A 144,179-nucleotide genomic window follows, 5' to 3' on the forward strand; every position below is an offset into this window, starting at 1 on the left:
AATAAAAACAATAAGAACAAATTAGTGCACTGTTCATTTTAGGTTGACAAAGGTGCTAGCTCAAGCTAATGCATTTGGGTGGGGGAGTGATTGTTACTACATTGTACAATAGGTTTATATCAAAATCACAATTATTTATCAGCAGATAATTTACTCAGCATTCAGAACTTCAGAGAATTTTATGTTAAGTGATCAAACAGCATTTTTGGAAAACATTAAGATAGATCGTTTAATATTTAGTATATTACTTTTCATCAATTGATTGCCTATGTAATGATATGCAAACGAGTTTAGTAAGGTAACATATGATAATTATTCAGATCACTTGACATGCTTCAAAACTCATGACGCAATAAGAAAAAGTGTTGACCTCTTAATTGTCGCCCTGATAAAAACACAATGGTAACAAAAAGTGATGAAAGTCAACGTTCGATTTGGATGGAAAGCATAACACAATGAACTCTATATTGTTGTCCACACAATGTAAACACCATTGCATTGCTTTGTTTACGAGATTGATTGGGTCAGACCTCTCAATAAATGTCGGACGTTTATCCTTAACCAAACAAATCACACGACGTCTTCTACAACAGTTTTTGTTTTACAACAATTTATAACCACAAAAATGTAGACGACGTCAGTGTGAATCATTGAGGCTCTTAATTGGCATTAATCAACAGACACACTTTTTTCGCAGGAAGTACTATTGCCTTGTGATGAACTTTTAGTCCACGAGGTTTACCGCAACTTGAGAGTCACGTATACTTATGTACGTAACGTTCTTTTAAAAGTATCAGAACCATGAAAATTATGAGTTACTGAGAATTGAGACTAATACATCTCCTTGTCTACATTTTGACAAATCTTACAGATCACTAAGATTTTTTCAGACGCAACCTTAGCTTAAAGATATTAAGGCACTTATCATCAGTGATGAGACATGGAAGGTCGAAGCTGTATGATGCAGCTTTATTTATTGTTAGGTTCTACTGTATTTCATTCTGCATTTATGTTAAAAGGTGATAATTACTTGTTTGTGTAAAAAGGCAATTCCGCTAGCTTATTATACAATTTACTTTTTGCGTTCTCTTTGTGGGTGAATTATGGATGAGATGGCTCGGAGATAAGTATTCCTACACGTTTTTGTTAAGTCTGCCAAATCTATTCATGTTCGTGTCTCAGAGGATATTTTGACATGTAACAGGAAATTATGATGACTAATTAGGATAAAGCTATAATACTGTTCAAAGTCTCTTTACCGTTACATTATCTTATCATTCTAGCTCTTTGATATACTTTATAATAAAAGTCACAAAAAACAGGTAAAGGTATCAACACACGCTAAACATGTGACATGAAAACAGTTGTGTAGTAGCATTCGTAATATGCGTTACATGAAGGTATACTAAACGACATATGTATCGACATGTTTCATATATCCACGTGTTAGTTATTGACATTTGTTGAATAAGAGTGACGTGACGTATAACACAAGATATGTTGTTCTAAGATAAAAACACATGTTGCATGACCATTTTCTTCAGATATATGAGTCAATAGTTGTATCCCATCTCGCATGTTGATTTCAATTGAAGACTTCTCTTAACACAGCAACACGTGTCACTCAGTATGCATAGACTAAAAAATGGCCAAGTTTTAATTCAAATATCCCATGGCAAAATTAGAAATCATTATTGAAAATTTCAGGGGTTTTCATTTGTTGAAATTGACAGCGTGTCGACATAAACCGATACATCCGTCAATCAAAATATGGTCTTCACCATATCATTGTCAATGTTTGATATCCAGATGTAAAGATGTATGTCACTATTCAGTAATTAGACATGTTGAATAGGAAACCTACATAATAGACAATTGAGTAAGTAACAAACTTGATAATTGGACTAGAATACCAAGCTGAGGACACAGAGGACGTCGTGCGTGATTACATATCGATTACACATTAACCACTAGGACAACATCGGGACTAATTAATGACACTAAGACAAAATGTTGACTAATTATACACACTGAGACAACATGTTGACTGACAATACACATTAGGACAACATGTTGACTAATTAAAGACATTAGGACATTATGTTCACTAATTAAACACATTATGACAACATGTTGACTAATTAAACACATTAGGACAACATGTTGACTAATTAAACACATCATTAGAACAACATGTTGACTAATTAAAGACATTAGGACATTATGTTCATTAATTAAACACATTATGACAGCATGTTGACTAATTAAAGACGTTAGGACATTATGTTGACTAATTAAACACATTATGACAACATGTTGACTAATTAAACACATTAGGACAACATGTTGACTAATTAAACACATTAGGTCAGCATGTTGACTAATTAAACACATTAGGACAACATGTTGACTAATTAAACACATTAGGTCAGCATGTTGACTAATTAAACACATTAGGTCAGCATGTTGACTAATTAAACACATTAGGTCAGCATGTTGACTAATTAAACACATTAGGTCAGCATGTTGACTAATTAAACACATTAGGTCAGCATGTTGACTAATTAAACACATTAGGTCAGCATGTTGACTAATTAAACACATTAGGTCAGCATGTTGACTAATTAAACACATTAGGACAACATGTTGACTAATTAAACACATTAGGTCAGCATGTTGACTAATTAAACACATTAGGTCAGCATGTTGACTAATTAAACACATTAGGTCAGCATGTTGACTAATTAAACACATTAGGACAACATGTTGACTAATTAAAGACGTTATGACAACATGTTGACTAATGAAACACATTAGGTCAGCATGTTGACTAATTAAACACATTAGGTCAGCGTGTTGACTAATTAAACACATTAGGTCAGCATGTTGACTAATTAAACACATTATGACAACATGTTGATTAATGAACTTAAGGTCATATATTGAGTACGTTCAAAACATAAAATATTGTCATGAATTTAGGTAGTGTTTGATCGTTTAGTCTAAAATCATGCATCTAAAACCATCGGAAATATTATTTGCGAGAATCATAGGTCCTTTTATTTCTACAGCGCGAAATTTGAATTCAAAATTTTATTTTCTCGATTTCAACGAAAATCAAGAATGTTTTCTCCCGCGAAAATAAACGGCTATACGGCAGTATTAAGAAAAAATCTTAATGTAAACTGATAATAGTTCGCAAAACATATCATACTGTTATTTCAAACTGTTGCAAATCGCCGAATGTATAAGCGTCTCCCCGCACACTTTCTGATGAATTATTCATATGGAGCAAACTTAGCATCAATGTCTGTTAAGCTACGGAGTAAAGGGAAAGATATTTGATTGTCAATATATCCCTTTTTAATGCTCCTGTTGACTTGAATATGGTTTCATAACCGTGTGACCATCTGTTCCTCAATTTGCATGAGAGCTAATTGTTTTAACAATATTGACATACGCTGTTATTGTCATCTGTGTAGCTTGGAAACAGATTCTGTTTGGAAATATATCGCGGTTTTACAGAAGAGTTCGGTGAAATTAACCACATTTTTATATCAAAATAAATATTTTATAACCTACATGTTCGATTTTGTGATTGGTTCAATACTTGTGCTAGATGAAGTGTCATTGCTACAAAACGACGTCTGCTTCAATGTAGTAGCGCTTAAACCGATTAAGTTGGGATTTTCATGTCAACCATGAGTGTTCAGTTTTATTAAAAGGCCTGAGTTTATCCCACTTAGTATGTCTTTTGATTAAATCAAGCAATTTTAAACCCAAATATCACAACCAGCTTTTGTTACCCGGTAAATGATTTTTCAATATTTACCAGTGAAAATACCAAAAAATCTGGCTTTATCATTTTTTGAAATGTTGTCCTCATATATTTTTGTTTGTTTTTTCACAAAGCCAGAAAAAGACAATTTTAATTAATTACAATATCTCAGTAAATATAAGAGTGTTGACCAAACAAAAGTAAGTCCTACATAATATTAAATTTTCAGCTGATTTTATTAGGAAACCTATTTACAAAACAATTTACCAGAAATGTAGATCGACATCAGCCATCTTTCATGATTAGCGATGACGTAACAGACTGAAAAGTAATATTCGTGTGTGTTCGCATGTGGCTGTCGCCAGCAGACAGTCGCGAAGCTTCCATTACACGAATAGAAGTGCATGGAATTGCATGTATCAATAGAGAAACAAGCGAACATCTATTGTTGTCTCTTTGCCATTGGTATTTGATTACTTTTTTACAGAGCCATTGCGCCGGATCTGTGGAAACAAGGTTTGTAGAAATCGCTCATAAAAGAATTTTGATGGAACTTTCAAAGATTAATGCTTTTAAGCACACGATGATTTTTCAAATGATATAAAAGACTTGTTATCAGTAGGCTTGTCAGTAAATGTATTTGATTTTTTAAAATAGTTATCGAAAATACTTCAAATTCAATTAATCCGTGACACTGTCATTTTTTAAAATATCGTTTCGTTTCAACGTTAAACTTTGAAGGTTTTCTTTATTACTAAATGTATAGGTAAAAATTCCATAGCTTCAAATGTAGCTTACTAATGATCTGCCAGCGTGTATTTATGATGATACATAGCCCCGCAGCTCACTCATTCTTATCACGATTGAAGTTTACTAGTACCCTAGTTTTCTCGATTCTCTCAGTTGGGTGATAGTAATAGCTCGGGAGCTTATTGATTCTCATTCAGGTGAATATGTTTATTACCAAACTAGTTGTTTACCTCGCGTCCTACGAATATAATACTTTCAAAATTTTGTTGCAGAATAAGAAAGTATAGTTTATAGAAAAGTAAGTATCTAAAAAGGTGCATGGAATTCAATTTTATGTTTTTATTGATAAAATCTTCGGTGTTGACCTTGGAAATATCAGAATTCACATTTCGCATAAGAAAAGACACTATACTTTTCCAGAAATTTGTTTTTGAACAGAAATATTTCAAGATCGATTTCCATAATGATTTTTTTAACATATTCTTCATTTTGCAATTGTTGCAGTTCAAAATCAGAATATTGAGCTTCTACGATTACGTAATGGATATGTTGGAAAGAGTATAATTATGGAAATCCTTTGTATAATTATACAAATATTTGTAACAATAGAATATAAAATCGTCAGCGGATAAATGAAACAACCTTGCCGTCATGAATTTACTAATATATTGTGACTATTATGTTTACAGTTTATGTCATAGGAAGCCTATGTAAGGTACTTCTGTGATATCGTGCTATATCTAGTAACATTTTATCTGATCCAGCAAAAGATAAATCAACTGTGTTTATGAATGATATTATGATAATTAATACAAAAGTTTAATCCAGTTACAGCTTAAGATCAGGTTTTAATGAGCATGCATCATTATCAACACGCTGTTGACATTTTCAAACTTAAATGAAAGAAACGATGTCGCAAGGAATTGTTATCTATGGTTTTACATACACACAAGTTAAATAAAAAGACACTTAATGTCAGGCACCTGTCTTCACATTACTGAGCCTGTTCATCACAGTGGGTTAATTTAATTAGAATAAATATGAATAGATTAGATTGGAACAAAAGGCGCTTTTTCTGTCAGACAATACGATGCAGTTTGATCAAAATTTGTATACGTAAACTTTGCACCATCAATTTGTTTGTTTCGTACTTCGTTTCCGTATTGTTAACATTAATATGCTTTCCAGTCGGTCGTGACAGAATATATATATATGGGAAGTGATACATAAAATATCGTTGTTGTAAGTCACAGGAACATACATGTGAAAAGTGATATCGTGCTGTGGCCAGGCGTCCGCGTATGTGGTTTGTATATCAGTATTAGTTTTCCCTTTCGCTAATAATTGTTATTTTATGGGAACATATACTTAAATCTAAAAGATGTTTGAATAGTAAGAGAATATATGTGTAAGATTATAACATTTAAAGAGTTTTGATGTCAAGTACTGATTTTTGTATATCAAAGCGACTGTTTTAGGTCAAAATTTTGAAGTATATATTTCATCTGGAAAACACTCTAAAGTTTTGTTTATGAAATGTTATCAAACAGAATATCATAAATACATTGACAAAATTACACAATAGTACAGGTCTCCAGATTGTGCTATGCATGGACAAAGAACTTTTGCAACTATTGTAGATGAAAAATGACTATAAATTAAGCTTAATGCAACACTGAAATGCATCATCAACACAAGAAAATGAAGCATGTAAGAAAGACACACAAATGAATAGAACCATTTAATACAAATTTGGATAAGTTACTGTAGAGCGTATTTGTCTCCTCTTTCTAAGACTCACCAGTGTTGCAATGGGACTGTATGTTAACTCTAGGAGGCGACTGAGGAAAATCCAAAGTAATTCAAAGAAAAGTAAAAATCTATATAGCCTCACCATACAAACACACATGATTCATACCAGTAATGTAAAACCTACATGTCAATGGTGGAATGGATGATGATCACTTTATAGCTCTCCGTGTGTCCATTAGACCATAGTCATACCTGTCCACATACCGTTTTACAGGTGTGATGTATGGCCTGACCAGTCACAGGTTACCGTCCCACGTGCTATATTGACATCGCTTATTCATTAATGACCCACAAATAAATAAGATGGGAACACTTTCGTATATAATTAACATCAACAATTTAGTAGTACACGTAAAAGAAGAAAATGAAATCTTTTCTCATCCCTGACTTACATAAAATGATGTTTGATGTCATTGGAGAAATTTAATTGCATTCATATATATATGAATCAACATTTACGATCAATATCCCATTTACAATGGTTACAAAATGTTAGAACTTAAAATGCAACTTTACAGTGAAACGTTATTGGTTTCCTAGGTGCTGTTCACAGTTGCAAAGACTTCTAAGTATTATTATAAGTCATGTGACATGTCCTTTCGGACTAGCAATAAAGAAGTGTTACATTTATAAGTTAACCTGTTCAAGTATGTACATTTTCATACAAAAAATACTTTTAAGAATTTCAGAAAAAAAGTTGCAGAAGAAAACTATATATATGGTCTATTTTGTCAGTACCTGAACTACAGTGTAAATATATTTTTATATCTTGAAAGCTTAGCTCTACATGCCGTTGCTTTATATAAACTAGCACACCTTCTTGTTTTAAAAAAGTGGTGCTACATTTTGGGGAATGATGTTTAAGAGAAAATTTCGTGTAGGAATAAGATAACATGCCCCCTTAAGTTCATTTGTTCGATATTGAAACAGCTGATGTAGTGAAAACTAAACTCGGGCGAAAAAGCTAGGAAAACTAGATTAAATATTTTTATTTGTCCAAAGGGATCTAACTGAAGTCTTGAGAGTGTATCAATGATGTGCTAAATTCATTTCACTTCTTATCTAATCGCCCCTACCTATTATATGCAGGCCCGTATCCAATTTCCTGTGTTACAAACATCGAAATCAATATGGTATTATGAAATAGATTGTCAATAACTCCTTGTTGCGACAAAGTTCTCTTATTTCCAATATAACCTACAGATGAATGGGATGTCTGTGGATGTCATACAATAGAACTATTTACAAATGGTTATCTTGCCCTCGGTGTTGAGGATCCGCTAACGACCTATCACGACATTTGATGCAAACAATGCCTTTATGTCACCTGTTGTAAAAGAAATATACAAATTTATATTTAACAGTAAAAACAAAAGAAATAGATTTAAAAGAACCATCTTACTTACCTCCAGTGACCATTCTTGTGTTCTGTCCGCTCTCATTTTGACCACTGACAGCACATATGGATAAAACTGCAACCACGAAATGCAACGTCCAGAGTCCCATTGTGGAATCAAGAGATGCTCTCTATTTGAATTTTCCAATATCAAAAAGTGCGACCGACAACACTGAAGTCTTTACCAGAATGTTCAGTTAATATGTATATATTAGACTAGTTTCTCATTGCAGACATATCCTTGTCGCTGTCGATGATAAAGTGCCGCTTTGGTGTGTATTTCGAGACTTTTGTCCCATTTATATCAGCATTCACGTTTATTAATGAGGTCATATGTAAAAGCAGGATACATGACGGAGGAACAGCGTATGACTGTCCGCAAATCTTTCGCCCACTTCTATGATTGGCTGACAACGCCTCTATAATACTGTGTAGTTTCCAAACAGCTAAGCTTAACAATAGCAAACTGGCTACTGCTTACAATGTTCACCATCCGTCGACTTACTTGTAGTTCATGTCAATCATTTTCAAATCATATGCAACAAAATGTTTAACGTTTTAAGTCGTAAATTAATAATTCATTAAAACTGTATCATATTATTTCACCATATCACATTAGATTAACGCAGCAAAATTGTTCATTACAGAACCAACTAATGTGTTTAACTCGACTAAAAGCAACCAATACCAAAAGAAGTATTTTTTTTCCAATTCTCATTTCATGTTTTCAAATAACCAAACATTTTCACGTAATCATGTAAATGTTGTTAGTGATAACCGAAACGTTGGTATGATAATTATTAGACTAAACTGTTATAAAACCTAAATGAGCCAATTAGAATAAAGCTGACCATACTTTGTAAGACTCTGATAGTAGGGACGTCCTCTTTCCCGTAATCAACATTGTCATACTAGAACCGGTAAACTGGTGTGTATTGATTCGCCGACCTGTGCGTAAACAAAAATATATATAGATGACTCTAGCGATATCCTTTACAAACAATAATACAAAAAACTGTTTTGATATTTGTTTTTAAAGGTTTGATTTGTTTACCAATTTTGAAGGTTAAATACGCTGTTTAAAATAAATGTGAAGGTTACAATGTTTTTCGATATTTGTTTTATTAAACAATATTATTTGTTCAATATTAAAATTGTTTTGTATTGACATTTGTCAAAATGTTATTTCATTTATTCATTTGATGATAAGGGCAAGGAAAAGTACATTCTCATTCTGACATTGCGTTTCAAAAAGACAAACTAACCTGCCTACAAAACGAAGCGGAAATATATATATAAAGTAAACTGCTGTAATAAGTTGAAAGCAGTCGAGATTTTTTCTGTTATTGTTAGTTTCTGATATCAATCTTGCTATAATGATTATTTTAATGTGAAATATGTACATAAGAGATGCGCACTTGGCCATGCTACACATTCACAGATGATTGATTTAGTATGAAGATGTTTATTGACCATTGATTTTTAATATATGAACAATTCAAAGAATCGGATATACAAAACAACAATAAACCACCAATCTGAACGCAGACATAAATCTATGAATTCACATGTTAACTCATATTACACTGTCTACAAGCATTGAAATTTCGTTTAGTCTTAACCCAGTGATAAAACCTTAACATTTAGTGTTTGTTATTTCGTTCCTGAGTGTTGATGGTATTTTAGTATACTTTAGCGGTCAAAATTTGCGCTGTTGTTAAGTTTGCTCTTGTGTTGATATTGTTGGTGAATAATTATAACATACCATAAAATCTTGGAAATTTAGCAGTAGCTTTTATTCTATTTTAATGAGGAACTGTATGTGTTGAAGTGGAGAGTGGCTCAAAAGTCGTCCTTTTTTCAAGAGGTTTATATCTGTAGACGAGGCGAATTTTCGAAAATTTTAGAACCAGTTATAACTACATAAGTTATAACATGGGTTCTACATCAAACAATTAGAAAACGAGAAATAACTTTAAAAACGTTTTGAACTTTTCTACAAATATGACATGAATGCGTATCTTACTTGTGAGATCTGATCATTTTCGAACCTGTCTTACTTTCAAGATATTTTCCCTGGGGATACATATTGTTTATTTTGAGATTGGGTTATTTATTCAAACTTCTTGTCTTAGATTAGACATGTAACATAACTTTTGGTATGGAATTTGGTTAATTTGTTATCAAAGCATTAATCCAAGTAAAAAAAAAGAAAACACACCTAATTTTCTATTCTTTTTCATGAAGGTATGCAAAACGGTTTAACATGACGTATTTCGCTGAACAATTATTTGTTTATTCATATTTACCATTTTTGTCTTGAACTTAAAACCTTCTAAAAAATGTAATAGGACACGAATTTCACACTACACAAACTCTTGTTAAAGGCTTGATCAGGCTAGTGATTATTATCACGAATTTGGATTCATCAGGTTTTTCAAATTTAGAATTGGTTTTGCTTCAATAAAATTGAGGAAACATGCTTTATTTGAATAATCAAATGAAATCATTTTATTTTGATAAGATTAAACAAAAGTTTTATTCAAAATCTATTAAGACGAATTAAACTACATCTTATCGCTTATAGAATACAGAAAAAAAATATAATGACCGCAATGATATATACAAAATACGCAGAATTTTTTTTTTCAATCGTTGCTTTTTTCTTTGTTTTATTGGTTTATAATTCAATTTCCATTATCTTTTGTTTTTTTTTAACACTACATGAAGATGTCACGTGATATATTGGAATGTTTGTATATCAATGTGTATATTTGTGTGTGTTTAATCAAATACACCCCCAGCCTTTAATTTATCGTTTAGTGCCTCCTTTGAAATGTCATCATAAATCGCGCTTCTGTCAATGAAGCGGGTTAATTGACGCTAATAGCTCTAAAGAGGCGTAAGTCCGGGGTTATCTGGACGAAAATCTGGCACCTGGTTGTAGCTAGTAAAGGCCCCAAGATCGTTGGACAGGACATAGTCCAGTTCCGCTCATTGTCTGGTTTTTAAGGAGCATTAAAATAGCCATTGCTTTGGTAGAAAAAAGTCCGTGGAATTTTGGAGCCAATACTAGGTACGTCGTTTTTTTAGATCGATATTCAAATGAAATAAAACTTTATTTCGTTCGAAGTGGTCTTGTCTTTAGATCTATGGCGTTAAAAGTTGGCGTGACATCAATAAATCCACTACAAACTATTTTTACCCCCACCTTTAGTCTCCCCTACTACTCAACTACCCCCACCTCAGACTACTTCTACCCCCTAATCATCACATGGAAATTATCTGGAGATTGCATTCTGGCCCCAGCTGCTAAAAACTTGTTTCATGTTAACCCGTGAATAGCGAAAATATTAAAATATGAATTATACGAAATAGGGAAGATTGTGTCATCATTTCATGGTTGTAAATTGGTGGTTATTGGTGTAATTGATGTTTTTTCCGAAAGGTCTGGTATTTTTACAATATCAACTATTTTAATTTACAGTAAGCAGTTGCTAACTCTAACCAGGCTTTGAGCAACTGCGGCCTGGTCATTGATTGTAGAACGACCTGTTGCCAGGTTTGAGTGGCTGTTAATAGCATTTCTGATTTGATTTGATTTTATAGACGTTAGAGAGACAAGTCATATTTCAAAATGTAATTATTTTAAGAATTTTTTTTGCAAATCCTTTCTAATTTACATTTATCAATGTGTATTGAACAGAAAATGGCATACAAAAGGGTGAATTAGATTTGGCGATAATTTCAGGGAATTTGTTGTGATTCATTTGTGTTTAAAAGGCGGACATAAGTTTAAAACGTATGATTATAACATATGAAGATAGCATGAAATGAAATTGTAAACATATTTAATAGTGCTAATGATTTCAGATCTTTTAAGTCGTCTTTAACAGTACATCGTCTCGTTTTATGTCCTCTTCGTCGAGATTAACAATTACTTCAATTGCTAATTATTGCAGAGCAATGATTTACAATTTTAAAATGTTATGTAATAAAACAATATCTTATACATCCTGACCTTATGCTAAACGACAGAGGACCTAAGTGTTTCCGCATCGTATGATAAACTTGGCGCAACGCATCTTAACAAAGTAGAGGATTATACAAAAGAGTGAAAAACACCTTCCTATACAAATTTAGAGCTTTATACTGTACAGCCAAACAACTGATTTAACTGCAGCTCGTCATTGACGCTAAGGGCTTAAATTTTGAAGCTTAATGAGGGGACAAAGAAAATACAATATAGTTGAAAGAAAAAACTTAATCTAGAAAGGGAGGTATACTAACTCCATTGTTAAGTACGTTTTGAATTTTTATCTGATAGTTTTAGAAGATCGTCAAGTACAATTATCCGAATGATGTTAAATGTGACAGATAAAATTATATCACAATGTTTCTGATGTTTGTATGTAATATGTAATATAAGTAATATGTATAAGTAATTCGTTAAAATTTCATCATTAAAGCCTCTAAAACTAATTAGTGTCGTTTGACTTGCTTAAATCGTATTTAAATTTAATGTTTGTGTTGTCATCAAAAATGCTTCATGCGAATCTTTGTCACACCTAGGTCCGGGTCCTGTCCAGCCATTAAGCTCCCATCATACAACATACAAATAGGATATCATTATCACGTGAACATGACTCAGATGTGAAGCGCTTTATCAGGATAACGAAGCAAAAAAAATATTTAAGGTGAAAAAGTGTTGATTTTCATTTTGTTTACTATAAAATCATTCATTTTGGTGGGGTTTGTATTTTCGTTGATTTTGTGGTTATTCTTTATCCACGAATTTTTATATCCACGAAAAGATATACGTATTGAAATTGGTATTGAGTTTAGTACTAGTAGACTTCGTTACTAAGACCAATCAAATAAATCTATTAACAGCAAACTGCACATTTTTGAAAAATAACGATACTTGAGTCACGGAAATAAATTCTGTTATAGTTAATTGTTCAATCATACACTAACATACAAGTAATATTGTTGAAGTTTATCTCGCAATATTTCAGATTTCAGAGAAAAGGATATTCATAGATATCATATACTTCGTAGGATGGACTTTCGTGTAAAATTGAAGGTCTTAGCCTCAACAAAGAACTTCACAGCCTCAGCGTACCATAAGAGAGAAAGTTAACGGAGTCATAGTTCAAAGACAATTTCGATAAAACTGTGGCAATATAAGAGAAAAAAAAGAATATACAAACGTGACAAAAGAAATACTTATACGAAACTCGCGAAAAAGTACAAGGAGAATGAGGCAAGGTTTCCGAAAGGATAAGCTTCACCAACGGCATCCACGATGTTAATATTGGTCAACCTAGGAAAACAGTTGGTATTGAAAAAAATGAGAACAGGATTAATAACAACGAACCACCAGGTACACGAGCATCAAACACGTCCAACGTCCCACAAAGAAATACAATATTCCTGAATGAGACCATTATGACAACCATGATTTTTCCCATAATCTTCATGAACCTTCATCTTTCGAAACCCTATATTGTGGGTTTGTCTGTAAGTTGCTGAAAATCATGACCATGGGATAAAGATCTAGAATATCGAATCAACCGCCACATGAATACACCATAGGTTGGTGAAGTAGGAATGTCGACATCCATAAATGATAAAGTAGAGCCAAATAACCCAATTAACAATATCACATATCTGATTTTCTATTCCACTTCATAATTTTTCAGCTTTACGGTACCTAATTCTAAATTGTACTCAGAGAAACAATTAATGTGTGTATTTCATACAATATTTGAGGACTTGTCAATGATGTTAAGTATTAGCTATTAAAACTAGCAGGCGACTTGGCAAAACCAATTTGACAGTAAAAATGTCATCATATAGATGATGTGTATAGATGCACTAACGCTGAAATGCAACACATTTCATAATTTTCATTGTTGGATTACTTAAAAAGACCTAATGATAAATGTGTTTATTCTGGTGATAGTTTCGTACATTTTGGATACTGTATGATCATTATTTTCGCGGGTGTTTTTATTTTCGATGATCTCATGGGTACTCACAATCAACGAATTCATATATCCTTGAACTGTTTAAATAAGGAAAAGTAGATTTATCAAGCAACATTTACCTACGAAATCCCATTTTTTTTCTTTGTATTTCCGCGAAATTTGAGCTCCACGAATATATATGTGTATATGCAGTAACCATAGGCTTATCAGACAATGTAAAATAATTCAGAAAAAAATCCATAAATTGTTGATGGTCAGTCCGATGTTTAGGTGTTTTTGAATATAAATAAATAAATTGGGACTTCCCCTCTTAATCTCTCCTATGACGGTACTTGCTAATCGTTTAGACTGTAATTTATTGTGATTTCTGTATCCGATTATAAAAATAATACAATAAATGAGATAATTCATGAATATGATGCATAAAAAACGGATCGCTTACTAAGTAGACAAAATACCTGAGAATAAAGTTCCTAGTTTCTGCGAAAGTATGTTTTCCTGGGGAACTATGTGTGTATTAATCACGCCACTCCTCTATCTTCACAATTAAATACATGATTCTAACACACTCCAAAGATTAATTTGGAAGCTACATAACGGACCTGAGTAGTGGGTTTGGGTAATTAACATCCACTTATTTACTCATCAGTTTAGACATTTTTCAGCAGCTTACTCAGAACTCATCACAATGTTATGTTAATCAAGGACATTGTGTATAAATATATATAGTTATATGTATGACATATATCACGTTAAGATCCTATTTTACGAATTAACTACCGGAACCTGCCCAAGAATTCCCGTGGGGGCGGTGAAATACTGATTTTAGAGTGAAATATTTCCTGGAACTTCGAGACAAATAAGGATTTTGAGGGATGTATTTAAATTCCGGATATCAAAGTAACCTGAAATTGTTATGTGAAATCATATTACATTTAAAAATGATTCTCGTTAACTGTTTACTATATTAGGTGTTACTGATGAAGGCGAGTTGATGTGACTAAAGATGTGTTTCTCTGTAATTAGGTGTATATATCTCATGTTAAATGCCATAAGCACGTAGCTTACAAACTGATGACGCATCATATTTGTTTCGTATTTTTCCACGTTCATTTTGTTATATAATCATTAAAATTCAACCTTGACATAATAAGTTTATTTATAAGAGGTTGTACAAAAGAAACAAATGTGAAGAGCACTTTTACATAACTTACAAGAGAATAAAGCAATGAATTATACAGTTGTTTACTCCTTCTAAGTCTCGTCAGTAATGCTAAGGGCCTAAATTTAACATACACGACAATGTAATATATGATACATGACACAAAATATACGTGTTACGTATTACAATTCAGTTTACAGTGTCATCATACAGGAACAATCAAGCATACATCACACGAATATTCCCTACTGGATTGCCTAGCAGATACAAGTGTAGGACAGAAAGAAACAAATTCTTCTTATGTTTTCATCCTTTCATATAAGCAATATATAGTCAATTATTTGACATTGACCTGTGTATTGATTCCAGATAATTTCTGAACAAATACATGATATGATGTCAATACAATCTGACCTACTCTTGAGCTATTTCTTCCACATGCAGTGGCCAAAGAAGAATTCCCAAGTTGCCCTATCGCATTTACCTGACACGGCCCACACAACATCAAATGTATATAAGTTCTTACAGCAGTATAAAAATTTTAAAAGTTTAATAGTACTGTAATGCAGAAAGTTTTGGGAATGAATGTTAACAACGCAGAAATATATGTATACATTTTTGTTTATTTTAATTTCTTATTATGTTACATTTTGACACATCAATCAACTATTGAGTCCGTGTCCATGACATGTGTCACGCAAAACTAATGATAGGTGTGTACCATTATTTTTCGTTAAGTATGAATGAATGTAAGAACAAACTTAGTATGTTTTAGTTTACCTGCACTTCACATTTTCCGGAAATTTTCAGATATACGAGATCACTTTTGACTTTCCTGCGGTCGTCTTAGCATTACGTCAAGACCTAGAAAGGACGAAACATCTGTATTTACAATTTAATTAACTGTTTGACTCTATGGTATTAATTTGTATTAAAAGGCGCTATTCGCTTGTGTGTCTTTTGTATGTACAATCTTCAGGCTGGACTCAATTTCTATGGTAAATTTGACCCGGGTTACGTTTTCTATAGGGTCATATTTCCATGTTACACCGATGCTTTTCTATAATCAATACATGAAGTTTCTACAGACATAAATCAAGCAGATAACTGAAATGCATTCACTGCCGATCAAAACACGAATTCATCATGCAAATGATCGAATGATTTGAAAACCCATTAAAGAAAAACAGAAACTTCCACTCTGGCAATCCTTTTTTGGAAAAAAAGTGATATGGCCAGGCTAGCACATTCTGCTCAGTTCTATTTTGTCTGGTGTATTCTTCAACGGAAAATCAGTTGAAGATATTCTGTTTTAATTGAAACGCGGATTATGTTAGCTAAGATTCACATGTATATCGTAAGCCTTTTCCCAACCAGTCGATATTACTGATGTCAATGGCATTTACCATTGTTTGACTGTGATAAATTTTGCCAGTTACCAAAGAGCACTGGCTTTGTATATGGTATTTTTTTTCAAATTAATCCAATTTCTGGCGAATCAAGATACATGTATTAATATAATGAATATGACAATTAAACCCTGGCTTTTGATCATATAAAAGAGACCCACGTTAATATCACCTTTCAACACAAATACAGTAAAGCTAAATGACACTAATGGTGATGTGGCTCCATTTTTCAAACCTACGTTTCGACTGAGAAAAAGCAATATTAACCGAAAGAAATCTACTTAGATGCAACAACCCAAAAACTTTCATAGAATTTAAATATGGTTTCAAATAATATCAAGTACATATATTCTGAAACGTGCCGTTATTCGAATGTATCTTGCAGACACACAAATGGATAACACCTTTTAATACAAAATTAGTATAAATATGAATAGTTCAATTCTTACTTCAAACAATTATTAATGGACATATCAATACATATATGACAAAGAGAATGGGCATCAGGTAAAGCCTATCTAAATTCTCTCCAACACACAACACTCCCACACATAACATCAAAGTGATATGAAAAATACATTAACATACAATAAATTCACCAGATCATAATGATAATAATTCAATACAACACAAGGGGAGTAACTTCTATCTACCTTAATTTTATTTTGTTTAATTTTAATATTTGCACTAAAGAATTTATTTTGTGACAATTTCTTTGATTATAAATGGTTACCAAAAATGACAACGAAATATCAACATATCAACAAAATTGTACTTCAAAATCAAGAAACATGAAAACAGAGCAAAACTTGAAAAAAATAAAAACAAAGCATTTACACGGAGATTCATAAACAAATGCGAGAAAAAAAAGGAACAATAGGTACGGAAACGTAAGCTTTATTCTGTTTCAACGACAATGTCCGGTCAAGCTAGGTCAATACAAGTAAACAATGGTAAATTGGACCAGAATCCATATCAATGTAAAAGCAAATGGGTATACCAATAGTAGAATGTCAAAGACGCTTACGTAGAAAATTGCTGATTGTACACATTTGTTGACACCATTCCGAAAACGGTAGAGAGACTGATTAATATGTATCATGTAAACACAGGGTGGACGAGGACAAAACAATAAAATTGAAAAAATGTGTGTTCTAATATGATGCATTGTCAAGGGCATAATGGACAACAAGATCGGTGTTGAAAGAAACGTGAAAAATAAAGGAATGACTGTTACAGGACGTGCATGGTAATCTGGTGAGGAGGAGGAGGAGGGGAGGAGGAGGTATGAGAAGGAGGAGGAGATCAGTTGTTATTGTCTTCTAATAGAATAATTAATACATGAACTGATACAACAAGTTGCAAATGCTCTGTAAGAATGGAATTGCTGTTAACAATACCTTCATGATAAAAGTAAAACGTATGTTCACCCAATGTTGCTGTATAGAATTATTCCAGTATAAGAACAGAAATATTATTTCGGGTTATGGTAAGCATAACCAGTTTGGGAAGATCAACTCTAAGTACGCTCATCTAAATTGAACAAACAAGGCAGAAAAGTAGTTGTAACGTTGGCTACCAACCAGGTTTACGGGCAAATTTCCAGTCCACGGTCCACGTATATATATATATGTGTGTGTTAATGACACAGATATGGACCGTGAGTTGGGAATTCGTGTCAAGTCACTCTGCAACAAGGTCTTGACGGACAAAATAAATTCCATTATGTCCTTTTCCACCCAGAACTACAAAGTTGGGCTAGGCAAACGATAATTATATCATACTGCTAAGACGGTTAATGTATATGTTACGTATCCGTTATTAGTGTTACAAAACTAGCATCTTAATTGGTGTTTATCCGAAACAATCAAATCATATTCCTAGATAACATGTATACATACCTTAGGTCTCGTGATGAATGAATGCAAAGTGTCATTCCATACACAAAATAGGTAATTACTACTTATATCTTTTAATCATTAGATGTGTAGACTGTATGGTAGCTAATTGTCGTAGACAAAATACAATGACCACGAGTATTCCAATACCAAAGAATAGAAGTACAAATAATGTAGATAGATTTTTCATGAAATTAAACATACACAAGTTTCATGTTTTCATTTTTAAAAAATACATTAACAGCATTAAGAAAATGACCCGAAACAATTTTATAATACATTAAAATGTTGAAACAAACGAAAGTGAAATAAAAGAGACAAAAGGAAAAAACACAATAAAAAAATATTTAAAAAAAAAACACACACACAAAACAAGAACCCAAAAATACAAAGATTTCAAAAAAATCTGAAATCAAATTCAAACAAGGTGATGCACACGTATGTCTTCATTTTAACAAGTACACACTTTTCCAGCCTTTGAGAAAAATCATATTGTGCGCTGGAATGTATGTTCTAATGTATAGCTAGGACTTGTCATTCGTGCAGGCATACTATCAGATAAGTTGATCCCTATTCGGTTCTTCTTGGTCAAAAGTAAAGAAAGTGAGACATGATCACAAGGACGGTTTCGATGACCTACCGATTACCTACTCCAGTAATACATCAGAGAGATTTCTACGTAATATGAAAACAATTCTGCATCACAAGTTTGATATGTTCCATAAAGCCTCCAATCTCGTTTTGCATTGTCTGTTTTTATAAGAGATCAAATATCGATACAATATAACACTCTAACGTTAATAGAATTCATCATTACCATGTTAAAGATATTAACTCAATATCAAACATTTTTCAATATACCAGAAAATGCCACTACACCGCCATTATACCGCCGGCTTTGTCACCAATTTGCTTTTGACGTTAGATATTGACATTTGCACTAGAACTAGGTCAATTGGTGCAGTGCGGATCACGCGAGTAAAATCATGAGACAAGTTCTTTGCTGACCCCATTTCAGAAGTTGACCCCCAGAAAACGTACGTAATGTTTAAATTATCCGCATTGTTTTCCATGTTACTTAGATAAAGCAATGTGCTGTTTTTCCAATTAGAATAGACTTAGGATAGAAATGGAAAACTGATGTTCAGATTCAAAGTGACATGGTCTTTATTGGCTCTGAAAGCAGGAAAAATTGCAAAACATTTTTTATGTCATACTGGCAGTAAAAGCGGATTAAGTTGAAAAAATATATTTACGACAGTATAAACGTAGTCAGGACACGCCAATACAAATATCCCAGACAATAGGACTGTATGATGTCTAGTTTGACTTTTTTTTTCTTCTTGCGGAGTGAAAAGTTGACATGTCATGGACAAATATTGTTAATTCATTACACGATTTCGAATTAAATATTTTCTCAGCAAAGCATAATATTACAGAGATCAAATACCCCCCCTGACGATGAAGCAAAGGCAACTTCCTTTCAGATAAAACAATAAAAAAGAAAATATTTCACCAGAATCCATATTCAAATTTGATAAAACTATAGCAAAATATGAAAGAAAGAGAGATTCACATTTACTCTTGAAAAAATTTATAAGGAGAGTAAGACCATGTGTTTCGAAAGAGAAAGCGTCTTCCGCTTCATCACGGACACCAATATATCCAGGCTGCATTACGGTACCCATATAAATGCATTGTGACTGTTGAGGAACGACAACTGCGGTAGAGACTGCATGGACACCCGCCATGTACATTTGTAAATCTTGGTCAATACAACAAAGTATGTTACGTTCCAAAAGAGAACATGGTAAACAATGAGATCATTATGATGACAATCTTTATAAGTTTGCATCTCTCGAAACCCGAAACGCTACCATGAATGCAGCATCAATGGTGCATGGTATATCTACGCGTTTGTTGTGTTCAATGTTTGTGAATTTTCCTTATTATGATCTGTTGGAGGGTCTGCATCAGAGACTGAATCCACCTCTGTTGTAACACACCAGTATATAACTGTTCCAAATTCAGGGATTTTTCTTGTTCTGAAGTTCCAGTATCAATCTCAGTAGGGACATCAAAACAGGGATCTCCAACAGGAATTGGAACTGACTTGACTGTTTTTTGTAAGAAAGAATTGGTTGGGTGAGGAGTTCGCACATATGCCAATTTAAGACGGTCAACATGCACTGGTTTTGTCAAGATTTTCCCCGAGGTATTCTCACTAAGTACTTGATGAACAATATAAGGTCCAGCAGCCATGGGTAGTAGTTCGTGGCCTTGTTTTTATGTACACAATAATTACCAGCTGTAAGATTTAATAGACGACTGTCGCGATTGACACGATTGCTTTCGCGAATTTTGTACTTGATCCAACATTTCTGTCCGTAAGGTAAACAAGCGCTTAGCATATTGCTGAACATAGGATAACCAAACGCTTAGCATAATGCTGAACATTAGATAAACAAGCACTTAGCATATTGCTGAACATAGATAACCAAGCGCTTAGCATATTGCTGAACATAAGATACCCAAGCACTTAGCAAATTGCTGAACATAAGATACCCAAGCGCTTAGCATATTGCTGAACATAAGATACCCAAGCGCTTAGCATATTGTTGAACATAAAATAACTAAGCGCTTAGCATATTGCTGAACATTAGATAACCAAATGCTTAACATATTGCTGAACATAAGATAAACAAACGCTTAGCATATTGCTGAACATAAGATAACCAGGCGCTAAGCATATTGTTGAACATAAAATAACTAAGCGCTTAGCATATTGCTGAACATTAGATAATAAGATAACCAAATGCTTAACATATTGCTGAACATTAGATAACCAAGCGCTTAGCATATTGCTGAACATAAGATACCCAAGCGCTCAGCATATTGCTGAACATGAGATACCCAAGCGCTTAGCATATTGCTGAACATAAATAACCAGGCGCTTAGCATATTGCTGAACCTAAGATAAACAAGCGTTTAGCATATTGCTGAACATTAGATAACCAAACGCTTAGCATATTGTTGAACATAAGATACCCAAGCGCTCAGCATATTGCTGAACATGAGATACCCAAGCGCTTAGCATATTGCTGAACATAAATAATCAGGCGCTTAGCATATTGCTGAACATAAAATAACCAAATGCTTAGCATATTGCTGAACCTAAGATAAACAAGCGTTTAGCATATTGCTGAACATTAGATAACCAAACGCTTAGCATATTGCTGAACATAAGATACCCAAGCGCTCAGCATATTGCTGAACATGAGATACCCAAACGCTTAGCATATTGCTGAACATAAGATAATCAAGCGCTTAGCATATTGCTGAACATGCATGCGGCTATCTGTAGGTAATCCTTTGAATCTGTATCCGCAATATTTCCCAGTATTGCTGGCCATACATCAGTTTAAAAGGTGAATATCCTGTTCTATTGTTAACAAAAGTATTCATGGCGTAAACAACAACAGGTAAAATACCCACGCTCTTCTCTGACTAATGCATGGCGTCATCCGCTCAGCAAGTTGCGGTGAAGACGTTCACATGATTCTCAGCAATGATGGACAAAAGTGGGTGTGAATTGCTGAGACACATACAGTAGACGACAAACTTCGCTGTACACTTACACATTAACTCAGTGCCTTGATCGCTGATGAGGGAATCACAAACACCAAATTGAGTAAACATTTCATATAAGCATTGTGTCAAAGTTAGTACATCCTTGTTCAAAATTGGCAATACAAACAAGTACCGAGTGAATAGGTCAATAGCGATAAATAGTTAGGAGTGGCCCTTTGATGAAGTTGGTAGCAGTCCATACAACTCAATCTGCCATACTTGTGAAGGCGTTTTGAAAGCCGTGATTGGGGCTCTGGTTGGCATCTTGGCCACTTTCCTTGTTTGACAATAACGGCATGAACGAACAAAGTCACTAACAATGCTAGCCATCTTCAGGAAATAATTGCTCGTCCTTGAGTATGCCGATTCCCACCATGACAGGCCATTAAGAAACATGAAAAAGATTTAGTTATGTAAATATCATCGCTTAAGCTGTTAGTGATCCAAGACTTTTGAGCGCTTTGATTTTGCAATCCTAGAAAAAAAACAACTTGTTGATGATAATGAAATCTGAAGATTGTAGTAAAATTCTTGTCCATTTCTGTGATGTGGGTAAAACAGAACGATAAGACTAATTCTTTGTACTTTTCGTTAACTTAGAGCTACAACATCTTTGTTGTGAGAGATGAGTTTCGCTGAAAACTTCAATTCGGTGTATAGTATTAGTCTGGAAGTCTGGCTTAGAAGACTCTGATGTAAAAGCATCAATATCATCAGTCAAAACTTCCACATCTGGTTCATCAACATTGGGTAACAATTTGTCTTATAATTGATGAGTAGAGTCTTGTGTAGATTCTGTCTGATTGTGCAGAAATGGTGGTAAGTCAATGGTGATAGTAGGACGAATAGATGCCTCAGAAAATCGCACAGGTGACAAGTTATCAACGTCATATAAAACACATGAACCTTCAGTAAACAACACGTCTTTGTCATCCTCATTAGGAGGAACACTTGTTTGCACATTAAGGGTTAAACCTATCTAGCATGTTCATGGGAGACAACTGGGGCATCAATCCCATCATTGCTGGTCTGCGTGAATGATTCGTTCGACAAATTAATATCAGCAGTCATATCAACACTAGAATTGTCTGCCGAAAGTTCAACAGCACACTGATCCTTGCCCTTTACAGAATCAACATCTGCATTACTTGATAGCCCGTTGTAAATGAGACTGACGAGTTCATTTTGAATACTACTTAACAAGTGCAATTGTCGAGTAAACAGCATTCACGCATTCAACTGCATAGATATTATTTTAAAGATAAAAAGAAAATAAGTTTTATTTTACCTCTACATCTGATATTGGATACAGTCATGAAATAAAGAAAAAGATATTATTACCCCCTCCTACCTCCGTTTTCTTGCTTTTCGCCTTTCAAGATTTGATGACGTCACAAATATTTTGACGTCATTATTTAATTAATGTTAATCAGTTGAGCGAGCCTATTTCTCCACATGAGGAGAAATATTACGTGGAGAACCTCTTACATTCTAAGTTAGGACCAGTCAACACAACGTCTTTGTTAAAGTTCAAAACTGGATATTTTCCATATGGCCTTATCCTTGGGCACTGTAACCGAGTTACTTGTAGGATTCAACAGTTGTATAAGAACCGTACTTTCTGTTTACATTGACAACAGACTTTGCCATAAGTAAACTAGATTTTGTTAGAGATGTATTACCCTGACAAACACCCCCGAACACCATACAAAATGTTTGATACTAGCCCATAATCTACGTTCACTGTTTGGTGAGATCACAAATCTTTTGGAACACACTCTGTCAGATTTCCCACAAGTATATGTAATTTCTAAAATCTAGTAATCTAGTAAAATAAAGTAATGTTGTGGGATGAGAGCTTTCCTGAGTGACAACAACATCAATACTATGTTTCCATGGCAACGTTAGCTTTACCAGCAACATGGATTTAGTCCTCTCGTCACTAATCCTGGACTTACAATGAGCAGGAATGGAATCAAACAAATTTGACATAACATTTACCTCACTATCCAATTACTAGAGCAACAACATCTAAATCGCCGAAATTACAGGCATATACAGAAAATTTAGTGTTAATGCATACTCTAGCTTTGTTGTGTTTACAGACTCAACATCTTTGTTGGAGTCAGAATCCGTACCTAGTATGGCGGTGGCGATGGCGGCATCGGATACGGTATTGGTGGTGGGCCCATACATAATCAATAAATGTAAATATCAATGACAGCATAATAAATGTGAATACTCTTTTCTTTTTCTTTTTAGAGACAGAAATGTTCGGTCTACCGTGAATACTGACTTTTTTCCACTCCGATTGCCATAAAGAAGGTCTTGAGAAAGAAAAATATTCATTCACCTATTTATTTATTTGTTATGTAGCCTATTCAATATCACACAAGTACCTTGCTCATGAGGAATATATATGTATATGCGTAGGCAGTCGCCTCTTATGTAACTTGCTTTTCATATCATGTGCTACATTTCAAGTTCCGGTTGAGAGGCCCAGCTGTTTCCGGTTAGACAACGTGGGATTTTTAATAGCTTCGCGAAGATGGACAAATTACAGGATGGCTGGTTCAGTGAGATGAGCGAACTATGGCCGGGCCAGGCGATGTCACTTCAAGTAGAGGAGGTCCTTTTTCACGAGAAATCAAAATATCAAGATGTTTTAGTATTTAAAAGGTAGATCGAGACTGGCTGGCTGGTCATGAGGTTTACTGTTATCTATGTCATCCACCGTCCACGTGTAATATTGTTTTCGTTTAAAGTCCGTATTCATTTTTTATTTCTGAACAGTTTCTGTAAATTATCGATTTAACTCTTTATCTATCCAGCACCAATATTAGTAGGACACAAACTGACGAATTTGCCATTGAAATATAGCCCTTCGATTGCGAGGATGCACTGAAACTTCAACATGTATTCTCATTACATAAGTTAAAAATCTATGAACTGTACATTGGTGAACAGATAAATCCTAGATTGTACCTTTTGGCCTACCATCGTCAGATGATTTATAATATACATGTCTAAGTTAGTTTATTCTGAGTATGTTGTTTTGTGTGGCTTTTTAAAAAAAAAACCGATGTGATGAAAGGTAGTGTTGGATTTATAGAGCATCCTTCTGCATTCAAATATTTTACTATCTAGGTCATGAGATTACCATAACATGTTTCAACAAATGTATTTATTAGCAGGTTTGGCCAACCTGTTACAACAATCTAAATCATCCAGGTACATAGTAAATTCTGTCAGTTGTCCACATGATTCAGCTTTGAAAAATGTCTGACTTGAAATATGTTGTGGTCTGAAACTGATATCTTCAAAGCCAAAAGGCATCACTTATTACCGTTATATATTATGGACAAAATGGAACTTGGTATCAAATAGTGTGTGGAAATTGAAACACACCAAGAAAAAAATATGACAGTGAAAAACTTATATATATATGACATATATATATATATATATAATTTTAAATGAGTTTTCATTTCAAATGAGATTTTTCTCAAATAGGTCTTGAAAGTGTTTATCTTTGCCAGCCTTCATGGCTATAGATTAAAACTTTATGACAAGTTACATTAAATTTTCATATTCAATGAAAACTCATTTTAGATCATTTTCATCATATAAGTAATAATAATTACATTTTGACAGGGTTTAAAGTCAATATGAATGAGAAAATAAATAGGAGTCATCACTGTCCATTTTCTGATTTCGCAATCAATTTCTAACAGAGTGAGGTCAATATTTATTTCACTGCCTCCTCCAGGATTCGAACTGGGAACCTCTGGCTTTCATGTCTGACATTCAAACAAATCAAGCTAAAGAAAATTCTCTATAGCTGAGCAGTATATTGCAGCTAGTATTTTACCAGGGTAACCTATAGATATGCAATAAATAGCATTAAATGACAAGAAGTGTTTATACTTGTTCCATATGAATCATTTTTTTCTATTTCAGCAAAACATATGGAAATGTTCTTGTCCTAGACGGAGTTATACAATGCACAGAAAGAGATGAATTTTCATATCAAGAGATGCTGGCTCATCTACCTCTAAACTCTCATGCTAACCCAAGGAAGGTGAGTCAATTCTAAATGATCTACACCAAATATCTTGCTCTATCTCTAGGAAACTTAAGGAAAGTGAAAGGATTTTCTTTCAGCCGATTACAGTAAAACATAGTCTAACTTTAAGGTCTGAATCTTGTTTTTCTTTCAGTTTTCTATTTACACTGTGCCACTGCAGTCTGCGTAAATCTCTATAAAGAAATAACACAAAACCAATACATCAAAGTACATCTCTCTCTTACCATAACCTTAGTGACCTGACCATCCCCTTCTCTTCAACATTAGAATATTTACAATGTTAAAATAATTACAGTAGTTCTAGCACAGGTGTTAACCTATCAACATGGTGAGTCCTAGAAGGATGAAACAGCTGTATGATATCATTGTTTGGCTCTACTCTATCTAATTCTTAATTTGTATTTAATAGTGTTATTCACTTGTATGTCTTTCGTACAATCTTCCAGATTGCAGTTGGTAGAAACTGTTGGTGTACTTTATGTCCCTGAGGCTTGGAGTAACCTGCATGTCACATTTTGATTAATTGAATTATAGGACAAGTGCCCTGCCCCATCTAGGTTTTGATTTTTCTTTTGATTACTTTGAATGTTCCTCAGTTGCCTCCTTGGCTTCAAAATTTAGGCCCATAACTGATGAGGTTTAGAAGGACAAACCAGCTGTATGATGCAGTTTAGATCATTGTTTGGCTCTACCATATCTTATGTTGTTACTGCTGGTTTAAAAGTGTTCAACATTTCTATTATTAACTCCAGGTGCTAATCATTGGTGGAGGAGATGGTGGAGTATTACGGGAGGTGGTGAAACACCCAGAGGTTGTATCCGTCGAGATGTGTGAAATTGATGAGGTAAGCTACTTATACAGGTAAGTCACATGTACTTTTAAAGGGAAATTAAATTTTCAGCTCTCAAAATTACTCAGAAATTAATCAGAAATTGCTTTCATTCTGTGAACTTTGTGTTAAATTTCTCTGGTTAGATACAGTTGATTCTGTCTATTTCAATTGTAATTTTTAAAAATTCATACAGTAATGGAATTTGCATATAACTTGATTCCAAAATTCATTTCTCTATTATGTAACATGTAAATTAGCATAAGCGGATACAACACTTGTCTGTTTTGACCTTGAACCTATTTGTTGTGTAAATCATTGTACATAATACTTGTGTTCTCAGTTTTGTGTCATGCGACATTATCTTACATACAACCATTTAAAGATGATTGAGCCAAATATATTATTATTTCCAGAAAGTTATAGATGTTTCCAAAAAGTTTTTACCAAAGATGGCTTGTGGGTTCGAAAGTCCAAAGTTGAAACTTCATATAGGTGATGGTTTTGAGTATATGAAGAAGCACCAGGGCGAGTTTGATGTGATCATCACAGATTCATCTGACCCTATAGGTACAGTTGTCTTCTTATTTTTTTTTTTTTTTTACAGCAAATGCTTTCTTAACAAAGATATAAAACATTACAATGTCCTCAAAACACCTATCATTCATACTGTCATTCCTTTCATTGTCAAATAACCTTACATTCATGAACTTACACCTCTATATGTCATAAATTCATCCTGAACTTCATTCATATCAGGTAAATTACAAGCATTTCATTGACAATGACATCTTAATTTCACCATTTACGACTGTAACATTTCCATGTTGTCTTTACCAACCTGCATCTTTTGATGCAGTGTTTGTTAATCTGTCAGCTGTCACATAAGAAAATGTCAGCAGATACAATATCTATCTACATACCAGTATTACAGGGAGGGTGGAGGCAGGGCAACCTAATTTTTGTCCCCAAATTAAAAAGTAAAAAAAGATCAGTACACATTTTTTTTAGTTTGCTCTTATTCTTATTTAACCGACTATAATAACTACAAAAGCTCAGTCGATGGAATGTTAGTATCTATGTAACATTAGATGAAAATCCAAGGTGCCTGATCAAATGTCCCTAGCTGTTGTGATAAGTGTTTCTCAGTTAAGAAACCGATTAGTCTGTGGTGACTTGGTTGTATCCTTGGACAAGATGCTTTACTGTAAATATTTTGGATGGTATGAGACAGCCTTCCAAATATTTTACAGTGAGGTTGCCTTCAGCTACAACAAGGAGGCCCTGTCTCAAAATGAAACTGGCTGTTCACAGGGTGGTAAACCCAGAAAAAAAAAGCATGAAATTTTTTAATGCATTTTAAAAAGAGATTTGAAGCAAAATATTAGTTTCTGAATATACATTTGTTCTTCCATTTTGGTATAATATTGTTAATTGTGGAATCATGTGATGGTTCATTTGTATTTTACTGTTTTTGTTTTGTTTTCCTTTTTTGTCATTCCAAGAAAAATATACATTTACAATAGCAGAACAATGATTCGGAACAGAGTTGTCTGGATTACTGTTTTTTCGCCTGTAGTGTCAATAAACTTTTTCATTGAATGCTTAATGAAATTTTTTCCACTTGTAGTTTTGTCAAATACAGTGCATGATTAAAATACAAAAATGCACATTTTTTATTCAACAAAATTATTTTATCAGCATGATTGTTTTGTAGGTCCAGCCTCTAGTTTATTTGAAAAGTCATATTATGAACTGATGAAAAAAGCATTAAAACCAAACGGAATTCTTTGCTGTCAAGGTAAGTCCAAAACACTAGGAACTGATCATATGATCTCATAAATATTTAAGGATAAAATGAATACTACCAATTTGAGTTTTCTTTAGTCCCCTCATGGGTTTCTACAGTATGGCTTTGTAGCATCATAGACAAGTCCTAGAAGGGTGAAACAGCTATATCATACATCTCACACATAGCATTGTGTCTGTGTACATCACACACATAGCATTGTGTCAGTGTACATCTCACACATAGCATTGTGTCTGTGTACATCACACACATACAATTGTGTCATTGTACATCACACACACATAGCATTGTGTCTGTGTACATCACACACATACATTTGTGTCTGTGTACATCACACACATATAGCATTGTGTCCATGTACATCACACCCATACAATTGTGTCAGTGTACATCACACACACATAGCATTGTGTCTGTGTACATCACACCCATACATTTGTGTCTGTGTACATCACACACATAGCATTGTGTCTGTGTACATCACACACATACAATTGTGTCAGTGTACATCACACACACATAGCATTGTGTCTGTGTATATCAAACCTGTAGGATTGTGTTTTTGTTTATCACAAGTATAGAATTATGTCTGAGTACATCAGACACATACATATGTAAGACTTTAATTTTTAGTGTCTGGATTATCATGTGTATGTACTTTTCTTGTCTTATCTAGGAGAATGCCTATGGTTACATCTAGACCTCATCAAGTCCATGCAGGACTTCTGTCGTAGTCTGTACCCGGTGGTGGACTACGCCTACACAACCATCCCTACTTATCCTAGTGGTCAGATTGGCTTCATTCTCTGTAGTCTTAACCCAGTAAGTATTTCTAAGGTTACCTGGAGTACACAAGCTTGTACCTGATTCAGATGATTTCTGAGGATTATTATCCGTGTGATTGTTAAAATCTGCCTTGAACTTCTTCCACAAAACTTAACACCACTCCAAATAAGAAAATAGGTATAAAATTTTGGAATGTAATAGTTAAGAATTTAAGTTTTAAAACTTAGAACTTGAAAGTAAGAATATTTGATTGTTGGAATTTCATTGTGAGTAAAGACAATTAGTCAATACTGCTAAATCTTGGCCATAATTTCCCAATACTGTACCTACATCTAAGTGTTGTTCTGATTTTACTCTGTAATGCTTTCTCTTTCATACAATATTTAAGATTATCCCCAAAACATCTTCAGATTATCACAATAGATGTTTTCTTCATCTGATGAAGCAATATAGTAGATACATTTATCCACTGAAACAACAAATTTGGTGATAATGCAGGCAGTGCAGGCATTTAGTTTTCATTGTACTAGTAAGTGATAAGCGAAAATTTTCAACTCTGATTTAAACAGCATATGAATTATCTTTTATCGTTTCATAGCTCTTAATTTATTGAGACAGGTTTAATGTATTTTGAATTTTTTTTTATTTTGCATTGAAACTTTTTTCAATTGGCAACAATCAAAATTTTTCACTACTACTGGTTAACTCAAACTAACCATGAAACTGGGGCCTGATCATATCCCTTCAAAATCAAGGTTGACTGTGCGTTTTGAAGGGTCATTGAAGGAACATCATTTTGACAATATTAGATTCAAAAATTGATTTTGAAAATCTGAAATACTAATCAAAATTTGTAAAATATCAGATTATTGTAGTTTTTATTACAATTTAACCAGGTCAGTATATGTCCAATATCCAGTGGACCCAACTTTGATAGAGCTGACGTGATGGCACTATACTTCCACATTGAATATAGAGATAAGACTTCAACATTTATGTTTTCTTTTATTTTGCTTTTTAAAGGATACAGCATTTTCTGAACCACTGAGAAAATTTTCAGAAGAAGAACAAATACGCCTGAAGTTCAGATATTACAATGCTGAAGTACACAGAGGAGCATTTACGTTGCCTGAATTTGCTCGCAAGGTAAGACTAAGATTTAATCTAATTTAACCATAGCTTTGTGAAATAGGTACATCATGCATATAACTTATAGTAGATTTTCTGCTAAATAAGCCCAGAAACAATTTTACTGTGGAGAGGAAACAGAACTATTCTGGACTAATCAAATTTTGTCATCTTGAGTACCAAAAATAAGTTGCTGTGACCTATATCTTGGTGTCATTTACTGAAAAAATGCTTTTGGCACATCTTAGATATCACATTTAGAATTTTCAAATTTTGAATGCCAGTTCATATGTAGATGTAAAGTTTACCCAAATACTTAACTCTGACCTCATTTTGATTGGAGATATTTGTTTTCAATATATATTTCTAATCACAAGGTTACAGTTACTGAATTTGTGATGCAGGTACATTTTAGTGTTTTAGATTAGTTCTGAAGAAAACAAATGATTCACTTTGACCTATATTTTTGACCTATTAGGACATTTACTGGAAAAATTGGTGGTTTGTTCAAATTGTATCAAATATATGTACTCCCTAATTTGGATTCCAAAATTTAAGTATGTTATATTATTTCTGATCAAAAATGGTTCACTCGTGACCTATATTTAAACCCATTAGGATATTCACTGGAAAAATTGGTGGTATGTGCTAATTGTGTTAAGTATATTTTAACTTTCATCTGGATTCCAAATTTTAAAATTACACAACTCATAAGATGTTGGAATTGGTTTTAGGAATAAGTAAAGTAAAATTTTGTGACAGTGAAAAAAAAAACAAAAATTTCATCCTACCAACATTATGATACCTTGATATCAACCTTTTGTAACAGTATACGTTCATATATTTGGTTATTACTGAGATACCTATACAGTTTGATAAGTAGAAAAATAGTTACATGTTGGGGACTAGGGATTGTCTTGTAAATACTTTTCTCATTATATAATCATTGACCTGCTTTCATAGTTGAGAAACAAATTGAATTGATTTGTGAAATCATTTTTAATTGACAGGTATTACGAAATTGATGTTAAGTAGGTGAGAGAATATCTGACAACTCCATAAAGCTGGATTAGGCTGGATCGGGACTGACCACTTCCTTACAGCTGACCTCTTGTGAGAATGCACCAAGATGTTGGATGCATTTGGGATCAACTTCGAAATGACATGTTTATAAAATTCTGTCGGATATCCGAAACATGACATTAACGGCTGGGACAAGAAGCTTTAATAGCAAATATCAGTCATTTTCATTATTGCAATATGGCTGATAGTTAGCTGTCTCAATTTTACTTGGAATTTCGGCAGGAATTATTTGATCGCATTCCATCCATAATCAGCTCTTATTCCCATTTATTCTTTCAGGGATGATGTAGCATTATAAGGTGAAGTTGAGATCTAATTCCTCTTTATGTAATAGGAGTAATAACCCTTTGTTCTTAATAACCCTTTGTCCTTTTTTCATACAAGTCTTTAACATGAATTAAAAACGACTGTCAATTTCTAGAAGTACCAGTGTTTAAATTCTGCACTATATATGTAACTCTAGTAAAAATCTAGCCGCATTATTCTTTTCAGCTAGAGGAAGGAGACATGATGAGTAATGTCCCATAACCATCACTTCAACCCCTGGAAACTCAGAGAACGAGTTATTTATAGAGGTGGAGTATTTAAACCTTGTAATATACTGGCTGCACAGTATCACATGGCTATAGGGATTACCTCTTCAGTTCAAGACTATTTGTGTCTCAGCTAAAAAAAATCAAAGGATTTCAATGTGGCAAATATTCCCAGGTGATATATCTTTCCAATTCGTCCCCACAAAGGATTAAATCATCACCAAGATTTCCTCTAACATCACAGTGCACATAATATAATCTTTGATCAATATTATCCACAATATTTCATTTTCAAAAACCGGATCATATCTATGGGTTATGTAGCTTTACTTTTCTATGGATGCAGTCAATGTGTTTTTCTACGCAGATTTATGATAATTTCATTTTTTTTGCAATATTATTTACATAGAATTCAAACATTCTCTCTGTCTCAAAAAGAATCTGGAAATAGTCAAACTTGTGTTCTCTTTACTTGAAGTTAGAAATACCAGATTTTGTAAAACTTTGTGATGCACTTGTATCTTCATTGTGGTAATGATTTTTTTTAACTTTCAAAAGTAGGTCACAGTCAAGGTGACATGGTCAAAACGTTTAGTACCACCAGAAAGGTCTTGTAACAAAGAACACACTTGCCAATTGTGAAGCTATTCCTCTTTATGATGCAATAGTTATGGCCAGTGTTAAATTTCAAATGTAGTTCAAAGGTCATGGTCAAGGTCACATATTCACATGGTCACATGATACTACTGGAAATGACTTGTCACTTTCACATTAGGTCAAAGATCACAATCAAGGTCACATGGTCGAAATATTTGGTACCATCAGAAAGGCCTTGTCACAAGGAACAAACCTCATTCTGTGTAATTGTTATGGGCGAGGTTCAAGTTGACAAAGGACAAACAGACAGCAGAAAAACTTATTAATCTGAAATAGTGAGACAAGTGTGTACTAGGTGTCCTTTTAAATCCAGATCGCAAAATTTCTTAATTTGTTGAAACATAATTTGATCATTTTAAAAGCAAATAGCGAAAATTTCCATCAAAGAAAATAACCAGCTATATGGTGTTAACAGGTTTTAGAGCAACAATTTCTCTCTTGGATATTGGTGAGATGGTGCACTAATTTAAATATACTTACAGATCTCTGAAGGTTCTGTGATGGCCAAGTTTAAATCTAAACTTTTTCACTTCTGTGTAACTAGTAGATCTATTATAATCAGAGCAGATATATTGGTGTGAAGTCCAATTGTTCGCATAGAACATTGATTTCTTAGATATAATTTCGTTGGGTAGTTTCTAATCACTAGATATCAGTGTATAGACAATATCATTGCATGTTTAGAATAGGATTCTTATCCATAGATTAAATCAATCAAATGTATGTAAGTAAGGGTTAGATTTGTGATTGACAAGTTCAGATGATGAAATGATAATGTAAAAAATAAAATCAAATGATATACATGTACACGTTTTTGTCATACTCCAGTGTAAGCAAATATTTTTCATGTCATTATATTACTAGTCACAATGATCACAATGGGAAATATGGAAGGATATACAGAGCAAGTCTATGATATGCTGCAAACAACATCGGTAATTACATCAGTGAGTGCAGTAGTTACATCAGTAACTGCAGTAATTACATAAGTGTATGCAGTAATTACATCAGTGAGTTCAGTAATTACATCAGTGACTGCACCACAAAAATAGAGGACATGATATGGATGGTTGGAAGCTGAGTCCTTCCGAGGACACATGGTGGCCATTTCTATAGACACACAGTAAATGTGAGGGTCACTTAACATGTCGATCACTTCTACGGATACACAGTAAACTTGTTGGTCGCTTCTCAGCACAGACAGTAAACATGTTGGTCGCTTTTCCGGACAGACGGTAAACATGTTGGTCGCTTTTTGGACACACAGTAAACATGTTGGTCACTTTTCTGGACAGACAGTAAACATGTTGGTCACTTCCCAGAACACATGGTGGCCATTTCTATAGACACACAGTAAACATGTTGGTCGCTTCTCAGCACAGACAGTAAACATGTTGGTCGCTTTTCCGGACAAACAGTAAACATGTTGGTCGCTTTCTGGATACACAGTAAACATGTTGGTCACTTTTCCGGACAGACAGTAAACATGTTGGTCGCTTTCTGAACACACAGTAAACATGTTGGTCACTTTTCAGGACATGGTGAATGCATTTGTCGATTTTCAGGAAAGACCGAATAGATGTTGGTCACTTCTCAGGACACACAGTAAATATGTACGGTTCTTCTAAGGGTAGGATTTAAACAAGTTTTGAGTGGAATCTCCTCGTAGCAGTAGTTACCTCACTGAACAACATATGAGAGGCCTGTTGCATGTTATCCAAAGTTTCTTGCCCAAAGACGCAACCATGATAGCACAGACCAGTCCGTTTCTCAGCTACCTGAGAAACAGAAACTGCCACAATAGGGAGTATTGAACCAAACATGTTGGATCTTTACCCAAGTTTACACAACACTCCAACTTACTTATTAAGTGTCCATGAATTTATTGATGAAAAAATTAATAAATACTGATTTATAGCAGATAAAATAAACACATATAAACATACACTTTCTCAAAAAAATTTAATTTCAACAATGAATTTCAACATGTATATGAATATCACTAAAATTGTTGAGAAAATGCACTTTATACTTCATTTGCATGGTCATGTCAATTAGAATCCATTTCATTACACTTGATCTCATTCCAAATCAAAGTTGACATAAACAAAATTCTGTGACACTTTCAGATACAAGGTACTTGGATGACACCAGCTGACATCTCAACATGAAAATGTCCAACCAAATTTTCCAAGCATGATTGATAACCCCTGACCCACATCATGACAACCATTAACATTAATTGTACAGAAATTATTTTAACTTCACATGTTTCACTTTCCAGCTGATTTAGAATTAGGTTTGAATTTCTTGAACTGTCCAGGTTTAAATTTCTTTTTGTTGGACTTTTTGCCTAACCATTTATTTTTGGATTTGCCTTTCTGATTTATTTTTGTTTCCTCCTCCTCCTCATCATCATCATCACTGTCCTTGTTGGAAGAGTTTTTCACATTTTCACTTTGTTTTTTAGCCTTCTTTGGGCTATTATTATCCATGACCTTTGAACTTTCATCTTCTGCTTCAGCATCAGTTGCAGTGCCACCTAAAATGACAATAGAGATACTTTAAAACTCTGTCTCACCTTCTGCTGTAAATCATTACTGATGGTCTAATTGCATTAATAGTAACAAACGTATCATTGAAACTGATGAATGCTCCCCAAAAACTCTATCTCACCTTCTGCTGTAAATCATTACTGATGGTCTAATTGCATTAATAGTAACAAACGTATCATTGAAACTGATGAATGCTCCCCAAAAACTCTATCTCACCTTCTGCTGTAAATCATTACTGATGGTCTAATTGCATTAATAGTAACAAACGTATCAGTGAAACTGATGAATGCTCCCCAAAAACTCTATCTCACTTTCTGCTGTAAATCATTACTGATGGTCTAATTGCATTAATAGTAACAAACGTATCAGTGAAACTGATGAATGCTCCCCAAAAACTCTTATCTCACTTTCTGCTGTAAATCATTACTGATGGTCTAATTGCATTAATAGTAAAACTGATGAATGCTCCCCAAAAACAACTTAATTGGACACAAAATTTCAACAAAGAGCAAAACATCTCTAATTAAAGACTTTCAGGTACTAAGTTTGGTTCAACTTATTTCTTCTTCCTCTTAGTATGACCAACGTATACAGCAAGTGTCATTATCTTAGTTTACATCAAAGCAGAGTTATGCTACGGACATAAAGTTTTAACAAAGTTTCATTATCTTAGCTTGAATACAAGCAAAGTTATGCTTGTGACACAATGGTTTAACAAAGGGCAATAAATCTAATTAAGGGATCACATGCCCTGAATTTGGCACAAGACACATTGTATTAGTATGAACAATGTATATACCAACTTCCATGGTCCTTGCTTAATTGATGGGAAAGTTATGCTCTGGACACAAATGTATAGATGGATGGGAAAAGTGGCAACTCAATGTTCCCAAAAAAAAACTTTTTAGCAAGTGTAAAATAAATCATCTGAGTTCAGAGTAATTTCAAAACTGAATTTCAATTCATGCATGGATTCAAAACAACTATTCCAGGAAATAAACAGAAGTAGTGTTAAATCTTATTTAATTTTGATAATTCTCCAAAATCTCAATTCTAAACATTTACATTGTCAGAAAGCAACTGTAGTTGTTGTTCACATTAAAACTGCAAATGACATATATTTCATCACATATTATTTACACAGTAATAATAATTTGTGAGGGATGGCCTTGAGAAATATGAAAAATGTAGATATATAACTGATAACACATATAAAGTATGGAATGAAAAGCCTAGGTATTCAGACAAAAAGACAGAAGATCCATCCACCAGGGTAATTGTTGCCAAAAAACAATCAAATAAATATTGGCTTAATCATCTACCTTACCTGTATCAGAAATTATTGGCTAAATCATCAATCTTATCCCTTCCCAGAATTACTGGCTAAATCAATGAACTTACCTGTACCAGGAATTTTATTTGAAAATTTCTTGAATTTTGCCACAAAAAATCCATCCATGTTGTGTGTATGTGGGTAGAATCTTCTCGTAAGTTTCATATGGGGATGGAATCTGTTTTGCTGGAAACTGCCAACAGAAGCATATGTTATAAAACAGAACACATATCACAAGCAAGTGTAGGGGGACACCTAAACCTTACAATGGTACATTACTAAACCTCTAACTAGACTCATACAATGGTACAGTACTATAACAGGTATAGTTGTGTAATGGGAGTCAGTCTATAATTTGTGAAGTGTTGTACAATGTTTGTAACACAGCTGACAGAGTATTGTGCTTCTTCAGCTCAGTTGTGGATTATTGAACCAGAGAACCAGGGTTTCTTCAATGTGGTACTGCTCAGGGTTTTTTGTCTGATCTTTCACAGTAATATTTTTTCCATTACCAGGTGTATATATATAAATTATTTTTCATATGAGATAATATGAAACATGTCTTAAAAGTTTTTATTTTACATCATTCACCAAGAAACAAAAAAAATCTTCGAGACAAGTTACCAAAAAATTTCACATGAAATGAAAACAAATATATTCTTTATTGCCCAACCCAAGAAAAAGGTACATACGGACAGGTTTTAAAGTCGAATGTGGACGACAAAATCAAACATAAGCGACAATTTTTCCGCGACATTTCAATTGAAGACGTAGCATTATTGTCCATATCATGACGTCACATTGACTTCTGACTGGCACAACCAATGAAAAATTCTCTGGGTGTATTTCACTACTATGACATATGCAAAAATATAACATAGGCAAATTCAGTGGATATCAGTCTGATTATACAGTAAGTATTGATGTATTTGACGCAGGTATTAAGTTCTGAGATTTCTATATACACTATGCTTTGAGAATATATCATTGATTGCTGAAGTAATGATAAGTGTGGATCAGAAAGAACATACTTTACAAATCCTTCCCTGCCAAAGTCAAGGCCTGTTGGAACTAGCTTCACATTCCTTTTCTTCAATGCGTAGTCAATCACTGCCTCGTTCTCTTCTGTCTGTAAACAAATCAATAGTTAGTCCTCTTAGATGTATTAGATGGACTTCAGATCATTGTGAAACTGTGATGAAATCAGTTTAGGATCAAAGATATTACAATTTATTACTCTGACAACATGTCTTCATCACATCTCAAACATATCATTCAAAATTTAGCCAATATCTCCTCCATGGTAAGTTGCTGGATGCTTTCAGGAGTAAAACTAAAGCCAGGACCAAGGCCTACCTTCTCTGCGCATGTAATGCAATCTCTACAAAATCGTAGGAATAATGTGCTTGTAAGTACATGAACGTGCAGTTGAAAATAAAGTTGTATGGAAAAAACTTATTCTACAACTGAAATTATAAAATCAAAATGTTTTCAATGCTTCAAATTCCAATTAGTATAATTGAACAATTTCTATAAATAGAAAAGGTGACTTTAACCTTGAAAAATTTATAAATTTATAAATCCACTTCAGGTATTTTCAATTATTAAATGAGAAAAGTTCACCTAATAGTGCCAATACATCAGTATAGGCAGGACAAATATTCAACACTACTAGAATAGGTCTTGCATTAAAATAGTTGTGACATAAATGGCAAATTACATATCACTCATAAATACATGTGTGATGGAGTTGTATGTACACATCAATTAACAAACAGATAGATGGACAGCTAATTGAAGGAATTTCACCTTTACATTTACAAAGGGTAATAACAAAACATGAGAGTCTTTTCTGTTCTACTTGACCTACCAGTACAGAACATGTTGAGTAGACTATATATCCTCCAGTTTTTGAGTTGGCATCACAGCAGTCAATGGCAGACAATAATAGCTCCTTCTGTAGATGTGCACAACGAAGGATATCCTTCTCATCCTGGGGTCAAAATAAACCATAGATAAGGACAAGATTTTAACTGATGCAGGAAGACATACAGGTATTACTTCAGTGTTTCTTTACACATTATACATTCAATTGACATTAATCATCTCTCTTGGAAGCAGTGTTATTTTAATTAGAGGCATTTTGTACAACATGCACATTTTTCAGCTCAGGAAAGAAAGTGATCACAGCCTTCTATACAATTTTACATTAAGTAAAGAGATTAAGAATCATCATCATCTTAATGATAAAATAATGCAAGATTTTACTAAAACAAAGTGAGCAGAGATTCTCATTTATATTAACCCCACTGCTGTGTTATTTTCTATATTCTTAACTCCTTTTTGGCCAAATTCATTGAGGGTTTAAGAAGTATCTTGTACACAAGTGTTTTTATTTCAAAAGTGGTAAAGGTTGACCTTTGACCTTTAACATTGACCATCACAATTTAATCAGGTGTAGAACTTGTTAGTTTGATGCTATGGTGTGAACACGAGCTTCCTGGCACATGCAGCAAAGGTAAATGAGGCATCTAGTACAAAAGCTTTTTTCAAAAGTGGCTAAGAGTGACCTTTGACCTTGAATGCTGACCAAAATCTAATCAGATCCAGGGTAAGTAAGATATAGTAAGTACAAGTTTTGTAAGGATGCACCCTTAAAATGTCAAATGGAATGTTAATGTAATTTTCTACACTGTGTTGTTAGAAGGTGTATATTTTTAATTGACTATGAAATCAGAAACACAACATGCATGCCATGAATTATATACTACCAGTAATTTAAGTTTACACAAATCAGAGCTTTGTAAAAAGTAATTATTACAAAGCTTGTTTCACAATTGTTGTGAACATTACCTTGTTCATTTTAACTGCTACGTCCTTGGAAATGACCCCTGTTCCACTACACGGTGCATCCAACAGAACTCTGTCAAATCCTTTCATTATCTACAACAGAACAACACAAAACCCTTAGTTCTTAGAGACAAGACAGACATGTATGTGCTCAATTTTATGTGCTTTGTGAACTATAAAATCATACATCCTTGTGAGGATCAATTTTCTTGGTTTTTTGAAGCAATTGTTTTTCCTGGACATGTGTATTAGTGTATATATAAGGCTCAATGGATTAAGAGTACATATACCATGAAAACAAAGAAAAGAAAACCACGAAAAAACAAGGATATTGTCATCAAGATCAACTTTGTTGGGCGGGGCATAACAATTCTTTCTGAAGTTATCATCTGGAAACCAAAATTTGATGAAATATATTTATTTTAGCGACAGTGACCTTCGTAGCTTATGTTTTTACCCCAAACTCAATCCCACTCTGTATTACCTTATATGGTAACATGATATGAAGTTTCAACCTAACAAAATCACTGGTACAAGTCATCATCTACCTAATCATGACCACACCAGGTAAATACCTGGTACACAGGTGACTTCTCCACAAGTCAACTTTGCTTTCATGTATCGCTGTTGCATCGAGGTCATACCAACTGACATAAATTGAGGCCCCAACTCTGTATATCATGTAAGCTATTGGTATACAGAGCACAGAATGGAATCACATGGAATGCACTGTAGACATGCATATGTATATTTTCAAAAGAAGAACAGTGTTTCACTTCACATTTTGGCCGATCCTTAGTTTTCTGTCTATCTAGTTTCAAAGACTTCATCATGGTTTTGCATGATACTCACATAGATATTTTGTATAAATATATACAGTAATTATCTTGTTTATCATTTTTGTTCATAAATAAAACATCAACAATGATGGCAGCCTCACAGAATCTTTAAATTTCCCATGGAAAAAACTTTGAAAATCCTTTTGGTACGTAACGTGCACATCCCAAACTTTGGACATTTATTTTCTCAAAGAAAAACTGTGCAGGTTACATGGGATTTTACAGTATCTAAGGCTACAAAATACATCAAAGAAAATTGTTACCATTACCATAACTGCCATATGGATTATCACTACTATTTACATGCTATGATTCAGAACCTACCTTTGGGAACACACGTCCATCATGGTGACACACAATGGTGTTTGTGATGCCCATTCTATGGATATTGCCTACAATGGCCTTTGCTCGGTCTGCATTAGCATCATTGGCAAATATTGTTCCCGTATTTTTCATCAAGGCAGCTGTACAGAAATTTAAAACAATTTTATAATGAAAAAATTTGAAAATCTAATCTAAAAGTAAAATCTACAGAGACTGTGGAATGTTTAATACAACCTGTATATAAAATAGATCTTTTTAGATAGTTTTTAACAGCTATGGTACTATGATAGTCTAAGGAGAAGCCTGACTGCACAGTTTGTGATTTATATAAAGAAGTGTGAAAACTGTTCTGTGAATATTTTATACATCCATACTTCTGAAGTCACAATTTATACTAAAGACACACAATAATACAATATACATGTACAGGCAAAGTCAAAAATTGTTTTGTTTTCTTCAGTGAAGAAATAAACATTTTCTAAATAGACATGAATGTTTGTGAACAAATATGTTCAATAAGGAAAAGTCAACAGACAATATGAGATACCTGTTGAATTACCCGTTTCCTTTAAGTATCATTTTTCTTAATCCCTTTTTTTCTGGTTTTCACCTAGCCCAGTAATTTAGGATTCAATATTAATCACACAATACTGATATATTTACCAATGTAGGTAGTCTTTCCACCTGGGGCAGAGGCCATGTCCAGTATTCTCTCACTTTCCTGGGGGGCAAGTGCCATGACAGGCAGGAAACTGGATCCACCCTGAAGGATGTAATGTCCAGCCAGGTACTCCGGGGTTGCTCCTAAATATGGCAGACCATACAGTGGTATTATAACTTATAAATAGGCTTCCTTATTCACATTTCAGAGTACATCATGTTGGATCCATTTGACACAAGGAGAGGAATGTAAGGAAAATGGATTAATATGTGTAGCAATGACAAAATAAAACTCCTGCTCATATCTTTTACTGTTCCATCTTTATTGGACTGTTGTTAAGAGTTTTAACCAAAAATTTAATCTTGATTGGAAGGAAATTTTGAGAAGAGAATAGAAACAGGTCAATGTTTTAAAGCTATTAAAAACTATAATTGTAAGTATGATTAAATCTCTCACAACAGGAAGATTTTTTGAACTTGCAATTTTTCACAAAATATTCTTTGACACATATTTTTGCATCAGCATAATTTACCATGTAACTCTGAAAAGATAATGACAATATCTGTGAAAATTTAGATACTTGCGTATTGTCAAGTAGTAAAATCTGAATCTGTACGACATGATGTCCTGAACCAATGCCAACTCTGAGTGGAAAGGTTTACATACCAGATTGATCATGTACATTTTGATATTATCACACTGAACACCAAACAATTTTACTGAATATCTTACCTAGGGGTACCTGTGCATCAAACACAATCAAACCAACCTTGGACCATTTACCAATGGGATCAAGGTTGACTCCCCGGTTGATCAGAGCCTGCAATTCAATAAAAGTAAGTACGTCAAAAAAGAAATACCGAGAAAGGATTTCACTTGTACAGTACAATACAACAAACCTATCAAATATTTCTTTATTCTAGAGTATTCCCATGAGTTTTTAGTTACTTTTTTTGGGCGTTTATCTCATTACTACAGCTATGGTCATACAAAAACAGTGTTCATGGATGTTGGGGCTAATAAATGATGCTATCGTAGTGCCATCACACTGAAATATCATAACCTGTACTACATAGTATGACATTCTAACCAGTCACATAATACAAAAGAGTGGGCTAATCATTAGGTAAACATCCCACTTGGTTTAGTTTATTGTTGTTTTATGTCCAATGAACAGCCAGGATCATTTAAGGATGTGCCAGGTTTGGTTGGTAGGGTAAAGACTGAATTCCAGGAGAAAAAACATTGACCTGCAGCCGGTACCTAGCAACTGCCCCATATAGGCCTCGAACCTGTTACCCAGATGAGGCAAATCTCATAGTCTTCCTCATTTAGGCAGAGACTCAACACCATGGCCAAAAGTTAGGTAGTGTCATGACAGACATTATAGTAAGACAAAAATGACAAAAAATTCCTATTTGTTTACCTCTTACAATCATGAATTGGGGTCAGCAATTAACTACAGGGAACTTTCCGTCAAAGAAACAATTTATTAGAATAATGCATTAAACATGTATCAATAAAAATGAGTATTTTCCTACATCTTTGGAATCATTTATGCAGTATGAGATTTTTCATCATCACAATCATCATCACCTGTGCAAGATCTCGCCTGCGAGTCTTTAGTGTGTTAGTTCTGATTGTCACTGGCCTTGGTACTTCATTTGCCTCCAAAAATTCCTGAACCTGAAATATGAATTTGAAAAAAAAAACATAAAAAAGACATGTATATATGTGTTCTTATTGGTCAAGCTATTTGAAAAGTTAAATTATATTTTTTAAAAGGTCGTTTTACAGGTTTAATGTTGACTGTACTTAATATCACAATGTTATGATATAGAACACTCAGTAAATATTTCATTTATTTTCGAAAAGTAAAACCCAAGAAAAATATTAGTCTCCCTTCAATATTGAACAACCAACAAGAGAAAATCACATTTTAATACAACTTTAGCATCTGAAAAAGTAGTGCCAGATAATGATTTGAATTACATCATACAGCCGTTTCCTTCTTTTAGGACTTGTCAGAGATATTAACAGCTAAAACTTTTTAAACATAGAGCATGACTGAGGAAAATCTTAAATCTATATCGGAGGTGCACTAGCCCCATATTTCAATAATTTTCATACCTGATTAATCAGAAGAATGTTAAGTATATATTCTGAACCATGCCTCTATTTGATTGAATTTGATGATGTTATGCAGGTTACAGAGAACCGATAGGTATGGGACCAACGTGTCTGTCCAGTAGGACAATATGGTGTTTAATGCCATTGAGAAAAGAGATTGATGTAAAATAATCCTGGTGCCTGACTTTGTGTTACATACCTCTAGAGGGAACAAAGTCATAATCTTTTCCATGAGATATTCATTATAGCTGTAGTAAGTACAGAAATCCGACCTCAGCTGTCGCACATATTCCTGGCGAGACCTGCAATTATTGTATGGTTACCTGGTAATTACATACCTGTTCATGTATAGGAAACAATCACCTTGACACAATTATTTTCATACTTTTCATTAAATGTAGGTCATACATATTTTTATCGAAATGTAAAAATAGTATGTTAAGATAATTGGTTATTCCAAAGACAATTTTTATTTCCCTACCTGCCAGGCTCACGGCGATCTTTGAAGTCTGCCAGGACATGCATCACTTCCTTGATCCTTTGCTGTACCATAGCAATATCTGGTGCTTGAGAAGGTAAACTGAGGTCAAGGTCAACATATATAGCATCGTCGTATATCACCAATATATTTCTCTCCATAGCTGTATTTATTTTCTTTAATACTTTGCAATCAGACCCCTTGAGAACATAGAATCATCTATTTTCACAAATGAAAAAAAAAAGGAAAGAAAAAAAGAAAAAAAAAAACACAACACATTCCCAATTTGGTAATTCAGATGTAGGATTCTACAAAATCTAAACTAACTCTTTCATTCCATATCTACTGGTTTCTTACTGTAAAAATGCTTAATGATAGAATTAGGTTTCTACACCCAAGCACTCAAATTTGTGAATGTTATGTGTACATGAATACATCCAACAAAGCGTGTGTTTTCTCTGCCACCCAAAACATTCTGCCAGTAACACTTAGCTCTGATACCACACTGTTTTTCCGAAGTTTGATGACTAAAATAGGTTTCACTCATGAAGAAATTCTAAGTTGAAAACCTGAAGACCTTAACTTTTATTGATATCACAGTAATGAAAGTTCCAGTGTATGAACTTCAAATCAGATTTCAAAACCACTTTCTTCTTATCAAAGGATATCTTCCTTTTCCACCTCCTGACCACTAGGCAATGTGTATTTCTCCATGTCTGTGATGTTTGTCTGCAGTTCTGCTTCAGCAAGTTCTCTGAAAACAACAAAAACGTGTATAAACAGAGTAACTGTATTTTATCTAACTACACAATTTGTTGAAGATAAGTTGCAAACTGAGATGGAAATATTTGTATAATTTGTATTTTTGGTTAAACGTTAAGAAAACCTGTTGAAGTGACATGGATGTTCTAAATCCTGTTTTATAGTAATGACAGAACATTCCTACTGTATAGTGTGTAACATTCCTGGGGAATTTAATTTTGCTGGATTCATGCAAATTACCCATTGAACATTTCTACAGTGAATAAAAATCTCCAAAACTATTTGTTGGGTCTGTATTTATGAACACCAGTTTATAGATATGCATGAAATTTAATATCAGTGAATTAGCCCAAACCAGAACAAAATGGAATATAAGCTCCACAAAAATAAACAATTATACGGTATTCTACATAATGTTTTTACCACCTAAATCAGTCTAATGTGATACAGTTTGTGAAGTTTGAATGAGACTCCTTCAGTGATGTTAAAAATATAGACAATTAGACAAGGTGCTAGTTGACCTATGACCTCAGACTCCGGTGATGCAAAAGTAACAAATCATACAGTACAAAATAAATTTCATGCATATGGAATCAGTTTTTTAAATCACTCTGTGTCAGTAACAATGAAAATACAAACCACAAGACAAATGTTTAGCTCATTGATCTCAAACAGTCACTTTGACCTCAATGCTTGACACACTTTCTAGGAGTAGTATATATGATGTTAATTCTTGTTCCCACATCTTCAAGACCTAAATCATTATTTAGCCACCAAAAAAATATAAATTTGCCAAATAATACTTTTGGCAATGGAATGTAAACATTAAAAATATTATAGGGACAGCTATTACTATTATTATTACAACCTTAACGGCTTGTCAAAAGGTCATTAGGACCATCAATCGTTAAAACAGTGATGACTACATAGATAATGAGGAATCCAATTTTACAGTAACAGATAATCTATCTGCCTGTGTCTATACCACTTCCATATAATTAACTCTAACACACATGTTTATATACCAAAGAGACCAGGTGCCTTACTTGTTTTTCTCTCTCTTCTTTTCAAGTTTTTTGGCTTTCTTTTCTACAGGTAACAGCTGAAAATATATACAATATCACAGTACAATAACAAAGTCCATGAAAGGTTTAAGTTAATAAATGGGTCATTTGTTATTATTGGTATCAACATACTGATTTCTAATTTGGGTTGTGGGCAATTATTTCTTAAAGACTGGGATGTAAAATACAAAACACTGACATGTCAACAGGATTATAATTCAACCTCAAATTTGATTTAACTATGGCAAAATATGGACAAAAGAAATATTACCCCATCAATAATTGTATTCAAACCACATCTTAATTCCACAAGGTACACAAACACATTTAACAATGTAGTATATCTATACAGAGTGAAATAAGTCACTTACATCTTCATCCCCACTTTCCTCGCTGTCATCTTCACTCTCGTCATCATCATCATCATCATCTGATAATCCCAAATCATCATAGTCATCTCCTGCCACGCCATCGCTTTCCTCATCTTCATCATCATCATCTTCTGACTGCAAAACAGAGAAAATTTTAATAACCAACTAAAACAAGATATTCTACTGTAAGATATTTTTCAAACTCGGTATTGGAGACAGGTTATCAGAGATCAGAAAAGGAAATTAACATTGTACCAGAAATTTTTAACCTTAATTACCAACATCCTGCTGCTCATCACACATAAGTTGACACTTCTTTTTAACACTATCACCTATATACATGTATTATCAAATTATACACATGACAATTAAAAACTAGAACTGTGAGCCAATGACTGGCTTATACACCCCTACCCCCTTCTCCATACCCCTGTAATTTGCAAAATATCTTAACTTTATAATACTGACATTGTAATTTGAATAGATTTATAAATCTATAATAAATTATGTATGCATATGTAAACTCCAACTTGTTAAACTCTTCAAAAGACATGAGAAAGGAAAACCTGTTTAAATTGGTCAGTTACCATGATACAGTTGCTATGGCAAGCAAATGTTTTTTGGGGAAAAAATTTGCATGCACTACCCTACATGGTCACTATCATCACTATATGTAATTTCATTGAAACTGACCCACTAGTTTGGTGGAGTTGTCCTCACAAAACACTGAAAAATCTTATTTATAATGACCCATTACTGAGGCAACAACACATTTTTTGTTTAAAAAGGGATGCATGTATATTTACACATTGTGCCTAACATTGTGTCATAAAAATGAAACTATTACATTAGATTAGGAGAACTTGTTCAGACAAAATTTTCAAACAAAATCTTATTTACATTGACTAGTTTCCTTGGCAACCAATATTTTGCTGGGAAAAAAAAGGTTGCATGCACATCTACACATGGTCCCCAACATTCCTGTGTAGTTTCACTGAAATTGATGCAGTAGTTTAGGAGGAGCTGTTTGGAAAAATTGTTTATGGACATACAGAAAGACAGAAAAGTTGATTCCAGTAAATCTCCTCAAATTTATTGTACAGGGTTCTCACACCCCATTTTGGGACTGGGACCCCGAGGCAATTAGAATTGGGAAAAATAATGGTGTTTTCCTTAGAATTGGGAAAACTTCGGGTCTAAATTGGGAAAAAAGATACTATTTTGCATTGGGAATTGGCCCCAAATCTGGCAGATCAAGAGCCCTGTTGTAGGAGGGTATAATAAGGCAACTTTATACAGTATTTAGAAGTTCACTGAGCATTTGTTTATTAAAATCAGTATACCTCATCTGAATCCATTAACTTTTGTTTAGTTGATGGTTTTAACCAGGCTTTATTATCATCCGAGTACCCCTTGACAGGCTTCATCTCCTCCTCAGCACTATCGTCTGCAAAATTAACATGCAAATTATGTAATTCAATCCTGTTTGAAACAAGCATCTTAGTAATTTTTATTTTTATGACCCAATAACATAATAAAATGATATTGTGTGTTACATTGCTTTGAATGGCTGATGAGGTGAGCAATATTTTTTTTCAAGGAAAGCCTTGGTTAAGCAAAATCTAAAACCTGATGTTAAAGTTTATTAATATCATCCTGTGGAGCCATAAAATAAGGAGTATTGGTTATTGTATTTCAGATAGCTTAATAAATAACAACTGAAACAGTCACTATTCTTTAAATTTGGGGTTACACCTCAAATATTCTGAACAGTTACACTTATGCTGATCTCTATCATATATACTTTCACTGTTCCAAACTTTTCAAAGAGACGGATGCATTGCACTTGTGCTTCAGTGTTTACTTTGCTCAGGTGATGTTTTCCAATGAGACATAGCAAAAACATATTTTTAAAAATACTTCCATATTATTTTAATTATTCTCAAACTAAATTCTTTTTGCATGTTTGCTTACCTTCATCATCCTCATCATCATCTACCTCATCATCGTCACTTTCTTCTTCACTTTCACTTTCTTCCATTTTCCTTTTCTTGTTAACAACAGGAGCCCTTGCAAACTTTCCAGGCTTCTCATTCTCTTTTTTGTTTCTTTGTTGTAATTTTTCCTCTTTTTTCTTTTTCTTTGTTTCTATTTTCTCCTGTTGTTTCTGTAATCTTTTCTTTGCTCTGTAAATGATTCAAATTACACTAAAATTTCACACATGTATCAATTTCAGTTTCACATTTCATGATAAAAGAAACTTTCAATTACACATTCAGCTTATTGATTTTGTTCTTGTGAGATATTTTGTATTTCTAGATCAAAACATTCTTTTTTTACATTATCTGTCGGTGAAAACAATGGAGACTATATGATTATTTGTACTTAGCTGATGGTATGTGTATCTGGTCATAGCTAAATTCTAGAAAATCAATGGTCATTTGACATGAAAAAAATCACATCATTATTGTCAAATTGTAACTAAACTATTAAAATTTGCAAGATCTGTCTGTGGGTGCATATAGAAAAAATGTAAGTTTCCCAAAAAGTGATGCTTTGCAAGATGCTGCCGTAGGAAGAAGTGGCACACAGGATGAATTTAAATGCTTTTGAATGTTTATGACAAAAGTTACATACCGTTGTTTCTGCCTGCTTGACAACTTCTTTTCAGAATCATCTGAAAACAAAAAAATTAACAATACATTTAATATGTATCCACAATATATTGTTTTTTGCCACAGTTGTAATTAACAACACCAAGAATAATATAAAATGGGAGGGGGTTAAGACCAACACATATGTCATACTCTGCTACACATACTGAGCATCAAACTAGTCACTTAGTAAGCCAAGTTCGAATCCTTGCAGATCTAGAGGTATTGAAATAAATAATGATAAATATAGTTGCATATATCACTGACGTTAATATTTTGAGGTGAATAAAGATATCACAACTACAACGATGATCTACTTATCACTTAAGTCAAGAAAACATAGCATATTGCCAGATTTGTTGATAGATTAATTATATATATAAATGGAATACTTTTTTTCAAACATCTTGTAACAGAATCTTTGAACAGTTCATATTTTATAAATATATATTCACAGGTTATGTGCAGATATACAATAACCATATGGACAAAGTCATTGTTTTTAATGCTTGACGTAAAATTAAGTTCTTGTATTATGTCTCATCAAGTCTCTTTCGTCAATTCATGTGTTTTCTATACGTGTACTGAATATCTGAATGTTGGTGAGATTTTCAGCTTACCAGCATCTGCATTTTTTAAAGCGCCTGGAAGCTGAGGTGGTTTCTGCTTTTTTGTCTTTCGTCCAGGCCCTGATTTAACCACATTTGTCAGGTCCCTTTTTCTCCCCATCGCTAATTATGCCAACGGTGTCCAGAAATATATCTCAAATATTCACACTTTCAACACGTGTTTAGCAAAACAGCTACCGTAAATTAGTCAACTTCCGGTTTTATGTCGTAAAATGTTGGACCAACAAATGCCACACTATTTTACTATATTATACAGTAACTTGTGATGCTCATCTGTCCGCCAAATGTAAAAGTTGTCTCGTATTATCGATTCGGAGATTGAATTACGATTTTGTTAAAATATGTTATTTTTATCATTTTTTTTTGTGGGTGGGGGGGGGGGGGTATCTTATCTCATTTTTTTTCTTTCATCTCATTTTCATTTGAACGTAAATCTAGACTTAAAATAAGTCCGTGGATTTTAGGTGACGAATCATAGGCAGAATGAATGATTGACACTTTAGATAGCAGCAGACTGAATTACAGTTCACAGATCGAGGGACTCTGGTGCACGGCCATATAAAACGATAAGGTCGTAATTAGTAAAAGTTACATGCTACGCCCCGAATCAAATTTTGAACACGTTAGGTTATTATGAGATTACAAGTGAGTAATTTCTTGGAAAAGTTCATTTTTACAACATAAAGAGTTATTTATCAGTCATTCGCCATCAATATTCTTTTGTTTGCATCAAATCACTTTCTTAGAGAGCAGTTTGGTAATTCGACGGAGGAACCATGCAGTATTCCTTCAGAATTCTTAAAACCACATATGGATTCTGCACTACCATTTTGTTTTAATTAACCATTTGTTGTGATATCCTGACACCAATATTTAGAGGTGTGACCCAACCTATGTAATTTTCCAAAAGTTTTCACTGTAAAATACATTACTGCACTTGGTAGAGACCTTTATAAACACAAGCATGTTTTATCTAAATTTTAGAAATGTGGAGTATCTATCATACACAGTTACATAAAAAGAAATATTTGACATGTTTCTAAGGCGAATAGCTCTGAAAGGTGGTGATTACTAAAAGATAGGTTTAAGAAAACGGCACAACATAGATTACATCATAGATTACAGTCAGATTAGCGAAGTAATTTTAGCGTGAAAACCTTATGTGACTTAGAGAAGTTGGATCAAAGCTAAATCAACATCTTTCGCTTCCAATGTCCCTTAAAAATATTAGATTTCCAAAACTTTGCTTTTCATAACTGTCTCGTCTATCCTAAATCCATAGTATAAGAGCTGAAGGCCAGCTTCACATTGGTGGGTTACAACACAGACCAATTAGAATCAAACTATGTCAACATCTGGTCGGAAAAGGGCTGTGTAAAAGTTGTTTTATTTGTGCGCAATCGCGTTGCAAATGAAATGCAATGAAATAATCTTATCGTTTCCGAAGGGAGGCGACCATGTTAAGATCGACCCCTGGGTCCATTTAGGATGTTTTTCCGGTATTTGCTCATAGAGCGCAACCGTTTAAAGTTAAAGCGCTATATCTCTTTACAAATTGCGCTTATATTTTTATTGCGGTGCCGTGACAGTTCACAATATCGTAATCCGAGAATGAGCTGGGATTTTGGAAAAAAGGAGGGGCCATGTTTTCCATCGCCGACTCAAATAAAAAAAGGCTCCCTAAATAATGAGAAAAGGGAGGAGGGATGGGGCCCTCCTTGACGGATCCCGGCGCCGGTGCTGGTATTAGATATTGGCCATCAAAATCATCCGGTTTTGTAACTTGTGTATTTTTAATGACCGTGGACCTCGGATTTGTTAACCGGCACATAAACTTGAATTCTGCTGATATTTCGTTTAAATAACGTCAGTCATGAGTGCTAAAACAAAAATCAATGTTTAAAAAATAATATCCTGGCCTCGAGTGCCTGTGATGTCGGAATCAGAATCCGAAAAGGCAGACATAATGGGGAGGCGGTTCGGTCCGTTTTCATTTTCAGTTTTCGTTATGAAATTTTACACCCATGCAAATGATATATGATATTAATAATATCTAGAGCACGAATGGTCTGAATTCGAATCATGGTGTGATCGTTACATTTTTACTTTCCTCTTACGATGCAATTGAACATTTCTTTTTTGTGGTTACTCATGTTATGAGACAGATCACAGAGACGTCTTAAACAGTGGGTCCAACAAAGGTATGCATCGTATTTGGTGCATGCAAACGTGACGTGGGATGCCCGCTGCGTCGGGGTATAAGTGGTGAAGGAACATCCCAATTCACAAGTTGTTCAGATTGCTTGTCTATGACAATATTCCGTTCCGGATTTAGAATTTTTGATGCTCCAAAATATGTCACAGACATATAACGATATTACTCGTATTTTTAATTATTAAAAAATTGCATTTTTCACGAAAAACTGCACCTAAAATGATGTATTATTCTGTACAGCATTTTAGTCGGTATTACAAACAAAGCATCATACACAAACACATATGGTATTAATGAGTCACTATATATTTGAATTAAATATAGTTTATTGTAAATTATTTACAAAAGGATCGGGCACAAATTATTTCAACTTATAGTTGCCCTTTCCTCAAGTCAGTATATATCACTTCTCGCTCATGGTATTTCCGTGTAAATTCTTGTACGTCTGTTTTGTTTTAGTGTACATCAAATTGGTATGCAAAGTCAAGTGTGAGACCAAGATTGGCATGCGCTGCTTGATGTCAACGAATTCTTTTTGTGTTTCTGTGATATTTATGCGAGATTCAAAGGTCCGCCATGATAGATACACAACATACCAATGGAACCCTAGAATCCCAACATGACAAACAGAACAGAAACTAAGAAATGACATGATATTTTTACAAAACTATATGCAATTTTATCTGGAACCAGATATATGGGATCAACTATGTGATATCATTACCGTGCTGATTATACATGCCCATTAGGCCTTACTAGAATAGAAACAGACACACATTATACGGAACTAAGAGTGACAACCGGCGATTGTAAAAACAAAACGAATCTCAGGCTGGTTACTGAGTTTTGGAAACTCCATATTAGATAAACCATGTATCGTATTTGTCAAGGTGTAATTGGGGTGGAGAAAAAAACTGGAAATCGTTGTTATTTTAAACAAAATGTTTATAAAGCTATGAATGAAAGTATGCTTGTTAATCTGTCTCGCTTAGGGTTCTGTGCTGGCGGTACATGTGTCGTAAACACTAACGATATATTTCAGTATTTCCATTTCTTAATGTTCGAATTTAAGGAAGAAAATACCCTTACACACTGACATTCGCCTGCTTGTTAACGGCAGTAAAACAATTTTTCATTTATCTGACTTTTTATGCTACGAGACAGAATGGTGGCAATAACGTCGGTATATTATATACCACAAATCACTCGCAGTCATGAATGTCGTTGGCAAAGCTTTTATGGTATTTTTTAAAAATAAGTAAAATCTCTTCTGTGCAACAACTAGTTTAATTTCTTTCCGTGCTCAACAGCATGTAGGGTTAGAATACTGGAATTACACACACACACATATATATATAACATTAAACATGTATTTCATTTGTGCAAGATGATGCAGAACATCGCCACCACACTTCAAAAACCATATCTATGTTACAGCCCACTATTTCAAAACATTAAGACGCCATCTACAGATCATCTACATTTATATATATATCGACCACCTGATAACTGTAAATATATACAGTAGAAACAAAATATAAAAATCCGGCCTGCTAAAACACCAGACAAAAATGTTCTTTGATAAAGTGTTTACACTAAAGGCAGAAATGATACTGATTTACTATCTTTAACCCATTTCTCAGATCGATGAAAATAAAAGTTAGTATAAAATTATGAGTTCATTTCACATATATCTAAACAACAAGAACAAGAGATACATGTAGTTATTCAGATATCAAACAACAACAACTAATATTCTCATGTATTTTGTAATAACTCTTTCTATTAGCCGCAGCATGAATTAGATACAAAATAAAATTACGAAGGTTATGTGGTGTTTTTTTCAGAAAAGAGCACTGATAGAATTCGGTTTGATTATTTTGAATACAGATGAACGACGGTAAAAGCATGGTTAGAGGATAAAATAGATGTAGTAACTGTACTTAGAAATAATGGAAATCCTATATTTAGCTGCGGACACGCCTATTTCTATGTTAATGAGTGGGCACTGGGTGAACTCCTAGTAGCATTACATCTCGTTTCTGGTATACAAATCCACCAGGATTCGAACCCCGATAGCATATGATTACTGAGGAAACACTGTCATGCAATAACAAATAGAATACACTTTACACTGTAAAAAATGTAAATATATGTAATTGAAATTATATTGAAACCAGATGAATACAAGGACGGGTTTTCTGTAATATTTGCAAACAGTCAATAATTAAGCTGACCAATGGGTAAAATGAGTATCTGAGAGTGTGTCCATTTCATTAGTGATCTGACTTGGCACTCATATCCGCAACTTGGTTGCGGAAAAAATAGCGGATGATAGATAGCAAGAACTATCGTACATAGATATGTGAATAGAAGGTTACATAGAGATATCGCTGTATGTTAATGATATATACAATACGATTTCAATTTGTATACCTTTCCCGGGACAAAAAGATATATCTAATTTAACGGACACTTTCTATAGATAGATATTAGTCTGGGCGTTATATTACTATAATATGTAAAATGATTCAGCAGAATTCACTTTTGCAAAAATTCATGAATTTCGATAAAAATCTCTTTTATGTCTCTGAACCAATCTCCTTATTTATCTTATTTGTCTGTAAGTACAAATAGACTACGTATCAATTAATTAATTGATGCTATAAAGATAACGGGCACTTGTTGTCTTCAAAACCTGCGCATGCGACGACTGAAGCAGAGGCATAAGGAATTCACAGTATCTATTAAGATGATATTAATGAAAAGTTAATTTTAATCACGTGATAACTTTTAAGCCAAAAAATGGAAATTATGGGATATATCACCAATCAGTGACGTCACACTGCGCATGATCAACCCGGGCTCCAAATCGCTCGAGCGACGCAGGGGCAAGGGATAGGGCGGCTAACCCATGTGTACCCCGATGCTTGATATTGTACAAATAGAGAATAAGTAAGGGCAGAACTAGCTCTTTTTGTCCCCAGGGAGTTATTTGGATCATCACTGACATCGACTATCATGGCTTCAGCGGCCAAAAATGACGAAAACGATGAAAGTATGGATGTCGGAGAGGAGACCGGCGAAGGTATCACTTTGTTTAATTTCCTAATTAGGTTGATGGGAGCTTTCGATTTCTTCATAGTTTGACAGTTGAATCATACACGATTTCAACATCTTGCACAAATTAGTGTTAATTGAACTTCTTATTACCGATAAATCTTCACTACTTGTCGACACAACATTGTTTGTATCGCATACAGGGGATGTTTTCAAACCACGAGTCGAGCGGAATTCCCTTTGCCTACGTCTTTGTTCATTTGCATACAGGATACGAAAACCCTGTGTATTTACGTTTTAGAGGGGTTTTCCCGTTCATAATACCGTTTTTGAAGTCAGGTTTTCTTTGTATTGCAACAATATGTAATATAGAAAAGATTCTGCTTGATTTTTTTCATTTTTGTTCGATCAAATTTCACATCAAAATCGATGAGATAAATATCGGGATAAATATCATACCGTCTACAGGCGGTCTGCGCATGCCCGGAAAACAAGAGCTCGAATACTTATCAGCTGATGCAGTTTCAGTTCTGTCGTGAGACAAGTGTAACAGTCAAGATTTATCATTAAAATGTGTTTTTCACCTAACACTGAGTGTTACATGTTTAACGCATGTCACTGATATTTTGTGATGTGAATATTTTTTAGCGATAAACAAACGATTGTTTTTTTTAAACAGCAAGTTCTAATGTACCTGGACAAAGTTTATTCAATGTGCTTTGTCATATTTGATTTATACCACAGAAGTGCAATGAATGATATCTAACTGTTTAGACTTTTTATTATAAAATTTGTTATGTATGTCTCATATTTAATTTGTTTCAAATTTAATATTATGATGGCTGTTGGAGTTGCACACACTGTCCGCTGCGTTCATTTATTTCTTTAAAAGGAAAGGTGAGATTGAAAAAAACTGTCTCAAGGAAAAGGTTCTTGCCAATTTGAATTGTATCATTTATAGAAAATCAAGACAAGCAAACCACCAATGATAGTTGTGTTATCTTTCAGACCTATAGATCATTGATGGTTATTTTTCCTTATTTTTCAGTATCTTAACTGAAAAGAATTGGATCTAGAATCTCTACAATATTACACATTGATTTTTTTTGTAACTGCGCAATTCATCAGTTATATCGAGGATTAGGAAACAGAGTCTGTCAACGTAGGAAAATTGTTTTTGATGATTGAATTGTTCATGCAGACATAATTTGCTTATCTGCCTTGAATTTGAAGTGTGAGCAACCCCAGCACATGTGAGACATCAATAGACAATGCTGTTATCAATTTACAGTAATTTTGATAAAAAATGTACATGAGAGCTGCACATTTTTCTGCAGATGAGCGGTATTCAACTCCGCAAAATGCATCTCCATCACCATATTCCCCACCTGAACAGGAGGGGGCAGAGTCTAGGTTGGGTACGCCCTGTAAGTAACGCCTCAATGTGGTATCATAGGAATAAGTGCCTCTGTCATGATGCATGCTGCATTGTATTACTTCACCTTGGTTTATGGCCATTTTAATATAGTTTGATGCTATATATATATATGTTGTTACTTTCAAGTACATGTTGAAAATAACACAGATGTATTATTCTTATTTTGTTGATTTTTATTTTTTTTCATATGTATTTTTTCCCCCAAAGTACTGACATCCTTGTAGAAATATTTATTTAAAATAGAAGCTACCGCCTATACAAATTCATCACAAATTACAAAAACTTTTAACAATATGTAGATGTTTTTTTTTCACTCTAAAACTAAAAATAAATTATGAGGAAAAAGAACTTGTTAAATAGATGTTAATAGTATGATGTGGGATTATTTACAATATTTTTTGGTGACCCATGCCAGTCCTTAGGTTTAATATAGTATACCATGGAGTCACTTAGCCCAAGTTGTAGGTTATCATGGGAAGGGAACGTAACATGTCTTTTGCTTGTCTAATTATGACTTAATGATGTAAAACTAAAAAAGCAGATAATTGAAATATTTTTATTAATTCAGGGATTTATCTTCATTTTGAAATGTCATGCCAATCCCATTTTCTACAAAAAAGAAACAGCATGTTTAATTTCCTAAATTAAATGTGACTGTTTATAAAAATATGTGTCATTTGTACCAGGACTGTTATATGGATCAGTCACTGTTTATTAAAGACACAAAACACTTTATGAGGTACTTTGAAGCTTTTGTAAATATTTTCGTTTGAAATGTCATGAATTTGGCGAAATATGTATGAGCAGCTTATTTTACATACATTAATCACCTGATTGATGACCAAGTAGTTATTTCACAAGTCATTTCAAAATGCTGAAATTAATGCAATTAATATATTTAAGGCTTAAATCAACTCAGCATGGTATTAAAATGAATGGCACATTCCTGCTAGCTGTTCACCTCGACTTGCAAACAAGCCTTTTTCTCAGCAGTGTCACCTGGTATATGTCTGTTCTTATTAAATTTTCAATTTAACTAAATGGTGAAGGGTCGTGTATTATAAAGTCGGTGCATGTGGGAGTGAAGTGCAAAGCCAATCAAACTGGTTCAAATGAATGACCTTGATCCACTTTCCAGTTCACATGGTTCATATAAGTTAGTACAAGTTTGTATCTTTATACTGCTTTCAAAAAATGAGAAAAGGGTATTTGGTTTAGTTATAATGATTAGAGTACAAAATGGAAGCCCTATTATTTTCCCTCCAATTATCCCACTTTCAAGAGGTTATGGAGGTCAGATGTCTGAATATTGTTAAATATAACTCTCTCGGAGTAACTAAGATGTCAAGGGTCATAATATGCATGTACACTACCAATCAATAGACAATGTAATAACAACAAGCATCTGTGGTTTGGCGAGTGGTCACATTATGTAGCTTTTAAAGTTTCCATTGTTTGAAGTCCCTTCTTAAGGGATGGCTCTTTTTTTATAGTACAGTCTCTAACTGTCCATCCTTCCACTTCCTTGTGTGGGCTCTCTATCTTTTACACTACCTGTCAGTAGAACTTATTTAGAGTATGGATTCACCTCAGTGAGACAGTGTGTCATGTATCACAAGCAGGGAAGAAGGTCACTCTGACCTACATTTTGAACTTTGACCTATATCAAAGTAAAAGTAATTTCCTAAGGACACTACTGGTCACTGGAACTTCATACTTGGGATATGGTGCTGACCTTGGTGAGGCAGTGTGTCATGTATTAGTAGGACACTCAGACCTTCATCTTGACCTTTGACCTACATTTAAGAAAATAGTTTGTCTGATCTTGGTCTCCTGAACTATAAGTTTATGGAACTTCATACTTTAGGGATGTCATCACCTTGGTGAGGTAGCCTGTTAGGGGCTATAAGTTGATAAATTATGTTACCACATAATCTGGTGTGAGGAGAATTTTGGATCACAATGTATCACCTAGACCAACATTTAAGGTCCTTTATACTTGTAGAGTGTAGCAATCATAAATAAAACAACAAAATAAATCTCAGACTAAAATGATCAGACTTGTGATGAAATCAAATAGCAATCCATGATATACATATTTAAATTGTTGAAAGGAAACAGAGTTTTACCTGTTTTTGATTTCAAAGAAGACGCAACAGAACTGGCCCTTGTAGTGATTGTGTCATTTATACATCCTTTGTCAATAGACAACAAAGCTTTATTTGTTAGGTAGAAATGATATTCTGTCTATATTGTGTGCTCATGATGTACATTATGAATTATTTTGCTATTAGACTTTGCCATTAAAGCTTTTTTCCTTTATTTTGTAGAGTCAATTACCTTTGAAGTATCTGATATGTTTCTTAAGCCTTATATATGTTTTATAATTAGTTCATATCACTTTTGATGTTCAACCAGTGGAAATTATTCCTGTGAAAAAATATCTATTAAAATCATTTATCTTATCAATTAATCTACAGATTTCTGTGAGGAATTACAATTTCAATATGTACTTGAACACTCAATTGAAATTGTTCATGTTGAATTTCGTTTGAATTCTCATCTTAAAAATGTTATCAAACAAACAAAACGTCCTGTTTTTATTTTGTATCTATGTATTAAAGCTGGTGATATTTACACCATGTAGCTTGCCAAGCTGTGCTTTGAGTTTCAGTTGTAGATCAAAATTTATTTTTTATTTTTCCTGTAGCCAGCTTTTAGTATGCATGTTGTGTTATATTATTTCCTTTTTTTTTGACCACCACACATATATTTGATAATTTATTCAAAGCAGTTGGTTGTTTTTGCATGAAACTGGTTTAGTCCAACAGAACCTTTTATGATCATATGCATATATATGATATTTTGATATAAATTTTGCTGACATTTTATCTTTGATAGGTCAGTTTAGATAAATATTTATGTACTGAAGTACATATAATATACAAGTTTGTATAAGATTGACAAATTTTATTTGATGTCAGAAAATGAAGGTGAAAACCTTGCCTACACCATTGTAGCGCTGAAGTATACACATGTTTTTTTAAATGTTTTGGTGCAAAAACACATGTAACTTTACATGATCTCATTGTTCTACACAATGTAGTGTATTGATTTGCGTCAGGATTTGGTAATGAATGAATAGGAAGAAAAAGGGTTCTTAAGCTCTAGTTTCACTACATAATCAGTGTACACTTTTAGTCTGTACGGTAGGAGTTTGAAATGTATGTCTAAGATTTAAGATCATGATAAATATTTTTAACTACAGGGTGACGTAACCTTGAGTATGCATTACAGTTAGAATCTTATAACCTGACAAATGCTTCTGGGCTTCAAGTCCAAAAAATCAATAATTCCACATTCTGTAAAAACTGCAGGAACATACAGCAGACAGAAAGAGGCCAAGTCTGCAACTGTAAATTGTAGATCTGGGGACCAGGCATAAAAGTGTGTCACACTGGATCAATACTGGGTCTGTCCCAGCTTCAGGCAGCTGCCAGTCTCGTAAATCTGCAGCAATTGTACATGTATGTCCCTCATACTATTGTACTGTGGCTTAGCTTACAGAAACACACAGTTATACATTGTAATTTTTGCATGTCTACAATGATGTGAATATAAAAGAAGTTTGTTGTAATTTTTTTTTGTTTATTTATTTGCCTGGGTTTATCACTCTGTGAAAAGCCAGGGTCATGCGGAGGTAGGGGTTCTGCTTGGAGTAGCCATTGGCTACCTCACTGAACAACATATGGGAGGCCCTTTCCATTCTGTGTGTTAGAAATGTAAATAGAATCCCATTGAAGTACTTTTTTTCTTATCTATTGTGGTATATATTCCCATCACTTTTATCAGATCTATCGTGATGGCTTTGATTTATTTACATTGATAATGACAACATCAAAAACTAAAGAACTTTTTTTTTCTGTTATTTGATAGTAAAGGGATAGTTTTATTTTTTTTTTTTAAATCATGCCTTACTAATTCAACCTTAGAGTATTTTTGATAATATTTTCTATATCATACTAAATATATGTTTGATATCACACGTCACCAGTTTTGAATAAATTCTTAACCCTGAAATATTTCTTTAAATTCCTCATGTAGCCATTGATTGTGTAGAAATATTTAAGATGTTGACTTGTTTTTTAGGCTTTGATTTGTTCCTATATTATATGCTCCTTTGTATTTATGTGACCTGAACAGATGATGACTTGCCCGACAGTCCTGTACCAGAAAAAAAGAGTAAAAAAAGACGATCTAAAGATCCTGCAGAAAAGAAACAAAAGCGCAAGAAGAAGAAAAAGAAATATGACGATGATGATGAGGTAGGTTCTGTCTATTTTATTTACTATACTGAATAAGTTCAAAAGAAATTAGATTTATGAATACATGTATGATAATGGGTTATTGATCCTTACATTCACAAGTTCTAAACTGGATCCCAAATTATACTTTGATAATGAAATACATATACAAAAACATAATCATGCACTTATCCTCTCTACAATTTTCTAACACAAAGTGTAATATTGTAAAATATTAATTGCACATTTGTTTTGATGCTTGAGGTAATTTTTTCAGTTTACAATTTACATTTACAGATAACATATGATTTCTAATCTAACGTTATACTACCTTCTACCTTTGACCTTGTACTACCATTGACCTTATACTACCTTCTAACTTTGACCTTATACTACCTTCTATCTTTGACCTTTTACTACCTCTGCCTTTGACTTTATACTACCTTCTACCATTGACCCTGCACTACCTTCTACCTTTCACCTTATACTACCTTCTACCTTTGACCTTATACTACCTTCTATCTTTGACCTTTTACTACCTCTGCCTTTGACTTTATACTACCTTCTACCATTGACCCTGCACTACCTTCTACCTTTCACCTTATACTACCTTCTACCTTTGACCTTATACTATCTTTTACCTTTCACCTTATACTACCTTCTACCTTTGACCTTATAGTACCTTTGATTCAATGATTAACATTGGCTTTCCAGATGGGCTTTGATGATGATGCTAGTGAAGACTACATATCACCACCCAAGAAACAGAAGAAGCCAAAGGCAGTACCTTCATCTACACCAAAGGTGAGATCTCGTGTCTGTTTACATCTGATACCAGATAGCATGTTTCTTAATGGAGGGGTAATCAGGAGCCAATATGGGTCTGTATGTGCATGAGCCATAGTTGTCATCAGTTCCAATGTTTTTGACAAAGATAAACCAAAGCTGACTTCCTGTTTGGACACAAAATAATGTCTAATTAACAGTCTTCACTAGTGACTAGTAAGTTTCTCCATTGAATAATATTCCCAGCAAACCCCTGGTGCTTTTCTTTGATTTTGTCCAGCAGAAGTGATTAAAGTTGCTAGAACTTGCTTCTTGATTTTGGTGATAATGAATTAATATTGGCCATCTTTTTTTATCTTTAGGAAAAGAAGACTCCATCAGACATAATTGCAGATGATCTTGGCATCAACAATATTGACATTGAATATGACGATGACGATTTCACTACCTTGAATAATTACAAACTGTTCAAGCAACATGTTCAGCCCCTTATACAGAAGGCAAACCCAAAAGTGCCCATGGCAAAAATGGTGACACTGATTGGTGCCAAATGGAGGGAGTTTGCTCAGCTTGTAGCAGCTCGCAACAAAACACGGGATTCAACAGGGAGTACAACTCCAAAGGAAAAAGTAGTAGAACCTGTAAAGGAAAAAGAGGAAAGAGAAGAATCAGATAGAGAGGACAATGCAGATGATTCTCTGAAGGACAATGGTAAATTTTTATCAAAGAAATGTGAAATTCATTCTTAGATTACCTGAATGTTAATGCAATCTAGGACCTTCCCTAAAATGATGTAGAGCTTTCTTACACTTCTTTTCAATGGGACCTTTTTGTCTCATTTGGGAAGTAATTTTAAAAGAAATTGGCAGCAGGAAATTGAAATTAAATATGAAATGCTTTTCATTGAAAATATGGCAAAACAAAACAAAAAACAAAAATAATTCATATGAAAGTTATTTCTCATGTTATATACTGATGATTTTACTTTTTGTTGCCTTTGTGTAGTTCATGTTTGATATGTGTTCGTAAAGGTGATGAGGATACCGAACCTCAAGATGAGGCTCCAGTAGAGGAAAAGCGGAAAAAGAAAACAAAATCAAAGAAAACGGTGGCTCCCCTCAAGATAAAAATCAATAAAAAGAAGAAGAAAGTGAAGAAGAATGCCTCGGTTAGTTCATTTTATAGGTTTTATGGAGCCATTTGGAGATTTATGTTTTTATTGACATTTTGAAATCATATCAAGGAATTTTGAAAGGCCTTTTTCACAAGTCTGAGTGATTAAAGATATTATAGCCTCATAAAACTGGCGTTAAATCCAAAAGGTGATTTTGCTTTATATGAAATTATTTCAGTTTGATTTCCTGTAAAACAATAAAGAATTGAATTTACTTCTTGAGTCCATAGTGATATTTCTGGAAATGTACAGGTATACATGTATGCTTAAAAGTACACATCCCTTTAATTACAGGATGATGATGCAGCCTTCAACACAAGTGACGAGGAATTTGAGCGCCAGTTGGAAGAGGCGTCCATGTTACAGGAAGCTGCCAAAGAGGCAGAGCCAGCATCAAGACGTAAAACCAAGACCAAGAAGGGGCGTGGCAGGGGTGGAAAGAAGAAGACCAAAACTACAAATAAATTCCCCAATGATCCAGATGCGGAAGGCTATGAGGTTTGTGATGTTAGTTGCCTATTATCACTATCTTTTATTTACTTTTTATCTTGATTGTTTATAATTCTTTGTAAAAAATTCCTCATTTATCCCCTTCAATATTTGGTTGTTATATATCTAACTGGCTGTACACATCAATCAATTTGTCAACAGATAAATATTGTATTGTGTTAAATAGTACATTGTTTGGTCATTGACTGTTTCATATTTTTGAGGAGCTAAATTTTTGTGTTTTGTCAAAAGATTGCTGTAATAAGTACATTTAACCAAAAATCATCAAAAAATTACTTGCTCTTCTCTTAACAAATTATGAACATGTGAATTCCAGGATTAAGAGTGACAATAAAATCAAGATAAGTTAATCCCTCAGAAAAAAGTCTATAATTGCCCTTTGAATGAATTAACATTTTTGATATTAAAAGTTCTAACATCAAATCTCTTAGTGTCTGATACTAAACATTTTTATTTTCTAAGACGGACCATCAAGATTACTGTGAGGTGTGCCAGCAGGGAGGGGAGATAATCCTATGTGACACCTGTCCTCGTGCCTACCATCTTGTCTGTCTAGATCCTGAACTAGAGGAAGCACCAGAAGGGAAATGGAGCTGCCCTCACTGTGTAAGTGTTCCACAATAGTTTTCTCTTATTTTCTTCAAAACATAATCTAATTGAAATATATTAATTGTGAGTTTTGCCGATATTCAGGAAAACTGAAAAGTCTTTCTAGTTCTATTTCTGAACTTTGTCAGATATCGGTGGAAAAGCTTGAAAATTGATATTTCTTTCAGGAGGGTGAAGGTATTAAAGAGCAGGAGGAGGACGAACACATGGAATTCTGTCGTGTGTGTAAGGATGGAGGAGAGCTTCTCTGCTGTGACCAATGTCCATCTGCATATCACATGCACTGTGTAAACCCACAGGTTAAGGACATCCCTGATGGTGACTGGCTGTGTCCTAGATGTTCTGTGAGTCTCCTTCAAACTTAACGAAATTAAACAAGGAGTAAAGATACCGTAATTTTTTTGGTTAAAATCATAAAAGTATAATTACTGATTTTGCAAATTGTAACATTACATCATGAGAATTGAAGAGAAAAGGAGAACCGAAAGTTGAAACAATACAGATTTTGTGACGATGGGTTCGGATGGCCGTTAGGGATCCTTTTGTTGAACATTTTGTTGGTATCTTTTTTCAGGCTGAACCATTGGCAGGACATGTGGAGAAGATATTGACCTGGCGCTGGACTGAACCACCAGAGCAGGAAGACAAATTAGATGAGCTTGACCACACTCATGCTCACCCTCCCTCTAAAAAGGTACCCATGTATTGGCTGTATGGTTTAAGATTATCATGACCATCAGTAACATGTTGATGTAAACAAAATTTCTTTACACTTTGCTGAATTTGAAATAACATATTTGATATATCTTATCAAACTTCTTTAAAAGTTATAAGAAATAGAGGCACTTAAAATTAATATGAAACATATGGACCACAGAATTTAGATGTAATGATTATTGTATATTGTAACTGTTTCTCCTTTTACAACAGGCGAATATTAAGCCAACTCGGGAATTCTTTGTCAAGTTCCGCAATTTGAGTTACTGGCATTGTGATTGGATCAGTGAGTTACGGGTAAGTTTATTATGTCGCCCTTTTGTCCTCTAGATTGCATTGACCTTGTTTCCTAACTTGTTGTGCTGCTTTTGTTTGGAGATTATACACTTTCAAATTAATGATGAATAGGTATGGTATTATTGTTATTTACTCTTTTGAAATTTTATGGAAATTTAATACAAGGGTAAATGCTGTTCTTCCTCATTTACTGATGAAAGAAAAAAAATCATATTTAAGCAATTAGATTATCACAACTTTCAAGTAAGATGATGCAAAGGAAACCATCACAACTTGTGGAAAAATTTTAGAGAGAGACAAAATATTTGGGGTATGTTTTTTTTGTGTGTATGTGTGTGTGGTGGAGGGGGGCAGGTTGATGTGATGATTAATAAATGATTTGGTCCCCCTTTTAGGTTGATGTATATCATCCTGCCATGTATCGTCATTACATTCGTAAAAATGACATGGATGAGCCCCCACCGCTGGAAGATGGCAGTAGCTATGGTATGAAGGACTATCACAAAATCAAAGGAAAGAGAGGTCAAGACAGGGATGCAGACGATGGTGAAAATCTCGAGGAGCGCTTCTACAAATATGGTGTCCGCCCAGAATGGCTAGAGGTCCACAGAATCATTAACCACAAGTTAGTAATATCTGAAAACTGTCAGACCTGTCTTTAAAGGACAGCAATAGGACTGTGCATAACTGTCCTTTGTAGAGAGGCATTCTTCATTTAGAGGATGGATATTTCATGTAATAAATTTCGCCAAATTCTTGAAAAAACATGTAAAAATACTAAAATTTCATCGGAGTCACCACATTTTCATGAAACCTATCTAATAATTTAGATTAAGCAATATACTCATGATGATGTTGCACAGAAATTATCTGTTTATCATGCTTTACTGGTCTCTGTGTAGCTGCTGAGAAATATCTTATGTTGCCACGCACCTATAGCATTACATAGGGTGCTTATACTGAACTACTATTTACCACAGAAAGAGATATTGGTAAAGGGGAGATAACTTGTACAAATTTTTCAAAGGATGGTTTCTGCTGGGCTTACTTCAGACAGTAAAACCATGTCTGCTGTCTAGATTAAAACGGTGTCTGCTTTTATAAGGAGTATTATATAGGAGATACATTTGAAGGACCTCAAATTTATGCTGTAAGAAGTTGTCCATTATAAAAAGGTACCCACTCAGGTAGCTTTTACTGTAACACCGAGGGAATTTTCATTTTAAGAATTAAAAATCTTGTCATTAAGTGAAAGTGAAACCTGTATTGTCAAATTCTTTTCACATATGTTATAGTAAAAATATCAATGATGCAAGAAAACACTTAGAAATATATATGTTGTACTGTGTTGTGAATCTAGGACATCAAAGGACACTACATGGTATCTAGTGAAGTGGTGTGATCTGCCATATGACCAAGCCACCTGGGAAGGTGAGGACAGTGGTGTTGCAAACCTCCGTAAATACATTGACGACTACGAGGTTCTCAGGTATGTATATATATATAAATATTTTTTACTTGTACCTCAATACCTAAATTGTGAAATTAGGGATGTACACGAATCCGTATGATTCTATATCTGCTCATCTTCCTGTAATAGACACTCAAAATGTTTGTAAATCATTAAAAATGAAATACTGAGCTTGGTCAGCCTTAACGGCTATTGTAAACTTCTGCTTTGGCTTCAAGTTAACTGCGAAAGTCCATTTTCAAAAAGATTTGAAAGTACATCTATCTGTCCTTCAGCCTGAATTCTATCTATGTTGTCCATGAATGCATAATGAGTCAGTGCCTTCATTTTGTAATGGCCAATTGATTTCTAAGCAATAACTGCACTATTGGATTGGATTTCAAGAGATTTTGATTACAGGTGAATCTTATCATTTTTTAGCCAAACTGATTAAAAGCTGCATATATAAATCAATGAATTTGCTTATTTTGTGTAGAGCTATGATGTTTGGAAATGGAGACAAGAAAGGCCCAGGAAAGAAGAAGAAGAAGAAAGACAAAGAAATTGACATATCAGACAAACAGCCCCCTAGCTTCCCAACTACAGATGTAAGTACATTAAAGATTTAAGATCTGCCAATACCACTAGATGTACAGATTTATTTACAACTTTTCAGCAGTGTTCAAATCAGGACTATTCCAGTAAAAAATAATTACTTTACCCAAGGACTCTAAATGAATGTCTTTCATCCATGGTTTAGATTCCTTCCTATTAATTCTGTTACGCAGATTTTCAATTAAAGCCTACATGTGGTACCCTTAAACAAAACTTGGGAGTCCATTAGTGAGAGAGATGTTTTACTGGAATAGTCTTGTGGAGGGATTCCTGTATTACACATCTTATCATGTGAAAAAAATCAGAGTTGCATCAGGATAATTTCACAAATTTTGTTTGTTCATGGAAATGCATTAAAAGAGATTCTAAGGAAATAGGAACAATCTGAAAAAATCCACTGGATTGGACAATCAATAAATCGCATGGCGTTGTCATCCAGGGCTCTCACACCCTATTTTGGGACTGGGGCCCGGGGCCCTTAGAATTGGGAAAAATGATGGTGTTTTCCTTGGAATTGGGGAAAACTTGGGGTCTAAATTGGGAAAAAAGATATTATTTTGCATTGGGAATGGGGCCGAATATCGGCCCCAAATCAGGCAGATCAAGAGCCCTGACATCTATCTATCTAAACGTACAATTATTAAAAATAATTTTCGTTTTTGTTTACAGTTAAGGAAGAAGCTTGACAGAGATCCTCCGTACATCTTTTCAACAGGTGGAGCACTCCATCCCTACCAGTTGGAGGGCCTCAACTGGTTACGGTACTCCTGGGTGAATGGAACCGATACTATTCTTGCAGATGAAATGGGACTTGGAAAGACAATCCAGACAATTGCTTTTCTCTATTCCCTTTACAAGGAGGTATGTCACAAAAAAGAAGTAAAAATCAGACATGTGATGCAAAAAAAATATGTAAAATCCTAATCATTATCAAGGCCTTCTTTTCAAGTAAATGTAATGGAAAATGTGAAATTTGCATGCATGTCTTCAAATGTATGATTAGCTCTTTAGTAATCTGATGGCTAATAGAGTAGGAATATAAATGTTTATGTAATCTGTTGAATTTCCTTTAACCCATTTGTCATTCCAACATACAATTGCCCTGTAAATTGCAGGCAAGTTGTGAAGTCAAATTACATTTTTGAAGAAACCGAATTTCTCTGTGATTTTAAGTTAATGTTTCAGAATCTCCTTAGAATTTTAAGGTGTTTAATCTTTCAATGATGCTGTTTTGATGCACTGCCAGTTAATATTGGCATGATATTAGTTTCTGCAGAGCTTGGTCATTATTGTATTTTGTAAATTATCTGGCAAACTTGTTTAGAAAATGTTCCTGTTGTTCTTATACACCATCTTATTTTTCACAGGGACATTCAAAAGGGCCGTTCCTCGTGAGTGCCCCACTTTCCACCATCATCAACTGGGAACGTGAGTTTGAATTCTGGGCTCCAGACCTTTACGTAGTTACGTATGTGGGAGATAAGGACTGTCGAGCAGTCATCAGGTACATATCTTATAAATACCACACTGTGATGGAATCTAAGAAGCAGCCTGAACTAGGGTATATGAAGAAAATAATGTTTAAACATGTTTTATCCATGCCAGAAACATGTGGACATATAATCCCCGTTTGCATGAATTGACCATGAAGTTTTGTTTGTATTCATTGTCAGATCTTTAGATATGAATTAGCTTGCTAGCATGAATTCTGCAACCAATGTCAAAATTATTATTGCTGCTTAAATGAAAGTAACATTGCCAGTTAGCATTAGTAGTCATTTTTTTTTTAAAAAAAATTGGCGGTAACTTCACATTGAAGTGTCTGGTTATACCATGTTTAACAATTTTGTCTGATCCTACAATTTTCGCTCATTATTTTTCAGAGAGCACGAGTTTTCTTTTGAAGAAGGAGCCATTCGAGGGGGAGCAAAGGCATGTAAAATGAGGCAAGATGTACCAGTCAAATTCCATGTTTTACTGACGTCGTACGAATTAGTCAGTATCGACAATGCAACACTGGGTTCAGTAGACTGGGCAGTACTGGTCGTGGATGAAGCTCACAGACTTAAGAATAACCAGTCTAAGGTAAAAATGGGGATGTTACAAAAAAATTTCCCTGCCATTTTATGGGGGAGAGTTTGGTGGTATAGAAGTATATGTTTATACTGTTACTTATATCCATCTGTACTATTGCAACTCTTTGCTTTGTGTTGCATTTTTTTAAGAACAATTGTCGTATCTTGAAATGTTGTTAACAGTCTTCTAGACATTCTTAGGTAATCATCTGCTTTCAATTTTCACAAATGAACAACACGGTCATAAATGCCTTGCTTTCGAAGATAATTTAATATTTCAAAGACTTTGATTTTGTAAATTATTTGGCCTGTTTACATAAATTTGAGAAAACTTAAAAAAAGGGTAGCCTCAGTAAAGATTCCTTTTATTAAAATATAACTGAAGTAAGTAAATATTAATCCTTGCACCCTTTTGATTTCTGCAGTTTTTCCGTGTGCTGAGTAACTATAAAATAGCCTACAAGCTGCTGTTGACTGGGACACCTCTCCAGAATAACCTAGAGGAACTCTTCCATTTGTTGAACTTCCTCAGTTCAGAAAATTTCAAGTGAGTTTATCATTTTATACTTTAAGGATAAGGGAAATGGGTTGACTATTCTTACCTGTTACAGTTTGTATTTCTTAAGAAGCTAAGAAACGGACTGGTCTCTGTTGTCCATGGGTAAGGTATTTAACTCTAATTGCTCTGAACGGACCTTCAGTATTTCATCAGATTTTAGTTGATGATGCAATTTTTGCATCAACTTTAAGGGAACGCATTCAGATTCAGAGTTTAAGTTGTGTTGATTCATTAAATGTTATACAAGAAAGTAAAGAAAGATCTGTCAGAGCACCTGTTAACAAGCCATTTTGATTTACAGTCAGCTACAGAGTTTCCTTGACGAGTTTGCCGATATTGCCAAAGAGGAGCAAGTCAAACGTCTCCACGACATGCTTGGACCACATTTGCTGCGACGACTGAAAGCTGATGTCCTGAAGGGCATGCCTACCAAGAGCGAGTTCATCGTCAGAGTTGAGCTTAGCCCTATGCAAAAGTAAATACTGCAATTTTTAATGTCTTTTCCTCTGTGAATAAGAAAGGATAGATTAATATATTTTCATTGGGCTTAAATTTCTGATTTTACAAAAAATGCATTTACATTGGCATTTGATATTTAAGATAGTTTTTAAAAAAATCCTCACCAGTACTAATTCATGTAAATTTTTATCTGAAGATCATTTCGTGGAAATGTACATTGAGGATTAAAAAAGTATTCAGGAATTAGATGAATATAAGACTCCCATGAAAAATTCAAATTTTACTGTTCCAAAACAAGATACGGAACCAAGTGGTAAAATGGCTAAAAAGGATGTTGATATTTTAAAGTATTGGTAGTAATAAGTATTGACTTCACTCATGTTCATTGACAGTAAGTTTCCATTTCAAAACCATACAGAAAGTCATTACAGTCTGGTAAATGTTACTTAAATTTACACCCAGGTCTTGAGTAGACACAAAATTGTTCTTGTGTGATCCTCCACTTGTCCAGGACAACAACTAGGTCAAAATTTGAACGTGAAAAATTCCTTTATTTTGCTGGTAATTCTCAATGTCACATCTTAATATCTTCACATTGTTGTCCAACTTCCTATTGAGCACAAATTTTCTAAGGTTATCAGAATACTTCAGATTCCAAATACAGTATGGATTCATGTCAGTAGCTTGAGGAATACAGGGTAATTGAGAAAATCAACTTTGGTGATGGACTGTCAGTTAGCGAACAGCCATGAACATCCAGTGTTTATGAATGATATATATATTTTGAAAATGAAGGGAGGGGATAAAAATGAGTTTGAAAAAACCACGATATTTAAGGAATGTTGGTTTGAGGAATTAGTTAAATACCAAGTAATATATAAAGACACATTTGAGACCAAGTGATCAATCAGTGAGACAAATAAGGGATTTTGATTGATGTGCTTTTCAGGTGAGTAATTTTTACCGCATATATGCTACAACTGATTTAAAATTAGTCAATGTTATTTATCTGCTTGTTTTTACAGGAAATATTATAAGTACATTTTAACAAGAAATTTTGACGCTCTGAACTTGAGAGGTGGAAGCCAGGTGTCCTTGCTGAACATCATGATGGATCTAAAGAAATGCTGTAATCATCCCTACTTGTTTCCTACAGCGGCTAATGTAAGTCAACACAGCAGAGGCCTCAATCTTATAATGCCTCTTAGGGAGGCTGTACTGTAGGATTTGATTTAATCTGATAATTTTGCTATTAAATGGAAGTGCCAAAAAAACCCAAACTGACCAAGTTAGAAATATACTGCTTTACATTTGCATTTCATTTTTTGAATGCTGAAAGTATTTCCATGATGTACATTTTCAGTGTAACAAATTCAATAAACTGACAGATATACATTAGCTGTCAGCTAACACTGTTTTATATATATCGGACTAGATGTGTACACTCCAGTGAGGTATTGCTCTGTTTTCCTTTTTGTCATTAATCTACTGTATCCTTGTGTTATAGGAAGCGCCAAAAGTAGCTAACGGGATGTTTGAAGGAAATGCTCTGATTAAAGCATGCGGGAAGTTGGATCTGCTTTCAAAGATGTTGAAAAATTTGCATAAAAATGGACACAGAGTTTTAATATTCTCCCAGGTATGAAAATGGTTTCCAGTATTTCTTTTGATATTCATTTTTAAAGCTTATAAAATATCTGTCAAAATTTCATCTGTTTTATGGAATCTTGAGTTGGAAAAATATTAAATTTGAAACAAAATAACAAGTCTTGTGCATGAGAAATCTCTGATATGAGAAATGTCATTGTAGATACAGGGATGATAATGTAGAGGAATTTTCTGTTTACAGATGACCAAGATGTTAGATATTCTAGAAGACTTCCTTGAAAATGAAGGCTACAAGTATGAGAGGATAGATGGTGGCATCACAGGAGCTATGCGTCAGGATGCTATTGATAGATTTAATGGTAAGAAAGAAAGGCTTAAATAACTTTGTTATATTGATAGAATTAATGGTAAAAAAAAGGCTTAAATAACTTGGTTATATTGATAGAATTAATGGTAAAAATATGGCTTATATAACTTGGTTATATTGATAGATTTAATGGTAAAAAAAGGCTTAAATAACTTGATTAGAGTGGTCCAGCCGTTCAAAGCTGGATTTAATTGCATTACAGAAAATCATTTCAACTAAGACAGTGAAGAATTTGTTTATTTTATTTCAGAAGATATTTCTGGAGGAAACAGATTTCATACTCCAAAAATGTGTTTAATTGATTCATATTTTCAAATGTATTGATATAGTGTGAACAATATGGAGAAAAAATGATAAAAATAATAATGTTGATTGTATGTGTTCACAGCGCCAAATGCTCCTCAGTTTTGTTTCCTGTTGTCCACCCGTGCTGGTGGTCTTGGCATTAATTTGGCAACAGCTGATACTGTCATTATATATGATTCCGACTGGAACCCTCACAATGATATTCAGGTAAAATTTGACTCCAGAAGAAAGTGACAAATCATTTTTAATAATTTTCTTGAATTGTTTTAAATTTGTTAAATTGTTCAAATATTTGTGCTAAAATGGTAACATGTCATGTTTGTACAATGGTGATAATGTAACTGTGGCAAATACATATAAAGATTAACAGATAAAAATAGAAAAAAATTGCCCTATACCAGGAATAAATTTCTGCTCTGACTTTTCCACATTCAATAACATTATACAGAAGACTCCAGTTAACAGAGAAATTCATCCTTAGGGGATATGAAAGGCAAATGAGTTGACTATCACAAACATTTTCTGGTATACAACTTCTATATTGGAAATGTTCATTCTTCAGTTCTGTTGAAATATATGTATCAGAGGTGTTCTGTTGACAATGAAAAATTGAAATATCATATTGCAGGCGTTCAGTCGTGCTCACAGGATTGGCCAGGCCAACCGTGTGTTGATCTACCGCTTTGTGACGAGAGGTTCAGTGGAGGAGAGAATCACACAGGTAGCAAAGAAGAAGATGATGTTAACTCACTTGGTGGTACGACCTGGACTTGGCAATAAGGGTGGTGCCATGTCACGTCAGGAAATGGACGACATCCTCAAGTTTGGCACAGAGAAGTTGTTTAAAGACGATGATGATGGTAAGATAGAATATGACGTTATTGCATAAAGATTGAGTAGTGTTATAGATATCTAATTTTGTGTAAAAAAAAACCTCAATATTTTCTTTAAAAACTAATTACAATATGTGTATTCATTTGTGAATATGTATTTCAAGATGAAAGATAAATTTGATGATATTGTTTGTGTTGAATTAAAAACAATATGGATATTAATTTGTAAATGTGTATTTTAAAACAAAAATTTAGTGTGATAATTCTGTCATGGTTCCTGTTCAGTATGGTTGGTAGGGGTTTTAATTGTATTCATGGTAAAAAAAGATCCCTACCAAAGATTTTTACAAAGAATCAAAATCTTGAAAAAATAATTCCTGTTTCGGTAACGATGTAGAAACATGTGCAAAAGTTTGACTACTTTTGAACTTCACAACTCAGGATATTACAAAATATAAGGCCTGCAAAATTGACCGATTTACAATTTGATGTAGGCTTTGAGGAAAAAGGAAGAAAATAAAACGGAAAAGGAAAAAAATAGTGGTCACTTTCCAGTATGAGCTTCAGATGGTTCTGGATGTGAAATGACCATTTCCTTAATGTTTTCTTACTTTAATACAGTGATCACCTGTTACAATTGCTTAAATTACAAGTAGTTTATGGTCCATTTTGAAAGATTAGGTTATATATTTCTTCATCTTTGATTTCAATATCAAAGAGGATCTCCGAAGAATAATGAATGTGATTTCATGTTACAGGTAAATCCGAGGAGGAACAGAGAATTGTATATGATGACGCTGCTATAGAACAGCTGCTGGACCGAACCCAGGAGGGCCAAGAGGAAAAGGCTATGGCCATGAACGAATACCTCAGTTCTTTCAAAGTTGCTACCTACTCCATGAAAGAAGGAGAGGAGGTCTGTATCACAGCTATATACATGATAATATCTTGTATGGTTGATATATGGGTATACAGTCAAATCTGTCTATACAGGTCATTGAAGGAAACTGAGAATGTGCCTTAATACATAGGCGACCTTTATATATAGGTTTACTTACTTTGAATTATATTACATAGGGAACCAGAAAAGCAGTCCTTATAGTCCTTATAATTTTGTATGAAGATGGCCTTTAAGACATATGACTTTAATGTGGAATTTTAGGTAAAACGTTGAAACTCAGGGCTTAAACAAGTTATCTGCTATTGGTCCAATATTATGAATCATGAATGAGATTTTAGAGAGCCAATGTACTCAATTTTGGGGTGGGCTTATTAAAGGACATGTTTGTAATTCTACTTAATGGCAACAGATAGGGATGGGTGTTTAACCAGGCATGGACCGATTTCTGGATATTTAACTTATATTTATAGCTCTTTAAGGTAAATAAATAAGTATTCTTGTACAAACAGGAGGATGAGCCGGAGACAGAGGTTCTGAAACAAGAGGCAGAACATGCTGACCCTGCTTACTGGGAAAAATTACTTCGTCACCACTATGAACAGCAGCAGGAGGATCTGGCACGAACTCTTGGCAAGGGGAAACGTGTACGCAAACAGGTCAACTATAACGATGCCATGACGGGTCAAGACGATGCCTGGAAAGACAATTTGTCTGACTTTGATTCTGACTTCAGCGGACCAGGTGGTGGTGAGAATGAGGATGAAGATGATGACGATTTCGAAGACAAAGAAAGTGGTGAGTCTAGATTCAGTGATAGATTCTGGTCTCAATTTTTTTCTTTGAAAATTTGGGATTTGAAGTATGAATCAAAATGATATAAGGAAAATAATTAAGTGTACAAAATACTGTTGGTCAATCAATATTTATTGTTCATTTGTGAGAATGTGTTACTGAGAATCAGGACGGACAGGAGATTAAATAGTTTAGTCACAAGGAAACACTCATACCTCCTTTTTGTTTTGTCAGCATCCAAGAGTCGCAGAAGAGAGAGGAATGACAGAGATCGCCCATTACCACCATTGTTAGCCAGGGTTAATGGTCAAATTGAGGTAAGTGTTATTAAAACTGGGTGTAGTTTGTATACAGATTATTGGAGTTTTTAAGGCTTTGGATTCTCTAAAAGTATAGTCAAATGTCAGAATTTTTTCAGGTTTCTGTACATGTACAGTGATTTCTGGACATATTGATTTATGTCAATAAAGTTGTTAATTGTTGTAGATGAGCAAAGTGTTTGGTTTTTGGTGGTCACATTTTCTTTTTTAAATATTGGATAGGCATTTAATAAAGTGTTGAGCTATTAGGGGTTGATTTGTCCTTACAAATATGCTGTAGGTACATTTCCAGTATGAAAATGCACAGACAAGCACTTATGTTTGAATTATTTGATTGATTTTAGTCTTTGATCGAAGTAAAATAGTTCAAAAGATTGGTTTTAAAATTTACAAATAAATATGAAAAGCTACTATTAAAATGATACTTAGAACTAGAGGACAGAAAACTTTGTCTACAAAAGTAGTAATATGGTAGGTAATGACTATTGTCATTCACCTCTGATTGTGGACAAAGATAAAAGCAGCACAGTATTTAGGAGGATCTGTCACAAGTTTGACTGTTCCTCAAAGGCACTGTGACACAGATTTTAATGGTATCTCGGTCTCGACCAGCCCAATGAACTATTTCCCCAAAACTGCAACTTTTGACTGATAAAGAATGAAACAAATTTTTAGTATTGGTCACCTTCTAACAACAATGTTGAAGTCAAAGCAGTAAAAAATATCAGGAAAGATGAAACTCTCAACTTTCAGCATTTTTGTTGATAGAAATGGTGTTCATTTTGCCACCGCCTTAAGGGTTTTATTGTGTTTGAATTTGTGTATCGGTATTTTGGAATACTGAATTGTACATGTATGGACATGGTGAGTCATACCAGGAAAAAACTTCACATCAATACAGTATTTACCAATACTTAATGTTCCAGGTGCTGGGATTCAACGCCAGACAAAGGAAGGCGTTCTTGAATGCCGTGATGAGATATGGCATGCCACCACAGGATGCCTTCAATTCACAGTGGTATGTAATACAGTTACTCTCTTTGGCCTTAATACTGCTACAAAACAAAAGTTTGATAACCATGTAAAATATATTCTGATATAGAATTTATATCTCTCATTTATACAAACATTAGAATGACTTAATATATTTTTGCTGGATAATGTTTGGGTTGTTAAAACAAATGTATGTAAGTTATTAAATTTTTAATCAAATGTTTTGTCTCTGATTCAAATGAAAGAAGGATGCAGTGTATTTTATAAACTTGCCATAGTATTGACTATTAAAAAAGGGGAGAGGCAAATTACCAGATCTTAGTGGAGTTGAATTTAGATGCAACGCTGTCACAAACATAGGTAAAATGGTTTTACCCAATGGCAAATGTCGGGAACTCTTTATGTGGCTAGGTATTTTGAAATAAATTTACAGATGTATATCTGAATTTGTACTATCAGGTTGGTGAGAGATCTAAGGAACAAGTCAGAGAAGGTGTTTAAGGCGTACGTCTCGCTGTTCATGCGCCATCTGTGCGAACCAGGAGCAGATAATGCAGAGACATTTGCAGATGGTGTTCCACGGGAGGGGTTGTCACGCCAACATGTTCTGACTCGTATTGGTATCATGTCTCTTGTGAGAAAGAAGGTAGGATTTTTGGTTTATATATTAAATATGCATTTTTTGTTTCCTTTTGAAAATATCAGTGAAGTATAGGTGAGAATATCTACAAAAACAGACAAAATATTTTGTGGAATACACTGTCTTTTTGTTATACTCTGATAAATCTCTTTAACAAAGGTCCTCAGCACTTAGTAATAATTCTTATTCTTTTCTATCTGAAATGTTTGACTTGTAAATGACGACAATTCTGAAGAATTATAGAAAATTGATGAAATAATTATCATAAGGTCCATTTTTAACATATAATGTAGGGCTTACTTGAGGGCATTTTGATTGGCTTATTTAAGGGCGTTTTGGGGCCGATAATGGACTCCATTCCCAGTTGAAATAATTCCATATTTAAGCCAAATTCCCCAGGTTTGCAATTTACTTCCTAAACTTTCCTTCCCAATTCACCAATATTCTTGTAATGCATTTGTGTAGCTGTTAACCCAATGAAAAGGTAGTAGAATTTTTTTGTATTGCATGACTATTGTTACATCAAATCTCATTGGAGATACATTAACCAGAGATATTTACCATTGAAACCTATATATGCTGACATACATACAGTTCTGCATCATATGCTGTCTATTTTAGGTACAAGAGTTTGAGCAAATCAATGGACTTCACAGTATGCCATACCTTAAGGCCACAGACGCACTAGAAAAAGTGAAGGCTGTTGAAAATGTTGAGAAGGTGAAGGATGAAAAACCGCCGGCTGTTGATACGGAAGAAAAAGTAAAGACAGAGGAGGAGAAGGCATCATCACCAGCTCAAGGGACCAAGGAAAAGGAGGAAACTAAAACAGATGTGAAAAGTGAAGATGCTGGAAGTACCAAGAAAGAGTCGGCAGAGAAGGAAGAGAGTGAGGGAGAAAAGAAAGAAGATGAAAAGGAGGAGGGAGCAGTAAATAAGGAGGAGCAGAGGAAAGAAGAGGATGAAAAAGAGGTTTGGAATCTTTTTTGTTTTCATCACCTTTATTGTTATGTATCATAATGAGACCAAGAAAAATACTAGAATAGATAAAGTCAGTCAAAAATTAGAATGTAATGGGATTGAACGGCATTGTTATTGCATTTACTGTGGTATGAATGCGTTGGGATACATGAAAATCAAAAAATAAATAATGATGTCTTTTGATAAGTTGTGATTATGAGTTAAGGCTACATATATCACCGAGAAATCCATGTACATATGTTCATCAGAATCTTTCTGTTAAACAGAAGTAAATAAAGGATGACAGATAACAGCATATTAAATTATGATAAAAGTTGACAGGAAAAAACATATCAGTAACAAATTTGTAGTGAAGAAAGAGTTTAAATAGCATTTATAATTCCTTGTATAACTGATTTACAGAAGGATGAGTCTGAAGGAAAGAAAGAGGAAGGATCAGCTGATAACGCCAAACAAGAAGCAGCAGAGGAAAAGAAAGAAGAAGCTATGGAGACGGATGAAAAAGATGTGAAGAAAGAAAAAGAAGAAGCAATGGACACAGATGAAAAGAAAGACGAGGAGAAAAAGGTGGAAGAGGAAGAAAAGACTGATGAGAAGAAAAGTGAAGAAGACAAAAATGAGAAGAAAGATGGTAGGCAATTATTTCACAGTCATGATTATAAAAATCAATTCATTTAAGGCTGAAATATGTTTTAACTTTTTTCACCCTGAAATTTTTGTAATTGTATGAGATAAGTTGTTTATGAAGACATCAGTTGTTGCAAGGTTGAAATTTTTATTGTATGAATAATACATTAAGCATAAAAGATTTATTCACTGAAGACAGATTTCAATTTCAGTTCAGGGCATTAGCAGGATATTAGAAAAATTGTTATGTAAATGTCGGAAGTTTGAAAAATTGACATCTGGTTTTTTTCTTACATATTTTTATTACCTGTTAGAAAACTTCAAAAAATTATAGACTTGACAAAATAGACATGGTAAAAAGGAGGAAAAATCTTTCTTGTAACCATTGTTGTTATGTAGAAATTATATGATTAAAGTGTGATGAAAAAAGAAGCAAGCTGAAAGAATGTTGTTAGAAAAATCGCCATATTCTGTTAAAGATGACTATGAAACAGATTGTAATTATCATCTGTACAAAAGCATCATGAAATATTGAAAATTTTGTTGTATTTAGGACTTCACTCTGAATTGTTGCAGTGAATAAGTATGATGATATTATGGTTGCTGAAGGCCTGACAAATAATGACTGATATTTTGAAAAATGTGTTTAAATTCTGTCATTCCTTATAGAATCCTCAGAGGCAAAAACATCAGAAGTCAAGGACGAAGCAAAGGATGGAGAGGTCAAGAAAGAGGATGAAGTGAAGAAAGAAGATGTGAAACCAGTAAAGAAAGAAGGTCTGTATACAATTGTGTAAAGTTGGTAATATGCCATTTTTATCTGGTAATAAGTCAGTTTCTGGTAATAAATCAGTGCCAGGTAATAAGCCTGTCTGGTCCTAAGCACATAACTGGTAATTAACCTATGTCTTGTTATAAGCACACGTGTGGTACCAAGCCCAAGTCTGGTAATAAGCCCATGTCTGGTAATAATGTCTAGTATTACCAGTAAATGCTGTCCCAGTCCTGTAATACTGTAATTTCTTGCATATTACCGATGGGTTGTACGATTTAAAATATGCCCTCTGCAGGCTATTTAATGAATTGGGTTATCTAGTGAAAGATATTGTTCTTGTCCCTTGGCTTATTATAGGATAAGTACAATGTCTCGCATGATTATCATTGAATTTCATTGGTCCAAACTCGTGGGTCATGTTGGTAGACACTAATGACTCACATTCCAGTTTCAGTTTTATTTTGCATTGAATCAATTGGAAGATTGTTAAATTAATCATGGTGTATTGTGGTTTTGTAGAGAAAGCAGAGGAAAAAAGTGAGACCAAGAAAGAGAAACCAACTGAAGCAGAAATCAAGAAAGAGGAAACCAACCAGAAGTTCATGTTCAACATAGCTGATGGAGGTTTTACTGAACTTCACACTTTGTGGACCAATGAGCAGCGAGCTTTGAGCATGGGCCGTGAACACGAGGTCTGGCATCGTCGCCACGACTACTGGCTGCTGGCTGGTATTGTCACGTATCCTTTACAGATATTAAAAGTTATTAGGATCTACAATACTTTGCCAATGATAAGCCCATACTTTGAATGAAGTGTTTAGTTGCCAAGAACACATCATGCTTCAACTGGGCATGTCATAGATCCGCTGTAAAATGAACTGGTCTTTGCAAATGTTGTTGTGTCAATGGACAAGACACTTAAAAATATTTTACAACAGTTGTGAAACAAATTTGATAAGTGTTCAGGAATCAGTCCCTCTCATTATATCTTTATAAAATGATAATGATCTCTAATGTGAAATAATTTTTGTTGTTTTGGTTTGTCAGAAAATAACTTTGAACATATGTAATGTTAATCCATTGTTGTATAATTCAATTATAAAGCAGTAGCTTTAAAGCAGCCATAATTGGCTGCATTAGTCACTTTCACTTAGTTTTGGATAAAGACTGACTATCCAGCTAATCTTAGTTTGGGATTTTGACAGAGCAAACATTATCTGTCAATAACTACCAATGTTATTGTTGTCAGCAGTGTTCAGTACCATTTTTGCCTTGACCTTTGAACTTCAGTCATGGATATGGCCGTTGGCAGGATATCCAGAATGATCCTCGATTCCAGATCGTTAATGAGCCATTCCTTAGTGAGCAGGGAAAAGGGAACTTCTTGGAAATCAAGAATAAGTTTCTGGCTCGTCGGTTCAAGGTATAAACTCTCATATATACTGGTGTGTCTTTTAAGTTTCCATATATATGATATAGGAGATCAAAAAATATTGTTGTTCACAATATGTAAGTATAAAATGGCGTACTGAATTGAATCAAAATGTAATCCTATGAAATTGTTAATTTTTTGTGGTAATTAATTTTTGTGGGAACTCTTAGTCCACAAATTCATGCCTCAAATTGTAGGATAAGGATAAGTTGATTTATTCAGCTTAATAAATCAAGTCTCCAAAAAATAGGAAGTTTTTGAAAAACCATGAAAATTCGGCACCACAAAAATGTATTTTTTCTACAGTATATATTTACATTTAGATAAAAGTACATTTGATCTTGCTGTTAAATATAGTGATAAGTAAAGCATAATTTGATAACTATTCTGATGTTAGCATCAATTGATTAAAAGCCTTTTTCCTATTTCAGTTGTTGGAGCAGGGCCTGGTGATCGAGGAGCAGCTACGACGAGCAGCATACCTAAACTTGACACAGGATCCCAGTCATCCAGCCATGGCACTAAACACACGTTTTGCGGAACTGGAGTGTCTAGCTGAGAGTCACCAACACTTATCAAAGGAATCTCTGGCTGGTAATAAACCTGCCAATGCAGTTCTCCATAAAGGTAGGCACAGCACATCAAATGTCATTAAAAACAAATGACACAGTAACACAGTAAATGTCATAAAATGCAAAAGACATCACATGTCATGGCATAGATCATTAAAAGCAAACATAGACACATTTTGTCCAAAACTGATTATCACAATGTGCCAAATCTTGAGCCAAATCATGAGGCACAATGTATCAGAGGCCTGGTAAAATCTTCAAAATAATTTTTTTTTTTTTTTTGGTAGATTGTAACTATTTTTTGGAACAAATAAATCAGCTTGTTGAGCCTCTTTGGTGTTGAACTATATACTAATTTACTTTTAAGAAAATCTGCTTGATACTGCTATTATTTCTTTTTGAATCAGAATACTAACAATTAGAATGACATAAATTTTTATCTGGTTTTAAACTTAAATGTAGTTTAGATTGTTGGACTTTTTATTCCTTGGAATACTATTATGTTTGTATTCAGCAAAGATATATATATTTCAAACTACAATGGTATTTACTGAATTGTTGTATGCTGTGTTCTCTTTCAGTGCTAAACCAGCTTGAAGAGTTGCTAAGCGACATGAAACAGGATGTGAGTCGTCTGCCAGCAACACTGGCAAGGATTCCACCAGTAAGCCAACGATTGGCCATGTCTGAGCGCAGCATTCTTAGTCGTTTAGTCAATCCTGGTTCCCAGGTTACATCTGCCTCTGGTAGCATAGGAGGCTCTGCCCCAGTGGTGGCTGCTAGCCCTGTTGCTACACCATCAGGCACATCTTCACCAGCAGCCACGCCGTCTGTGTCGCAGGCATCATTCCTAGGTGTTCCAGCATCTCTAGCCGGCGCCTACGCTAACTTCCCACCAGGATTTCGGCCGCAGTTCGGTCTGACACAGTCTCCTTTTGCCCCAGGTAAGCAAGGAATAGTGGTCTTCCATTAAGCTGCTGGAATTATTTTTTAAGAATGCTTGGAAACATGACCATATACTTTGTGTGAAAAAAAATCATTGCAAATACTACTCTGCTAGAAAATGCATGAAAATTAAATTTGTGGACAAAGTGAAATATCTAAAAATATCTTTGAAAATATCAGTAAAGATAACATTAAAAAAAGAAAGACAAAAATGCCACAAAAATGATGATTAGAAACCAAGAGTTAATAACAATTTAAATGTGTAGATGTTATTCTGGGATACAAGTTTTTGTATCATGTTTTATATACAATATTTTTCACATGAATATACATTTATTTCAACATCTGATTAAAAAGTGTTGATTTTGTCAAATCATTACATTTGGAATACTTAACTCTGATCTGATGTTGTTGATGCAGCATGGGTATTTATTTAGCCAGGAATTTACGATAATGATTTAAGTCCCCAGGTGGACAAGCATATCGTCAAGGATATGTATGTCCCAGTGATTGTTTTACAGATTTTCCACAAGGAAATGAACTAATGTCATTTTTTTAAGTGTTTGGTTTTGTTTCAAATAGATATACAATCCCTTGTTATGATATGGTATCTTTTCCTGTTAGACAATGCGAATACTTCTTGGATTCTTTCTGATACCTATCTCATCTTTCATATGGCCTTGACCTTACATCTTCCCCATTAAAATCTATATCTTGGCCCTTGACTTACATCTTCCCCATTAAAATCTTTAACTTTGCATTGAACTGGTATCATCCCCATTAAAATCTTACATAATTTGGTCTTGAAATTGCATATTCAACATCAAAATTTCTTTTCACTTCCATCTTTCACCTTTTCCAGTAAAACCTTAGTAATGTATCCTTGACCACTTACCTAACCAATAACATATATGACTTTTGAATTCACTTTGCACTGTGCTTTCTTCATTAGAATAAATTTCTGAAGTTCTACTCCATTTTGACCCTCTTTGACAGCTGTTTTCACTTCTGACCAGACCTTCACCTAATAAATGGAAAATTTATGATCTATTTCTTCTTCAGATCCTCAACCTACGCCATTGAAAACTATTTCTACTTTTGACCTTGACCCCTACTGTTGCTTTACAGGGCCACTAGGATTTCCGTTGCTCCCCAACCTTCCGGGGCAGCACGATTTAAGCACAACAATGTCAGCCATCTTGAGTCAGAGCGGTATGTCTAGGGCCACGGTTACAGAGCCTGGCCAGCCAATCAGGACAAAGCAACACATAAATTTGCTCGTGGTATCGCAGCATGTGTGCGGATATTATAAATGAATTGCTGCTTCGTACTGACATCAGAGCCATTGTTTTGGTTGCTTCATTTAATTGTCAGTGTACTGTTGGTTTTATGTTTTTTTTTTCTTTTTGGAAAACATGCTTCGATTACTATGCTTTAAATTGGGAATTAACAAAATTGAAAACGTGATAGTTTTGGAGAGAATTTACATAGGCTTTGCCTGTTATTCAATCCAGTTTGACGTTTACATCTTGTCAATAAAATTTGTTGAAATGAAAAATGAAAACCTGATGGTTATTTTGAAGTACAAATTCATGAAATGCAATCTATATCTGGAATCTTTTTTAATTTATTTTGAACTGTCAATGGCGTGGAGGGAAAAATTGTGAAAAGAAGAAAAGAAAAGATTGGTATTCTACCTCTTTAAAAATATTTTTTTATTATTTGTCGGGAATGGAGGAGGGCACTATTTTGATTGGTTGATTGACGACAGCGCAGCATTGTTCTCCGTAAATCGCAATTTATGAAACCAAATCTACTTTCATTTTGGCTATTGTTGTTGCTTTATTGATTTCCCTTTGTTGAGGCTGAAGATTCAAGATGGCAAGATCAAGTGCTTTTGTCTGTGTTTAGTTGATAATGTGGGAGTTTGTTTTCCTGTAGAATTTGCATGTTATAGTGAAATCTATCTAAACCAAGCACTGTGGAATTCAGTATTTCTAACCAAACTTTTTCCATCTACTGCAGATTCGTTTGACATGATGATAATTAATGCAGTATTTCTAACCAAACTTTTTCCATCTACTGCAGACTTGTTTGACATTATGATAATTAATGCAGTGCAACTGAAGATCTAGTTTAGACAGGTTTCACTGTGTATGACCAAGTCTTGGTGGAGATGCACAACTGCTAAATTCTCGACACATCTGAATATGTGCTATTTATATTTTGTGGTTATGTTTAAAACATAAGTTTTTTCATGATAGTAAACTTCATTTTCAGTTTCAATCATGATTTTTAGTTCTGTTGGTACAAATGCCTTGAGGTTGTGATAATGCAGCAATTTTCATTTGTCTTTCACTTTTTCCGTTTACAAGACGTAAAAAGCCTAGAGTTACGATCACTTTTTTGTAGTTTGCTTTGGTGGAAGGCAATCTGTTCAAAGAAAGTACTTGCTTTAAAATTTATGGGTGGGCAGGTCAGCTTACATTAATCATTTGAATAGATGTTCTTATATCACAACCAGTGAGAAAATTGATGTGTGACATTTTGATGACTACTCTGTCATCTTCATCAGAAAAAGGACCACTGCAAAGCATATTTACACTCGGGTATATTATACTATATGGTAGTAAACTCATGGAACTTTTCAGTTGTAGTATAATCTTATCTCCACTTTGGTGGAAAGTAGTGTGATGAGATGGCGATAAAATTATTCTGAAAATAGGTTGATTTAGTGATCTTCATATACATATGAAGTGATGATAACATTCTGTACTGTGAAAGTTGATTCAGCTATACTCTGTTAAAAGACCTGGTTCTAGATGTGACCATAGGCCTCCTTGTCCCTGTTCAGTATTGGCCCATAGTGGCATGTTCAGATGGCATTCTTGACCTACAGGTCTTAGCATTATTGTTAACTCGTGGTGAGTTGGGAAAATATTTTATCATAAAGGGCATGTCAAACTTCATCCTTACATGTGTATTTATGAAGGGGAGGCAACTCTGTCCAGTGGTATTGATACACTTGATGAAGTTATAATCTCTTTGAAGTTAGATAACGTACTGCATGTCTTAAAATATGTAAACCATGTAAAAACAAAAATCTGTGATGGCATTATATTCTTTTGCAGGCCAGATACCAGTATCCCTTACACAGAGCATCAAACAGCTACAGTCAGCCCCACTTCCTAGTCCCTCACATCGGTCCCCAGCTTCTACACCAGGTAAGCAATTCTGGTCATTTTCAGCCCCACTTTAACAACCCCCAAACCAATTCTCTCCAAAATCTTACACCAGGTAAGTTATCTGGTCACCTACAACCCTACTTTCTATTCCTACACACTAGTCCCAGCCTCTATGCTAGGTAAGTTACCTGGTCACCTACAACCCTATTTCTTGCTCCCTAACACCACTCCCCAGCCTCACAATGGTAAGTTAATCAGTCACCTACAACCCCACTTCTTGCTCCCTAACACCACTCCCCAGCCTCACAATGGTAAGTTATTCTGACACCTACAACCCCACTTCTTGCTCCCTAACACCACTCTCCAGCCTCACAATGGTAAGTTATTCTGACACCTACTACCCCACTTCTTGCTCCCTAACACCACTCTCCAGCCTCACAATGGTAAGTTAATCAGTCACCTACAACCCCACTTCCTATTCCCACACACCAGTCCCAGTCTCTGTACTAGGTAAGTTACCAGGTCACTTTCACCCTACTTCTTGCTCTCTAACACCACTCGCCAGCCTCTACAAAAGATTAATTATCCAGGTCACCTTCAGCCCATTTCCTAATCCCAGATTCATATTCTGTCCCAGAATTCACCACTCAAAATCTAAGACCATATATGTCTTTTTTTTTACTTCACAAAGATTTTTCTACTGTTTTTACTTCATTGTGAAATTTTAAGATGTTATCACTTTAATGAAATTTGTAGCTGAAATTCCTCGTTCTATATCTCAACATCACCAAATGTGGAATTCCCCTTGTGCCATACCCAAAATTACCATTCCATGTTATATAAGCCTAGCCTGCCTATTTGTTGGAACAGGTTTTCATTGGAACGTACAACTAAGTTGATAATGCAGTTGACAATAAAAAAAAAAAGAGGAAAAAGATTATTGCTGATTGTTTTAAAATGATTGGGGGGTTGGAAACATACACCTATTTTATTTGAAGCTACTTGTATTTATACACTGTATGTGTGATATAGTTGGGAACTCAGTAGAAGGATAAACTTTTCTGAAGTTGACAGTACATGTGTACTCATGTATGAATGCTTGGTTACGTAGGGCCACCACCCTTCGATCAGCCGCCTTTCCTTGGTGGTCTCTCGGAGCCTTTTTCCTGGCAAGTATCCAGCGAGGCACTCTCTAAGTCAGCTATGGAGACGCTGCTTGGTCAGAGTATGCCCTCTAAATAAAGGCACGTCAACTTGTTATCTGCATGCGCTGCTGGATGTCTCCTCCTTACATGGATTCAGTGTATTTCATTGCAGTTTGTTTTCTTTGCTTGGAGCCAGTTTTCCTTGGGCTAATTGATACAGTTATTTGGTTTATCAAATTAGTTGAACAGATTTGAATTTCAATTTTCTTTTAAAAGAAAAAAGAAAAAAAAGTTATGAAAATTTAGTATCTGTAGTTAGTCCATTCCAAAAACTTTTTAAAACTATTTTGCAAATGTGAAATCCTAAAGAAACTGAATATTGGATTGATATCTCTCAAATTTCATATGTAGGTACCCTTTGGTCTCTGGTTGTGCCTTTTTGATTTTTTTGACTGATGAGATAAAAACATGGCCTTTTTGGATTTTTAAAATGAAAGTTTGTTATTGCTATTTCCTCTTAGTCCCTAGTTGTGCCTTTTTGATTTTATGACTAATTACAAAAACAAAAATGGCATACAGACAAACATCTTGGATTTAGAAATTAAAGAATATTATCGCTATTTCTTAGAGGAATTTTAAAATTTCAAGTAATTAAAAGCGAAGAGAGGTGAAAAAGATAAAAGAATGGAAAAAATTCAACTTTTAAATCACAAATAAAGATCAAACAATGATGAGTGCCTGGATCCCAATAGAATCTCTTGATTTTACCGTTGTTTGATTTGATTGTTAGCTAAAAATTTTAAAGGTATGTTTTCCCCTCACACATTATGAGGAAGAAGCAGGGGTTCTTGTTGTGCATTCTTCATATTGATTAAAAACATAATTTTATCTATTTTAAAGATTAGTGTGCTGTTTAAATGAAAAATAAAAGGTAACATTCTTTAAAAATAGGCCCAGGGTTCATTTAGGTCGGAAAACTCCAAATATTCACTTTTTTGATATGTTCTAAGGTACCATGTATTGATCTTTGATTTGTTTTTAAACCTCAAGAAACTGCTAGCAGTCAACAAACTGTAATGAATACATATGATTCTATTAGTGACCAGAGCTGGTTCTGTCACCCAGAACTGTTTGTAGACAAGTTTAAAGTGCTCAGTCCTACCATTGCTACTGCAGATCCCATGAATGGTTGTTTTATTGTGAATGAAAGCAGTATCAGTCCATCTTTTTTTTTTCATTTTTGCTTCGGAAATTTATTTTATGTATTGATTTTATACCTCCAGTAGTGATGTGATAAACAGTGATCCATTTCATTTGTAGCTTTATTTGATCTAGATAGAGTGTACTGCATTGTGTTTTTAGTTGCCTTGTTGTAATTTTAATCCTACAGCTACTACAAAAATACTTGTCTCTTTTTTATTTTTAAATATACATATATATATTTTTCTTCATGGTAGTTTTTTTCAGTCATCACAGAATTATAATTAAGTAAACATCTCCTTATTAGAAGTAAATGATAACAATAATCGAGTCAGTTTTGAAAATAGTTGGAATCATTGTATCGTCAAAGTGATATTGTGAGCCTTCATTACTACTGCCTATGGTTTTGAATGGAACAAATGGGTTTTAAGCATTTATGAATTTTATGTTTCATTGCGTGGTCTTAATTTGAATAAGATTTTGAAGAAACTCTTTGTTTACTGTTGACAAAGAACGAGGCAAATTTTCTCAAATTTTTGCTTGTTTACCTATGAACAGATCAGATGCCTTGTTTGTTGTGAACTTGTTTTGTTGTATGTGTTTGTAGCTTTTAATTTTAACTATGTAACTTATTAAATACTTTGTTTTTTATTGATCTGAAAAAGTAATACCTGGATATTGTATGAAGACATACTAAAAGTTCATAAAAGAAATTGGGGAAAAAAATTCTACGGATTGATTTTTATGCATTAATTATGTAGGGATAAGTGGACAATACAGGATTAATGGATTTCACAGGATTAATGGATTAAATAGGTGGATTATACAGTATTGATTATGTTAGATTAATGGATTATACTGGATTAATTAATCAAATAAGTCAATTAGACAGTATTAATTGATTATGTGAGATGAATGGATTATACAAGATTTGATTATCATGTCGCACACAGGGTAAGTGGATTGTATGGGTTATTGGATTACTGTATACAGGGTAAGTGGATTTTATGGGTTATTGGAATACTGTATACAGGGTAAGTGGATTGTATGGGTTATTGGATACGGGTTATTGGACTCACATCATTAATAAATAATTAGAATTACTGGATTATAAAGGATAGGGGACAATGAAGTACTGATATTATCACAGTAAGTAAATGATACAAATTGTGTACATTATAAAGGGTAAATAGTTGAAGACGGTTAGTGGATTGTATGGGTTATTGGATTACTGAATACAGGGTTAGTGGATTGTATGGGTTATTGGATTACTGTATACAGGGTTAGTGGATTGTACAGGTTATTGGATTACTGTATACAGGGTTAGTGGATTGTACGGGTTATTGGATTGTACAGGTTATTGGATTACTGTATACAGGGTTAGTGGATTGTACGGGTTATTGGATTACTGTATACAGGGTAAGTGGATTGTACGGGTTATTGGATTACTGTATACAGGGTAAGTGGATTGTACGGGTTATTGGATTACTGTATACAGGGTTAGTGGATTGTATGGGTTATTGGATTAGTGTATACAGGGTTAGTGGATTGTATGGGTTATTGGATTACTGTATACAGGGTTAGTGGATTGTATGGGTTATTGGATTACTGTATACAGGGTTAGTGGATTGTATGGGTTATTGGATTGTTTAGGGTTACTGGTATTGTATAGGGTTTCTGGATTGTTTAGGGTTACTGGATTGTTAAGGGTTGTTGCAGTATACAGAGTTAGTGGGTTGTTTAGGGTAAGTGGATTGTAAAGTTTTAGTAGATCATACAGGGTCAGTGGATTGTATAGGGTTATTTGGTTGTATAGGGTTAGTGGGTTGTGCAGGATTAGACTTATACTTAACACTCTTGATAATACAAGTATTTCATTGTCACTTGGTGTGACCCTGGTGAAGGAGAAAGACATGCTCTTGTAGTATTTTGTTGAAAAGAATCTGCCTTTCTGTATGCCATGTGGTGGACATAGTACCGTGTAACAACATCAGTTTAGAGCACTACAGTATGTCAGATTTCAGTGGACTTATGATAATGTTTTCTATTACCAGATGTTAAAACATTGACACGTTTATCAGTGGATAACCTTGGCTTAGCTGCATGCAATTTCTTTGTTCTAAAATTCAATTTTACTTTTTTTTATGTAACATAACAATAATATATTATGAGCTTAAGATTTAATGTTGAGAAAATAGTTGATCACTGAAATATGTATTAATTTAAGTGTAAAAATCAATATAGTGCCAATGTAGTTAGATTTGTGTGAAATCCCTCTGATAGTTGAATGTTAAACCATCTTACACCAAACAAAACACCTTAAATTTATTTGATAATTTTATTTTGCCTTTTAAAAAGAGTTATTAATATTTATGTTGAAAGTTTCAAGTCCAATCTGAAGTCATGTTTTTTCTCTAAGCTGTAAATGACAGTTCATATGGCTTAAATGGATCTGAGCAAACATAGTACTATATCATACACTACATTATGAATATATAATCAGGATTTATTTTAGAATCTTATCAAAAACAACAGGCAGTTTCATTGGATAAGACCTACAGGACATCACTAGTAAATGAGATCAACCTGTGTAATCTGACATCGGTTTGGACAAATAACCTGTCTTGTCTGACATCAATTTGGATAAATAACCTGTCTTATCTGACATCAGTTTGGATAAATAACCTGTCTTATCTGACCTCCATTTGGACAAATAACCTGTCTTATCTGACATCAGTGTGGACAAATAACCTGTCTTATCTGACATCAGTGTGGACAAATAACCTGTCTTATCTGACCTCAATTTGGACAAATAACCTGTCTTATCTGACATCAGTTTGGACAAATAACCTGTCTTGTCTGACATCATTATGTACAAATAACCTGTCTTATCTGACATCAGTTAGACAAATAATCCATCTTATTTGACATCAATTTGGATAAATAACCTGTATTGTCTGACATCATTATGGACAAATCAACTGTCTGACATCAATTTAGACAAATAACCTGTCTTATCTGACATCAGTTTGGACAAATAACCTGTCTTGTCTGACATCATTATGTACAAATTACCTGTCTTATCTGACATCAGTTTGACAAATCAACTGTCTTGTCTGACATCAGTTTAACAAATAATCCGTCTTATTTGACATCAATTTGGACAAGTAACCTGTCTGGTTTGACTTCAGTTTGGACATAAAATGGAAGATGAAACTGTTGATCATGACTCTTGACATTATTAAGATGAAACTGTTTAAGTTAAATTAGCCACAGCAGTTTGGTCTGATTTAAGAGGATATCTGATACCTGTGATCATAGGTATTTTTGGTATGTCTGTATTTGACAAGTTACTGGAAGAATACTCAGAGGGACTAATAGAGGAAGTCTGTACTTATACTATGAAGAAAATGGCTTCACAAATTTCTAAAACACCTCAACTCTCATTCAGTTGATGGTCACAATTTAAAACATTCACCTGCCTAATAAAGAAAGTATTTTACTACCATTCTAAAGAACTGTATCTTGTTTATTTACAGCAAACCAAAGTAAAGTCTCGGATCTATCCCAGAAATCAGACGGTAAAAGTGGATCAGAAGCAACAGGAAAACTCAACGGAAAATCGGTCATATGTATTGACGAGTGACCTGCGTTTAATGTGATGTAACAGACAGTTGAAATTCCTTGGTAAAATCATCGGAACTGCAAAGCATTAGTAGATATATACAGCTGTGTGTGGTCCAGAGCACTGTTTTAATTCTACAACCATATGTATATAATCATCTCATTCATTCATTTTCATTTGCTTTTTAATGCTGTGAAGCTTAATGTATAAAAACAAGAAAAAATTGGTTTGGTAGCATACATCTTCTTGTGGCAAGGTTTTAAAAATGGCAACCCTGTAATTCATGTTAAACGGTATTTCAATACAAATTATGAATCCAGTTGTAAATGACGAAATTAGTCAGATGTTTTATAATGATTAGTGATGTACTCAGGTGTCAGACTTTGGTGTTGTAGATAGTGGGATAATAAAGGGATTAATTTAATATCTCTTCAACACACGGAAGTAATATTTTAATGTTGATCCTGTCACTGTCTTAATTTTGTCGGGGTCAAATCCTGAATATGTAGTGCAGCTTGATCTGCTGTTTTTAATATGAATTCTAAAGTTCTGTCAACTTAAGGAGTAGATTTCACTTTAATTGTAGAAACAAAAATAGTTATGACCGGAGAAAAAGTTGGAGATTGATCTTTGAATTGATTTTTAACTTCATGAAACTGCTTTTGTTTATACAGTAGTCATTGATTCTAACTTTCATCCACAACTGGTGCACAGTATAAATTTAATATATTATATACACAAAGTTATTGGATTCAGCCAAAAGAAAGAAACTTTATGCATATACAACAATGTCAACCGCTTAATGGGAGATAACTCACTTTCACTAGGAAAAAGTTATGAACTTTTCAAAGAATCTTCAAAGGAAAAAAAATCTTATGGGGAAAAGTAGATGGACTGACTGAATTTTGTTAATTTGAATGCAAAGCTGGTGGGGTCTATCATATGTTTGTACTTACTTGAAACTACTGGGTAGTTTTTAAAGCTGATGCTGGATTTATTCAATGTTAAACAGAGAGGACTTCGGTAACGTGAATGTTGTGATTAAACAGACTTGTACATAGGTATTGTTAGGTGTTATATATTCAGGTAGCTTTATGAACTCCCCAAGAATGTAATACTGATTCTTGTTTTAAATCTTGGTCTGTTGAGCAGTCCTGAACTTGTGGGAAGATTGTCATCACTGACGAGCTCCATCGTTTATTTGACCTTTGTGTTATGTGTATTGTTCACAACACTTGATTTTGGTGTTGTCTCAATTATGTAAATCAGGTCATTAAATATATTTATTTTGTCGTTTCATATGTATTTCATTGAAAAATACATTTCAGTTCTCAAAAATTGATGCAAAAAAGACAATAACTAGCAGGCAGTATTGTCGAGACCATTTGAATATTATTGTGACAGATAAAAAACGATTTTGGGATGATAACCAAAATCTCGAAAACTTGCCATCAATGTTTTGCTTATTAAGCATAATTAATTTTGAAAAAAAAAAGTGATATGAAGCTCCATGAACTTACCTTAATTTATTGTAAATGATCAGTTTGCAGAAGCATGGTCAAACTGGTTTAACATGTCTGATGGAATTATTTACATCGTTTGTAAAGGCTGGCAGCAGGGCTTTTAAAATTATGCATTTCTGGGTTTGTCAACATCATATCTTTATAAAAAAAATTAATACAGGTTCTTGCATAATATATAAATTAAATGAGGCCCGTTGCTTTAGTTTTGAAGATATTGATGTGATGTGGAGTCAGAGAAACATGGTTTTTAAAGGTTATGCTAATGCCAGGTTTGTTTTGAATGTTTATTATTCTTGTTGCTGCCATTAAAAAAAAAAGTAGACTTGGTAGCCAAGGAAACTTTATCCCTGGCAACCAGAAATTGATACGTTACCATGAGTACAATGTTCTTAGTCTCGTTACCATGGTCACCGTACTAATAAAGAAGAGAAATATTACTTATTGTTTTTTTGTTATTTAAGTAATCCAACCTGCTTTTATAGCCACCTATATATTATAAATTCCTGCCTATAGAGGTCACCATTTGTTTCAAATCGCTTCCTATGAAGGTCACCTGTATACAAATACCTGTCTAAAGGCCACATGTATGTCACAAATACCTGTCTACAAAGGCCAATTGTATGTCAAAAATGCTTTTCAAGAAAGGCCAGCAAGCATAGGTATTCAATATATTGAAACTTTGATTGAATTGCTATTTTAAGATGACTCCCAATAGGGATCACTTCTCTGATAAGATGTGTGACTAGTTTTTTCCATTCAAAGCAAGTATGAATTAAATAAGTATTTACTAGTGATTTAGGGAATGCTTCCTTTACAAAGTTTATCAAATAAATCACATTCCTGACTCATTTGTATTAGCACATTTACCCGTAATGTATATAGTAATCACTTTGTGCAGATGTGATATCATATGTAGAAGATCTCTCATATCGCCTCAACAAAGTCTTCACCTGACAAGATTCTGGTAATTACAGGTCAAGGTTAAAAGGTCAAAAGTTACCATTGACCACTTAGAAAATTAAAAAGATTGTGAGGATCATAGCTCATGAACAACTGAACATTTAATATTCACAACATTGCATTATTCCACTCGGGTCTACACCAGACTAGATTTTGGTGGTCGTGAAATATCTTATTCATAATGTTATCAGATGGGTACACATGGTATATACCTTCATTACCTTAGTTAAGTGCATATAAAAAAATTGTGAAGACACATCACTTGGCAACAAATTTATTCAATAATGGAAACATAACAATTAAAAAAACCTGGTACTGTTTTACAGAATTTCTGATATATTCAGAGAAATCTTAAAGGAAAGTCACTCAAAGATAACCAAACAAGTAAAATATTGTTTTTGGCATTTGTTAGTCATGTTTTAATGTATCCTGGTCAATTTTTTTTCTATTGGAAGTCATGTATTGCTTGCTAACATTTATTCTCAGCTTATTGTATTATATAACTTGATACCTACGATCAGAACCTTAGGTACTTAACCGTTACTGTACATTCTGCTATACATTTCTTGAAAGAGACGTAGTTATGCCCCCTTTGAAATTCAGTAATATTAATTCTAATGTTATAAAACCTTGGTATCAGTACATGCTTGGTTTATTAGTTATATTTGTATGCTGCGCCTGTCCTGAATGAAAGTGTATATCTAGTTGACAATGTTAGGGATTTTGGTTGAAACGTAGGACAAGTAAGTGTGTTAATACCTTTGATGCTTGTTTACTGGGCTTATAGCCCCATGAACTGCAAGAGTAACTTTGAGTCTGCTTTCACTCTTGGCTACCACATTGAACATAATAATGGAGGACCATTGCATCCCATGTGGAGCAAACAGTAAAGTGTTTTGCTAAAAGACACAACCACGTCAGTACAGACCAGTTCCTTTCTCAGCTTTGTATGAAACGCAAACCATCATGGGTAGGTAGTGTCAAACCATGCAACTCAGATGTTCCCCTGAGGTAATATAGGCCACACTATTTATAAAAAATCATTGATTCAGTCACATCAGGTGTTCAAACTTCATTCCTTAAGAAAATTTAGCTGAAGTATGCAGGCCTTAGACAGTTTCTAGGTAAGATATCTGACCCAAAGTCCAATGATATGAAATTACCTTTTGACATGAAGAACCTCTCAAATTTAAAATGAAGCTTGGCATTTACTTGAAATTTGCATAAAAAGATGGACCAGGCCAATTTTTGTTTCTTTGGCAATGGTTTACCAATTTTTATGTTGGTAGGTTACTGTGGTACAATAACAGGTTTAAGGTACAATAACAGGTTAATTAGTTTTTCCATTACTATGACTGCTGAGGTTCACTGAGTATAGCAACTTCGTCTGTAAAGACCACTTCCTGATTGTCCTGAACCACGATAGCCTTTTCTCCTACAATGGGAACACCTTGTTCATGATCAACAGTGTGTTTTTCTGCTTTGATCAGTGAGTCAAATGTTTCCCCACATATACCACACATGAAGATTGTGTCAGAGTCTGTTGCCTGGATCACATCAACTGTCATCTCCATGTCAACAGTCTCACTAATCTCAGGTTCTGGAGGTGTAGGAGGGGTGGTGCACTGCTCCATGTGACGTCGTAGTGATGACGATGCTGTGAAGCTCCTGCCACAATGTGAACACTTGTGCTTACTAATCCCTGTATGCATGGTCATGTGGTCAGTCAATTTACTCCTGCAAACACAATCACAAATATAGATATCTAACAAAGGATGAAAACATTGTACCTTTAGTGGAGACTCAAGTGAAGAGAAGATTAGTATAAAGAAAGTTTATGAAGAGGGGACCTAAAATAATTATATGCAAGGACTTCCTTAGTTACAACGTTTAGGAACAATTCATTTACTTTAAAGGACACCTTATTTATACATGTAGAGGAAACATTAGTGTATCTAATAAGAGATCCATAATTTACTTTTAGGGGAAACATTAGTGTACCTGAAGGGAGAACAATAGTTTATCTATAGAGGAAACATTAGTGTACCAGAAGGGAGAACAACAGTTTATCTATAGGGTAAACATTAGTGTACCTGAAGGGAGGACTACAGTTTATCTATAGAGGAAACATTAGTGTACCTGAAGGGAGAACAATAGTTTATCTATAGAGGAAACATTAGTGTACCTGAAGGGAGAACAATAGTTTATCTATAGAGGAAACATTAGTGTACCTGAAGGGAGAACAACAGTTTATCTATAGAGGAAACATTAGTGTACCTGAAGGGAGAACAACAGTTTATCTATAGAGGAAACATTAGTGTACCTGAAGGGAGAACTATAGTTTATCTATAGAGGAAACATTAGTGTACCTGAAGGGAGAACTATAGTTTATCTATAGGGGAAACATTAGTGTACCTGAAGGGAGAACAACAGTTTATCTATAGAGGAAACATTAGTGTACCTGAAGGGAGAACTATAGTTTATCTATAGAGGAAACATTAGTGTACCTGAAGGGAGAACTATAGTTTATCTATAGAGGAAACATTAGTGTACCTGAAGGGAGAACTATAGTTTATCTATAGAGAAAACATTAGTGTACCTGATGGGAGAACAACAGTTTATCTATAGAGGTAACATTAGTGTATCTGAAGGGAGAAGTATTGTTTATCTAAATGGGAAACATTAGTGTACCTGAAGGGAGAACTATAGTTTATCTATAGAGGAAACATTAGTGTACCTGAAGGGAGAACTATAGTTTATCTATAGAGAAAACATTAGTGTACCTGAAGGGAGAAGTATAGTTTATCTATAGAGGAAACATTAGTGTACCTGAAGGGAGAACTATAGTTTATCTATAGGGTAAACATCAGTGTACCTGAAGGGAGAACAATAGTTTATCTATAGAGGAAACATTAGTGTACCTGAAGGGAGAACTATAGTTTATCTATAGGGTAAACATTAGTGTACCTGAAGGGAGAACTATAGTTTATCTATAGGGTAAACATTAGTGTACCTGAAGGGAGAACTATTGTTTATCTATAGGGTAAACATTAGTGTACCTGAAGGGAGAACTATTGTTTATCTATAGGGTAAACATTAGTGTACCTGAAGGGAGAACTATAGTTTATCTATAGAGGAAACATAAGTGTACCTGAATGAGAACTATTGTTTATCTATAGGGTAAACATTAGTGTACCTAAAGGGAGAACTATAGTTTATCTATAGAGGAAACATAAGTGTACCTGAAGGGAGAACTATAGTTTATCTATAGGGGAAACATTAGTGTCCCTGAAGGGAGAACTATAGTTTATCTATAGGGGAAACATTAGTGTCTCTGAAGGGAGAACTATAGTTTATCTATAGGTGAAACATTAGTGTCCCTGAAGGGAGAACTATAGTTTATCTATAGGGGAAACATTAGTGTCTCTGAAGGGAGAACTATAGTTTATCTATAGGTGAAACATTAGTGTCCCTGAAGGGAGAACTATAGTTTATCTATAGGGTAAACATTAGTGTACCTGAAGGGAGAACTATAGTTTATCTATAGAGAAAACATTAGTGTACCTGAAGGGAGAACTATAGTTTATCTATAGAGGTAACATTAGTGTACCTGAAGGGAGAACTATAGTTTATCTATAGAGAAAACATTAGTGTCCCTGAAGGGAGAACCATAGTTTATCTATAGGGGAAACATTAGTGTACCTGAAGAAAGAACTTTAGTTTATCTATAGGGGAAACATCAGTGTACCTGAAGGGGGAGAACTATAGTTTATCTATAGGGGAAATATTAGTGTACCTGAAGGGAGAACCATAGTTTATCTAGAGGGGATAAATAAGTGCAACTGAAGGGGCAACATTAGTTCACCTATAGAGAAACATGAGTTTACCTAGATGGGAAACATCACTGTACCTGAAGGAGCAACCAAGAGAATGCTATCATCGTCCATTATACAACATGACCCTCTCTTGAACAATGGGCATTGATGGTTCATTCCAAATTATGGTGAGTTCCTTCACTGATTAATTACCTATTCTTTTAACAACACATACTCTATTATCACATCTGTTCTCATATGGTGGAGACATATACACCAACTTCCCATACATAAGCAATATTATGAGGTAGACAGAAAAATCTCTGTAAATGCTTCAGGACAAATGTTCTTTTGACGAAAAAAAATACACTGAACCTCATTATCTTGAACTTAAAGGGAACTGAAGGAAAACTTTGTGATAGCAGAGTATTCAAATGAAGTGAGTTTGAATGTTTTGTGTCAAGTTAGGCATGGACCAACGAAATGCTTCAAATCAAACAGGGTCTTTGGTTATATGACTTGGATGTAACAAGGTTTGACTGCATATCTGATTTTACCTGAAGGAAAAACTTCGATCACATTGTCCACATTTGTAGGGTTTTTCCTTTATATGTGTCATCATATGCCGCTTTAGGCCAATACGATGAGCAAAGGAATTGTTGCACAGCATACAAGTATATGGACGATTACCTGAAAACAGAATATTCATATTAAATTTTATCAATATAGAAGCAAACTTGAATTCAAAAGTACACAAGCTACAATTAACAAACCAATGATATAAATAAATGAGAATTCAACAGCTAGACTTCCATAGTTCCAAACTGTTGACAAATGCTTTTGATAATCATCTGTGCTATTTATTCCATTTCTGCTACAAATTCTCCGGAACGAATCACAATACCAACACCCCATACATTACATGGTATGAATTTCATCACATGACATCCAAGGTAGAGTCAAAGCTGTTACATAATGTTCGTTGGTACCTTAAATACTTTGCCTGGATAAATACCACCCAGTACGCAGAGTCAATGATGAATAGGGACAAACTAGAGTCAATCCCAACAAACTCAAAATGAGTTGGTATTTCTCTGTTGGTATCGAAGACTGGGTTTCAGTTTGACAACCATATAACAATAATTTCCCTCTGAGGTACCAAAATTCTGGGCACCTTTACATTGTTATTTCTGAACTTATCATATATGAAAAATAATCACTATTAGATGACTAGAATTCTTGATCTTTTTCAATTTTACATCTGGCCAAAATAGGAGAAATTCTAATTTATGATGCTTCAGTGTGACCTTGACTTCTAACCCCCATATCAACAAAGATCTTGTCATATAGCATGTCATTTAACTTGTGTTATTTTGTGTGAAGTTCAATCATGTTCACTAGTGTGAATGATAAAGAATGAAAACCCAAGTGTTTACAACAATGTTAATTTTGAAACAACTAATGGTATTAAATGTTCTTTCATTTGATACAGGACCAAACCTGTCACTTATTTTCAGGTGATAGATTAGGGTGGTCCGGTGGCTTAGTGGTAAGGCACTCGTCCTTCATGTAGATATTTGTGGTTTGATTTCCCAATTGGGCGTGAAAGGTACGGGTGTCATCAGCTTGACAACTTGGGTTTCCCTGGGTACTCCTGTTTCCTTCTACAAGAAGAACACTCTCATACTTCCACATTTAAAGAACAAAAATAGTAACAAAAGAAAAGGGACTTACCTGTATGTGTATTGAGGTGGTCTGTCCAACTGGCCCGGTTATAGAACTGATTACCACACATACTACATTTGTATGGCAAACGACGATCTTTTCGTTCTTTGTGTGACTCCATGTGTAACTTCATCTTGAAACGTTCCATAAACTGCCACCCACAAACAGAACATGTATAGTTACGGATGTTTGCATGTCGCTTCAGGTGTGTCTGAAGATATCGACGTTCGCTGAAAACTTTGTTGCACAATTTACACTTGTGTTCACTGTGACGTAAGGCAATGTGTTCCTGAAGGGAACGTCTACTCCAGAACTGTTTGGAACACTTGTCACACAGGAAAGAGTCTGGTTCCATCATGGAAATTGGAGCTAAATTATCCATGTCGACAGAGTTGCTAGTGTCTATGGTAGCTTCAGGATCAGAATCGTCAACAGTCATAACACCAGCTTCTACACCATCTACAGGATTAGACAAGAAAAAAAATATCATAAAAGTTCATTAAAAAAGTGGAAATAAAATATTTAAATGAATTCTGGTGTAAATTTGAAATCTTAAAAATAAATATCTCATTTCTTACTTTGTTTCAGCTGATCTTCGATATCACACTCCAAAGAAGCTGTAACCGTAACACACTCCACAGGGGAGCTAACTGTGACATGTTCCACAGGGGAGGTAACTGCAACACATTCCAAAGGGGTAGTCACAGTAAAACATTCTTGGGAAGATGACAATGTCCTTTCCTTTTTAGCCTCCACTTGTAAATTCTGAAATCAAAACCAACACCCTTTTAATGATGAACTTTTGATCATATCATATACATGTTCATTTGAAGATTTCCCAGTATGTTTGGTCTTTATGTGTGCTTTACAATTTGCAGAGATGTATCTAACACTTTGTACTAGATAATGTATGTATATGATTCAAAGATCGCTTCAACATTTTTCTGAAAATATAAGCCTTGTGGTTGTATATATTGATCTCATCTATTCCTACAATACTTGTCAAATTTCTGTAATTTCCACGGCAAACACTAAAACAGTTCAGACATTTACATTGTCAGTGCATTTATAAACCTTCTGAACAAAATATACGTTCAACCCAATAATTCTTCAAACTGGTCTCACAGGTGAGCTAATACTATGTCAAATTAAGAAGATTTGCTGGTAAACAATGTCTAAAATTTCTGTCAACATCGGTCATCCCAACTGTCATCAACTGAATAGGAAGGATTTGTAGGTATGATCAGATATTTTTTTAAAAGACACTTTTAAATGAAAAATTATCATCAGATATATACTCACTTCCAAGACTTCAATATAACAGAGAAGTGATGGAAGTAATCCAGTCAAAAGTTTGGTTTTCTTCGTCAAAGTTTTTGTTAAAATAACACTTTTTTTCAAATGTTACATAAACATTTTGAATAAATACTTGCACTCACCTCTATCATTGAGTAAGCTCGGTTGAGAGCTTTCCAGGAACCATGGACAACAATTTTCTGTTTGTCCAGCATAATGACTGTAACACCGGTTACTTTGGCAACTTCTGTGTAATCGGTTTCGCTCAAATCTGGACAGAATTTGACCAACCCAGACACCAAACCAAGAACCTGAAATAAGCCAAGCTTTGACATTAAGGTGACCTTCCAAGTAATCTATGCTAATAATTTGAAGATCAAAAGTCAATTTCTGTAAGAAAAAGATTGATTTGAGCAAATACATTCGATTTCAATTGAGTTTATTCCTTTATGAGATTAATATCAAACTGATATTTTGAATTATCAAACATAAGCATGTATGGTTTTATCATTATGAATTATGATTTTATTTCTATTATGGTAACTTCCTAACATTTTCAACTTTGAATAATAGATATTCCACCAAAATATATACTTCAATTTGTCCAGTGATCTCCCCCAGTTACCATCAATATCATCAGTACAGAGTACTGCCTCTTGTTTTTCTCATGATTTTAATGTAGTCCAGATACCTCTGTCAGTGTTTCACTGACCTCATACAAGCTTGATAGGTTTAAAGAACAAGACAAATTTTGTATTTGTTAACAAAATTTTGATTAAAAAACTGTTTGAAGAGTTATTGCCCTTGTTGTTTTTTATCATCCTTCAGTTTTTTCCCCCCACTAATTTCTTTGAAAAGAGATAGGCTTTGTTACCATGACCTGAAATTCTACTTTCTGGAATAGTAATCTGATTCAAGTTTTTTTGAAAGCATTATTGCCCTTTGTTTTTTCAGCTCTTCTATCTTGTCTGCTGATTACCACCTTTAATTATCAACCAATTTTTATTGAACCTGGTAGGTTGTAATAACACATGTAGAGTTATATATGTCTTCACTTTACTAATTACCATAGAGGACTTTGAAAATTTTCACTGAGTAAAACCTTTCTCTTACTCTTGTAACAATTCTTCTCCAATATATCCTTGAAAAACAAACCTCAGATCACTCCACGAAACTAAGAAAATGACTAAAACACAAGTATTTGTTCATACTTACAGGATCATCTGTGACTTCCTTGTCAATGTCTTCCTTTGAGAAATGGGATTTGATGCTAACATGTTTGTCTGACAACTGTGCCATTTTGTTTTTTTCCTCACTGAAGTGATTTGGAATACCAGGTGTTGCATTTACATGGCCTATTGTTGTTATTCCACTGGAAACATTACCAGGAAGTCCTTTACTAACCGTGTGACCATTGGTGACTGAAGGAATGGCCTTACTGACCGTGTGACCATTGGTGACTGAAGGAATGGCTGTACTGACTGTGTGACCATTGGTGACTGAAGGAATGGCTGTACTGACCGTGTGACCATTGGTGACTGAAGGAATGGCTGTATTGACCGTGTGACCATTGGTGAGTGAAGGAATGGCTGCACTGACTGTGTGACCACTTGTGACTGAAGGAATGGCTGCACTGACTGTGTGACCACTGGTGACTGTAGGAAAGACTGTTTTGGTAGTGTGACCACTGGCTACTGTTGGAATGGTTGTACTGACTGTGCTACCACTGGTGACCAATGGTTTACTAGTGAGGACTGACTGAACACTGCTGCTCATCTGTGTCCTGCCCAACTGTGTTGTTGACAAGAGTGATATTCCTGACTTGATATTGATCTTCTCTTTTCCTATATGAGAATTTGAAGACTTTAAAACTGGCTGACTTGAATGTTTGAAATAGTCATCTTGTAGAAGCAGATCTGTGATATCATTTCCATGCTCGACCACAATGAAAGTCTCATTTTCTGCTACTGCAGCGTTCATTAATTGCTGATTTTTATTGACAGGACAAAGAGTTGTAGACGACTGCCTTATTCCTGAATCATTGACAGTGTTCTCTGAACTTTGACCTTCATCTGTACTTAAACAATGCTTCAGGACCTGTTCTAACAGTATGTCAGACTTAACCTCCGTTACAGGATAATCTGTTTTTATGTTTTCATTTCCAGTCAATGTAAAACCATTATCTAAGCTCTTTTGTTCCTTTTGAAATTCTGCAATATAATTTTTCACATGTTTTTGAACTGATGTAGCTTTCTTCATGGTATCATTGTCAACATTAACTGGAGACTCTTGTAATTTGTCTACTTGAGATTGACATTCTAGCAGGGACACTGGGAACAACTCTACATTTTGTACCGAAAGTCCATCACTACCAAGTGTACAGGTGTTGCTATGTGTTTGTAAATGCCGTTCTAGTTCAGCTTTGAGCATGAAAACTTGTGGACATTTTCCACAGTTGTATAACTTTGGTTTTATGTGAGTAACCTGATGTCTCCTCAGCCCGCCCAAGGTTTTGTAGCCACTTCCACAGTTATCACATCTAAACAGCTTTCCTACACAAAAAAGAATAATTGTCAAGGATAAAGTTAAAACATAACACATTTCTAGTATGGATCTTATGCGTAAAGTACACCTGAAATCCAACAACACTTTCTTCTTTAAAATCCTATACCATCAGAAAATAGAGAATAGTAATCAATGACCTTTAATGAAAGTGACATTTGTAAAATTTTATTTCATTCTTCTTTAAGCTTTTCACCATTGCTTCTTTGATCTTCAATTAAACACAACATTTAGTGCAGAAATCCCGACAGAAATACAATGTATAAGCTAGGAATGCACCGAGCATGAGTTCATAAAATAGTTTTGAAAATCATAAATATTAACATGGCAGTGGCACCATATATTTTGCATTTTTATCAAACTTTTGACAACCTTTGAAATGTAAGCATTGAAGAGTTATAGTTTAGGTATTTCAAACATTTTTTGGTGATTTATCAACTTTTTTTTTCATATTGGCCGCAAGTCAATGTATGTCAGAACTCCAGCCCTGTATACAGTGAGGGAAATAAGTGACCGACACCTCGGTTGGCATTCAAATAAAATAAATTCAGATAATTGTTAGCAGAAATTTTCACATGCATATTGCACATGGATTGAATGGTCAACATTTTCAAACAGGGCATATGATAATGCCAACATATTGTTAAAAATTTCCCCAACTTATTCTGTTTTAGTTTACATTTATGTTAGCCATGACTCCTCTAGTCACATGCCTATAGTCTCGCCACTTTGTGCGCTTGTACAAACCTTCAGACAATATTGTAAACAAAAAGTTTTTTTTTCTCCTTCTTCCACTTCACTTCTGTGTCATTTGTATAAAAGATGGAGCCATATATCAAGATGATAACAGAATTAATTGATTTAACATTAAAAAACGCTGAATGTTATCTAAAAATATCTATTTTCATAAGTAAAATTAAGCTGAAAGCGTGTGTTTATATTTGTTTGGGTTATTTTGTAATAATATACTTCTAATTTTTGGGAAATACCTTGGGTATCGTGGGATCTCAATAAGTCAAATGGTTGAGTTTCTGCTCAAATTTCCATCACAATATGGGTAGAAAAAGAAAAAAATATTAAAGTGTATGTTTGCACTGAAATTTAAAATATGACAGCAGTATCGGCTTGTCTATAGATCAGACCTTTCAATCCATGTGTAATATACATGTTAAAATGACAATTTCTTTCCACAATTATTGTTTGAATACCTACCCAGCCATTGGTCGCTTAATTCCCCTCACTTTGTAGAGGGCCAGAGTTCTGATGTTCATTGTCTCCAGGCTGATATATAAAAGTCTATTGTACGTTAGAATAATTTGGACTATAGTTAATTCAGATGAATTAAGAACACTAGAAACATAGGTCAGATTTTAAGCACTAACTTATGGTCAACACAATGAATACAAAAAAATATCTTACTATTTGTGTCATTACCATCTATTCCTTTCCCTTCCCTCTGTGAATTGAAATTGACATCTGATTTGACAGCCTTTGAACCTGCAGAAGATTCTGGGTTGACATTTGATCTCGACCTTGTGTGCATGCGTTGAGGTGGGAACACTTTGTGTCTGGTTTGTGACTGGCCTGTGCTCATCTTGTTGGAGTTCACATACCTATAAAACAAAGAGGCCCTGACAAAGTTGGGTGTTCCTCACGAGTGTCCTGGGAGAAATGAATGTCTTGTGAGTGTCCTGGGACATATTTGGCGCCCAGCAGTTCACCAATCAAGATTTTAAAATAATTGTATTCGTATTATATACTTTATATCAATGTCTAGCAGCAAGCAAAAATCATTGGGATTGACCGGACCAGTAAGTTTTGAAATATACCATTGATGTTGTTGCGGAGCGTGCACAAGTAACACTGAACTACCACGTAGGAGTGAGTGCCCGGCATTTCGTTGAGATTTTTTAAAATTATTCTTTCCTGTGTTATAAGCAACTTGATACATATGTCTAACAACATGCAAAAAATAATTCTGATTGACAACCGATTGAAATACACCGTTGAAGTTGACAGGGAGCGTGTACAATTTAACACTATACTGAACTTTGACAGGGTTGCAACAGAGGGGCAAACATACGGTTTAAAGAAAGAGGCATCGATTCAGTTTCATCAAATCAAAGAGGCCTTGATCAGATTTAAGCAAAGAGTCTCTGATAATGTTTTAAAAGGAATATAATTCAGTGTATTTGGGTATATTTTCGTACAAAGTCAAGCACTCTCGAAGGTGGTCAGCATCCAAAGTACCGGAAAGGTGAGTCCGGGGAAATAATCCAAGGAGTTCCGAATGAAATGTCACATAAAAAATCCACATTTTTTTCCAATTACAAAGTGTTATCGATATTTCGGAGGAAAAACGAGACTGATATTGTTAATATTCACATATTTCTATAGCTGTTTAACTTTGAAATGTAGAAGGGAATTCAACAGATGAGTTGATTCAGAATAAGGAAGAAGGGGGGGGTGTAGACTGAAGTGACGCAAACAAAAACTTAAATTGAGCTCTACATAAGCTGCCAATTAGCATGTCTCCTATATATACATCCATCACAAACAATTTCTATCAGCTAACTTACACTGCAACAGCGTAACAAGCCAGCAAGTCAATCGTGTTTCTCAATATCGATGCATGTAGCGAGTGTCAGCTGAACACGCTCAATCGCGCGTTTGATAAACAACCACACCAGCGCCCTCTGTGGAGTAGTACGATAGGTACTTACCAATGACACGATTACAACACCACGATCCCTGAACAAATCACTGATCATTGACCTATGCGCGGGAGGCAAGTCTATTTTACGTGGCTTGTCCAAATTAAGACACAACCATTGCAGCTCAGAAGGGCATGTTCTTCAGCTTCCGAGAACTACAAACTGCCCAGATCAAACGGATCGTGTATGTCCAATGTATGTACAAAATTTGATAAACACAATCTATCGACTTACTGCCCTATTTCTGTGACCACTTTATTAGCAGTGAAATCATACACCACTTAGAAACAAGCAACATTCTCTACAACCTCCAACATGACTTCCGGTTTTCTAGATCCTTTGGAACACAGTTATTTCCCTGCATTCAGGATTGATCATATTCTTATCATTACTACCAACAAACAGATCTATATCATCATTTTAGACTTTACTAAACCTTTCGAAAGAGTTTCCACACATCTTCATATTCTGAACTTTTATGGTATCCAAAAGAATACACTAAGCCGGATTTCATTTTCCCTCTGAAACATAACTCAATCGGTTGTATTAAATGTTGGATCTTTATCCACAGTTCCTGCAACATGAGGCATTCCTGAAGGAACGGTCATCGGGCCAATTCTCCTAATCAATATATATTAAAGAGCTTTCTAAATATACGACAGTAAGTAATCTCCGCATATTTGCTGATTATACCATTATTTACAAAACTATGAGATCACAGGAAGATGTTCAATAACTATTGTCTGATCTCGCATCCGGATAACTGGGAAAAGAACTGTCTGTTAAGTTTCCTAGCAGGACGTAAAAGCTGCATGATGCAGTTTAATTCATTGTTTGACTCTAGTGTATTTAACACTAAATGTTCAAAAGTGCTTTTAATGTTTGTGTCTTTTGTACAATCATACACTCAGACGAATGTACTATCCTAAAGTTTCTAAACTGGCGACAGAGCGAATCTTCATCCATCTATCAGCTTCATGGCAATATCCAAGAAAGTGCAGATTCGTAAAATATGTAACCTGGAATGTGACAATCAATTAAATTCTATAAGTGCTAAGGCCAGTCAAGCATTAGGTTTTCTACGAAATGTTAAGGTCAGTTCTCATAAAATATATACATATGAAAACAAACAAACAAACAAGGGGCCCACGGGCCTTAATGGTCATCTGATTATAAAGGCCTATATATGAAAGAAGTCAATTAGGCTTAGAATAGATTAATCAACTACACTACAGCTTACAAAGAAAGCAATGGTAGGTTCATAAAAACATTTTCTGCAAACTTACATGTTACTACACTTGTGGCATTACTCCCGACTTACTGCTTGCTGAAAAAGAAATTGGAATGTCTCATCTCATTTGACCAAAAATACCTTGAATGTAGACGAAGGTCAATTATTTTGATAAATTTGGTAGATCTTTATACACTTTTGTTAAAGAACCAATATCAACAGCATAGACAAAATTGGCAACCCTTCATCCCTACATATCATAGGCCCAATATCAGTACCCCTAAGCCTTTTGGTTATTGAGAAGAAGTCGTATAAAGATTTTTAAATTAGAGAAGGTTAATAATATGAACAAACTTGGTAGCCCTTTACACCAGCATGCTGCTGGCCGAATATTAACACTATAATTATTGAGAATAAGTTGTTTAAAGATTTTGGACATGTGTCCCCATTACCTTGAATGTAGATCAAGGTCATTCATTTTAACAAACTTGAGAAGCCCTTCGTCCCAGCACCCTTGGTTCGCGAAACAACGTCGTTTAAACTTTACATTACATTTCACACTTGTGACCTTGAAAAACGGTCAGGGTCATTCATTTTAACCAACCCATTAACCTTTCATCGGAACATGCTACAGGCCCAATATCAGCATCAGAGATCTTTTGGTTATGGAAAGAAGTCATTTGACCCTGGTGACCCTGAAAACGAGTCAAGTTCATTCATTTTCACAAATTTTGTAGGGCTTTTGCCTTTTGCTCAGGCTCTTTTGCAGTCCAAAGAGAAGAACCCTGGGCGTTTTAGTTTTTGAGAAGTCGTTTAAAGATTTGAACACACTTGACCCCAGTGACATTGTAAAAGGTTCAGGGTAATTCATTTTAACAAAAATAAGAAAAATGTAACTTTTGGTTATTGAGGAGTCGTTTTATTGGAAAGCTGACGCACGGCGCACCTAAAAATAAACTGAAAAAGACCTAGCAAACAAAACATTGCCAACAAAACCTTAATATTGTCCATCTAGATGGGACCCCAATTGAACCAAAATAAGAAAGTCCAACATCTTTCTGCAAGATTCGTTTGTAACAGATACAAAACACCAGTTCTGTAACTGAAATAATCAGGGCATTACACTGGCCTCTCATTCAGTTACACAGAAAAAACCCACTTCAGACTGGTGATGTTTTACAGAGTCCTAAATCATCTTGTTGTAATATATCTTACAGATCTCCTAATTCTAGCAGACGTGAAAACCAGATCTTTCCAGCATATGATATATACTCGTCAATCTCATGTTATTATTTTGAAGAAGACTGCAATGTGAAACGCTCTTCTAACTTAACTGCTGTGTCTCTCCTTGGTCATCAACAGACGACATTAACATTCGGTATAGCGATAGCTACAAATGATGTTGTTGTTACCGTTGTTGTTATAGATACCAGTGTTTCCGTTGTTATAGATACCGGTGTTTCCGTTGTTGTTATAGATACCAGTGTTTCCGTTGTTGTACTTGTTTCCGTTATTGATATAAATATTGTCGTTGGTTTGTTGATGAGCACCCCATCTTTTTTGGTTAAGACACTGTTTTAAAATTTGTATGTATTGGATTCAATACTATATCTATTATTTGATATTATTAAATCAGATTTCTGTTCTGGTTAAGATTACTTAAAAAGAAATTGCGTAACCGAGGTCATCACGCTTTCAACAAACATGAATTGTTTTTAAACATTATTATGACACCATATGAATCCGGTTTTTGATAATATCCGAGTAAGCGAAGGTGAATAATTCAGCAAAACGACCGACTGTTTTATGGAACAGCGTTTCTATATTCTGTATCCGTGAGTCATAAGTAAGGCTTCTGTAGAGAAATATATCATTATATCTTATGTGTTTTAATCATTTACACACAACAATATTTACCAATACTGTGTATCATATACAAAACATAGAACACACGATCTAAAACGCCACATTAATTTTTCAGCAATACATATTGTATTTTTTGTTTTTTTTTTTTGTAATTATTTTTTTTATTTTCCAATACATCGTAGACAATCATACATCATAATCACCATCAACATAATACATTCATCATCATCATCATCATCATCATCATCATCATCATCATCATCATCATCATCATCATCATCATTTTAATACATTTATCATCATCATCATCATCATCATCATCATCATCATCATCATCATCATCATCAACAATAACATGATACATCCATCATCAAAATGATCATCAATATCATCAGATTTGCAGTTAAGTGTTTTTTTGTGTGTATGACTCAATATAACCACTGTAATTTCTATACAATGTACATACCACGTAAGTTCCGCTATCTACAATGTATCACAGGACACAAACACAATCACACATACACCATATCATACACGTGCACGCACACACACACTGTAAACACACCAACGCTCAAGTATATGCATGTATTTAAATATTCTAAGGGGAAGGGAAAGAGAGAGAGAGAGAGAGAGAGAGAGAGAGAGAGAGAGAGAGAGAGAGAGAGAGAGAGAGAGAGAGAGAGAGAGGTGACCTGAACAAGAGACACACAGCTTTGTATTTGAAGAATAATAGACAGAAGAAGCATCAATACATTTTTTTAATAAAAGAATACTTTTTTAAAGTGGACAAAAATTGTAGGCAAATAAGGTCAGTGTAATAGCTTGTAAAGACCCTGACCTCATTTGCCAACATGATATTGTAGAACGATATCTAACGCCAGAAGGTGGACGGACAGGTATGATGATGACAATAAAATCTGTGCGCTATTGATTACATACTCATATCTGCTTTTTTTAAACGGAAACAGGTGTTCGAGAGATGTAATATATTCTATTTAGAGTTTAGCTGTGGAAAACGGGATCTAAGGGAAAGTTTATATATACATATGTATTGTCTTTGTAGTTTGGTTACTCAAATGATTTGTAATCTGAAGAGATGTAAACATATACCATGGAACTATTTCTTTATCCATAGAAATATATCTTTATCCATAGAACTATATCTTTATCCATAGAACTATTTCTTTATCCATAGAAATATATCTTTATCCATAGAACTATTTCTTTATCCATAGAAATACATCTTTATCCATAGAACTTTTTCTTTATCCATAGAAATATATCTTTATCCATAAAACTATCTCTTGATCCAAAGACCTATTCTCTTGTTGTAATTAACGGATGTCATCAGAAGGAACACAGATTTACTGGCAAACATCAGTTAGAAATACAATGTATGTCTACATAGGTGTTTGATTCAAATCTAATATCAAATGTTAAAAACAAATTTTGTCGTTGCTTTTGCTGATAGGCACCCCATCTTTTTTTTAATAAGTCACTGTTTAAAATTTGTATGTATTGGATTCAATACTTTATCTAATTTTGAATATTTTGAAATTAGATTTCTGTTCTTGTTAAAATAACTTTAAAATAAATTGAGAAACAGAGGTCATCGGGCTTTAAAAAACATGAATTGTTTTTAAACCTTATTGTAACACTATATGAATTCGGTTTCCAATATCCCAGTAAGAGAAGGTAAAGAATTCATCAAAACGACCGACTCTTTTCTGTAACAGTGTTTCTATATACTGTAACCGTGAGTCATAGTAAGGCTTCTGTAGAGAAATATATCATCATATCATATGTTTTTATAATCATTTACATACAACAATATTTACCATTACTGTGTATCATATACAAAACATGAAAAACGATCTAAAACGCCACATTAACTTTTCAGCTCAACAACATGATATTGTAGATATATCTAACGCCAGAAGGTGGACGGACAGGTATGATGACGACAATAAAATCTGTGCGCTATTGATTACGTACTCATATCTGCTTTTTTTAAACGGAAACAGGTGTTCGAGAGTTGCAATATATTCTATTTAGAGTTTAGCTGTGAAAAACAGGATCTAAGGGAAAGTTTATATATACATATGTATTGTCTTTGTAGTTTGGTTACTTAAATCATTTGTAATCTGAGGCGATGTAAACATATACCATGAAACTTATACCTATACCATGGAACATATACATATACCATGGAACTATTTCTTTATCCGTATCATGTGAGTTTGATCAAGATTTTGTTGTCATGTTGGTATTTTTTTGTTTGTGTTGATAGTCTGTCTGTGATATGATTTGATCACAATTCTCGATAATTTCATTTCGCAATCTGACATGTTTACAGTGCCTTTGTCCTTCACCGTATCAAGTTGTGATGGACAGACATTTCTGGATGTGCATATGTCACATGTTGTACGACGAGCACGATACATTGCAACCATGTTTCCTCGTTCACATTTTTTGCTTTTCATCTTCAACTTTATCTCAATTAATGGATGCTCTCCTGACGAGTGCTAGCTAATTTTCATTTTGAAACTGTTTTCAGAAACCGTCCCCATACGGAAAACCAGAATGATTGAATTCCGTTTTGCAAAAGCTTTTTGATTTTAAGCGATGATTAATGAATAGTTAAGGATGGTATCCTAACTGGTAGTGTATAACAGACTTGATAAAATGATATCGGATATCATCAGATGAATCAAACGTGATAAAACAGGCCATGAATGCTATATCACCTGGACCCACTCGGCTTACAGAACACGGAAAACTTGATCATTAGGTCATGCAGATTCTGTTGTGTGTAAGAGATTTGATGATGAGGTAACTTAGCGCTGTAAGAATGAGGTATGTTGGCTCTGCAAAATATTAGAGTTCATTTATGGCATCATGTAGACCTCTGGAATTTGTAGGATCCCACTAAATAACGGATCCCTACAAGCATGTTGAATGCGATATGCTTTGTTTTCTGTATAGCGAGGTCCCGGTACCTCTGCAGGTAGGGTGTAAGAATTGCACCAGCTGTCCACATTGTATAATAGTAAGAGGCGACTAAGTTTGGAATCTGATATTTTCTTACTATTTCCTGATGTCTCACTTGACACTGCCTCACTTTTGGTCTTTAGTTCAGCGTTCGACCCTGTCAGGAAGGTTTTGGGTTATGTATACCTGACAAGTTTAGAGTTTTTTGAAAACCGTATTTTCTACTCCCCGCTAAACGTTCAGCATTGTGGTAGTGTTATGACTGGTCTTCGATGTTGTTCTGTGGGTCTGCAGTATATGTTAGTAACGTAGTACTACAAAGTCAACTTGGTTCGAACTATGACATCGTGTGGTACGTAGCTCCTTAACTTAATATATCCACTCATCTTGCATACATAGAAAGTCTGTCCTGAAGCGACCATTGTTGTTGCCAGGCCGTTAAACAATGCTGAACCTAAAGTACAACACGTGATCAGTAGGGCAGTATGAACTTGATTACTAAGGTCACTGGTCCTGAAATATACACTGTTACATATCAGTGTGGATTTTAGGTTATCTCACAAGCTGAACACCCGGATACAGATGAATTTGTTGACACATATCACCGTTACTGTGTCCCTAAACTCAAGTTCACCTACCTATCATTGAACAAGAGATTGCTACAGAGAATACGAGTTTGTTTCAGTAGACTGTGTGGTGTACATCATTATCTAGTGGTGAAACACTGTTTTACACATACCTCAGAAATATTTGTAAGTTCTTATTTTCATTATATATTTGGTAAATCAAGAACTTGCTAGACGAAAGAAGAATAATTGTTGGAGTTACCAGGTAGCGTACCCAAAGGCACCCCTTGGTAAAATCATATTGAGATTTAATTATTGCCAAGAAATAATGTTAACTGGTAAAATGTGTAGTCTTAATTGGTAAGCTTTTCCCTCTTTTGTAGCACCATGGCTCTCGAGAACGGACGTACGAAAATGATACCCCGGATTTTAACGCTCTGTGTGGGATGTCTCGGTATGATAACAGCCGGATCAATTTATTCATTTGGAGCGTACAATGTTGCTGTCAAAAAGCATTTCAATTACACCCAATCAGAAGGTATGCAATGGTAAAATTGATAATTATTGGGACAATTATTATTAACAATGTGCAACACGTTCTAATAAATTAAATGACTGGATTTTTCTACAATACGACTTTTCCCGACTGCGAACTGAAGAATTCAAATTAAAATTACAAGCCAAAATATCAAAAAATGTTTGCTAAATATTCTGAGATTTTACACACAGAAATCTGAAAAAGTGCATAATGAGGTGAATATATTATTGTTTATTGGTGCGATATGTTACATTTATCAGTAACTTTGTGTAACCCAATGTGTTATCTTAGTGAGATATTTCTTGTCCTCTATATCTATATTCGTAATGTCACGGTGTACACATACATATCTGTTTATCAGTATTATCGCTTTCAGAAATGAACTCTCTGTAAAATTTAGAAATATTTGTACCCTACACGCCCACCCCCCCCCCCCCCCCCCCCCTGCCGCATTGATGGAATGGTGGGACGATAACTTAAACAAAAAAGGGCCGGTGAAAATGCTTGTTTCAAATAATTACGTGAACAGTTATACATATATATCGCAAATGCATGTTATCTAAGATTAAAAATTCTGAAGTAGGCGTTAAAAATAATGTAGTGTTCGCACAACATATTTGTATTTATAAAGTGATATCATTATTTATTACATATGTCAAAACATTTCCACGTTCTGATTTGACATCATGTGCAAGTCGATATAATTGTGTATCCTGGTAAATTCTAACCGCAATATACCGCTAGGCTAGAGAGAACTTCTCTTCAGCTTGATCGGTTGAGCGTAAGACTAGTAAGCCAGGGGCCCCGGGTTCGAAACCTAGTGGTGGCAATGGCATAAACAATAACCTCTGTAACATTTGTTGCCCATATAGGGACCCTAAAAAAGTACTTATCCATACCCCACCAACATCGCTGTAACCCCTGAAAACTCGAGGGCGTGTTGTTTCCTGGAGGAGGAGTAACCGTGGTAAATACTGGCCGCATTCTATCGCACGGCTTGAGAGAACTTCTCTTTAGCTCGATCGGTTCAGCGTAAGACTCGTGTACAATGTTAAGATAAGATTTTCATGAATATATTCAAGACAAATATCAATATCGGAACACATGCAAAATGCTAAATTCAAATTGGTTAATTTAATTAAAATAAAAATTAAAAACTTTTTATTTCTGTTATTATGATGTTATACTGATTTGGTTAAAAAATATCGCACTCTATATCGATGTAATCTGATAATTTTTAGGACAGATGTGGAGGGACCGTAGTAATTTCGCGTCATTATTCGAATTGGTGATAAATTTGGTCACTCGGAAAGGATAAGAATTACTCTATTTATCTTTTTCCTATGAAAGTGGACCAAAAAGCAAAAATATAGTTTTTATGAATTATTTTTTAGTTGAAATAATATCCTCCATGAGCAACTTCGGAATATCCTTTGGTATGCCTGCTGGGTTAATGTGCGAGCGTCTGGGAGCTCGTTGGACATCCTTTACAGCTCTTCTGCTGTCATGTTTTGGTTTCATGCTTCTATGGAGCACCACAGAGATGAAAGATTACTACGCACACACCGCGCCACTACAATATGTCTACTTCTTCCTGGCGGGTAATTGAAATATAGTTCCCTTAAAGCCACAAAACATTATAAAATCGTTATATCAGTCATGTTTGATTTTGCACTATCAAAATAGATGAAATATTTGTTATCACACGGAAAAATATGACAACAACACGAATTAGTAGAAATAAAGTAAGGGGTTGATTAGATACCAAGTACTTGATAAAGTACATTTATATGACAGTGGAGACGACTGTTTATTAACGGAACCCGACCGAACGTCGGGAACGGATATATGAAAAAATATTTCATGTCAACGTGCAGGTTAACCTTTATATAACAATACTGTTAATATATGAAAACGTATATATCGCTGGATTTAACCATATCCTCTAAATACTTCTGTAAAAAGGTACATTACATATTCCAAACCTGCTGTTTTCCTATGTGCTGAAATGTTAGATTTCCTTTGGGTTAAATAGATAATCAGCTGATGTTAGCTGTGAATTTTTATGCCTGCTAGTACGTTAGCCAAATGATAGTACACAAATTACATAGCATTGAACAAATTGGTCACAAATCCCTTGGTATGGAAAAATTGCTATAATGGAAATTCAACAATTTTTTTTTTAACAGGTTTCGGAGCCATTTTTTTATACATGGCGAGCTTGATAACCAACATCAACAATTTCCATCCAAAACACAGAGGGAAGGTGATAGGAATTCTTGACGCAACGTTTAGTGGGGGACCAGCACTTTTTGCCTTCCTTTTTGGAGAATGTTTCGTCCGTGGTCACGTTAAGGACGAACAGAATCAGGACCTACGAGGGTTTTATTTGATGAGTGCTGTATGTTTCGCAGCCGTCGGTGTATTGGGTATCATTGGACTAAAATCGTATAAAACTGACATAAGTGAATCGGATCTAAACACTCTGGTATCTAGTACAAGTATTAACACGCCACAGCAACCGAGGGACATAACCGGGTTTGAGCTGATAAAACGGACAGATTTCCAATTTCTGTTTTGGTCCTATTTATTCTGCGCGGGGCTTCAGCTTATGTTTCAGAATAATATAGGCGTATATCTAAAATCGTATGACCTTGAGGACTATACGACACTGTTCACCACAGTTAACCCTATAGCAGGAGTGGTATGTAAGTTTATTGTGGGATATATTTCTGATGTCGTAGTAGAAAAGATACCTCGGGTTGGACTCCTGCTATTTTTCAACATCATACAAACCATTATTCTGACTCTTTGTATATTTATTCGGATAAACTTGCCATGTTGTTTGTCGCTCTTGTTGGAATTGGTTTCGCCAACGGCGCCCTCTGGTGTTTAACACCTGCAATGGTCAGTGAATTTTTCGGGCTTAGATATTTTGGACGTAACTGGGGAAGTATTATATTCGGCAACGCATTCGGTGGTCTAGGAATACAGCAAATGTTCGGCGCCATATATGATAAAAGTATTTCTGTGAAAGGGAAGACGGACTGTTACGGTCTCCATTGTTTCACATGGAGTTTTGCGGTCGTAGCCGTGTTGAGTCTGTGTTCTTGTATATTTAATTTCGGAATTTTACAAGGAGAATTTGAAAAAAGGAAATATCTGAAGGAAAATGGTTCCGAAGAAATGCGTAATGTTGACGATGGAAACAAAGAATCTTAGATAAGAGACAATATGTTCAATGCTTAATGTAAAAGCGTGTCATCAGACATGGGGATACTATTCAACTTGATACGTTTTTTATGGAAGTTAATGTCAAAATGTTTTAAGGAGAGGACATTTTTGTTTTACAAAATCCATTTACAGTCTGTTCCTCTGAAATTATTTCTTTTCGTGCGAGTTTTCGTTAATTTCTTGAGTACTCTGAATAAGTAGATACCGAACTGAACGGAGACGTTCTTTCTGTTTAGAATGGGTATGTTAGTGTGAAGAATGGAAAAATCATTTTTCTTACAGCGGAAGTGTTTTTTAGACGAGGGTGTTGAAGATTGGTTAACAGATTTTTGGAATTATTTAAAATCCACATACTATTAATTCCACTTCTAGAGTATCATAAAAAGATTGTGACCAAGATTAGATTGTGCTAAAATTGGCGATTAGTAGTCTTGACACAGGTTTGGCTTGGTTGTCCAGCTAGACGAGCCAGCAATAAAACGTTGTTTACATGGATTCTTGTAAAGTGTAGTCTTATTTCCAAGTTTGAACGGAAACCTGCCACCTCAAGTTTCCATTGTCAACTGACTTAATTATATATATACTCAAATTAGCACTTAAAAACCTACATGGACTCTACATACCTTCCACCACATTTTTATACCGACATATTCAACCATTACAGATGTAAAAGATCAAATTTCGACTGCCAATAAAAATGCTTCATGGTAAATTACACTAGTGACAACGCAATTTACAGGAAGATTATATTGAAGTGTTATGTATAGCCTGTTCTTACACGTTGCACAAAATGGATATTAAAATCATTATTAAAATGACAATTGGTTGATGTTTTTGGCCTGCCTATAAAATATGTTTTTCTTTTTGTTCATCTATCATGATATAATGTCATTTCTCTTGTTATTTAGGTGTGTAAGAAGAGGACATTCACTCATATCTGGTAGTTTACTTTAGGTTTGTTTACAACAGTTCAATGCTGAAGTCACAAAGAAATGACACTTCAGCGTTCGCCATTCCACTGACCAGTTAATAATTTCAAATAAGTTTCAACATAGTAATCATATTATAGTTACTAACACAAACGATTAAAGTAACCGACATTTTGATACATGTTATATATTGCTTTCTAACGCACATTTAGTCATCACCTTTATTTCCAAGGAAGAAACTAAATATCACTCTCGTAGTTGTTAAAGACAATTGATCAAGTGGTCTATTTCAAATTAGAAGATGATAAATGTTGCCTTTAACACATGTTTAAACGTATTTGTATACCCGGATATTGATAACGCAATTTCATTGTTAGTGTGGTGGGCCTCTCTAGCAACGCAGATATTTACGAACACGATAAAGCATCAGTGTTGTATTATCATTTGTGTCCATCATCGAACAATAAATCCCATAAATACGCATATATATATTAATATTCTTTCTTTTTCATTACACAAAGGAGACGTTCTGTACATGTAATTTGTACGCAGGGAGAAGTAGGGTTTGAAGGGCAAGTAATAATAAACTTAAGCAATAAATGACGTATTTATTCACTTAAAATATTTACACATATTTTTTTTGCCAAACATCTGTACGTAAAATATTGAAAATTTCTTCAAATTCTTGGACCGGTAAAATTGTGGGAGATTTTCATGTTATTGCAGAATCTGGAAACTACACTTATTTCCTACATTTTACCCAGTGTTATGTTTTATCCAAATATATGTTTATTTCAATTGCATTCATTATTTCTATGTGTTTTTAATTGAAAATAATATTAAGTCACATTTTGCCTCACCGGATTATAAATATAAAAGACTCACATGGCCTGTACTTGCTCTTGTTTGTTTACAATATGAATTATATATCAAAGTGGCATTCTTAGTGGCATCATTAGTTAATCAATAAGATATTAGTATTTCTCTTTGCGTAAAAACGTTCAAGCTGAAGCTGAGGTGAGCAGCTGAAGGCCGTGAACTGGTAAAATTTGCCTATTAGCCACCAGATACATATTTTATTGATTGGTTGCTTATGAGCAAAATTAGTCAGCAGTGCCACTAAGCCAAAAATATTATAAAAGTAATCCATCTGTTGTAGTTGATGCTGTCATTTATTGAAGGCTTGTTGTTCAAGCAACAAATTTCCCTAGAATCAATTCATTATTGAGTGACACAGGAGTTATTTCTTAGCAAACGGGAAGTGTGATATTCTGTAGTCAACTATTGCTACACGGTTACCGACACCTATTTGATGATCTCCTAGTCAAAGTCTGTCATGTTGCTTGTAAAACATTCAGAGTACTCAATATTGACTTTAGATTCGGTATATTGTGTTTTGTTGATACAGGAGTTATTTTTAACAAACGGGAAGTGTGATATTCTGTGGTCTACTATTGCTACACCTTAATTATCTAAACCTATTCATAAGTTTCATAGTTTCTATACCTGCTTCATTTATCTGCCTAACACACAGAATACCATTACCTGTATTTCAATCTTCTGGATAAATAAGTTATTCTGTGATATTGCTTATGGTAAAATGGATAATGTTTGTGTTATCCCAATTTGCAAATCAAGATTGAAAGATCAACGAAAGACTTCAAATTAGCAAGAAGTCTAGATTCTCCTCGAAATAATTGTTTGAAACATATGCTGGCTGTAGAGGATAGAAGTAAGTTATGTGTTAAGTAAGTCAGAAAAAGACCATGTTACTTGCGATTCATTTGAGGAGACTGGGGATAATCCAAATGACAAAGAAACGAACCCTACACATCTAACTCTTCTTCTCATAGAAGATTTGAAATAAACTTCCTCTTCACATCGGAAGTATTCTCTATGTTACGAGTATAACGATAGCTGTATAAACATTCACAAGTCTGTCCGTCACTCTCTTATCCATAAATATTGGTGTCCTCCTGATCTTCGTGTAAAGAATTAAACAATTATGTTCCTCTGCAAAGTAAACTGAGTGGATTCATTTCCGCAGTTGTAATTAATGATTTGCTTGAAATTGAACATCAAGTATCCAAACATGAGAATTCCCCTGAACCCTGGGTCAATTTAAGGACATGTGTTTTGGACGAAACATAAAACTAAAACCACCTGAAAATCAAATGACTACCTATCCAAAGTCATTCTGTCAAGATATTTTCACAAAATTGTTGATACATTGAACACTTAAGTTGTCCTAAAATACCTTGGCACAACCCATATATCCCTTCAAGAAGCTGTCACATAGCAAATACTGTTTTTACCAAATCATTCTATGGTAACCACGTCACTCTTATCTTATCATATAGAGGGCAGAAAAAACGCAAAGTTTATGTCCATTGTGCTGCCTGATGTACATGTTTTAGATACACTAGGTTCTTTTCACGGCAGTGTAAATGATGCAACCGTAACTCAACTTGGAGAAATTCGGCGTCCTGTAATCTTGGCTACAAGTAAACGACAATATGATTGTATTATGATAAATATAATACAAGCGAATTTTAGATTTTCCCTTCTTTAAGGTGCGCCTGATTTAATCGATATATTCTATGTTTAAGTTGAATGTCACATCAAACTTGAATGACAACTACGGAAAACTATATACCAGGAAATTAGATTATGTTCCTATCGGGTGTAATTTAGGGAAAAACATGGTGGTGTCTTAATTCTGGATAAAATACAGCTGTTTTGCTGACCACTTGAACTGTAAGTGGCTTAGAGACATTTTTCTGGCATTTTGCATTTCCAGGTTCATTAGAAACTAATCGGTATATCAGTGTGTTGTCGTGTCTTACTTGTCTTTATAAAATTATCAAACGACATCAAGACTTTGATCACTCACAGTGATACAAAGTACATGTAATTTAACATAGATTTAACTGTATCACATACATTTATTTATACTTATATTTAGAACAGCGAGCATGACAGTGAATGTTTTAGAAAAAAGTATCGTTATGTTGAGATATAACCGATTGGTGCAACAACGGAAGTAATCCATTAACCGTTAAACGATCCTTGTTACTTCCTTCTTATGGTAGTAATTAGCACCAACTATATTCTGGGCAGGTTACGTAAAAGTTACTGTATGTATCCATCTATTATCTGTTCTAAGATATAATACTGAAAGATACGGTTTTATGAGTTATGTAATTTGCGAAAATATTTGCTATTATAATTTCTAGGAATAATGAAAAGATATGACATCACGGCTACATTCTAGATTCCAGAACCATCTTACCTGTGATTTATGACCACATAGCGTCCTGTCATTGGTACAAGTAAAGGATTTTGTTTAGAACTATATATCAAACACTTGATGTGATATCAAATAGTATCTCGTACAAGAATTTAACTTTATTACGTTTTTAAACATTTGTGACACAAACTATTTCAACTTATACCTATCCCTCTCGTTGAATCAGAGATAAACCCGGCATAAATTGGGGAGTACCAGAGACAAGCTTATGGGATCGCCTTGGTGACAGACGATAGTCCTAATTATTCTGACCTTTTATCCACTTCTAAAATGTGCGGCATGACAATTTCTTTCTCCATGTTTCGTTGCAATGCCGCTCCAGGCACAAGTCACTTATCTCTCTCATTTTACTAGTACCAAAGTTCTCACGATCATCGACTCCACACTTATATTAAAGATTTGATGGAACATCAGAATATTCTAACTAGGCAGAAGAATGTCTTATCCACTTAACTAGTCAAACTTCCAATATCTTGTGGATCTGCTTCCGAAAAAACATTAGTAGAACATAATATCATAATATCGAAGAAGTATGTGATAAGTACATGCACGCAGGCGTATGCTTTGGGACAAGATGTTAAAAATCTAAATGCATATCGAAACAGTGGTTACAGACTCCTAGTCAAAGTCCGTTCAGCCTAAGCTCAACTCAAAATTGACTTTAAATTTGGTAAAATGGGTTTTTCTCTGACTTAAAGATTTAAACACATTTGAATACTAACTCTACTGAGTTTTTATTATGACATTTTATTTATCATTAGCAATATACTTTGTGCAGTACTTAATATCTATGTAACGGATCTGTAAGTGTTTTTTTAATCCATCGTTTGCCGTAACCCTTTCTACCACATCTAGATTCTGGGAGAGAGTCACACATTCAAAATGAATTATTATCTAGATGATTTCATTGTATTGAAAAGTTAACACCTATCTTTCTGGATTTCTGTGTTTTTTTGCACAAAGCATTATTTAATAACCCCAAGAAGAGAAAGAAACAGATTCAGTGCATACAACACGGAGCATATGTTTGATACCCGTTATTTCGCCTGTTGGGTTCATTGTTTTTTGTCTTGTTTTCCTTTTGTGAACGTAACATTACATGCTTGGATTTACATGATGGATGTCGTAGGTGAAGCAGAAGAGGATTACTCCTCCGAAATACCTGCTTTTGTTAATAGAATTTGCGTTTGAATGAAGAGTATGTTGTCATGTCGGTAGTTTCTTCGTTATTTATGTGTGTATTGCAAAATTTACAGTTGATTGTATCCGTTAGTGTATTTACCATCGATAGAGCCCAGGTAATAAGTACCAGCTTAACTGCTGACTTGAAGATGTACAATATTAGAATTGTGGTAGTGACTTGCTATTTGTCAATTTCAAATTGATTTAATAGTGATACTTTTTTGTACCTTGGATCACTTATTTTAACATGTGAAACTTGCTATCTTTTTTCTATGCATAAAATGTTCGCTTTATTGGAATCTGGACGGGAATATTGCAATATCGAAATATATCGTCAGACTGACTAATGCTCATATACATGTAGCAGCAACAACCAGAGGTTTAAAAAAATAAGAGCCAATTGGCTATGACACCAATGACCTTTCAAACTGACTTTCGCTTTCATAGAACTATAGAAATATATGAAACTTATGATAGTCTGTTATCATACAAAATCGTGCAATTTAAAATTCGCATAAGTAAACAGTCATATGGTATTAGCTTACATGATATGTCATTGGCGGTCTACCTAGATGAAATACAGAGAATCCATCTATTGATACGGAACAAAATGAACTCGAAAATGACTTTTATTTCAGGCGGCTGTCAATATTTTTGTAGTTTGACATGAAAGACATTAACTTACCTTATATTTCGCTGATTAAGACATGAGACGTTTAAGTTCTATATAATTTTACATTGTAATGGTTTTTCGGTGTGGCGTTCTTGCTATTTCCGTTGAAAGAATACAAGGAGAATTAGACCATTTGTTCCAGCATGATCAGCGTCTCATCATCAACGATACACGTTCTCAAATAAGACAACTTGAGCAACGAAACCACCACGCATACTAAAAAGCATTTATCATATCTGACCTCTCATCTTTCAAGGAAACGGACTATTTCCAAATACGACCTGAAAACAGTCATAAAGCTTTCCCCTAGGTTTTCATCATCTACATGCATATCTCAAAACAAGTGTTAAGTTTATCTGTCAGCTGTCACCTTTTACAAAAGTTCTTGATATTTGGACCAAGCTAGAATATCGAATCAGCTGCGGCATTTTAACATAGATAGCATGCTATTGACATGAGTGTCTTGTACAATCGTTGAGGAAGACGTGATGTCTCAATTTATAAAGAACTGTTATCATAAATTTTATAATAGGCACATGCTCAAAACACGCATTAACAAGTCGTGCACTAATACACATTACAAAATCTGCCTTCAACAATATCTTGAAAAATATGTTGAACAACGGAAGGAGTTTATCAGACCTTGAAGAGATATGGCAGAAAGTAGTAACACAATCACACGAGATAACGCTTTTTCATGGTGTATAATCCTTTTACTGAAGAGGTACATTAAACAAGTTGTATGAATGTTACACTTCACGTGCACAGTATTACCCGACCAATAGAACACATGGAGGCGTCACATGCTCGTGGAAACGGGTAAAACGGTGCGACTTTATCGTACGAACACTATACAGGTAAGATATCACGGATTGGACAACATCTGATCGGAAATCGACATCTTAAGGTAGGAAATGAAGACATTTCTATTGCAGATTTAATCGCAATGAAAACAAGTACATAATATCTGACATTTTGACACTGGGAATTTATGGTTTTTTTTGCATTGGTGTTTCCTATGTTTCTTGTTTGCTATGCTATTGACTGTCAGTTCCATTATGTAAAGAATCTGTCAAGTGGTTTTTATTTTAGTTATCAACCAAGATGTGTGAAGTAAAATACGGCCATGTGTCATGAAACACCGTTCTGTCTTTAAAAACAAAATCATAACCGGTTTCAGTTTATCAGATATGGATGATCTTCAAACCATCTTCATAAATTGATACAATTAGAAATCATATGGTATTAAAACACCACTGTTTCTATAAACACATTATACATAATTCATTCTTCTTTACTATCAGATATTTGAGAAATCATAGCTACTTACCATTATTTGTTTTCTTTATTTTTTCTGATAAAATATTTATATATTTGAAAACAACCCAGTAGTTCAAACAAATGCAGTGTCATGGTCATGCATGTTACATAAGATAATGTTTTATAAATAGTGCTGTGACATGAAATATGTTACTAGTGTAAAACTTGAGCTTTTCATTATGTCTCGGCCAGAGAAGACAACGTTGTAGATATTGCCTCAAATAACCGAAACATTACATATCATTTGTTGATTGTTAGTGTTTACTTTTTTGACAGATGGCGTTTTTTAAGCAGTGGTACTTTGGTGTTAGGTTCCTCTTGTTTATGATGGGTAAGTCATTTCGACCGGACTTTTTACTTGTACTGATATATTTCTAACTCATTACCCTGGCAAGTTACCGATATCACATCATTTTTTCCTGCTTAGCCATTCAAAATTCCCACTTGAAATGTCTGATATCAGTTGCTTCTATTTATTTATTTATTATGATTTATGGTACTTCCATTGAAGAGTTTTGTTTCGGAATTACTTCATATTGTTCGTTGTGTTAATAAGTTGGTTTTAACCAGCGATAATAGGTTACTCCACTTTGGCGTCGTTGGCAACGCCCACGATAACAAAATAGCTCTGAAATCATTCAATTAACTTATTTGATTACATGCTGTAAATATGCTGTATCTATGAATATAAACACTGGGTGTGGTAAGCATCATCTAGATACTCTTCAACGGAATTGCAAATATTTCTTTATGAAATAAAATGTGTAAAAAGGTTAGTGCCCGGTTTCGCCTCTTATTTTTGTGTAATGCGCCATGGTTTATTTGTAATCTAATTAGCATTGTGATATAGATAGTAAAATGATACCTTTATGATTTTAGGAACGTTTTTTTTTCATGTTTACACAATCATCTATGAGGATACCCGTTATAGATCAAATGTATTGATAATCACTGACAGCACTCTCCACTTTTCCTGCGACAGTGACAAGCAATGAACTGTCGCTATTATAAGGAATGCAGAATGTGTGCAAAACCTGCTCTATATTTGGAATAAAAACGGAATTAAACATGGGTTTCCATTTCGCTGTCAGACTGACGAAACTCGTCCCGAATGTTTTCTTTTCTTTTCTCTCTGTTTTCCTTTAAAAAATCTGATATAAAAAGAAATCGCTGTCATCGAATATTTACATTCACAGTCCAATATCACAGTGTGAATTAAGTGGAAACTAGAATAAGTGTGATTTTAAGTACGGGAGGTAATATCCAACACGTAAGCATTACATCGCAAGCAAGCAATATGATGATTGTATGCCTAATTCTGTCAGATATAACGATCCTCTGAGCCATATCACGACAGTTCAATACTTAAATACTCTTGGAAATGTTCTTTTGTGGGTTGCTGCAATACTGCAATATGTTTTGGATGGATTGTGAAATTAACCGGATCTTAAATATAAGCATTCAATTGTAAAACCCACGTCCGAAATAATACCATTATTTTTGCAGTGTTAACGATGACGACATTCCAAGTTCAGGTTTCGGCGGAACATTCTACTTTCCCAAGTCCGTCGAGCTCTACATCTACTTCCACAACTCCGACTAGTGGTACATCTACTTCCACAACTCCGACTAGTGGTACATCTACTTCCACAACTCCGACTAGTGGTACATCTACTTCTAAAACAAAGCCGATAAGTGTTGTATCTCCTTCCATCACGACCCAAACTACACCTTCCTTCGATAACGGTGCTTCAAAATGGAATGGAAGACTTATCACCAGCATCATTATTCCTGCCATATCCTTGGTATTCTTATCACACAGATTGTTGTTAACAATTTCATAAAGCCGACATCGCAGTCAAGGCATTGAGAGACAAACAACGTTGTAGGTTGACGATATGACCAAAACTTTAGAAAACTTTGTTAGTATGAGCAAACCTAAGTCTATGAAGAATAGATATTGATAACCTGCGATTTCTTATTGATCTTAACTAGGTTAATGAAGTTTCTATTCTGAAAAGAAAGTTGCCAGAAAGATAATTATCCGGACGTATGTATCAGTCTGGGATCTTGTCTTTTTATCAGCCTGTCAATTTATTATGGTTTATCGTTATTTGTGAAACGTTAAGTGGATAATCATTTATTTCTTGTTGAATATCATGTATCTGATTTGCGATAAAATGTACCGATATGTATGACCGAACGTCTCGTGAAAAAATATCTACATCATAATCATGATCATGAAATATATGTATTTAACGGAAAAACATCTCCCATCTTGTCAGCGTGCGTCATAAGTATCCGACGTCAAAAATTTTATTATAATAAAATAATATAATAATATATAATTTTATCATGATGACATTTCTCGCTCTTTTATCGAAAAAGATTTATTTCCATCACTTGATCAAAGAGATTTCCATCTTTCAGACAATGATAAAAAATATATATATGTATCATATATTGTACTGAAGTTAAACACCAAATCTGGCATTCGTTGATAACATGTTAAATGCATTGCATAGATAGCATATATGTTATCCACATGAATGTTTTGTACAATCGTTGAGGGAGACTTGATGTCTAAATTTAGTTAGAACTGTTGTCATGCATTTTATAACATTTACATGCTCAAAACACTCATTAACTAGTCGTGAACTGATACACATTACAAAATCTGCCTTCGACAATATATTTAAAAAATGTTGAACAATGAAGTGCATTTGTTGGCCATTTACGATATATGGCAGAGAGTATTTACATAATCACACCAGATAGCGAATTTTCGTTAATGACAATGATAAAAAATATATATATGTATCATATATTGTACTGAAGTTAAACACCAAATCTGGCATTCGTTGATAACATGTTAAATGCATTGCACGACGTGTTACAGAACTAACATGTTAATTTTTTTTATTTACTTTGTTTTTGGAATGCATTGATATCTGTTTTTATACCCATCCGTCCATCTGACAGTATTTAAACAAAATTATTTATCTATATTTCTTCAATGTGTGATAAAAAATTGTCAATGTGATACATTTCGAATTGTTTCATCTAGTGTTAAATAAAACTATATATCTTGGTGTCTAAGTTTGTCGAAAATGTTTTTGTTAAGGAAAGTGTTACATGTATAAACATATGCAAAGAACAACACAAGATTTCTTAAAATATTTCTTCAGAAATACGGTCATTTTGACATGAAGTGTATGGATGCAAATTTTCCCACAATACCATGGAAATACAGAGAAAGTGTATCAATAACTAGTTTTCTTAAGAACTTTACTTTGCAAATGTAATCGCGTGAACATCCTATTAGAGTGATAGATATGTTGATACACGTTGGCATGGTTATATAGGCATTCCAGATCTGTAACGAATTTGACGGCCCCCTCTCTCTCTCTCTCTCTCTCTCTCTCTCTCTCTCTCTCTCTCTCTCTCTCTCTCTCTCTCTCTCTCTCTCTCTCTCTCTCATTCTTTCTCTCTCATCACAAACCATTGCTTTCTCTCTTTTTTCTTTGATCATTCACTCTGTCTCTCATTTCCATTAATATTTTTTAGTAAACGGGAGCTGTTATATTCTGTGGTCTACTATTGGTATTTTGCACTAAAATTGCACATTTAGTACAACACCTCAGTCATCTAAGCTTATTCATAGGTTTTGTTGTTTCTATAATTGCTCTTGGACAAGATGTTGAATATCTAAATGCAGATCATATCTACATTATTAAATAATGCCACACATTCAAAATAAATAATTATCTAGATGGTTTTATTGTACTGAACCGTTAAGCACATACCTTTCTGGATTTCTTTGTAAAAAGCATTATTGAATAATTCCAGAGAAAGAAACAGATTCTAATACAGTATATACAACACGGAGCATATGTTTGATACCCGTTATTTTGCCTGTTGGGTTCATTGTTTTTTGTCTTGTTTTCTTTTGGTGAACGTGGCATTACATGTTTGGATTGACCAAGATTCACATGATGGATGTCGTAGGTGAAGCAGAAGAGGATTACTCCTCCGAAATACCTACTCTTATTAATAGAATTTGCGTTTGAATGAAGAGTATGTTGTCATATCGGTATTTTCTTTTGAATTGCAAAATTCATATTTGATTGTATGCGTTAGTTTATTTTCCATTGATACAGCTCCGATGATAAGTACCCACTAAACTGCTGACTTGAAGATGTACAATATTAGAATTGTGTCAGTGACTTGCTATTTGTCAATTGCAAATTTCAAATTGATTAGATAGTGATACTTTTTGTAACTTGAATCATTAAATTTGAACATGTGAAACTTTGCACAATAATCCCAAGTCTGTATGTCTATCGTCAGCTGATGACAATCTAATACCGTATATCAGTTTTTTTCGTATGTATCAAATGTTCGCTTTATTGGAATTACGGACGCTAATATTACAAGATCGAAATATATCGACAGACACACTTATGTTCATTTACAAGTAGCACCAACAACCATAGGTTAAAATAAGAGCCAGTTGGCTATGGCATCAGTAACCATTCAAACTGGTTTCATAGAACTATAGAAAACTGTTAATACACTTTTGTTCACTGTATATCACATTAGAATCCACCTCCCCTATTCCTTGGTGATATTTATCAGAAAATTACAATAGTTGACTTTGAGAAATTATGTTCTTATATTATCATACAAAATATTGTAATTTCAAAGTCGCAAGTAACCAGTCATGTGGTATTAGTTTACATGTCACTGTCGGTCTACAGAAATGAAATATAGAGAATCAATCTATTTAAACGGAGTGAAATGAAGTCGGGAATCCCTATTATTTCAGGCGGCTGTCTATATTTTTGTAGGGTGACATGAAAGACATTAACTTACCTTATGTCTGTCTGAATAAGACGTGAGACGTTTAAGTCCTATCTAATTTTACATTGAAATGTTTTCTGTGTGGCTATCGTTCTATTTCCATTGAAAGAATACAAGGAGAATAAGACCATTTGTTCCAGCATGATCAGCGTCTCATCATCAACGATACACGTTCTCAAATATGACAACTTGAGCAACGAAATCAACACGCATACTAAAAAGCATTTATCATGTCTGACCTCTCATCGTACAAGGAAACGGACTATTTCTAAACCGGACCATTGGAATGGTCATAAAGCTTTCATCTAGTTTTTAATTGTTTTACGTTCATCTGTCAGCTGTCGTCTTTAAAAAAAATCTGTATATTTGGACCAAGTTAGAATATTGAATCAACTGCGGCATGTTAACATAGATAGCATATATGTTATCCACATGAATGTTTTGTACAATCGTTGAGGGAGACTTGATGTCTAAATTTAGTTAGAACTGTTGTCATGCATTGTATAACATTTACATGCTCAAAACACTCATTAACTAGTCGTGAACTGATACACATTACAAAATCTGCCTTCGACAATATATTTAAAAAATGTTGAACAATGAAGTGCATTTGTTGGCCATTTACGATATATGGCAGAGAGTATTTACATAATCACACCAGATAGCGAATTTTCGTTATGTATAATCGTTTTTCTGAAGAGGTACATTAAAAGAGGGTGTATGAATGTTACACTTCACATGCGCAGTACTACCCAACCAATAGAACACATGGAGACGTCATATCTTATGTAAACGGTATGAGACTTTATCGCACGATCCCAATACAGATCAGAAATCACGGATTGGACATCTGATCGGAAATCGACATCTTAAGGTAGGAAATGAAGACATTTCTATTGCAGATTTAATCGCAATGAAAACAAGTACATAATATCTGACATTTTGACACTGGGAATTTATGGTTTTTTTTGTATTGGTGTTTCCTATGTTTCTTGTTTGCTATGCTATTGACTGTGAGTTCCATTATGTAAAGAATCTGTCAAGTGGTTTTCATTTTAATTAGCAACCAAGATGTGTGAAGTAAAATACGGCCAGGTGTTATGAAATATCAGTAATGATCATTTAAGTGATGTAGGGTGAATATCACACGTGATGTTCATCACAATATTTGTTAAGTTTTGAAGGGAAAGCGATAAGGAAGGACTTGATGTCGAAAAAAAAAATAGAAAAATCCATTGTAAATTTTAGCCATTTAGAAAAAGGACGACGACTATCCCGTTTAACTACTTCGTACTATCATTTGTATGTTTAACGATCCTAACAAAATTATAACCGGTTTCAGTTTATTATCTATGGATGATCTTCAAGAAAGCTTGATGAACTGAAACAATTAGATACTATCTGTTATTTAAAATCCACCGCTGGAATAAGCATCATACACCATATTACTATTCAAGCGATGATATGATGTTATCCATAGTATGATATTAACCTGTGTTGGTAATTAACTACCTCGTGAGCAATCTGTCTATTGACGTCGACAATTGCGTGGTTACAAATTGATTTTTACATTATTCTGGGCGTAAATAGATTGTGCAATTTAGTTAACCATAAACTTGACTGTTGAGAAAATTGTCAATATTGTTTCGGTAACTTGTCTGTTTATTTAATACATAAGTTCGTACACATTATACATAGTTTATTCCCTTTTACGGCGAGATGTTTGAGAAATCATAGCTACATATCACTATTTAATTTCCTAATTTCTTAAAGATAAAATATAAATATATTTGAAAACAACTTAGTAGTTCAAACAAATGCAGTATCATGGTCATGCATGTTACATAAGATAATGTTTTATAAATAGTCCTTTGACATGAAATACATGAAATATGTTACTAGTGTAAAATTTTTCATTGGTGTGCCGGTCAGAAATTCAATGTGATGACATAATATGAACTTAAAATGAAGCAACGAAATAGCTGCCTCCGTTTATTTTTTGTTATAGACACTTTGACCTTTACACTTGTCCACATGTAGTTTTTCGGAGTTACTAGTAGTATCTTCAGTTCGTTTTCATTACTAGATATTATGAAACTCGTCTCGATGTTGTAATCTTTGCTCGCTAAGACTCGCGAAAAAAAATCCTTCTAATACTAGTTTCATCAAATCTCATTCAATATCCTATATATATTTATCGGAAGACAACAGATATATCAATCCCTGATCGCGCCTCAAAGAACCAATACATTACATATCCACGATATCGCGGTAAATGCCAATGATTATTATATATCACTGATTCCTCCTCGCATCCAAACTTTATAGGTACATCATTTGATGATTGTTTGTTTACTCTTTTTGACAGATGGCGTTTTTTAAGCAGTGCCACGTTGGTGTTAAGTTCCTCTTGTTAGTGACAGGTAAGTCATTTCGACCGCACTTTTTACTTGTACTGATTTGTTTCTACTTCATTACCCTGGCAAGTTACCAAAAATCAAAATTCCCACTTGAAATGTCTGATATCAGTTTCTTTTTTATATATTTAATGTAATTATTTATTCTTTTATTTTTGATTTATTAATGGGACTCGCATTGAAGAATTTCGAAATTACTTCATATTGTTTGTTGTATTAATAAGTCCAGAATTAATAGGTTACGCCACTTGGGCGTCATTGACAACGCCCACGATAACAGAACAGCTCCAAAATAATTCAGTTAACTATTTGTATTACTTGCTGTAAATAAATCCCATGAAGCATTGGAGCATGATACGTTATATGCATTTTCACATTTTAAACAGTGGTAAAATACCATTTAAGAATGGAAACGAATATCGCGCAAGATCATTTAACACTTAATACAGTATTCAAAAGACCGCATATGCATACCAAATCACCATGCACAGTATCTATGAATACAAACACTGAGTGAGGTAGGCATCAACTAGATACTCTTCAACGGAATTGCAAATATTTCTTTATGAAATAAAATGTGTAAAAAGGTTAGTGCCCGGTTTGCCTCTTATTTTTGTGTAATCCACCATGTTTTTTTTTGTTCTAATCTAATTAGCATTGTGATATAGATAGTAAAATGATATCTTTATGATTTTAGGAACGTTGTTTTTGATGTTTACACAATCATCTATGAGGATACCCGTTATAGATCAAATGTATTGATAATCATTGACAGCACTCTCCACTTTTCCTGCGACAGAGTGACAAGCAATTAACTGTCAATCCTTTATATACTACTATGCTACCTTACTCCAATAAAAACACAACCATCATATGCATGTGAGCCGAGCGGACGATAGAGCCGGCATTTAATGTCATATTCTCTTTATATATATATATATATATATATATATACATTCCCTTACTCACTCACTAGCCTCTCGCTACCCTAATTCTACCATTGTATAACAAGCCTTAGGAGAACCAAGCGAGCCACCCAACCTCAAAACCGTTATACGGGATGAGAGGAGGTGCACCAGCGCAAACTGCTTCAGGCTCCCGAAATAATGCTGGGATTTCAATTGTTCATTCATTTTAAGCACTTGCATTTTAATGGTCTACAATGGTATTTCTACCGGTCGTTAGATACTTTCACACTTTATTTTTCTTAAATACCTTTACTGAAAAGCGAAAATATGTAAATTATATATTCTATACTATATATAAGTGCATTGTATACGTTTTCACCCGAACCCTGAAACTATAGCAGTCAACGCTTTGAAAGTCCGCGGCTAGAATGAATACCCGATATACCCCTCACGTGCGCGTCGGTACCCTAGTACTCCACGTGGCACGCCAATCAGTCTCCTGATTGGTCAGATACTATACACTGCCTTGCACGCCTTGCGTACATATGTACGTGACCGAAACTATAGGATAGCAAATTTCTGCTATTCTCCGAAACGCGGAAATTTTTGAATTATTATAAGGAGTGCAGAATGTGTGCAAAACCTGCTCTATATTTGGAATAAAAACGGAATTAAACATGGATTTCCATTTCGCTATCAGACTTTCGAAACTCGTCCCGAATGCTTTTATTCTTTTCTCTTTGTTTTTCTTTTAAAAAGAAAAGAAATCGCTGTCATCGAATATTTACATTCACATTCCAATATCACAGTGTAAATTAAGTGGAAACTAGAATAAGTGTGATTTAACTACGGGAGGTAATATCCAACACGTAAGCATTACATCGCAAGCAAGCAGTATGATGATCGTACGCCTAATTCTGTCAGATATAACAATCCTCTGAGTCATATCACGACAGTTCAATACTTAAATACTCTTGAAAATGTTCTTTCGTGGGTTTCATTATCCCTACATACTGCAAATATTCTTTGGATGGATTGTGAATATAGTCATATCTTAAATATAAACATTCAATTGTAGAACCCACGTCCGAAATAATACCATTATTTTTGCAGTGTTAACGACATTCCAAATTCCGGCTTCGGGGACCACTACAAGTACTTTTTCAACTTCGACGAGCTATACATCTACTTCCACAACTCCGACGAGCTATACCTCTTCTTCCACAACTCCGACGAGCTATACGTCTACTTCCACAACTCCGACGAGCTATACCTCTTCTTCCACAACTCCGACGAGCTATACATCTTCTTCCACAACTCCGACGAGCTATACATCTTCTTCCACAACTCCGACGAGCTATACATCTACTTCCACAACTCCGACGAGCTATACTTCTACTTCCACAACTCCGACGAGCTATACATCTTCTTCCACAACTCCGACGAGCTATACCTCTACTTCCACAACTCCGACGAGCTATACATCTACTTCCACAACTCCGACGACCTATACCTCTACTTCCACAACTCCAACGAGCTATACATCTACTTCCACAACTCCGACGAGCTATACCTCTACTTCCACAACTCCGACGAGGTATACATCTACTTCCACAACTCCGTCGAGCTCTACATCTACTTCCACAACTCCGACTAGTGGTACATCTACTTCCACAACTCCGACTAGTGGTACATCTACTTCCACAACTCCGACTAGTGGTACATCTACTTCTAAAACAAAGCCGATAAGTGTTGTATCTCCTTCCATCACGACCCAAACTACACCTTCCTTTGAAAACGGTGCTTCAAAATGGAATGGAAGACTTATCACCAGCATCATTATTCCTGCCATATCCTTGGTATTCTTATCACACAGATTGTTGTTAACAATTTCATAAAGCCGACATCGCAGTCAAGGCATTGAGAGACAAACAACGTTGTAGATTGACGATATGACCAAAACTTTAGAAAACTTTGTTAGTATGAGCAAACCTAAGTCTATGAAGAATAGATATTGATAACCTGCGATTTCTTATTGATCTTAACTAGGTTAATGAAGTTTCTATTCTGAAAAGAAAGTTGCCAGAAAGATAATTATCCGGACGTATGTATCAGTCTGGGATCTTGTCTTTTTATCAGCCTGTCAATTTATTATGGTTTATCGTTATTTGTGAAACGTTAAGTGGATAATCATTTATTTCTTGTTGAATATCATGTATCTGATTTGCGATAAAATGTACCGATATGTATGACCGAACGTCTCGTGAAAAAATATCTACATCATAATCATGATCATGAAATATATGTATTTAACGGAAAAAACATCTCGCATCTTGTCAGCGTGCGTCATAACCATCCGACGTCAAAGATTGTGCTGACATTTCTCGCTCTTTTATAGAAAAAGATTTATTTCCATCACTGGATCAAAGAGATTTCCATCTTTCAGACAATGATAAAAAATATATATATGTATCATATATTGTACTGAAGTTTAACACCAGATCTGGCTTTCGTTGATAACATGTTAAATGCATTGCACGACATGTTACAGAACTAACATGTTAATTTTTTTTATTTACGTTGTTTTTGGAATGCATTGATATATGTTTTATACCCATCCGTCCATTTGACAGTATTTAAACAAAAGATATATTTATATTTCTTCAATGTTGTGATAAAAATGTGATACATTTCGAATTGTTTCATCTAGTGTTAAATAAAACTATATATCTTGGTGTCTAAATTTGTGTCGAAAATGTTTTTTTGTAAAGGAAAGTGTTACAAACATATGGTTCTATAGATGGTCAGTAAGTGACTATCTAACTTATAATATATGTAATGTAAAGTATAGATTAATTATCTATCCATAATAATATATCCATGCTTCAAAATTCCTAATTATAGTATCAAATCTACAGGACAGAGTCTGACACCCTATGTGTTTCTGGTTAATTCGAACTGAAATCAGTTTTGTATATTAGTTTGTTACATTTCAAGAAACATCAAGTAAATACCAACATGCCAACATAATCATAATCCAAACTCAAAGTCAACATGGGCCGTCAGAGATTGGTTATGATCCCGGAAAGGTACAAAAAAAAAAAAGAAGTATAAAAAGTTATATTTCTTGAGCGCTGCCTTTCTTCTCGTTGAGATCTATCTACCTATAAAGTGTCATGTTGATGCATTTTATAGTTTTAGATGAAAAAGTAAGAAAAATAACATATGACAATAAGTCTTAATCATGCAAAAAAGAGTCATGACTCTTTTACACTATACTTCTCCTTGTTGGGATCTATCTTCTTCTGAAGTTTTATGTCTATACCTCTAATAGTTTAAGTGCACTCCGGACAAAATTGAAGCGTGAAAAATAACATAGGGCACTAACTCTTAACTTATGCAAAAGAGAGTGGTGTTTCTGGTGCACTGTGCTTCTCCTTGTTGAGATCTGTCTTCCTGTGAAGTGTTATGTTGGCACCTCTTATAGTTTTCTGTTATGCTCCGGACAAAATTATGACATATGGACGAACAATGCGGCGACTATATGCTCTCCCTTCGGGGAGCATAATAAAACTAGGACAAAAGATAATAAAAGGAAATATTTACACGGAAAACCCTGAAAGTACAAGGAGAATATAACCAGATATTCCGGAAGAGTAAGTGTCTTCTACTTCATCGACGATACCCGCTCTGTACCATTGGTCAATCCAAAAATAAAATGTCACGTTCTCAAATGAGAAAAAAGTAGAAAACAACGGAACAAACACGTCCCGCTACATTTCGCACAAAGAAATAGGATATTTCTTATGACGACCGTAAAACATAATTTTCATCAACCTGCATCTTTTTAAACCATGTGTTACAGGTTTGGCCATCAGTTGACATTTCTTGCTCGAAAATCGTGATAAGGGGAACAGACCCCAGAATATCGAATCAACTGCGACATGTGAACACAATAGGTTGGGGTATACGGTTGTTGCTATCCAGAAATGGAAAATTCACAATAGGGAAATTGAAAACATTTATCATACAGCTTGGCGGAAAGCTGTCCATGTTGGTTTCGTTATTTGAAAAGATCGAGATAAACGGCTGATGTAGAAGAGTCTGTCGGATTTCCAACTCTGGTGGGTATATACGATAGACGTAGTAAATAAATTTCTTGCTATTTAAAAACAAAAGCTCATCAATAAATCTGAAAGTGAAATTAAACGATTTTGCGATGTCTTTGTGACCTGTTTTGATAAGCTCTTCAATAGATTCAGCCTTGTTTTATCGTTTTGTCCGTCTGTAGTACATCAACCTTAACTCAATTCCTACTAGGGAGAGTTTGTGTTTCAGGGGAAACTGAAATAATGTACACTCCTGTGCTGTCCTTTGTTAAAACAATTTACCCCTTTGTGTTGGAAAGTTTTTCAAGTCATTAAAGAAGGAGTGCATACCAACACAAATTTAAGAATTAGAAACGGTTGAACAAAATAATGTTTCGTCCTTCTAGGACTCGTCTGTGATGTTAGGGAACTAAATAAATAGTTGATTCCTGTAAGACAATTGAGGAAATAGTCGAAATAGGTGTAAACACAGATAGAGAAGAACAAAATCCAAATTTGATAAATGGCATGTTGAAGACCTTTCTCGTTATGAATAGTTAGGTAATCCCGATCCCAATAGGTTTATTCAAAACAAAGGTTTCAATTAATGATTATATTATACAAGCGTCTGGCATAGATATATTTCTTCTTTCCAAAGAATCTGGTCCTGGAGAATGAAGCTGAAGACCGAGTGACTAACGTTTAAAGGAAGTCTTTCCCCTCTTCTACGACTATCACAAGAGAGACTTGGAAAGATGAACCCTGTCAAGACAGCCATCCTTGCCCAGAAAACGTTGATACTCTCCACAAAATAGTGATTGAAAGCAACCGTATTACTTTTTATGAGACACAGCCTGTGTTTCATATATATCCATACACTTAATGACAAACTATACAAGTCCTAGGTGTGTGCAAGATTGGTACGTAAAATGTTTTCGAGAGACTTACGTCAGCCTGGATGAATTTAGGGGACCAAGATGTTGAGTTTTACCGATCAGGTATCACTAACTGGCATGTAAGATAAAACAAGCGGGTGGAGTTGGAGAGGGGCAATGTTTGTGAGGCTCAAATATTTTTATATCCCATCGTACATCTTCCGGTCGCGTATTTAAACAACCTTTGAATTCACCACATAATTTATATTCGTTACATATTGAAATCGTGGAAACACACAATGGAAGTCCTTATCAGCTTGAACGACAACCTGTTCATGGCATATGATTATTTTTCATTTCATGTTGATGTAGTTATATTAAGCATATTTCAAGCTTACTCACCCCATGAATATTAATCCCCATAAAACGGATAATACTTCCTATTTGGCTCATATCATCATATCTTCAGAATTTATAATTATCAATGCATCTAGCAAAAGGACTGATGTTACCATTTGTTTACATTCTCATGACAACCTTTGAAACAAGCAACGACAAGCAACCATTTCCTATCACGATATTTAAACGAAGTACATAAATTAAAATATTTGAAATAAATAAAACTGAATTTTAATTTGTTGTGTTGTTATGGCATTAAGCTTTAATTAGAAAATAAATGAAGCAATGAACATATTTAAATGAAATGAATAAATAAATTTTAAATATTTTGATTAAACCCAGCATTTTAATTATTTGTTGTGGAAATTAGAGTGCATTTAATACTATTTAAATGTTTGCGAATAGAAGACGATTTTGATAAGCCAGCGGATTCATTTTACCGTTAAACAACGTGACCATAACTCTACAACGACAGAAATTACACTGAAGGTAAGATATATGAGAACTCTAGGTTATGATATTATCAAAGTTTCAATAACGTTTAAAAAGTAATAAAAATTGTATTTAAAACATGCAATAAAGTTATGAATGGTGTGTCTGGGAAACCAAATCCTTTTTACGAGATTCAAAATTTGATGTTTTCATATTGTTATTATATTTTACTTAGTTTTATTTTAAGCTATCATTGAAATCATCAACGTCAAAGAAATAAAACTGCATTTAAAATATCTAGATGAAATAAATACTGATGTTTCTTAGTAAATCATATTCTTTGGCGAGATTTATTTATTTATATTTTGTTTTCTTATTTTTGATAAAGATGGAGATCAATAATCGAGAAAACATGGGGCATATCATATTCTCCCTGACAGGTAAATTGGACAAACAAATGTTATTTACGTGTGCACATTACTGACAATCTGTTTCCTATGACAAATAATTAAACATCACACTATTCTAAACCTTTAATATATCGATGTAGCCAAATCTAGCTAATTTTATCACCATTCAACAAATTTAAATATCGACTGAGTTGTTCAAAAGCGAGGACCAGTTGAAGAAGAAAAATGGTATTTGATTTTTCACAAGAAAATGACTCTGCATTTCGAGATTTAACTGTTTAAGACGAACATGTTCAGAAATTATTAACTATAGTGTTTTGGAGTCAACAATGTACAAAATGTTTAAGCTTTAAAGTAACCATTCTCATTTGAATTGAAAATACTTAACTGTATCTTTATTGATTTTGCTTATTTTAATTTGAGAAATAGATCTTACCTCGACTGAATATAAATAAATAACAATAACATGGCAGTTATCGTCGATGTCTTCAACTTTGATGATTGTTACCTTTACTCTTATTGAACACTTTCTTTTTCTATTTCTCATTTACTTTATCATAATTAATTTTGATTTGATATTTTTTCCAGTATGTTTGCTAGCATCAGCGGTCGTGGTAACGGCAGAATCGTGCCCACAAATAGATGCATTACCTGTTTTCGGGAACAAAAGTGCGCCACTTTGTGAAGGAGGAATTCTCTTTAAGATGATAACCATGTTGTGTATGGGGTTGTTGTACCTGATGTGGCATTAATAACATCGAACGGCCATGTCATGCTTGATAAAGTGGAAATGCACAAGGAGAAATGTCTTACCTCTATAAACTCACACATGACTCACTGTTTACTGTTTATTTAGCTAATATTTTGTACTTTTCGCGTTATTTCTTCCTCGCGCATGATCAAATCGGGACATTGCTATTTTTCTTTTTTGTTTGTAGCTAAAGAAACATTTTATTGCAAAACACTTTCGTATCTAATAAAATTTAATATTTAAGTGGTTGTTTTGATTCTTTATGTGTTTGCACTGTGTAGTAATGGCTGATGTTATCAAGTAACCGTTTACCTGTTTTGTGTTACCTCTAACCATACCAAAGATCACGTGTCAGATCACAACAAGACAATTATGTAAATCCGGTATCATTTAAAGTCTCTGTTTCTTTCATCTCTTGACCATTTCAAGAATATATGAGATTGAGATTAGTATCAAAATGCTAAATACGTAATTGGATTTAAATGTTTCGTTCTTTATTCATTTAACAAAGCTTTCCTATGAATTTCAAAATACTCATATCAATATATTTTAAACTGTTAACATTATTTATGTAAATGTAATTTAATTCTTTTTCAAGAATATGATTCTTTAAAAAAAAGTGACATTTACACAATGTATATGTCTAGACATTTAATGTTCCAATCCTTTAATGTAAATGATAATGAATACAATAATGAAACATTAACATTATCAACGACAAAAATATAAAATCTCTTCAATGAAAATTGGTTTGGATTTGTGCATTGATGTTACGGGTTTTCAAGATAAAGTAGAATGGTTTTATCTCTTGTCTAAAAGATATTTACGTAAGAGTATCGGATAATTGGTGTGACGTCAGCATTCTTTTCTGTATTCATTTATAATAAGAAAGCGAAGAGTTACAGGTTTGATATGTTTAGAAATAATGTGTTACGCTAAACTACAAATCTTTGTTGATAGTCTTTATACCAATACTTACTGGCAAGAACTAGATTCTCCAAATAGTTCCCAACCTGCGAATAATTGAGATCTCAATTTTTAGGTAAATATTGCTCTTATTTAAAGATCGTACAAAAGATACATAAGAGAATATCACCAATTAAGTCAAATTGAGGTAAGGTACATTAATGTCAAATAATATATTAAACTGCATTATACAGCTGTCTAGTCCTTCTAGGACTCCTCAGCCTGGAAGTAGACTGAGGAAAATCCAAAGTGATTGAAAGAAATGTCAAAATCTAGTTGAAGACATCCACTAGCCAAATAATTCAGTAAATTTCATATATTTGATAATTTAAGAACGTCAGGTATATGTGTATACTTTAAATAGTGTTACTATTCGAATTAAGTCAAACATAACATGCAGAATACGGCAAACCTCGGAGACTAATAGGCTACCAGCAGCGTCTACCACCTGGGATCTCAAAGATTGTACAAAAGACACACAAGTGAATAGTACCATTTATTTCACACCTAGTTAAGACACAGCAGTGCCAGATCAATGAATTAAAATTCATCATGTAGCTGTTTTGTCCTTCAAGGAGTCGTTGGTTCACCAAGTTGATATACATTTAGTGCATATAGTTAGCGGTGAAAGGAAAACATTACTCATGATAGTTTATTTTATAAAATATTGTACATATTTATGTTAATTTAGCAATGAATAAACGAAGTATTCATAGAAATGACTAAAACGGCTTCATAGAGCATGTCATGAAATAGGCCGAAAACTGCAATATGTGTGAGAGAGGACAAATCGAGGCCTGTCGGGCTGAAATCATTTCTCTCTCATACTTTCTGTCTTGAAACTGAGAATTTTTCATTTCAAAGATCAAACATCAGAGAGTTAAACGTGAAAATCTCTGTATACATGTGTATGATTATCTATGGTAAATTTTGTATGGCTGACACACTACATACGTTTCACTTCTAGGAATAAATTTGATTTAGATTGTTTATTAATTATGTTTTCTTTTTGCTGTCAAGTTTTAATTAAATCTGCAATTTAGAAACACGACTGTCTACTAGTGGACTTGTTTCACATTGTTCTTTTGTATCCATATTAGGACAACAGAGAGACAAAACAATCTCGAGTTACCTTAATTGTCCTATAAGTAACAGTCTAATAATTTAGTCACTTAGAAGATAGCTACAGGTAACATACAAAACAACTACAAGTAACATACTCATTATTGTATAAAGAGAACAATGGATGACATCACCGCCATGTTTTAAGATGATGTAACAGTACTAAATAAATAACAAGGGTGATGAAGTCCTTCAATGACAATGTCTTTTTTCAGAAAAATAGTATTGAGTAAAGGCGAAAGTTCATATAGATTTTCTATGTAATCTTATATTCTATGTGTAACAATAAATATATTTTGTTTCCAAGAAGACAGACAATCACATCATATAAAACTCTGCTGAATATGAAATGATGTTGATTACTATTCTGTGATATTCATATTGTCTTTACTCTACCTTCTAATAGAGACCTATTCTAAGAAAGCCCTTATTACATCATTTCATGTTTTTTTCTGGATTTCAATCAAGGATGAAATGATAACGAATATATAATTCATCTCTGTATTTTCATACCATTGTTTTAGATAATTTCTTACTTGTACAAGATAATTGCGGCACATTTTGCAAAGAGTTCCCTCCCTTCTAAAGTTAAAGCAATGTTTTTAACTAACTTAATTTAAGTTTGTTGATAGTTGATGTTGATAGAAAACCGAGAAGGCAAGAAAAAAACAAACAATCAAACAAAAACAAAAACAAAACTTTTATCAAGGTTGATATTGATTTTTATTAATCATTGGTTTTGCATTTTCTAATTTAGACATACAACAATGGTAAATCCGAGTTTATACGACCTGTAAAACTCTAAAAATGTATAGATAATATAATCTGATTATTAGAGACACCCCCATTCCACTTTGTTATCTGTAAATTTTTTGTAATGGGCTAAGGAACACCAAGTGAAATACCAACCTATTTTAACTACGCTGTAAACTGCAGCACGCATTTGGTAAAAATATCCCACACAGTGATGTCCTCTGATAAAATACAAACTAAGTACCAGATATATTGTTTGCCGAATAATGCATCAAACTTAATTGTGCCACTATTTCGTCATTCTAGGCAACGGTGGAAATCTAAAATGAGAATTATGGAACATAAACTAGCATAAGTGTATATTTTAAACCGTTTAAAACACCTTAACATGTCAACAAAATAATAACTCAAAATCAATCAATCTAAGGCAAAGTATAAACAAAAGAACGATTTACTCAGGGAATCCTCAAAAAGTACAGGGAGAATAAAACCATGTGTTCAGGAAGAGTAAGCGCCTTCTGCTTTATCGACAACTTTGTCCATGATACACATATAACAGTCATTTATGAACAATTATTGGACAGTTATCGTAAAAATGTTTTCTTATGTTTTCTAATAAACTGGAAGATTGCTTTCTTTCTTAATGCCATTTGATAATTATTTTGATGACTCCGGTTTTTCCACAGACCCTTAGCATCTATCACAGACGAGTCCCAGAAGGCTGAAACAGCTGTATGCTGTAGCATCACTGACGAGTCCCCGAAGAACGAAACAACTGTATGATGTAACATCTCCGACGAGTCCCAGAAGGACGAAACAACTGTATGACGTAGCATCACTGACGAGTCCCAGAAGGCTGAAACAGCTATATGATGTAACATCACCGACGAGTCCCAGAAGGACGGCACAACTGTATGATGTAACATCACCGACGAATCCCAGAAGGCTGAAACAGCTGTACGATGTAACATCACCGACGAATCCCAGAAGGCTGAAACAGCTGTACGATGTAACATCACCGACGAATCAGAGAAGGCTGAAACAGTTGTACGATGTAACATCACCGACGAATCCTAGAAGGCTGAAACAGCTATATGATGTGACATCACCGACGAGTCCCAGAAGGACGAAACAACTGTATGATGTGACATCACCGACGAGTCCCAGAAGGACGAAACAACTGTATGATGTAACATCACCGACGAATCCCAGAAGGCTGAAACAGCTGTACGATGTAACATCACCGACGAATCCCAGAAGGACGAAACAACTGTATGATGTAACATCACCGACGAGTCCCAGAAGGACGAAACAACTGTATGATGTAACATCACCGACGAATCCCAGAAGGCTGAAACAGCTGTACGATGCAGTTTACTTCATTATTTGACTCCACATTTAGTATTATAATAGCCCATTCACTTTTGTTCTTTTTTTTTGGGACAATTTTCAATTTATCTGCTTTTCGTCCTTAAATCATCACTTCATTCCTTACTCGAAAAAGATAGTGAAAAGCCCCTATCTTCAAGAAGGTACCAACCCTAACAGCAATAGATTAATTGTCAGATTTTGTCTTGATCCGTTATGTGTTTGATTTGGATGGAAAATCAACACAATCCTCCAATTGTCACAAAGTAAACGTTTACATCTCTTTTTAAAGCATTGTGAAACTCATCACAGAGTTATTGATAAGATAAATGATAATATCTATATTATAATAATATTTCAAAGAATGAAATACCAAATATGTCAGGATTTGTTTGACAGATAAATCTGCTAAAATATACTCAGCCAAGGTGTCTACATTCGATCTTTTTGACAGATAAATCCTGGTAAATATATCCAGTCAATGATTTACATTCAGTCTTTATGACAGAAAAATCCAGGTAAATATACTCAGCAAAGGATCTATAGTCTATCTTTATTACAGCGAACTAAACCATGTAAGTAATACAAGCCCTATGGGCCTCTTATTCCTCTTCTGATCGATCCAATAGTCATATATGAAGGTTAGCTTTGTTTATTTTACAACAACTGTGAAATAATATGTCGGCTTATATTAATCACTCTTGTTGAATCGGACACGAGAATTACCACTTTCCTACTCAAACAGTGGCAAATCCACCGAACTGTTCATATAGAAACAAAATCATACATGTATGCGTTTTGACTATAGTGCCAATGATTTATAACATAAACTATTTTAATTTATTTTGCTTAAATTGAAATCAAGATCAAATTTACCAGGAGGGCAATACGACCAATGTTCCGGAAGGGAGAACTTCTGCTAGATTGACGATATCCTGTAGAGCGATCTAAATGATGTCAAGTTCTTCACAACGAAACTATTAGAAAGATGCAAAAGCAAATAAAACATCTTACTCATAAATATTCTGACCATTATTTTGTGGATGGGATATATTATCGGATTGAACAATCTTTTGAACAAATATTCACTATTTATTGGACCACAAAATTTACAAATTACTTTTTTAGAAAAAATTATCAACCCATAAATCGTATTTGCATGTGGTTACTTTGAATGATGAAGTCATGAGATTTGTGCAGAGCAATATTTAACACTTAATGCATATTGTACTGCATGCATTATTGATTTTGTATATCTAAAATGTAAACACAAATTTACCCCCATTGCTTTTATTTCTTATTCCATCAACCCTATCTGATAATGGCCATATCCTTAACATATTTTAATCTTTTTATGAAGTTAAATAGTCTTTCATCGTTAAAGCATTACTCGGAGGATATGCAGTTTCTGCTCAATATCACTAATATAAAGTTACATGTTAATTGAATGTTGACAGATCAATAATAGATGTTCTTTGTAGGAAA

The 144,179-nt window shown here is 34.3% G+C and overlaps 5 protein-coding genes and 1 pseudogene across 8 annotated transcripts in view; 3 read left to right on the plus strand and 3 right to left on the minus strand.

Moving 5' to 3' along the window:
* The window catches only part of LOC132553510 (uncharacterized), an 18,107-nt gene extending 10,261 nt beyond the window's left edge, over positions 1–7,846 (minus strand). The window contains exon 1 of the mRNA XM_060217760.1: positions 7,747–7,846. Coding sequence (XP_060073743.1) covers positions 7,747–7,846 — 100 coding nt within the window. The remainder of the gene's footprint in view (positions 1–7,746) is intronic.
* Positions 7,847–24,376: 16,530 nt separating this feature from the next.
* LOC132553535 (spermidine synthase-like) lies at positions 24,377–33,392 on the plus strand. Its single transcript, XM_060217783.1, has 8 exons — positions 24,377–24,507; positions 25,789–25,909; positions 26,668–26,760; positions 27,162–27,315; positions 28,463–28,546; positions 29,232–29,377; positions 30,365–30,487; positions 31,480–33,392. Exons 1-8 carry the CDS (start codon positions 24,377–24,379, stop codon positions 31,492–31,494), a joined length of 867 nt encoding a protein of 288 aa, XP_060073766.1. The 3' UTR covers positions 31,495–33,392.
* Positions 33,393–34,690: 1,298 nt separating this feature from the next.
* LOC132553530 (probable 28S rRNA (cytosine-C(5))-methyltransferase) lies at positions 34,691–49,537 on the minus strand. The gene is made up of 18 exons (XM_060217778.1): positions 49,384–49,537; positions 48,747–48,786; positions 48,084–48,295; positions 47,453–47,556; positions 46,110–46,244; positions 45,721–45,776; positions 44,581–44,666; positions 43,916–44,009; positions 43,634–43,736; positions 42,901–42,990; positions 42,037–42,124; positions 41,307–41,447; positions 40,644–40,783; positions 39,484–39,573; positions 38,501–38,623; positions 37,662–37,759; positions 36,699–36,823; positions 34,691–35,284 (listed from the first exon to the last, which is right to left on the minus strand). Exons 1-18 carry the CDS (start codon positions 49,490–49,492, stop codon positions 35,016–35,018), a joined length of 2,103 nt encoding a protein of 700 aa, XP_060073761.1. The 5' UTR covers positions 49,493–49,537; the 3' UTR covers positions 34,691–35,015.
* A 4,965-nt stretch (positions 49,538–54,502) lies between these two features.
* LOC132553495 (chromodomain-helicase-DNA-binding protein Mi-2 homolog) lies at positions 54,503–92,853 on the plus strand. Of its 4 annotated transcripts, none has more exons than XM_060217746.1 (39): positions 54,503–54,695; positions 56,005–56,094; positions 60,309–60,430; positions 61,124–61,213; positions 61,558–61,906; positions 62,227–62,363; positions 62,664–62,876; positions 63,342–63,485; positions 63,656–63,832; positions 64,063–64,182; positions 64,419–64,502; positions 64,898–65,127; positions 65,863–65,991; positions 66,449–66,560; positions 67,237–67,428; positions 67,935–68,071; positions 68,451–68,652; positions 69,068–69,189; positions 69,503–69,676; positions 70,686–70,824; positions 71,168–71,299; positions 71,510–71,627; positions 72,024–72,148; positions 72,570–72,801; positions 73,533–73,690; positions 74,185–74,470; positions 74,702–74,784; positions 75,714–75,805; positions 76,240–76,426; positions 77,042–77,392; positions 77,804–78,032; positions 78,698–78,805; positions 79,323–79,542; positions 80,094–80,226; positions 80,667–80,862; positions 81,389–81,751; positions 84,884–84,976; positions 86,049–86,106; positions 90,822–90,911. In XM_060217746.1, exons 1-39 carry the CDS (start codon positions 54,629–54,631, stop codon positions 90,832–90,834), a joined length of 6,207 nt encoding a protein of 2,068 aa, XP_060073729.1. In that variant the 5' UTR covers positions 54,503–54,628; the 3' UTR covers positions 90,835–90,911. The 4 variants fall into 4 exon arrangements, with proteins under 4 accessions (XP_060073729.1, XP_060073726.1, XP_060073727.1 ...); XM_060217743.1 differs by having other exon boundaries at positions 86,049–86,181; positions 90,822–90,909; XM_060217744.1 differs by having other exon boundaries at positions 62,664–62,867; positions 86,049–86,181; positions 90,822–90,909.
* Positions 92,854–93,650: 797 nt separating this feature from the next.
* On the minus strand, positions 93,651–105,449 carry LOC132553533 (uncharacterized). The gene is made up of 9 exons (XM_060217780.1): positions 105,368–105,449; positions 104,208–104,401; positions 101,915–102,778; positions 101,442–101,620; positions 100,370–100,537; positions 99,509–99,695; positions 98,940–99,389; positions 97,763–97,895; positions 93,651–95,127 (listed from the first exon to the last, which is right to left on the minus strand). The coding sequence occupies exons 2-9, from the start codon at positions 104,380–104,382 to the stop codon at positions 94,740–94,742; spliced, it is 2,544 nt and encodes an 847-aa protein (XP_060073763.1). The 5' UTR covers positions 104,383–104,401; positions 105,368–105,449; the 3' UTR covers positions 93,651–94,739.
* Positions 105,450–112,543: 7,094 nt separating this feature from the next.
* On the plus strand, positions 112,544–115,916 carry LOC132553511 (uncharacterized; annotated as a pseudogene).
* Positions 115,917–144,179: the final 28,263 nt, after the last annotated feature.

Source organism: Ylistrum balloti, unplaced genomic scaffold, assembly GCF_031769215.1.
Source record: "Ylistrum balloti isolate Yb309-2 unplaced genomic scaffold, AGI_CSIRO_Ybal_v1 Utg370332, whole genome shotgun sequence".
In the NCBI taxonomy this organism is placed as follows: Eukaryota; Metazoa; Mollusca; class Bivalvia; order Pectinida; family Pectinidae; genus Ylistrum; species Ylistrum balloti.

Coding starts and splice junctions, on each gene's coding strand:
- LOC132553530 (XM_060217778.1), bottom strand. CDS start 49,492: ATGGGGAGAAAAAGGGACCTGACAAATGTGGTTAAATCAGGGCCTGGA. Junction 43,737..43,915: donor GATCGCCGTGAGCCTGGCAG/GTAGGGAAATAA, acceptor CAATAATTGCAG/GTCTCGCCAGGAATATGTGC. Junction 42,125..42,900: donor GCAGGCGAGATCTTGCACAG/GTGATGATGATT, acceptor ATTGAATTGCAG/GCTCTGATCAACCGGGGAGT.
- LOC132553495 (XM_060217743.1), top strand. CDS start 54,629: ATGGCTTCAGCGGCCAAAAATGACGAAAACGATGAAAGTATGGATGTC. Junction 66,561..67,236: donor CTAGCTTCCCAACTACAGAT/GTAAGTACATTA, acceptor TTTTGTTTACAG/TTAAGGAAGAAGCTTGACAG. Junction 72,149..72,569: donor ACCCTCACAATGATATTCAG/GTAAAATTTGAC, acceptor ATCATATTGCAG/GCGTTCAGTCGTGCTCACAG.
- LOC132553535 (XM_060217783.1), top strand. CDS start 24,377: ATGGACAAATTACAGGATGGCTGGTTCAGTGAGATGAGCGAACTATGG. Junction 28,547..29,231: donor CGGAATTCTTTGCTGTCAAG/GTAAGTCCAAAA, acceptor TGTCTTATCTAG/GAGAATGCCTATGGTTACAT. Junction 29,378..30,364: donor TTCTCTGTAGTCTTAACCCA/GTAAGTATTTCT, acceptor TGCTTTTTAAAG/GATACAGCATTTTCTGAACC.
- LOC132553533 (XM_060217780.1), bottom strand. CDS start 104,382: ATGAGCACAGGCCAGTCACAAACCAGACACAAAGTGTTCCCACCTCAA. Junction 101,621..101,914: donor AACCATTCCAACAGTAGCCA/GTGGTCACACTA, acceptor CGGTTAGTAAAG/GACTTCCTGGTAATGTTTCC. Junction 95,128..97,762: donor GATCGAAGTTTTTCCTTCAG/GTAAAATCAGAT, acceptor TTGTGTTTGCAG/GAGTAAATTGACTGACCACA.